Consider the following 144179-nt stretch of genomic DNA (forward strand, 5'->3'; position numbering starts at 1 on the left):
TGTATGTTTGGTTTTAATAAGGGTTTTTTAATTATTTTAAACATTAGATTTGTTACATGCTGTTTATTACTGTTATTAGCCCCCCCCCTAGTCTATGGAGAGGGGCGGCATACAAATCTAATAAATAAACAAACAAACAAACAAATGTACACATACATAGAATTAAATAGTATATTTTGGATGTTCCATAATAGTAAATAGATAGGGAAATTGTATCTCTTTGAGGTGAGTAACTCTTGAGGTGAGGTGAAGTTGGCCATCTTTAAGCCAGTCACATGACCTTTAAGCCACCCCAGTCACATGATCCTCAAGCCTCCCACCTGGTCACAGCTGGCAAGCCACCCCCACAAAATAAGCCACGCCCACAGTGTGGTAGTAAACATTTTTTGTAGCCCTTCCCTAAATCAATTTAAAAAAAATATTTAAAAACCCCACCAACCAACCAATGAGCGACCTTCCCTCTCTGGGAGCCCTCGGCGCGGAAAGAGTTAGGTAACGCTAGCCACGCCCTCTGAGGGAGCCGGGGACGAATCAGAAGCGCGCGGGGGCGTGGCCGGGAGGAATGTTGTGAAGGTGGAAGCGGAACGCGGCGCATTGAGTTGCGAAGGCGGGCGAGGGAGGCAGAGCGAGAGCGAGAGAAGCCGCGATGGAGAGCCGGAGCTGGACCGGCGCGGCGCCGTGATTGATTGATTGATTGACGGCCGGCGGGAGAAGGTCGGATGGCTTGTGCGGCTCGTCCGGGTGCTTTTACTCCCGGGCGGTGCGGATAATAATGCGGAGTATTAACGGACCGAGGACGGCAGGGCGAGCGGAGAGCGTCCAGGTGCGCTAAGGGCACTGCGGTGCGCGGCGCCGGCCCGGGGTTCCCGCCGGGTCGAGGTCCCTACACGGAGACAAACGTCAGGAAGCTCCAGTGTGCTAACCAGAGAGAGAGAGAGAAGGGACAGCCGGGTTGGGTGGGGGGAAAAATAAAAAGAAGATAATTAAAAACCTCCATCCGGATAGAAATAACTTTGGGTCTTCTTGCAAGGAAGCCTTGAGCGAATTAACTGGGTTTCCACTTAATTCGAATTAATCCCAGTTAATTCGGGCCAAAGAAGCCAAGGTGGTGGGGGAAAAAAAGGAAATAACAGCAACTCCAGCAGCCTCCTGTGAAGGTTTGAGAGTTAAACTTCTTTGAAAGTCCCATCTTCAAAGAATAGTTATATTAATAAAACGAAAGGAAAACTGCAGAGGTTATAAAAAGAAAAAAAAAACTTGGCTTGGCTTGAAAATTATTGCTGGATGAAGAGTTGAGTTTATTTCTTCGGGAGCAGAGCAATGTCTCACCATTGCCAAGAAGCTGCAAAATTTGGGGCTGCAAGGGTTTCTTTGCCTTTGAAGAAGAAGGTTCATCTGTTCTTTTCAAGTGGAAAACAAAATAAGATTCAAAGCAATTTTCCTGGTGGGAAGAAAGGTGGATTTTTCTCCATGAAGGCTCTTTAAGGCTCTAGTATCCCGTGAGACTTTTTATCTGTTGCTTGTTTGGATTGTCTTGCTGGTTCCCTAGAGGTGTGTGTGTGTGATGGGGGAATAAGAGGGCCAGGCCAAATCAGATAGCAGAACAAAAGGGAGAACCCAATAAGGGTCACAAACTGGAAGGGTGAGTGGATAAAATGACATAGTAAAATGTTGAAATCCTCGGGGGGGAAAAGATAGGTTGGCGAAGATTTAAATTAAAAAAAAAGAAAAACGCCAGGAAGTGGTAAAGAGAGAGAGAAAAAGAACCACACCAAACCCCAGTAATCAAACTCAGTCTGTTTACCCAGCCTGAAATAAATATGGAGTGAAGATTATATAGACGATAAAGGCTGGGGTGGCTCAAAACCGCACCAAATGGTTGGAACCGAAGAAGCCGCCGAATCAAACTCTTGACGAGAGAAATACGGTGGCGTGGTGAATTTCAACGCTAGGGTATAAAATGGGGAGAGAAATTGGACTCTCAGAAATTGCCGTCTGCAGGATTTATAGACTCTGATTTCTGAGGCTTGAGCTCCTGTTCCTCTCGGAGGAATTTAATTCCCCCTTGTGCCTGAATAATTCACTTTCTGGATTGATCCAATTGGTTTCCTTTCCAAATAAGGATTCGGTGGGTTCTGCATGAACCCATGCCGGCCAAGAAAAAATACCTGTTTGTGACTCTCTTGGCTACGTGGCTTCTGCTCGTTTTGTTTGGAGGAGACCAAATAAGACGCTTTCCCCTCTTCTCCAGCAAAAAAGCCGAAGTCTTAAAGACCTGGCCGCGTTGGGCCGACGAGGTTCTTCTCAAGAACTTTGCGGATTCTGAGGAGCTCCAGAACAATGAAAGGGGCCACGGTGACGAGTCTCCGCAAAGCCGGCAGCAGCTGAAGTTGAGTGTTTACAAGAATAGCAGGTGCCGTATGGACACTTGCTTCGATTTTTCTAAATGTAGGGAGCACGGGTTCAAAGTCTTTGTTTACCCCTTGGAAGGAGCGGACCCCGTATCCGAAAGTTACCAAAAAATCATCCGCTCCATTGAAGAGTCGCGTTATTACACCTCCAATCCCGAGGAAGCCTGTCTGTTTGTCCTGAACATTGACACATTGGATAGGGACCATCTCTCCGTACAATATGTCCATAACATCAACGAGAAAATCCAAGGCTTCCGGCTCTGGAATGATGGACAAAACCACCTCTTATTTAACCTGTATTCTGGCACGTGGCCTAATTACACCGAAGATTTGGGCTTTGACATTGGACAGGCGATCTTGGCCAAAGCCAGTTTTTATGTCGAGAACTTTCGGCCCGGTTTCGACATCTCCATCCCTTTGTTTTCGAAGGAGCATCCTCAGAAAGGCGGGGAAAGAGGCTGGCTATACAAGACTTCTCTCCCACCCGAGAAAAAGTATCTCCTGGTTTTTAAAGGGAAGAGATACCTGACCGGCATTGGGTCCGACACCAGGAACGCTCTCCGCCACATCCATAACGGTAAAGACATTATTTCGCTGACCACATGTAAACATGGCAAAGACTGGGAGAAGCACAAGGACAGGCGATGCGACCAAGATAATATCGAGTATGAAAAGTAAGTCAACGCTTTTTCCTCTCGTGAAAGTGAGGCCCTTCGCGAAGCACTACGTTTTGATTGTCGTTAATTGTTTGTTTAATTGACTCTGCCCCAAGTTATAGCGGCGTAGAGTGGGACGTTTTCGGCCTCAGGTACTGAAATGTTTAGGGCAAGCGCGGGTGGGTTTCTAATCACTTTAATTGTTGGGTTATAGAAATTAGAGGAAGGCGCAGCTTTTTAAAAATGCGAATGCTATAGGGCCGTGATGGTGAAGCTATGACGCGCATGCCACCTGTGGCAGATGGAGCCATACCTGAGGGCACCTGAGGCATTGCCCTATTTATTTATTTTGTTTACTTTGTTTATTTTATTTATTTTGTTTGTTTTATTTGTTTTGTTTATTTTGTTTTGTCTATTTATTAGATTTGTATGCCGCCCCTCTCCCGAGACTTGGAGCGGCTTACAACAATACATAGTACAAATCTAATGGTTAAAAATAAACAGTTTAAAACCCTTATTAAAAAAAAACAGTCATGCCGTACATCAAATGAAACTGCCTGTGGGTTTTAAGAGTTTGCGAAAGGCAAGGAGGCTGGGGGCAGTTCTGATCTCCAGAGGGAGTTAGTTCCAGAGGGTCGGGGCTGCCGCAGAGAAGGCTCTTCCCCTGGGCCCCTATGTCAGCTCCAGCTGATTTTCGGTCTTCCTTTTGGCTGTTTTTGCTCTTCCCAGGCTTCAGGAAAGCTTCCTGAACCCGGAGGATGGTGAAAAATGGCCCAATGGAGACTTAAGTGTCCACGCGCAAGGGGGCCGCATGGGGGGGGGGGTCCTGTGCATACACGGGGCGAGGGTATTGAATTATGGGGGCTCATGCACGCTATCTCCTGCGCACCCTTTGGGCGCCCGAGCCAAAAAAAGTTTTGCCATCACTGCTGTAGAGATTCTACAGTTAAAAATTGGGATAATTGTGGAAAACCTTGTTTGCTTTATCCCCTTATATGTAAGTTGGATTCAAGTGTCGTTAGGATGCTGGATTAAACTAGTAGGGCTAAATTGTCCTAGTCCAGGGGTAGGCAAAGTTGGCTCTTCTATGGCTTGTGGACTTCAACTCCCAGAATTCCTGAGCCAGTCATGCTAGCTCAGGAATTCTGGGAGTTGAAGTCCACAAGTCATTGAAGAGCCAACTTTACCTATTTCTGTCCTAGTCATTTTCACTTTCAGGACAGGCCTTTTGTTGCTGTTAGCTACAAAGTCAGGTCTGACCTGTCATGGCCTCCTGGACAATGTTCTTCCAGACCTTCCTGTCCTCTACCATCCTCTGGAGTCCATTTAAGCTCACGCCAACTGCTTTTGATTCACCCAGCCCTGTTTTTCTCATGATATGCTCTGCTTATAAGTTAAATAGGCAGGACGACAGTATACAACCTTTATTTATTTATTTTGTCCAATACACAATGAGAGTTTTAGTGGGTATATATCTATATATACACATAGTAAAATACATGATGAAGGTTATAGAGGAGATACTCATAGTAAAATATATCTAAGAAAGAATAGAAAAGAAGATATAGTAATAGAACATGTCAATGAAAGAATAGAAGAAGAGATATAGGAATAGAAGAAAGGTATAGGAGATATAGGAGAGCAATAGGACAGGGGACGGAAGGCACTCTAGTGCACTTGTACTCGCCCCTTACTGACCTCTTAGGAATCTGGATAGGTCAACCATAGATAATCTAAGGGTAAAGTGTTGGGGGTTTGGGGATGACACTATGGAGTCCGGTAATGAGTTCCATGCTTAAACAACTCGGTTACTGAAGTCATATTTTTTACAGTCAAGTTTGGAGCGGTTAATATTAAGTTTAAATCTGTTGTGTGCTCTTGTGTTGTTGTTGTTGAAGCTGAAGTAGTCACCGACAGGCAGGACGTTGCAGCATATGATCTTGTGGGCAATACTTAGATCTTGTTTAAGGCATCTTAGTTCTAAGCTTTCTAGACCCAGGATTGAAAGTCTAGTCTCGTAGGGTATTCTATTTCGAGTGGAGCATACTTCTGGTGAAGTATCTTTGGACATTTTCAAGGGTGTTAATGTCTGGGATGCGATATGGGTTCCAAACAGATGAGCTGTATTCGAGGGTGGGTCTGGCAAAAGTTTTGTAAGCTCCGGTAAGCAGTGTGAGATTGCCAGAGCAGAAGCTACGTAGGATAAGGTTTATAACTTTTGAAGCCTTCTTGGCTATGTTGCTGCAGTGGGCTTTGGCACTTAAATCTTTAGTTATTAGTATACCAAGGTCTTTAACGGAGTGGGGATTATCTGTGATAATTAGATTATTCAGTTCGTATTTGAAGTTCAGATTCTTCTTCCCAATGTGTAGGACAGAGCATTTGCTAGTTGAGATTTGGAGTTGCCATGTGTTGGACCACTCAGAAACAGAGTTTATGGTACATTGCCTGACTCCTTTCCCAATTTTGAACCAATCAGTGGTTCCGTGTCCAGTTCTCACTGTTGCTTCTTGACCCGTATATAGGTTTCTCAAGAGACAGGCCTGGGAAATGTCAAATGAAAAGTGGCTTCGTGAGTTTGCAAACTATAATATTTTTTCTCCAAATACTGAATCGTAGAAGGGACCTTGGAGGTCTCGTCTAGTGACCCAATGTTTCTGAAACCTGGCAACTTTAAGAGGTTTGGATCTCAACTCCCAGAATTCCCCAGCCAGCCAAGATGGGGAATTTTGGCGCATCTTAAAATTTCCAAGGTTGAAAAACACTATTCCAGTCCAATCCTTTGTCGCTGTCAGAAGTCTTTATAATGTACTATATTAAACAAATGATTGTCCAATCTTTTCTTGTTCAGGATGGTATAAAGCAGTGATGGCGAACCTATGGCACAGGTGCCATAGGTGGCACATGGAGCCATATGTGCTGGCACGTGAGCCATTTTATTTATTTATTTATTTTTATTTATTTATTACTTAGATTTGTATGCCGCCCCTCTCCGGAGACTTGGGGCGGCTCACAACACGTGGAAACAAATCATAAATAATCTAAATTTAAAATTTTAAAGATTTAAAAGACCCCATATACTAACAGACATAGACACAAGCATACCATATATAAATTAAACATGCCCAGGGGAAGATGTTTCAGTTCCCCCATGCCTGACGGCAAAGGTGGGTTTTAAGGAGTTTACGGAAGGCAGGAAGAGTAGGGGCAGTTCTAATCTCCGGGGGGAGTTGGTTCCAGAGGGCCGGTGCCGCCACAGAGAAGGCTCTTCCCCTGGGGCCCGCCAACCGACATTGTTTAGTTGACGGGACCCGGAGAAGGCCCACTCTGTGGGACCTAATCGGTCGCTGGGATTCGTGCGGCAGGCGGCGGTCTCGGAGATATTCTGGTCCAATGCCATTACATAGAAACATAGAAGACTGACAGCAGAAAAAGCCCTCATGATCCATCTAGTCTGACCCTTATACTATTTTCTGTATTTTATCTTAGGATGGATATATGTTTATCCCAGGCATGTTTAAATTCAGTTACTGTGGATTTACCAACCACGTCTGCTGGAAGTTTGTTCCAAGGTTCTACTACACTTTCAGTAAAATAATATTTTCTCATGTTGCTCTAGCTCAGCTCCAACGTGCATGTATGTGCCAGCCAGCTGATTTTTGGCTCACACAGAGGCTCTGGAAGGCCGTTTTTGGCTTCCAGAAAGCCTCCAGGGAGATGGGGGAGGGCGTTTTTATTGGCTCCCTGGAAGCTTCCGGGGGTGGGGGAAGCTGTTTTTGTCCTCCCCAGGCATTGAATTATGGGTGTGAGCACTCCCACATGCACAGTAGTGTGCGTACATGCTCTTTTGGCGCCCGAGGAAAAAAAGGTTTGCCATCATAGGTATAAGGACTCTTGCTTTGAAGTGGTTAAAGTCCATTTTTGTAGGATAAAAGACCAAGACGCAAGAAATCAATTTCTTCTCCCCCTCCCAAATCCTATTTCTGAGATTTGATGTCTCCATATTTCAGTATGCAGATGTTGGTTCAGTATTTCACATGTTTTGTAGGGCTGAAGCAATATGCATTGTCTTCTGCAGTATCAGAACTAAAGGTCAGTAGAGATAGCTAGGCAATGCTTGCTTTTTTTTTTAATCTCTCAGGTTTCCTAACAACGAAGTTTGAAGACATATGTGTGACTTTTAATCTTCCATGGCACATTTAGAGCACTGTAAATGAAACATAGAAACATGGAAGATTGACGGCAGAAAAAGACCTCATGGTTCATCTAGTCTGCCCTTATACTATTTGCTGTATTTTATCTTAGGATGGATATTTATTTATTTATTGGATTTGTATGCCGCCCCTCTCTGGAGACTCGGGAAGTCTAACAGCAATAATAAGACAGTGTACAATAATAATCCAATACTAAAAATGATTAAAAACCCATTAATATAAAAACCAAACATACATACAGACATACCATGCATAAAATTGTAAAGGCCTAGGGGGAAAGAGTATCTCAGTTCCCCCATGCCTGGCGGCAGAGGTGGGTTTGAAGTAGCTTACGAAAGGCAAGGAGGGTGGGGGCAATTCTAATTTCTGGGGAGAGTTGGTTCCAGAGGGCCGGGGCCGCCACAGAGAAGGCTGTTCCCCTGGGTCCCGCCAAGCGGCATTGTTTAGTTGATGGGACACGGAGAAGACCCACTCTTTGGGACCTAACTGGTCACTGGGATTCGTTTATCCCAGGCATGTTTAAATTCAGTTACTGTGGATTTACCAACCACGTCTGCTGGAAGTTTATTCCAAGTTTATTCTACTCTTTTAGTGAAATAATATTTTCTCACGTTGCTTCTGATCTTTCCCCCACCTAACCTCAGATTGTGTCCCCTTGTTCCTGTGTTCACTTTCCTATTAAAAACACTTCCCTCCTGGACCTTATTTAACCCTTTAACATATTTAAATGTTTCTATCATGTCCCCCCTTTTCCTTCTGTCCTCCAGACTATACAGATTGAGTTCATGAAGTCTTTCCTGATACGTTTTATGCTTAAGACCTTCCACCATTCTTGTAGCCCGTCTTTGGACCCGTTCAATTTTGTCAATATCTTTTTGTAGGTGAGGTCTCCAGAACTGAACACAGTATTATTCCAAATGGGGTCTCACCAGCGCTCTATACAGCAGGATCACAATCTCCCTCTTCCTGCTTTTTATACCTCTATACCTCTGAAAGAGTTGTGTTAGATGCCCATATTAGTTAATCTGCATATTTGATTTATTGAAATTGACGTACCTTGCAAATTATTTTCAGAAGTGAGGAGAAAGTTGCTCACAGTTCATTGATTCTTTTATGTGGTCATGTTTATCCTTTTCCTGATTTTTCTTGAAGAGTCTTGTTTTCAGTTTTTAAAGAAATAGCTATCCAGTTTTCAAAGGTAGAATGGTACTGTGGCATTTTTTCAGAAAGCATATATTTAAATTGTTTTTTTTTTTACTTTGATCCTGGCTTTATTATTGTGTATAAATAACTCAAGGCTGCAAACAAATCTTTTCTCCCCAATCGCACACATTATTTGCTTTTACATTGATCCCTATGGGAAAAATTGCTTCTTCTTACAAACTTTTCTACTTAAGAACCTGGTCACTGAACGAATTAAATTCTTAAGTAGAGGTGCCACTGTACTTTTGATTGATAAGCAAAAATCTACAAGGGTCCTTCCATGATAACTTTTCCTATTTTTTTCTTGACAAAATATATGACAATAATTTGTATATAACAACACAAATTAAGATTCTGCTTTAGAAATATTTATTACCCTTTTTTTTTGCTGCTTAATCCCATAAAATAAAGGGAAGTGACATCAGCATGGCTTTAAGTTCTTTGTATTCTGAGTACTTGATTGTGATTTTTTCTCATTTGTCCGTCAGTCCTATAAAAAACACCATCTTCTGGCTTACAAGGATGGATTTCAAGGGCCAGAAGAGCTAATTGTTGTGATGCAAAGACAATTGTTCCCTGGCTTTTTTAGACTGTATATATATTTTCCCTCTATCAGTGATGGCCAACATCTGCCTGTACATATGTGCACACAGGTCTCACTGAAGCTTCCGGACATCCGGTAGACCCGTTGGCTGTTTTTTGCCCTCCAGAGGCTTTCCGGAAAACTGGGGAGGGCAAAAATGGCCTCCCCTTGCCAGTAGTGGGCTGTTGCATGGACGATCCGTTGCGCAGTCCCAGTTGGAAAAATGGAGATGTGCACGCATCGCTGGTGCATGGATCCCTGCCCCAGGTGAGATTCAGCTTCTGTGCATGCGCAGAAAGCAAAATTTCACGCGAGGACGCTCGCTGGGGTGGCGCAGCAGGTAGAGTGCAGTACTGCAGGCCACTGAAACTGACTTTAGATCTGTAGGTCAGCGGTTCAGATCTCATCACCGGCTCAAGGTTGACTCAGCCTTTCATCCTCCCGAGGTGGGTAAAATGAGGACCCGGATTGTGGGGGCAATAGCCTAGCTCTGTTAAAAAGTGCCATTGCTAACATGTTGCATATTTTCTGTATTTTATCTGTATAATATAAATATAAATATAAATATAAATATAAATTAAATATAAATATAAATATAAATATAAATATAAATATAAATATAAATATAAATATAAATATAAATATAAATATAAATAAATGTGTGAGATTTCACTGATTTTTGACATTTCTTTTTGCTTCTGCACATACACGGAAGCAAAGCAATCGCCAAAAATCACCGAAATCTAGTGTGCATGAGTATTCTATTCTATTCTATTCCATTCCATTCCATTCCATTCCATTCTTTTGAGCTGCTTTACAGAAAGAAGGTGGGGTAAATGCAGGACAAAAAGGCCAATGGATCAAAACTGAGGATCTCAAATAATACCTGGTCCCCACTGTCCACCACAAGGTTCTTCAGTCCAGAAATGAGACAAAGGGATGTAAAAAGATGGGGGAGGGAAGGGGGATGCATTGCACATGTCCATATTTATATGCATAGCAATGCATCCTCTCCGTGCTACTCTTCTGCTTAGATAGGTAGTACATAAAAAGGCTGTGGAAGGAGCACATGTGAGCACCGGATATTTGATGAATCCGGGAAGGAAGCTGCTTTATATCTTTTCTTCTCACCTTGAGAAATCTTGAGCCATTCAGGCTTGTGCTGATGTAGAATGTGATTTTCGGTTTTGGGGAGAGTAACAGATGGTGAGTCATTTCTCTGATCTTCCTTTTCTTTGACACCATCCCCGTAGTATGTCACCACTGCTCAGTTTTCAGGATGGGAAAGATAATACAGAGGGATTTTTTTCCCAGGCATCGGCTCATTAAAACTCAGATAATCTAACCCGATCCATTTCCATTTTCTTGTGTGTGTGTGTGTGCATGTGTGTTTGTGACTCACCCCCTGCCAGAATTCAAAGAAAATTCAATGAGTATCGTAGTGGTTTCACCAATACACATTTGAAGAGGCTCAATCTCAGGGGCCAATTTGCACATACAGTACACAAACATCGCTTGTGACCCTGAGCCAGATAGGTTCACTATCTTATCTCTGTAAACGTGCTGGAAAAGTTGAGAGAGATGGAAATTCATTTTTTAAAATCTATCTATCTATCTATCTATCTATCTATCTATCTATCTATCTATCTATCTATCTATCTATCTATCTTTCTTTCTATCTATCTTTCTATCTATCTATCTATCTATCTATCTTTCTATCTTTCTATCTATCTATCTATCTATCTATCTATCTATCTATCTATCTATCTATCTATCTATCTATCTGTCATGGACATAAATGAACTGCAAAATTCCAGAGGAACACTAGATGGCAGCAAACTCAGATGGGCACTTCCCTGCTGCCATCTATTGTTCATCGAGATTTTCACAGTCCAGAAGATAGGTTCTGTCACATAAGTCAGGATTTAAAATAGAATAGAATAACAGAATTGGAAGGGATCTTGGAGGTCTTCTAGTCCAACCCCCTGCTTAGGCAGGAAATCCTACAACAGTGATGGCGAATCTATGGCACGGGTGCCACAGGTGGCACACAGAGCTATATCTGCTGGCAAGCAAGCTGTTGCCTTAGGTCAGCTCCAATGTGTGTATGTGGGCTAGCCAGCTGATTTTTGGCTCACCCTGAGGCTCTGGGAGGGCGCTTTTGGCTTCCAGAGAGCCTCCAGGAGGATGGGGGAGGCATTTTTACCCCCACCCAGCTCCAGGGAAGCCTTTGGAGCCTGGGGAGGACCAAACACGAGCCTACTGGGCCCACCACGGAAACAGGCCATTTCTGGCCTCCCAAGGACCTCCGGGGAATGTGGGAGAAGCTGTTTCACCCTCCCCAGCCATTGAATTATGGGTGTGGGCACTCGTGCATGTGCGATACTGCGCACAGGCACTTTTTCGGCATCCGAGGAAAAAAAGGTTCGCCATCACTGCCCTACACCACTGCTATAGCCATGAAAGCCAATTGGGTGACTTTGGCCCAGTCACTATCTCTCAATCCTATCGACTTCAAACAGCAGTAGGTTGCTCCTGGTTTGGACCATAGTTCCCTCTAAGCTGAGCAGTGAGCAATCGCTCACTTAAAAATCATCATCAACTCAGAGTTTTCCAAACCTGCCCAGAAGCCGAGAGGGAAAGAGTGAGAGGGAAGGAGAGAGAGAGGAAGAGAGGAAGAAAGAGAAACAGACAGAAAAAAGAGAGGAAGGAAAAGAGAAAGAAAAAGAATGGGAGTAAGGAAGAGAGAAAGAAAATCAAAATCTAGTTTGAAACTAGCTCAACTATTTAAGTGGCATTTTGATATTGATAGAGTTGCCCTATTATGAGCTCACTGTTATAGACACACAGTACAGTATTTTATTTTGAAATTCTCTGAGGCAAAACAGGGTGGGTTTTTGTTTGTTTGTTTATTTATTTATTTATTTATTTGTTTATTTATTTATTTATTTATTATTTCTGTGCCGCCCAGTCCCGAAGGGACTGCCGCTCAGACACTATACTTTTCCGCACCCCCCCCCCCCCCCAAAAAAAAAAAATTAGAGGGAACACTGGTTGGGACCAGTTCTTAGAACCGGTAGCGCCAGTGGCAGCAGGCTCCGCCCACCCATCCGGGACGCACACCCGCAAAACGGTGGCAAAATATTTTACAACCCACCACTGACCTCATAGGGGGGGGTGTTGTAAGGAAAAAATAGTATGTTGCGTATATTGGCTGCCTATTTGTAAAAATAATAAAGGTGAGATAGAAATAAATAAATACAAAGGTCATAATTGCAGTCCGGTTGCAATCACGCGACTGCGGGAGGAGCTGTCTTAATTTTAAATCTGTGTCATAAGTAGGCTTGCGGAGGTCCGTTGTAATTTTGACCAATGATTATGCAACCGGTTGTAAGTCACCGATTATCTTAGGCTCTGCAATGCCAGGACTGGAGTTGGAATTTCAACTGTAATTTCTTCCTTTCCGTTTTTGTAGTTTCTCATTTTGCATTTTGTAGTTTCGCATTATGTCATGAGAACTTTTTTTTTTCCTTAAAGTTTGCAAGAAAACCAGGAGCAGAGTTGAGCAATATGGCTTTGACATAAAAGACGAGGAACTTTATATTATACTGAGTTTCACAACAGTAATAAATATTGGTATGCCTGACCAGTTCTTTTGGGTGAAACTAACCCACGTATCTCTTTCACCTTTTATTTGAACAATTAGGGCTAGCCTTAACTCTGCCCGAAAACTCTTGATTTTATCTCACTTTAGCATATACTTCAGTTGTGTCTACAAGTCCCTGGGAGATATGCAATGTGTAATTTTGTTTTATAGACTTGGGATTTTCAGTCGGACCAATTATTGCGAAACTGTTTTCCTGTTAATGTTTACTTGGTTTCTTTATTTCTGACATTTAAGACCTTAAATCAGGGGTGGGCTCCAACTGTATGTATGTATGTATGTATGTATGTATGTATGTATGTATGTATTTATGTATGTATGTATGTATTTATGTATTTATTTATTTATTTTGTGCAATACATAATGAAGATTATAGAGGATATACAGGGATACCTTGTCTTACAAACTTAATTGGTTCCAGGACGAGGTTCTTAAGGTGAAAAGTTTGTAAGACAAAACAATGTTTCCCATAGGAATCAATGGAAAAGCAATTAATGCGTGCAAGCCCAAAATTCACCCCTTTTGACAGCCAAAGCGCCCGTTTTTGCGCTGCTGAGATTTCCCTGAGGCTCCCCTCCATGGGAAACCCCACCTCCGGACTTCTGTGTTTTTACGATGCTGCAGGGAAATCACAGCAGGGGAATCCCAGCATCGCAAAAACAAACGCTTTGCTGGCAATGGAAGTCCGGAGATGGGGTTTCCCAGCGAAGGGAGCATCAGTGAAATCGCAGCATCGCAAAAACACCGAAGTCCTCGAAACCCCACCTCCGGACCTCTGTGTTTTTGCGATGCTGTGATTTCACTGAGGCTCCCCTCGCTGGGTAACCCCACCTCCGGACTTCCGTTGCCAGCGAAGCGCCTGTTTTTGCACTACTGGGATTCCCCTGCAGCATCACAAAAACACAGAAGTCCGGAGGTGGGGTTTCCCATATAGGGGAGCCTCAGGGGAATCCCAGCAGCGCAAAAATGGGTGCTTTACTGGCAACGGAAGTCCAGAGGCGGGGCATCCCAGCGGCGGCGGTGGGTTTGTAAGGTGAAAATAGTTTGTAAGAAAAGGCAAAAAAATCTTAAACCCCGGGTTTGTATCTCGAAAAGTTTGTATGACCAGGCGTTTATAAAATGAGGTATCACTGTACTCGTAAAATATATCAGAGAAAGAATAGAGTAGAAGATATAGGAATAATATATATCAATGAAAGCATAGAAGAAAAATATATAGGAATAGTAGAAAAGATATAGGAGATATAGGAAAGACAATAGGACAGGGGACAGAAGGCACTCTAGTGCACTTGTACTCGCCCCTTACTGACCTCTTAGGAATCTGGAGAGGTCAACTGTAGATAATCTAAGGGTAAAATGTTGGGGGTTAGGAGATAACACCATGGAGTCCGTTAATGAGTTCCACATTTCGACAACTCGATTACTAAAGTCATATTTTTTACAGTCAAGTTTGAAGCGGTTAATATTAAGTTTGAATCTGTTGTGTGCTCTTGTGTTGTTGTGGTTGAAGGCGAAGTAGTCGCTGACAGGAAGGACGTTTCAGCATATGATCTTGTGGGCAATGTTACACTGCTGGTTTGCTTCCTTCTGTGCTGCGTGGCCACGCCTTGTGGTTGCACACATGCGCAATGCAAAAAAAACCAGAAAGAAAAGCAGAAAACAAAATGGCAGCTCATGCGCAGTGCCAGAAACTCAGCTTCTGCACATGCTCAGAAGAAAAATTTTATTTAAAATAAAAATAAAAAAAAGATATGGCAGCGCTGGTTCAGTGACATCACTGTGATGTCACCAGTGGGTCGCTACCGGTTTGGGTGAACCGGTCTGAGCCAACCTCTGCTTTAAATCTGCCTTTTTTTTTGCTGTTGAATTCCTGTAAATGCATATAAATGTAAGTATTTCATTTCCCCCATCCATCTGTTTAGCTGTGTCCAATTTGTGGGTATAGGTTTTGCTTAACTTGGGTTTTTTTCTGTTTTGCTTTGGAGAAGGAACGGTTCTTCCGAGAAGAAACTAATAAGTAGCTGGAATAAAACTTTTACTATTTTCCCTCTGACCATAAACTATGCAAGGGGACATTTAAAACTTGTATAAAAATAGTAGTTGTAGCCATAACGTTGTAATGATGTCACCAAAAAACAATAATTTTACAAAATAATAATAATAATAAAAAAAAACTGCATCAGTATAAACTGTCAGATTTTAAAATCATTAATCAGGTTGTTTGCCATAAAGTGATAAAAACAAGTCCCTAGTTCTCATTATGATGCACATCAGTTTGCCAAATAGAATAGAATAGAATAGAAATTTTATTGGCCAAGTGTGATTGGACACACAAGGAATTTGTCTTGGTGCATATGCTCTCAGCGTACATAAAATAAAATATACATTTGTCAAGAATCATATGGTAGAACACTTAATGATTGTCATAGGGGTCAAATAAGCAATGAAGAAGCAATATTAATAAAAATCTTAGGATATAAGCAACAACTTACAGTCATACAGTCAACATGGTAGGAAATGGGTGAAAGGAATGATGAGAAAAACTAGTAGAATAGAAGTGCAGATTTAGTAGAAACTCAAAACTCATCGATACATATATTGATTATTTGTAATTTGAAGCTGTGTTCAAGTGAATTACTACTTCCCAGATTTTTCCTACAAAACCCGTTGAAGGAAAATTTAGCTTTTGCTCCATGAAATTCTAGCTACATTTGTGAAAACAGAGCAGGTGAAAATTAAAATAGAATCCAAGGAAATAGATCTGAACTCTGTGATTGCAGCCATCCAGTGCCATCCTTTGGCACAAGCCCTCCTTGTTTATTTTGGGCTAAGCTGCCCCATTGAGAAAATATTATTTGACTGAAAGAGTAGTAGATCCTTGGAACAAACCTCCAGCAGACGTGGTAGATAAATCCACAGTAATTGAATTTAAACATGCCTGGGATAAACATAGATCCATCCTAAGATAAAATACAGAAAAATAGTATAAGGGCAGACTAGATGGACAAGGAGGTCTTTTTCTGCCGTCAGTCTTGTATGTTTCTATGTTTCTATAATGTCCTTCCAATTTATTATGGTCTTAGAAACGGAATTTGTGGATTTGCAGTGCTGCTATAACAATTTGCACTACATTGTTTTGAAAGCACTGTGAGGCACTATATTAGTCAGTGCTATTGCTATTAGTCAGAAGAGAAGGATTTAGGGGTCGTGATTTCTGACAGTCTCAAAATGGGTGAACAGTGCAGTCAGGCGATAGGGAAAGGAAGTAGAATGCTTGGCTGCATAGCTAAAGGTATAACAAGCAGGAAGAGGAAGATTATGATCCCGCTATATAGAGTGCTGGTGAGACCACATTTGGAAGACTGTGTCCAGTTCTGGAGACCTCACCTACATAAGTTCACTGATGTGCCTAACGTCCCCTGTCTAATTGTCTTTCCTTTTCTCATATATTCTCTCCCTCTCATCTACTTCTCTTCCTTTTTACTTACTATCCTTATATATACTGTATTACTTAATGTCTATTTTCTTCCATATGTATTGTATATTGGACAAAGAATAAATAAATAAAAATAAATAAATATTGACAAAATTGAACGGGTCCAAAGACAGGCTACAAGAATGGTGGAAGGTCTTTAGCATAAAACGTATCAGGAAAGACTTCATGAACTCAATCTGTATAGTCTGGAGGACAGAAGGAAAAGGGGGGACATGATCAAAACATTTAAATATGTTAAAGGGTTAAATAAGGTCCAGGAGGGAAGTGTTTTTAATATGCAAGTGAACACAAGAACAAGGGGACACAATCTGAAGTTAGTTGGGGGAAAGATCAAAAGCAACATGAGAAAATATTATTTCACTGAAAGAGTAGTAGATCCTTGGAACAAACTTCCAGCAGACGTGGTAGATAAATCCACAGTCACTGAATTTAAACATGCCTGGGATAAACATAGATCCATCCTAAGATAAAATACAGGAAATAGTCTAAGGGCAGACTAGATGGACCATGAGGTCTTTTTCTGCCGTCAGACTTCTATTTATTTATTATTTATTATTTAGATTTGTATGCCGCCCCTCTCCGAAGACTCAGGGCGGCTCACAACAAGATAGAAACAAATCATAAATAATCAGAAAACTTTAAAATTTATACAAGATTTAAAAGAACCCTGTTTCTATTGTAATTTATTTGATAAGACACGGTTGAGCAAATCAAGTCTCAGCCCAGTGTGTGAACCCATAGATTACACTGAAGCCTGAGCACATAGATAGATTTGCACTATTAGTCATTTGTGGGGGAAACCTCTACTCTAATCCTTTGGCCTCCTTTTGCCTTCGGTTTGTCTGGCCCAAAGAGGCTGCAGTCAGTTAATTTGCAAGCTACGCTTTATTTTCTTGGATCTCCTGTGGAGTGTGAAACCAGCGAGATGAGAGCGTGCTTGAGTTGGGATAGCAGAGGAAAACCTGCCAAATTCAACTTTTGCTACATGTGTACAGCAGGGCTGAAATCCAGCAGGTTCTGACAGGTTCTGGAGAGCCGGGAGTGGACATTTGGAGTAGTGTGAAGAATTGGAAAATGCCACCTCTGATTGGCCCCAAAGTGGGGTGGGAAAGGAGATTTTGCAGTATCCTTCCCCCAAGAATGGGGAGAGAATGGGGATTTTGCAGTATCCTCCCTCTGCCATGCGCACCAAGCCACACAATGCCCACCAAACCATGCCCACAGAACTGGTAGTAAAAAAAATTGAATTTCCCCCCTGGTGTACACTAAGTCTAAGAGATCTCTTGATAGGTTTGGAGCTGCAGTGCTTGGCAACTTGCTTACTTACTTACTTACTTACTTACTTACTTACTTACTTACTTACTTACTTACTTACTTACTTACTTACCTACTTACCTACTTACTTATTTAGTCCAATACACAATAAAACACATTGAAGGTTATAGAGCAGTGTTTTTCAACCAGTGTGCCGTGGCACACTAGTGTGCCGCGAGACATGGTCAGGTGTGCCGCGAAGCTCAGAGAGAGAAAGAAAACAAGAGAAAGAAAGAGAGAGAGAGAAAGAAAGAAAGAGCAAGAGAGAGAGAAAGAAAACAAGAGAGAAAGCAAGAGAGAGAAAGAAAGAAAGAGAGAGAAAGAGAACGAGAGAAAGCAAGCAAGAGAGAGAGCAAGAGAGAGAAAGAAAGAGAGAGAGGGGGGGAGGGAAGGTGGGAGAGAGAAAGACATAGAGAGAGGGAGGGAGGGAGAGAGAAAGAGCAAAAAAGAGGAAAGAAGGAAGAGAGAAAAAAAGAGGGAGAGAAAGAGGGAGAGAGAAATAGAGTGAAAGGAAGAGAGAATTTTTTTGTCTAAACTTTTTTTAGCCGCCCCCCCTCAATGTGCCCCATGGTTTTGTAAATGTAAAAAATGTGCCGTGGCTCAAAAAAGGTTGAAAACCACTGTTATAGAGGATATAGGAGAGAAGATATAGGAGAGACTATAGGACAGGGGGCGGAAGGCACTCTAATGCGCTTATGCACGCCCCTTACTTTTTTTTTTTACACAATGAGGGTTTTAGTGGGTATATATCTATATACACATAGTAAAATACCGTACATGATGAAGGTTATAGAGGAGATACTCATAGTAAAATATATCTAAGAAAGAATAGAAAAGAAGGTACAGTGATCCCTCCATTATCGCGAGGGTTCCGTTCCAGGACCCCTCGCGATAATCGATTTTTTGCGATGTAGGGTTCTGGAAGTAAAAACACCATCTGCGCATGCGCGCCCTTTTTTTTCATGGCCGCACATGCGCAGATGGTGGGGTTTGCGTGTGGGCGGCGGGGAAGACCCAGGGAAGGTTCCTTCGGCCGCCTAGCAGCTGATCTGCTCGGTAGCGCAGCAGCAGCGAGGAGCCGAAGATCGGGGTTTCCCAGCCGCCCACGCAAAGGGGAAACCCCATCTTCGGCTCCTCGCTGCTGCTCGCCCCGTTCACCCGCCGCTCGCCCCGTTCACCCGCCGCTCGCCCCGTTCACCCGCCGCTCGCCCCGTTCACCCGCCGCTCGCCTCGTTCACCCGCCGCTCGCCCCGTTCACCCGCCGCTCACCCCGTTCACCCGCCGCTCGCCTCGTTCACCCGCCGCTCGCCTCGTTCACCCGCCGCTCGCCTCGTTCACCCGCCGCTCGCCTCGTTCACCCGCCGCTCGCCCGTTCACCCGCCCACCCGCTGTTTGCCGCTCGAGAGCAAGAGGAAGGAAGAGAGTGACGTCATCGTGGGAAAAATCGCGATATAGCGTTTCGCGAAGATCGAGATCGCGAAACTCGAGGGATCACTGTATAGTAATAGAACATATCAATGAAAGAATAGAAGAAGAGATATAGGAATAGAAGAAAGGAATAGGAGATATAGGAGAGCAATAGGACAGGGGACGGAAGGCACTCGAGTGCACTTGTACTCGCCCCTTACTGACCTCTTAGGAATCTGGATAGGTCAACCGTAGATAATCTAAGGGCAAATTTGGGGATGACACTGTGGAGTCCGGTAATGAGTACCACGCTTCAACAACTCAGTTACTGAAGTCATATTTTTTACACTCAAGTTTGGAGCGGTTAATATTAAGTTTAAATCTGTTGTGTGCTCTTGTGTTGTTGTGGTTGAAGCTGAAGTAGCAGGCAGGACGTTGTGGGCAATTCTTAGATCTTGTTTAAGGCATCTTAGTTCTGGGCTTTCTAGGCCCAGGATTGAAAGTCTATTCTGTTTCGAGTGGAGGAGTGATGGGCTCTTCTGGTGAAGTATCTTTGGACATTTTCAAGGGTGTTGATATCTGAGATGCGATATGGGTTCCAAACGGATGAGTTGTATTCAAGGATGGGTCTGGCAAAAGTTTTGTAAGCTCTGGTAAGTAGTGGACTTCAACTCTGGCTGGAGAATTCTGGGCGTTGAAATCCACGAGTCTTAAAAATTACCAAGTTGGAAGACCTCTGTGTTAAACTAATGCTTGTTAGATGGGGAATTCTGGGAGTTGAAGTCCAGACAACTTAAAAGTTGCCAACTTTGAGAGAGACATGGTATTAAACAGACCTCCCCGATTTAGCCTACTCTGTGAAGCCAGCCGGTCAATATTTTAATGAAGATAAAATGTGAGCTGCAACAGAGACACATCTGCAAGTGCAAAATGAATTCCGTGGAGAAAAGGCGAGACACACTTTGAAAAATAAAATAAAATAAAGTCTCCACCTTACTGCTGGAACGATTCAGTTACTTCCTCGTATGATCCGTTCCCCGCTCCTCCCCGCTTCCTCTAGATCTTATTTGCACCTGGAAATACCGATAGCAGTGTGAGAAAAATGTTTTGCTGGGGCCCGGGAAGGATGTGTAGGAAGGCATATGAATTAATTTAAAATTATATTTAAAAAATCTGCATCTTGATTTATTTATTTATTTTGTTTGAAAGAGACTTTATTAAATATATACATTAAAACAGATAACAAAAGACAACAAAATAGCAATATACTGTATACACAACATACACATAGAAAAAAGAACAATGCATCTTGCTTTATACATGGAATATTTGGTATCATTGCTTAGTGTCTGCACCACCTAAGAAGTGGTGTGATTGGTTTGCAGCTTATACATAATACAAAAAGGAATACAGTGTTCCCTCGATTTTCGCGGGGGATACGTTCCGAGACCGCCCGTGAAAGTCGAATTTCCGTGAAGTAGAGATGCGGAAGTAAATACACCATTTTTGGCTATGAACGGTATCACAAGCCATCCCTTAATGCTTTAAACCCCTAAATTACCATTTCCCATTCCCTTAACAACCATTTACTCACCATTATTACTGGTGATCCTGATATGTATAAACATAATTATTTATTAACAATAATTAATTTTTTTGTTATTTATTTGCAAAAATTATTAGTTTGGCGATGACGTATGACATCATCGGGCGGGAAAAACCGTGGTATAGAAAAAAAACCGTGAAGTATTTTTTAATTAATATTTTTTGAAAACCCGTGGTATAGGCTATCCGCGAAGTTCGAACCCGCGAAAATCGAGGGAACACTGTATCTTCCTTTTGATAGTTATTACATATATATTACATATATATACAACCTTTTGGTTTTCTTGTTATTGTATCCATTTTATTTCATTTTCTCAATGGTATAGTAATGCGTTGTATTGTTAATATTTTTCCTTAATATCCATTTAATTTTTCTCTCTGAATTTAATTCTAGAGTTCCTAATTTTCTTTCATTTTAACTTGTTTTTTGCAATCCAGATATACCATCTGTCCCAAGTTTTATGAAAGCCCTCCATGTCTTTGTCCTGTAGTTCATGTGTTAATTTAGTGGGGCCCGGGAAGAATGTGGAGGAAGGTAGATGAATCAATTTAAAATTATATTTTAAAAATCTGCATCTTAACCATAAAACGTATCAGGAAAGACTTAATGAACTCAATCTGTATAGTCTGGAGGACAGAAGGAAAAGGGGGGACATGATTAGTTGGGGGAAAGATCAAAAGCAACATGAAAAATATTATTTTACTGAAAGAGTAGTAGATGCTTGGAACAAACTTCCAGCAGACGTGGTTGGTCAATCCACAGTCACTGAATTTAAACATGCCTGGGATAAACATAGATCCATCCTAAGATAAAATACAGAAAATAGTATAAGGGCAGACTAGATGGACCATGAGGCCTTTTTCTGCCGTCAGACTTCTATGTTTTTATGTTTCTATGATCAAAACATTTAAATATGATAAAGGGTTAAATAAGGTCCAGGAGGGAAGTGTTTTTAATAGGAAAGTGAACACAAGAACAAGGGGACACAATCTGAAGTTAGTTGGGGGAAAGATCAAAAGCAACATGAGAAAATATTATTTTACTGAAACAGTAGTAAATCCTTGGAACAAACTTCCAGCAGGCGTGGTAGATAAATCCACAGGAACTGAATTTAAACATGCCTGGGATGAACATATATCCATCCTGAGATAAAATACAGAAAATAGTATAAGGACAGACTAGATGGACCATGAGGTCTTTTTCTGCCGTCAGACTTCTATGTTTCTATGTTTCTAATTTAAAATTATATTTAAAAATAATCTGCACCTTGATTTAGATCAAAGGACATTAAGCCCAAGCATCTCTGGTGGTGCATTTTTCATATCTGTGCATACCTTTGCACGAAAGGCCCAAGAGGAATTAAAAGATGCATCCTTGCAAAGAAGGCACAGACCCCTCTTCTTGCCAAGAGACGAGATGCTCACTGAGGCTGCAATAGGAACCGAGATGCTGCTTTGAATGCATCACACATGTCATCAAAGAGCTGCCAGGTCCACCGCAGAGTCTATTTTGTTGCGTGCGAAGATTTAAAATCACTGTTGATTCGCACTTCAGCAGTTCTCCCCACCTTCATTTTAAACTGATTTATTTTGTTTATTTATTATTCATTCATTTTATTTCTATGCCGCCCCTCTCCGAAGACTCGAATATTATGAAGATGGAATACAGTGGTACCTCTACCTACAAATGCCTCCACTTACAAACGTTTCTAAATAAGAACCAGGTGTTCAAGATTTTTTTGCCTCTTCTCAGGAAACATTTTCCACTTACAAACCTGAGCCTCTGAAACTGTAACCGGAAAAGGCAGGGAGAAGCCTCTGTGGGGCCTCTCTAGGAATCTCCTGGGAGGAAACAGGGCCGGAAAAGGCAGGGAGAAGCCTCTGTGGGGCCTCTCTAGGGATCTCCTCGGAGGAAACAGGGCCGGAAAAGGCAGGGAGAAGCCTCCGTGGGGCCTCTCTAGGAACCTCCTGGGAGGAAACAGGGCCGGAAAAGGCAGGGAGAAGCCTCTGTGGGGCCTCTCTAGGAATCTCCTGGGAGGAAACAGGGCCGGAAAAGGCAGAGAGAAGCCTCCATGGGGCCTCTCTAGGAATTGCCTGGGGGGAAACAGGGCCGGAAAAGGCAGGGAGAAACCTCTGTGGGGCCTCTCTAGGAATCTCCTGGGAGGAAACAGGGCCTCCACAAAACTGTTAATATAAACACTCTGCTCCAGCCCACATTATAATAAAGACAGGGATGAACGTGATTGAATGGTTTTAATGGCATGGGTTTTTAGGATTCTTAAATTAGATTTCAGGATGTTTAATGGAGGTGTTTTAAATTGGCTTAGTTTTAATTTTTGATTTCTCTAGTGTTTTAACTGTGTTCAGTTCTGGAGACCTCGCCTACAAAAAGATACAGTATTGATAAAATTGAACGGGTCCAAAGACGGGCTACGAAAATGGCGGAAGATCTTAAGCATCAAACTTATCAGGAAAGACTTCATGGACTCCATCTGTATAGTCTGGAGCAGTGTTTCCCAACCTTGGCAACTTGAAGATATTTGAACTTCAACTCCCAGAATTCCCCAGCCAGCATTCGCTGGCTGGGGAATTCTGGGAATTGAAGTCCAAATATCTTCAAGTTGCCAAGGTTGGGAAACACTGGCCTGGAGGACAGAAGGGAAAGGGGGGACACGATCAAAACAGGCTTCTGTGCATGTGCAAATATCTCTGTGCATGCGTAGAGGGACATTTCCAGGTGTTTCGCGTGATGTTACGGGGGTGCGCGGGTGACTGAAGAAAGCGCATGAGTGTGCAATATGCACACTTCCGTCGTGACGTGAACTGGTAGGGAAGATAAGCTTTAGCCCACCTCTGCGGTATAGCCAGAGAAAATAACTGGGAGAGAGTAATCATTACTCAGTAATGTTCTGTCGGGCTCTCTGGTAGACTCCTCCCAAAAATTCACAGGTACAAATTTCAGACACACACGTTTGAAAATTCAAAACAATGTTCTTTATAATGAAAATTCACTTAAACCAAGCCCTCTTTTGGTATAGCAAAGAGCACTTGTCTCCAAACAAACTAGTAATTGGTACAAGTTCCTTATCAGTTCTGTGATACTTAGCTTGCAGCTGGGAGGCAATTCACAGTCCTTCTTTTTTCACAAAGTGAAACACACTTTGGTTTATTTGCAAAGCGGGGAAAAATCAGCACACAAAGGTCAAAGTCAGTAAAGCAGGCACAAAACACAACGATCAGATAATCCTCTACAATGGCCAAACCCACAGGCTGCTCTTTATAGCAGCCTCACTAATGACCACAGCCCCACCCAACCACAGGTGGCCTCATTTTCTTTGATAATAATCTCTCAGTTGTTGCTGCCTATGCATCGCTCTCCGCATGCGTGGCTGTATCTTTAACTTTTGTTCTGAATCCAAGGAGGAGCTAGATAATTGATCTCCTTCTGAGCTGTCTGCCACACTCTCCTCCTCCCTGTCACTCATGTCTTCTTGGTCAGAGGAGCCTTCATCAGCAGATTCCACCGGGGGCAAAACAGGCCTGCAGCATGTGGATGTCTCTCCCACATCCACAGACCTTGGGGCAGGAGCAGGGCCAGAGCTAACCACAACAAGTAATAAGGGAGGTCTTCTATAATTACTGGGCAGGGAAGGTAAGAGCGGTTTTTGAAGAGTTCCTGGTGCGTCTTCTTGTTACTAATTGTGTTTCTCTCGCAGATGCAGCCAAGGGTATTTCATTTTATTTTTTGCACCAGCTGCTTCCTTCAAAAGCAGAACCCCAAAAGACTTCCTTACCTTCTGCCCAAACCACCTGCAGGAAAAAGGGCAAATAATGTATTGCATTGGCAGTTCTGTGTTAGCAAAAACTTCAGAAGAAAAGGATTTAGGGGGAGTGATTTCTGACAGTCTCAAAATGGGTGAGCAGTGCGGTCAGGCGGTAGGGAAAGCAAGTAGGATGCTTGGCTGCATAGCTAGAGGTATAACAAGCAGGAAGAGGGAGATTGTGATCCCCTTATATAGAGCGCTGGTGAGACCACATTTGGAATACTGTGTTCAGTTCTGGAGACCTCACCTACAAAAAGATATTGACAAAATTGAACGGGTCCAAAGACGGGCTACAAGAATGGTGGAAGGTCTTAAGCATAAAACGTATCAGGAAAGACTTCATGAACTCCATCTGTAGAGTCTGGAGGACAGAAGGGAAAGGGGGGACATGATCAAAACATTTAAATATGTTAAAGGGTTAAATAAGGTCCAGGAGGGAAGTGTTTTTAATAGGAAAGTGAACACAAGAACAAGGGGACACAATCTGAAGTTAGTTGGGGGAAAGATCAAAAGCAACGTGAGAAAAGATTATTTTACTGAAAGAGTAGTAGATCCTTGGAACAAACTTCCAGCAGACGTGGTTGGTAAATGCACAGTCACTGAATTTAAACATGCCTGGGATAAACATATATTCATCCTAAGATAAAATACAGAAAATAGTATGAGGGCAGACTAGATGGATCATGAGGTCCTTTTCTGTGGATTTATCTGTGGCTTTATCTACCACGTCTGCTGGACGTTTGTTCCAAGTATCTACTCCTCTTTCAGTAAAATAATATTTTCTCATGTTGCTTTTGATCTTTCCCCCAACTAACTTCAGATTGTGTCCCCTTGTTCTTGTTTTCACTTTCCTATTAAAAACACTTCCCTCCTGGACCTTATTTAACCCTTTAACATATTTAAATGTTTCGATCATGCCCCCCCCCCCCGCTTTTCCTTCTGTCCTCCAGGCTATACAGATTGAGTTCATTAAGTCATTAATTAGTTCATGAATTATGATCATAGACCAGCAGAGCTGAGTCCAAGTTATAATTCGACGAGAGCTTCTTTTTCTGGCCAGAAAACTGCAAGTAGACTTATTTATTTGTTTGTTTGTTTGTATATGTATTTAGTCCAATACGTAATACACATTGAAGAGAAAGATATGTAATAATATAAGTAAAGAAAAGAATAGAAGAAAAGATATAAAAGTATAGGTGAACAAATTTGAAAGGAAGAAAAGATAAATGAGATAAGGAGAGACAATTGGACAGGGGACGGAAGGCACGCTGGTGCACTTACGTATGCCCCTTACTGACCTCTAAGGAACCTGGAGAGGTCAATCGTGGATAGTCTAAGGGAAAAATGTTTGGGGTTAGGGGTTGACACTACTGAGTCAGGTAATGAGTTCCACGCTTCGACAACTCGGTTGCTGAAGTCAAACTTTTTACAGTCAAGTTTGGAGCGGTTAATATTAAGTTTGAATCTGTTGCGTGCTCTTGTGTTGTTGCGATTGAAGCTGAAATAGTCATTGACAGGTAGAACGTTGCAGCATATGATCCTGTGGGCAATGCAAAATTGGGGATTGTGATTCTTTGAATTTGGTTTCTTGCGAACAAAACCAGTGTGGCCATCTGGTGTGACCCTTGTATATTGGGAATTCAAATTCCAAGTTGTCAACCATCACAAGCATTATCTGCGTTGGCTGGGAATGTTGGGGTTGATAGTCCTCACACACTGCTACAGGATTAAGAGAAGAAAAGCCATTATACTTCGATCCTCGGCTGGAGGGTGGAAGTATTTGCTTTGCTACTTGTGTCTCTTAAAAGGCAGCCTGGTTCCTTTTTAGTCTCCTTGGGGCTTCTTGGCGTGCCAAAAGAATTTGGGACCCTTCTTCCTTTCGGTTAAAAATTCACGAAAAGTCAAAAGTGGTTTAACAACGGTTGCTTCTACTGCTGCTGCTACTACAGTTCTTATTTGAAACTGGACAAGTTTGCATTGAGCCACGAATCACAAGAACACATTGAGGATAGAATATTCCCCTTGGAAAATTAGGTCTTTCCGAAAATGTGCTATTGGGCTTTTATTCCAAATGCCCTGAAACTGAGTCACAGTGTCTGTATGGGGAGAGAAAATATTTAATTATGTAAACTTCCTCTTATAATTACATTTGGACTCAAGGATCCCTGTTGTGAACCAGGATTATTATTATGATTCGTTGTACACAATCAGGCAAATGTTTAGAATAGATTTGGCATTTTTATATACCAATTGACTTTTTCCCAAGGATCTGGACTAGGCAGATGACGATATTATAACCACGACAAAAATATTATAGCCCATCAGTTGTTTGTTTGGAGCCAGCTACCAAAAGACTGAAGTTTCGCCAGTCGTGAGAAAGTTTAGAAGTTCAACTTGAGAACCATTCAACTTTTTAAATTTTTTTTTAATTTATTTAGTTATTTACATTTAAAAACGACACAAAAGAAAACATATATACAGTGGTACCTCTACTTACAAACTTAATTTGTTCCATGACCAGGTTCTTAAGTAGAAAAGTTTATAAGAAGAATCCCGTTTGCTCTGGCTGAGCCTTCAGGAACCCTTGACCCGAGTGACATCAAGTTATTTATTTATTTTATTTATTCATTTGTCCAATACACAATACATATGGAAGAGAATAGACATGAAGTAATATATATAAAGATAATATGTAAAAATAGAGGAGAAGATATATGAAAGAAGAAAATATATATGATATATGAGATAAAGGAAAGACAATTGGACAGGGGACGGAAGGCACACTAGTGCACTTACGTACGCCCCCTACTGACCTCTTAGGAACCTGGAGAGGTCAATCGTGGATAGTCTAAGGGAAAAATGTGTGCCTTCCGTCCCCTGTCCAATTGTCTTTCCTTTATCTCATATATCATATATATTTTCTTCCTTTCATATATCTTCTCCATTTTTACATATTATCTTATATATATTACTTCATGTCTATTCTCTTCCATATGTATTGTGTATTGGACAAATGAATAAATAAATTAGGTCCACAGAGTCGGCCTTCTTCGGGTCCCGTTGACTAAACAATGCCGTCTGGCGGGACCCAGGGAAGAGCCTTCTCTGTGGGGGGCCCGACCCTCTGGAACCAGCTCCCCCCTGAGATTAGGATTGCCCCCACCCTCCCTGCCTTTCGTAAACTCCTTAAGACCCACCTCTGCCGTCAGGCATGGGGGGACTTAAACATCTCCCCTTGCCCATGTTGTTTTTCCCATTTGACTGATTGACTGTGTGCCTGTTTTTTATATTTATTGGGACTGTTTTTATGAATTATTAATTTTAAATTGTAATTAGATTGGTGGGCATTGGATTTGTTATTATGTACTGTTTTTTATTATTGTTGTGAGCCGCCCCGAGTTTGCGAGAGGGGCGGCATATAAATACAATAAATCTAATCTAATCTAATCTAAATAAATAAATGATCAATCAATCAATCAATCCAGATAAGGCTTGAGAACCTATCCATGCCCTAAAACAATGATAGCCATTTGGCAAATTTGTATCCCTTAACTTGTCATTACCAAACAAAAATCATGTTATTTTAATTAGAAAAGAGGAAAGGAGACAGAGATAATTCAGAAAGGGTTTTTTTTTAAAGTAAGAGAATTTAGAAATCAAAATGAGATTGCCCTACATTTAATTTACTTTTTGCTTAATTCCATTTTTTTCCTTCGTCTTTTCCTTCCTACCTTTGGGTCACTTTGCTAAGTCATTGGCACCATGCCTCTTCTCCTATCCTCTGTGTCATTAATCCTGTATAGAATATCATAACTTTCCATAACGTATGATGATTTCCAGGGTTTGCACATTTTTGCAACCACATTTGAACTGACCCAGCAAGAGACGGTCTTCATTTGGATTTTTGTGGCATAAGAAAATGCCCGAAAATTCGCAGCTCAGCAAAACAAGCTCTTAGCTGGTTGGAAAGCCCGAGGTGTGAAACCACTGTGCAAATCTTACATTCCTAACATGGTTTGAACAAGCCGGTGGTCCATCCCAGCAAATGTTGGCAAATTAGGAAATTTAGAGAACTGGTGTAAAATTACAGAGCAGGGTGGAGAGTTTAGGTCATCCTTAACCTCTTGAAATTTTGGACCAGAAGGTAGCCTAGGGGAAGGTTTGGTAGGGTAGGTTTGCCTATTTGCCGATGACTCTAAAGTGTGCAATAGGGTTGATATTCATTCCTGGAGGGGTCTGTAATATGGTAAATGATTTAGCTTTACTAAATAAATGGTCAAGCAATGGAAACCGCAGTTTAATGTTTCCAAACGTAAAATAATGCACTTGGGAAAGGAATGCTCAATCTGAGTATTGCATTGGCAGTTCTGTGCTAGCAAAAACTTCAGAAGAGAAGGATTTAGGGGTAGTGATTTCTGACAGTCTCAAAATGGGTGAGCAGTGTGGTCGGGCGGTAGGAAAAGCAAGTAGAATGCTTGGCTGCATAGCTAGAGGTATAACAAGCAGGAAGAGGGAGATTGTGATCCCCTTATATAGAGCGCTGGTGAGACCACATTTGGAGTACTGTGTTCAGTTCTGGAGACCTCACCTACAAAAAGATATCGACAAAATTGAACGGGTCCAAAGACGGGCTACAAGAATGGTGAAGGTCTTAAGCATAAAACGTATCAGGAAAGACTTAATGAACTCCATCTGTATAGTCTGGAGGACAGAAGGAAAAGGGGGGACATGATCGAAACATTTAAATATGTTAAAGGGTTAAATAAGGTTCAGGAGGGAAGTGTTTTTAATAGGAAAGTGAACACAAGAACAAGGGGACACAATCTGAAGTTAGTTGGGGGAAAGATCAAAAGCAACATGAGAAAATATTATTTCACTGAAAGAGTAGTAGATCCTTGGAACAAACTTCCAGCAGACATGGTAGATAAATCCACAGGAACTGAATTTAAACATGCCTGGGATAAACATATATCCATCCTAAGATAAAATACAGGAAATAGTATAAGGGCAGACTAGATGGACCATGAGGTCTTTTTCTGCCGTCAGTCTTCTATGTTTCTATGTTTCTACTTCCCAATTAACATGGAGAAAACCCTTCTTTGCCCCAGAGAAATTTGATAAAAATCAATTGTACCTAATTCTGCACATAACAACAGCAGCAAGGATAACGATTGCACTAAAACGCTCGTTGTGCACTGGACAAAATCAATCAGTAAAAAGTAAATAAATAAAATATTGGAAAAATGAAACTATACCTACTGGAGAAGGCACTATTGAAAAAATAACTATATGTGCAGAAATGGACAGCTTAACTAAGAAATAAAAAACAAAGAGGAGGAGAATTTACCACTGTTGGGATAAATTTTATGAATGGCTAGGAAGAAGGGGAAGAAAGTTAAAAAGTGATAGGAAATTTGGGGAATAAAGATCAGAGTTTTCGGGCATAAAAGGGAAAAAAGATAGATATACCTAATTAAGATTGTTACCTAGATTTTATCTATATGATGTAAGTATGTTCTGCGTAATAGAAAAGAAACACTATTAGAATTGTAACGAAGGCACGTCGTAAAGCTGTCCAAATCTTTTTTCTTAGTGTTTTGTTTGTCTTATTTATTTATTTATTCATTCATTCATTCATTCATTCATTCATTCATTCATTCATTCATTCGTTCATTCATTAGATTTGTATGCTGCCCCTCTCCGAAGACTCGGAGTGTTTATGTCTGTGTTTTATAAATAAAACCTTTTAAAATTAAGAAAAAAAACCCCTTCCATGCTGCGTCACACTAATTTCTTTGTTCTCTCTGACCCACTGAATTGCTGATTGTTGGAGCACATAAGTTGATGTGTCGAAACCGAATGCAAAGATTGGATTTTTCCACTCTGGTTATAAGTGTCCTACGGTGTCTTTAACTCTCCTTTTACAGTTTCCAGAAACTTTTCTTTCATCCCGTCGAACTTCAAGAAGGCTGTGGGCGGATGCTAGGTTGCAGGCCACCAAGATAATAATAATAATAATAATAATAATTAATAATAATTTATTAGATTTGTATGCCGCCCCTCTCCGAGGACTCGGGGCAGCTCACAACAATAACAATACAATGAACAGTGATACAAATCCAATATTAATAAAAACTAGAATTAAAACCATTAATATTAATAAACAATCAATACTACACAGTCATACCACTCTCAAAGGCTACAGTCGGAAGGGGGGGAGGGTGAGGGAGGGAATTAGTCCCCCCATGCCTGGCGACATAAATGGGTCTTCTCAACATCTTGTGGAAGGCGGGTGGGGCAGTCCTAATATCCGAGGGGAGTTAATTCCAGAGGGCCGGGGCCACCACAGAGAAGCTCTTCCCCTAGTCCTGCCAGATGACACTGTTTAGTCGCCGGAACCCGGAGAAGGCCAACTCTGTGGGACCGAATTGGCGGCTGGGAATTCGTGCGGCAGAAGGCGGTCCCGTAGGTATTCTGGTCCGATGCCATGTAGGGCTTTATATATAAAGCCCTATATGGTTTATAAGATGTTGGGGGGGGGCAGAAACTTTCTTTCCCCTAAACTATCCACGATTGACCTCTCCAGGTTCCTAAGAGGTCAGTAAGGGGCGTGCATAAGTGCACCAGTGTGCCTTCCGTCCCCTGTCCAATTGTCTCTCCTTATCTCATTTATCTTTTCTTCCTTTCAAATATGTTCACCTATACTTTTATATCTTTTCTTCTATTCTTTTCTTTACTTATATTATTACATATCTATTCTCTTCAATGTGTATTATGTATTGGACTAACTAACTAAATAAATAAATAAATAATAAACAAATAAACAAACATACAAACAAACAATAAAAAAAACATAGTTGAGGACAAACAGAAGGAGAGAAATCCATTTGATCCATACTTTTAAAAGTTAATTCGCTTTGGTTTCCAGCAGTTTTAGACAGCTAAGGCCCAACGTGAGTAATTATTATTATTATTATTTATTAGATATGTATGCCGCCCCTCTCCGCAGACTCGGGGCGGCTCACAGCAGTGAACGATGGCAGCCCTACTTCAATAACATCTGGGAGGGCAACAGATTGTTCGCCTTTATCTCATAATGCTAAGTAATTACTTTGTGTGAAAAAATATATTCCCCAAGCAATTGAGAAGGTGGCATCTTTAGTGGAGGAGACATTTCATAAAGCCTTGTAATGCGTTGTAGGATACCTATTAGGTGCCGCAGGTGAATTTATTTAACACAGCGTGATTACAGTCTCCTCCTCCTCGAATATCTCGCAGGAGGCATATTAGCCAGCGGGTGCAAGTGTTGTGCAAAACAAATACAGTGGTACCTCTACTTAAGAACTTAATTCGTTCCGTGACCAGTTCTTAAGTAGAAAAGTTGGTAAGTAGAAGCCATTTTTCCCATAGGAATCAATGTAAAAGCAAATAATGCGTGCAAACCCATTAGGAAAGAAATAAAAGCTTGGAATTTGGGTGGGAGGAGGAAGAGGAGGAGGACAGTCGCTGCCCAGAGCGAAGGGAGCGTTTCTTTTCTCTGGGTGCTGGCAGAAATTTATTCCCTTTCCAAGCGTCCAAAGAAAGGAAATGCTTTGTTTGCTCTGGGCTGCCAAAGCCTCCTTAAGCGCCACCGAAAGGCTCCTCTGGCAGCCCAGAAAAGCCCGAGATGGCCAGGATTAAAAGGGGAATGGCAGGAAACTGACCGGGCCATCGTGACGCTCTCAAATTTCCGGGGAAATTTTTCCGGCTCGGCTTCTTAAGTAGAAAATGGTTCTTAAGAAGAGGCAAAAAAATCTCGAACACCCAGTTCTTATCTAGAAAAGTTCTTAAGTAGAGGCGTTCTTAGGTAGAGGTACCACTGTATGTTGCCTAGGCTCGAATGTCTCACAAAATCTGGGCTAATAGGAAAAAGATGCAGGGGGTGGGCGAGGAATGGAGGGCGGGCAGCTCATATGGCGTTTCAAAATCCTTCCCAAATTTATGATTGGATGAATTGATTTCCCCCAATTTCTCCAGAAGCAGCAGAAATTCTCCAGTAATTCTTTGTGGGTGTAACCAGTGAAGGGCTACCACATTTTTACTACCACACTATAGGAGTGGCTTATTATTATTATTATTATTATTATTATTATTATTATTATTATTATTTATTGGATTTGTATGCCGCCCCTCTCCGTAGACTCAGGGCGGCTAACAACAATAATAAAACAGCATGTGACAATCCAATACTAAAACAACTAAAAACCCTTATTATAAAACCAAACATACACACAAGACATACCATGCATAATTGTATAGGCCTAGAGGGAAGGAATATCTCAGTTCCCCCATGCCTGACGGCAGAGGTGGGTTTTAAGGAGCTTACGAAAGGCGAGGAGGGTGGGGGCAATTCTAATCTCTGTGGGGAGCTGGTTCCAGAGGGCTGGGGCCGCACAGAGAAGGCTCTTCCCCTGGGTCCCGCCAAACGACATTGTTTAGTTGACAGGACTGGCTGGCTGGGGGATTCTGGGATTAAAGTCACCAAGACTGAGAAAGACTATACTAATATCTTTCCTTTTGTATTAGAGACTGTGTTATGTAGTGATGACATTGTTGGATAAGGAACCTGAAGACCCACTTCGTCATGGCTCCCTCAAGAGCTTTGATCGTCCTTCTCTCTCGGTGCAATTTATCTCACAGGGTTGATGTTTTGGGGGGAAAAATAGGGAGAGGAATGCAACGGAGGGCCCCTGAGTCAGCACTCGGAGCAGTCAGAGTAAATAACTAAATGGTAGTGTAGGAAGCCAGGAAGTTGCAGATTGCCAGGGAAATGATTATACGGTAGAACGAAAGGCAGGGCGTTCACATCAGGCACATCTGTTGGCCTCTTCACTGAACCAGGCAAGTCTTGCTACGTCCCTGCAAAGGAATAACCAGAATATCTCGTCTTCGCCCCCACCACAATATAAAAGATTCTTTTCTTCTTTCTTCTTCTTTTTCTTCTTTTTCTTCTTTTCTTCTTCTTCTCTTCTTCTTCTTCTTCTTCTTCTTCTTCTTCTCCTCCTCCTCTTCCTCTCCTTCTTTTTCCTCCTCCTTCTCCTTCTCTTCTCCTTCTTCCTCCTTCCTCTCCTTCTCCTTCTCCTCCTCCTCTTCTTTTTCCTCTTCCTCTTCTTCTCCTTTTGCTCTTCTTCTTCTCTCTTCCTCCTCCTCTCCTCCTCCTCCTCTTCTCCTTCTTCTTCCTCTTCTTCCTCTCCTTCTCATTCTCCTCCTCTTCTTTTTCCTCTTCCTCTTCTTCTCCTTTTGCTCTTCTTCTCTTCTTCCTCCTCCCTCCTCTCCTCCTCCTCCCCTCCTCCTCCTCCTCTTCTCCTTCTTCTTCTCTTCTTCCTCTCCTTCTCCTTCTCCTCTTCTTTTTCCTCTTCCTCTTCTTCTCCTTTTGCTCTTCTTCTTCTCTTCTTCCTCCTCCTCTCCTCCTCCTCCTCTTCTCCTTCTTCTTCCTCTTCTTCTCCTTCTCCTCCTCCTCTTCTTTTCCTCTTCCTCTTCTTCTCCTTTTGCTCTTCTTCTCTTCTTCTCCTCCATTTTCTCCTCCTCCTCTTTCTCCTCCTCCTTCTCCTTCTCTTCTCCTTCTTCCTCTTCTTCCTCTCCTTCTCCTTCTCCTCCTCTTCTTTTTCCTCTTCCTCTTCTTCTCCTTTTGCTCTTCTTCTTCTCTTCTTCCTCCTCCTCTCCTCCTCCTCCTCCTCCTCCTCTTCTCCTTCTTCTTCCTCTTCTTCCTCTCCTTCTCCTTCTCTCCTCCTCTTCTTTTTCCTCTTCCTCTTCTTCTCCTTTTGCTCTTCTTCTTCTCTTCTTCCTCCTCCATTTTCTCCTCTTCCTCCTCCTCCTCTTTCTCCTCCTCCTTCTCCTTCTCTTCTCCTTCTTCCTCTTCTTCCTCTCCTTCTCCTCCTCCTCCTCTTCTTTTCCTCTTCCTCCCTCTTCTCCTTTTGCTCTTCTTCTTCTCTTCTTCCTCCTCCATTTTCTCCTCCTCCTCTTTCTCCTCCTCCTTCTCTTCTCCTTCTTCTTCCTCTTCTTCCTCTTCTTCCTCTCCTCCTCCTTCTCCTCCTCCTCCTCCTCTTCTTTTTCCTCTTCTCTTCTTCTCCTTTGCTCTTCTTCTCTTCTTCCTTCTCCTTTTTCTCCTCCTCCTCCTCTTCCTCCTCCTTCTCCTCTCTTCCTCCTCCTCCTTCTCTTCCTCCTTCTCCTTCTCTTCCCCTCCTGAGTGAGGATCTTTCCACTTTCTCCAGCCTTTCATTCCTCGTATTTATTCCCCCAATCCTACACTGTGTTTTTGGGGAGCACGCATCTCCAAATAATTTCAGATCATTAAGATGCCATTCTAACCATCGGCTGCTTATCCAACAATTACTGTCCCTGTCTCATTTCTCCCCTGCCCAATTCATTTTACGGTGTTCTTCCTTTGATTTGACATGGGTTTTTTTTTTAATCTTCTTTGCTTTATGGCTGGATTCCAGGGTGACTAATAAATTTCTGGGTGTAAGAAATAATTTATGGGCATATCCCCGAGTTGCCTGCAGCGGGAACCACTGTTGGCTGTGTGCATAAACACCTTCGCTTCTGTCGCAAGTCAGAAAGCCGGAGGGCTGGCAGGAAAAATCCCCCTGTCTCCATCCAGGGGGAAATTATCCTCGTACAAAGGTGTTTTGTGATTTGCCTCCTCTCCTTGCTAAGGATGTTTGTACGTTTGTGGTGAGGGAGAAGTCAGGCTCTTTAACAAAAGACAGTGGAAATTTCTGTCCTCCACCCCTGGTCTCCGTCTTGGCACACAGGCCCTGGATCCATTCCTTGCTCTTAGGACGCTTATTTAAAAGGACGTTGGAAACGAACCCGCTTCCGATCTTGCCTGAATCGTCTCTGCCTTCCGAGGAATTTCTCAGTGGAAATTTCCAGGAGACATTCCGTGAAGTTCTTCATAGAAGATTGACGGCAGAAAAAAAGACCTCATGGTCCCTCTAGTCTGCCCTTATACTATTTCCTGTATTTTATCTTAGGATGGATATATGTTTATCCCAGGCATGTTTAAATTCACTACTGTGGATTTGCCAACCATGTCTGCTGGAAGTTTGTTCCAAGCATCTACTCCTCTTTCAGCAAAATAACAGACCGCCTTCTGCCGCACGAATCCCAGCGACCAGTTAGGTCCCACAGAATTGGCCTTCTCCGGGTCCTGTTGACTAAACAATGTCATCTGGCGGGACCCAGGCAAGAGCCTTCTCTGTGGTGGCCCCGACCCTCTGGAACCAGCTCCTCCCGGAGATTAGAATTGCCCCCACCCTCCTTGTCTTTTGTAAACTTCTTAAAACCCACCTCTGCCGCCAGGCATGGGGGAACTGAGACATCTATCCTGGGCCTATACAGTTTAGGCATGGTATGTTTGTGTGTATGTTTTCTTTTTAATAAGGGGTTTTTAATGACTTTTAATTATTAGATTTGTTATATATTGTGTTATTATCGTTGTGAGCCGCCCCGAGTCCACGGAGAGGGGCGGCATACAAACCTAATAAATTGAATTGAATTGAATTTTAGTGGGGCCAGTAGGCTCAGTAGGGTAAAAACGCCCTCCCCCATCCTCCTGGAGGCTCTCTGGAAGCCAAAAACGCCCTCCCAGAGTCTCTGTGTGAGCAAAAAATTAACTGGCTGGTACACACATGCACATTGGAGCTGAGCTAGGCAACGGCTCGTGTGTCAGGAGATATGGCTCCGCGTGCCACCTGTGGCACCTGTGCCATAGGTTCGCCATCACTGCCCCTAGGTCCAGGGGTGGGTTGCTGCCTGGACGGGGGGATGGACACAGTGGGGTAGCGAAGATGGAGCTCCACACCACAGCACCCAATTTGCACAAAAAGATTGGAAAGAAAATGTAGGGCGTCCTCTTCGGGCAGCCTCTGCGTTCTTCCGAAAGCATTTAAAAACTCCAAAGCGGCAATTCTGCTACAAACAAAAGTGTCTAGGAAAAGTATAAGGAGATAAGACCTGAAATTAATTGTATGTGATCTGGGTTTCTGCCTGGCCCTCTTTTCCGAATGGCTATAGTATTCTCTAGAACAGAGGTCTTCATAGCTGGCTGGAGGATTCTGGAGTTGGAGTTCATAATGGTTATAGTATTTAAAGCCTTACATGGCATCGGACCAGAATACCTCCAGAACCGCCTTCTACCGCATGAATCCCAGCGTCCGATAAGGTCCCACAGAGTTGGCCTTCTCGGGTCCCGTCGACTAAACAACGTTGTTTGGCGGGCCCAAGGGAAGAGCCTTCTCTGTGGCGGCCCTGGCCCTTTGGAATCAACTCCCCTCAGAGATTAGAATTGCCCCCACCCTCCTTGCCTTTCGTAAGCTACTTAAAACCCACCTCTGCCGCCAGGCATGGGGGAATTGAGATACTCTTTCCCCCTAGGCCTTTACAATTTTATGCATGGTATGTCTGTATGTATGTTTGGTTTTACAATAAGGGTTTTTAACTGTTTTAATATTGGATTGTTATATGCTGTTTTTATTATTGTTGTTAGCTGCCCCGAGTCTACGGAGATGGATTTTGTATTTCATCACCAGTCTGGTGCTTCCCAAGCACCTAGCACTGTATGATGTAGCGGCGAATTATGTTTGCCGATCCCAGTAAAGCGGCCTTTTGCAATTGACAGGTGGAGATTTTGTCAATTTTAATGGTTTTCAAATGTCCGCTGAGATCCTTTGGCACTGCGCCCAGCGTGCCAAGTACCACTGGGACCACTTTCACAGGCTTATGCCAGAGTCGTTGCAGCTCGATTTTTAGATCTTCGTATTTCACTAATTTCTCTAGCTGCTTCTCCTCAATTCTGCTGTCTCCTGGGATTGCGATGTTGATGATCCATACTTTCTTTTTCTCCACGATCACAATGTCTGGTGTGTTATGCTTCAGAATTCGGTCAGTCGGAAGTCGGAAGTCCACAGTAGTTTTGCTTGCCTCCATTTTTGACCACTTTTTCGGGCTTATGATCCCACCAGTTCTTTGCCACTGGTAAATGGTAGTTCCGGCACAAGTTCCAGTGGATCATCTGTGCCACAGCATCATGTCTATGCTTGTAGTCAGTCTGTGCGATCTTTCTGCAGCAGCTGAGTATGTGATCGATTGTTTCATCTGTTTCTTTACAGAGTCTGCACTTCAGATCGTCTGTTGATTTTTCAATTCTGGCTTTCACAGCATTTGTTCTAATGGCCTGTTCTTGTGCCGCCAGTATTAGTCCTTCTGTCTCCTTTTTGAGTGTTCCACTTGGAAGCCATGACCAGGTCTTTTCTTTATCCACTTTGCCTTCAATCTTCTCCAAGAACTGACCATGCAATGCTTGTTCCGCCATCTGTCCATATGACACTGAGTTACAGTTTTTCTGTACTGGTCCTTAGTTTGCTTCACCTTGAGAAGCTTCCTATTGTTGACCTCCAACAATGCTGACTCTTTGCTCCCCTTCACACAGTCAGCTAATGCATGCTTCTCATTATTATTATTATTATTATTATTATTATTATTATTATCATTATTGTCTTAAATTGCCAGGTTTGGGGACCCCTAGCCTAGAAAAATAAAATGAATAATGCTTGAAACGTTTTCCAGAAACCTGATTTTGTTTGGCAGTCTGCAGGAAGGAAGGTTAAGACTGTTACGTGGAATGGAACATTTGCGATGTTCACTTAGGCTGTGAAAGTAGCAAGGAACATTTTAGATTGTAGCCTTTGAGTAAGTGATTATTTTGTGAGTGGCCATTTTAATCATGAAGGCAAATATTGGTCGGTTGGCGGGCCCCAGGGAAGAGCCTTCTCTGTGGCGGCACCGGCCCTCTGGAACCAACTCCCCCCGGAGATTAGAACTGCCCCTACTCTCCCTGCCTTCCGTAAACTCTTAAAACCCACCTTTGCCGTCAGGCATGGGGAACTGAAACATCTTCCCTGGGCATGTTTAATTTATATATGGTATGCTTGTGTTTATGTCTGTTAGTGTATGGGTTTTTTAAATCTTTTAATTTTAAATTTATCAGATTATTATGATTTGTTTCCACGTGTTGTGAGCCGCCCCGAGTCTTCGGAGAGGGGCGGCATACAAATCTAAGTAATAAAATAAATAATAAAATAAATAAATAAATATATGACAATGCTCAAAATGTGCTTTCAAAATTCTAAGGAAAAGTTTCAATCATTTCACTGTAGCTGTTCAGTTCTAGGATGAGGGTAAATTCGATGACCTGCTTGTTTTGAGCCCATTGATATGGGGATTGTTTTGAGGTTCTTGGAAAATCCTTGGCCAAGGCCCATGATCATCAAGCTATTCCCACCTGTCACGCCCACAGTGTGGTAGTAAAAAATTTGGTAGCCCTTCACTGCCCTAGGTCCTACCAAACGACATTGTCTAGTTCAGTGTTTCCCAACCTTGGCAACTTGAAGATATTTGGACTTCAACTCCCAGAATTCCCCAGCCAGCGGTCACTGGGACTCATGCAACAGAAGGCGGTCCCGCAGGTAACCTGGCTGGCTATGAATTTACAGACTTTTAAATCTGGCTAGAGAATTCTGGGAGTTGAAGTCCACAAGTCTTCAAGTTGCCAAGGTTGGACACCACCTGTCGCAATTACAAATTTCTCGGCAAGAGAGGGTGCGGTTGGTTTGGGATTGATGGTAATCCCTGTTCTGTCGAGCTCTCTGGTAGAATCCTCCCAAAAATGCACAGATACAATTTCAGACACAGACACGTTTGAAAATTCAAAACAATGTTCTTTATAATGAAAATTCCCTTAAACCAAGCCCTCTTTTGGTATAGCAAAGAGCACTCGTCTCCAAACAAACTGGTAATTTGTACAAGTCCCTTATCAGTCCTGTGATACTTAGCTTGCAGCTGTGAGGCAATTCACAGTCCTCCTTCTTTCACAAAGTGAAACACACTTTGCTCTGGTTTAGTTTCAAAGCGGGGAAAAATCAGCACACAAAAGGTCAAAGTCAGTAAAGCAGTCACGAAACACAACGATCAGATAATCCGCCTCAATGGCCAAGCCCACAGGCTGCTCTTTATAGCAACCTCACTAATTGCCACAGCCCCACCCAACCACAGGTGGCCTCATTTTCTTTGATAATAATCTCTCAGTTGTTGCTGCCTATGCATCGCTCTCCGCATGCGTGGCTGTATCATTAACTCTTGTTCTGAATCCAAGGAGGAGCTAAATAATTGATCTCCTTCTGAGCTGTCTGCCACACTCTCCTCCTCCCTGTCACTCCTGTCTTCTTGGTCAGAGGAGCCTTCATCAGCAGATTCCACCGGGGGCAAAACAGGCCTGCAGCATGTGGATGTCTCCCCTACATCCACAGTCCTTGGGGCAGGAGCAGAGCCAGAGCTAACCACAACAATCCCAAAAAAGCTGGAGGGCAAATTTGCTTGGGTATTGCTCAGATAGGATGGGGCACCACTAGGAAATCCAAAATGAGAAAGGATTCTTTCCGTTCCACAAAGTTCCATCCTGTTAGAGAAGTCTAAACGGGTTGGGAATTAAATTAAAGGAAAGGAACAAGAGTGTTGAACGATTGCCACTGCTATGCAACGTTATTGTGTTGTCTTTTCCCAGATATGATTATCAGGAGCTTTTGCACAACTCTACTTTTTGTATCATTCCCCGCGGGAGACGTTTGGGGTCCTTCCGGTTCCTAGAAGCGTTGCAGGTACGTGGTTATTATTACTGTATTGTTCTTAGATTTTTATCCCTCTTTTTATGTTATGTATAATTCAAGGCGGCGAACATACCTGATCTTCCCAACTCTTCTTTTCCACCACACCTTACAGGTGGCTTGGGACTGGTCCAAAGTCACCCAGTCAGCTTTCATGCTTAAAGTAAGCATTGGGTTTCTAGAATAGAATGGAATGGAATGGAATAAAATATAGAATAGAATAGAATAGAATTTTAAAAAAAAATGGAGAATAGAATATAGAATAGAATAAAATAAAATATATAAAATAAAACAAAACAAAATAATAAAATAAAATAAAATAAAATAATAAAATAAAATAAAATAAATAAAATAAAATAAAATAAATAAAATAAAATAAAATAAATAAAATAAATAATAAAATAAAATGGAATGGAGAGTAGAATATAGAATAGAATAGAATAGAATAGAATAGAATAACGGAGTGGAGGGGAGCAGAGCAGAGCCTCCTTAAGTACCACCGAAAGGCTCCTCTGGCCGGGATTAAAGGGGAATGGTAGGAAACTGACCGGGCCTTCGTGCCGCTCTCAAATTTACTGGGAAATTTTTCCGGGCTCGGGTTCTTAAGTAGAAAACGGTTCTTAAGAAGAGGCAAAAAAATCTTGAACACCTGGTTCTTATCTAGAAAAGTTGTTAAATAGAGGCGTTCTTAAATAGAGGTACCACTGTACAGTATTTGTATTCATTTTTATATTTCTCACTTTCAAATTATTTTTTTTGTAAACATATATATTTTGTGTTGTTGTTTTATATATATATACAGAGCTGAAGGGATTGGATACTGTAGCCTAGAGGATAATTCTCTGCCTTACAAGGCAAAGGTTGCAGGTTCAAGTCCCAGTGGGTATGGCTAGCTGATGAGGCCAAAATAAGGCCGAAATAGATCTATCCTAGTCTCCCTTAATTTTCAAATTTAGCTTAAACATGTGACATATATATATTTGAAAATTAAGGGAGACTAGGATAGATCTATTTCGGCCTTATTTTGGCCTCATCAGCTAGCCATATCCACTGGGACTTGAACCTGCAACCTTTGCCTTGTAAGGCAGAGAACTATCCTCTAGGCTACAGTATCCAATCCCTTCAACTCTGTACCAGGGAAGGGTTACATTTTTGTGTCGAATCATATATATATAATATATATATATATATCATATATATATAAAGGCCAAGCTCTTATTTCAGGGCTCAAAAAATATAAGACAGGGTCTTATTTTGGGGGGGAAACATGATATATGCCACTTTTCAGTGCTTTACAGCCTCTCTAAGCAGTTTACAGAGTCGGCCTCTTGCCCCCAATAATCTGGGTCCTCATTTTACCCACTTCCGAAGGATGGAAGTCTGAGTCCATCAGGAGCCAGTTAGGATCGAACTCCAGGCTGTGGGCAGAGTTTGCCTGCAACCCTGCATTCTAACACTACCAGGACCAAGGAAAGAAGGGGAGAAACAGCAATAGCACTTAAACTTATATACCACTTCACAGTGCTTTTACAGCCCCCTCTAAGAGGTTTACAGAGTCAGCAAATTGCCCCCAACAATCTGGGTCCTCATTTGACCCACCTCGGAAGGATGGAAGGCTGAGTCAACTTTGAGCCTGGTGAGATTCAAACTGCCTAATTGCAGTCAGCTGGCAGTCAGCAGGAGTAGCCTGCAGTACTGCATTCTAACCACTGCGCCACCGCAGCTCTTTATACAGATAGTCCTTGATTTACAACCATGTGTTTAGTGACCAGTTCAACTTACAATGGAAAAAAAGGAAAATTATGATCATTTCTCACACTTTCAACCATTGGAGCATCCCGACAATCACATGATCAAAATAATAATAATAATAATAATAATAATTATTATTATTATTATTATTATTATTATTATTATTATGTTAGTACAACACAGCAAACGAGATCACTATGCTGGATTTCGTATTTCATCACCAGTTGGGCGCTTCCCAAGCACCTAGGATTATTATTATTATTATTATTATCATTATTATTATTATTATTATTATTATTATTATTATATCAGTACAACACAGGAAACGAGATCACTATGCTGGATTTCGTATTTCATCACCAGTCGGGCGCTTCCCAAGCACCTAGGACTGCGTGATGTAGCGGCAAATTATGTTTACTGATCCCAGTAAAGCGGCCTTTTGCAATTGACAGATGAAGATTTTGTCAATTGCGATGATTTTCAAATGTCCGCTGAGATCCTTTGGCACTGTGCCCAGCGTGCCAAGTACCACTGGGATCACTTTCATGGGCTTATGCCAGAGTCGTTGCAGCTCGATTTTTAGATCTTCGTATTTCACTAATTTCTGCTTCTCCTCAATTCTGCTGTCCCCTGGGATTGCGATGTCGATGATCCATACTTTCTTTTTCTCCACAATCACAATGTCTGGTGTGTTATGCTTCAGAATTCGGTCAGTCTGAAGTCGGAAGTCCCACATTAGTTTTGCTTGCTCAATAATAATAATAATAATAATAATAGTAATAATAATAATAATTATTATTATTATTTATTTATTATTATTACTATTATTAATTAGATTTGTATGCCGTCCCTCTCCGCAGACTCAGTCCTTGGTAACTGACATGTATTTATCCTGGTTGCTGCATCCCTGACCAATTTCTGACAAGCAGAGTAAATGGAGAAACTTGATTGACTTACTAAGTTAAAAAGTTCAGGGATTCACTTAACAGCTGTCGAAATAAAGGTTGTAAAATGGGTCAGAACTCATTTAACAGCTGTCTTGCTTAGCAACATCAATTCTGGGCTCAATTGTGCTTGTAAATCGAGGATTATCTATAGACTATACAAACAGTGCTTTGATGTGAGCTGTAATGGTTCTTGTTTTCAAAGTTGGAATTAAAAAAATAATAATCCAAGTCATTATATGCTTGTCATGTTGACATCCCAAATTGCAATTAACGTGAATGGAATATTTTTTCTTTCCTTTCTCTCTTCCCAGTGCTCTAAGCTAGCTAAACAATGGTATGTTAATTGTTCCTAATCGTATTATAGAAACATTCCTGTGTTTCAACAATGGAGTCTTATCAAGATTTCTAACAGCATAATGAAAAGGTTAATAGCAATCTTTGCAATAATATCTTTAATACCATCAAACAACGTCTACCTATGTCAAGTCCTTGAGAAGGATAAAAATGCCACATCCAATCTAAACCTATGGCTCAGGGGTGGGTTCGACTTACCTTCCCTACTGGTTGTGCACCTTTTGCACTCTTCCTTCCTTCCTTCCTTCCTTCCTTCCTTCCTTCCTTCCTTCCTTCCTTCCTTTTTCTTCTTTCTTTCTTTTTTTCTTTCTTTTTTTCTTCTTTCTTTCTTTTCTTTTTCTTTCTTTCTTTCTTTCTTCTTTCTTTCTTTCTTCTTTCTTTCTTTCTTTTTTCTTTCTTTCTTTCTTTTTTTCTTCTTTCTTTCTTTCTTTTTTCTTCCTTCCTTCCTTCCTTCTTTCTCTCTTTCTTTCTTTCTTTCTTTCTTTCTTCTTTCTTTTTTCTTGATGGATCATTCTTTGTTCTTTGCTCCCAGGTCACTTTCTCTCTCCTCTCCTGCACCCTGGTGATTCTTGCTCTGTTCTCTCGTTGATCCAGGCTGCGTGCATCCCGGTCCTGCTTAGCAACGGGTGGGAGCTGCCATTTTCAGAAATCATTGATTGGAGTAAATCCTCCATCGTCGGGGACGAGCGGCTTCTTCTGCAGGTAACAATGCTCCTGGCTGGGGAAGTCTGGAAGTTGAAGTCCAAATATCTTCAAGTGGCCAAGGTTGGGAAACACTGGCTTAGTCAATGCCCGCTCTGCAGCAAGTTTGTTTATTTACATTTCACTTTTTACTTTTAAATAACCAAAGTCAGTGTATATTCTTGATATACTCCTTCCTCCTCCTATTTTCCTCACATTAACAACCCCAGTGAGATGGGATGGTCACCCAGCCAGCTTAGAAACATGGAAACATAGAAGATTGGCGGCAGAAAAAGACCTCGAGGTCCATTTAGTCTGCCCTTATACTATTTCCTGTATTTTATCTTAGGATGGATCTATGTTTATCCCAGGCAGGTTTAAATTCGGTTACTGTGGATTTACCCACCACGTCTGCTGGAAGTTTGTTCTTTCAGCTTTCATGCCTAAGGTAGGACTACAACTCACAGTCTCCTTAAACGAGATCTAAGTATTGCCCACAAGATCATATGCTGCAACGTCCTGCCTGTCGGCGACTACTTCAGCTTCAACCACAACACAGGAGCACACAACAGATTTAAACTTAATATTAACTGCTCCAAACTTGACTGTAAAAAATATGACTTCAGTAACCGAGTTGTCGAAGCGTGGAACTCATTACCGGACTCCACAGTGTCATCCCCAAACCCCCAACACTTTACCCTTAGATTATCTACGGTTGACCTCTCCAGATTCCTAAGAGGTCAGTAAGGGGCGAGTACAAGTGCACTAGAGTGCCTTCCGTCCCCTGTCCTATTGCTCTCCTATATCTCCTATACCTTTCTTCTATTCCTATATCTCTTCTTCTATTCTTTCATTGATATGTTCTGTTACTATACCTTCTTTTCTATTATTTCTTAGATATATTTTACTATGAGTATCTCCTGTACAGTGATCCCTCGAGTTTCGCGATCTCGCCTATTGCGAAACGCTATATCGCGAGTTTTGAACCCGGAAGTAAACTCCACCATCTGCGCATGCGTGCCCTTCCACGCATGCGTAGATGGTAGAGTTTCCCCGCCGGGCAGAGGCTTCCCTGGGTCTTCCCCCGGTAAGGCGCGAGCAACGGCGTGGGCGGGCGGCACGCGCGCGGGGACACCCCAGCTCCGCTTCCCAGCTGGGAAGCGGAGCTGGCAATGGCGGGTGGCGCGCGCTTCGGGAAACCCCAGCTCCGCTTCTCAGCTGGGAAGCGGAGCTGAGGTGTCCGCAAGCGCGCGCGCGCGCTTCGGGACACCCCAGCTCCGCTTCCCAGCTGGGAAGCGGAGCTGGCAACGGCGGGCGAAGGGCGGGCGGCGGTGGAAGTAAAAACACCATCTGCGCATGCGCAGATGGTGTTTTTACTTCCGCACCGCTACTTTGCGAAAAATCGATCATCGCGAGGGGTCCTGGAACGGAACCCTCGCGATGATCGAGGGATCACTGTATAACCTTCATCATGTATTTTACTATGTGTATATAGATATATACCCACTAAAACCCTCATTGTGTATTGGACTAAATAAATAAATAAATAAAATAAAAATACATTGACCCAAAGTCACCCAGTTGGTTTCATGCCTAAGGTGGCACTATAACTCACAGTCTCCTAGCGTCGTGCTTTAACCACTAGACCAAACTGCTCAGCTTGGTTGGTTGTCTTCACATCATCCTTGGTGGATTTTATTGTTGAAGGAAGGCCTCTTGATGCTTTCCTCCATCTAAACAAGACTATATTTCAGTTATAGAGAGTAGTAGCACAAAACGCGAACAGGGAAAATTACATTCATTTTAATAATTTCACTGAAACGTATAAGCACTATAAGATCCTTCAGAGCAGCGGTCCCCAAACTACGGCCCGGGCCCCCCATACGGTCCGCTGAGGCCATTTATCTGGCCCGCGGGTCTTTTCCAAGGCCGCACTGGAAAAGCAATGAGAACGTCCCCCTCAATCTCATCTCACCCGAGGTAAAGTAAGGCTTGCCGAAAGCCGAGCTGGGCACAACACACACACATACACGCACACACCCGCCTCCTCCTCCTCTTTGAGTTGCTAGCTCCCGTTTTCTGAATGGGGATTGAATGGGAGTCCGGGGTGGAGGCTTGTCGGGTGAGTCCTCCGCGGGGAGAGAAGAGGGAGGGTGAAAGAGGGAAAAGAGAGAGAGAGAAGTGGAAAGAAAGAAAGAAAAAGGAAAGAGAAGGGGAAAAGCGAGGGAAAGAAAAGTGGAGAGGAAGGAAGGAGGGAGGGAAGGGAGGGAGGAAGGAAGGGGGAGAAAGAGAGGGAGAGAGAAAGGGAGGGAGGAAGAGAGATGGCAAGAGAGAGAGTGAGAAAGAGACAGAGAGAGCAAGAGACAGAAAGAAAGAAAGAGAGAGAGCATGAGAGAGAGAGAAAGAAAGCAAAAGAGAGAGAGATAAAGAGAGTGAGAGAGAGAGAAAGAGAGTGAGTGAAAGAGAAAGAAATAAGGTATGTGCAGTGTGCATAGGAATCTGTTCATAGGGGTTTTTTATAGTCCGGCCCTCCAACAGTCCGAGGGACAGTGAATTGGCCCCCTGTGTAAAAAGTTTGGGGACCCTTGCTTCAGAGCTTGGAAAACTAACAGTATTCTGCAAAATTAAAAGACTGAAACATCTCTATAAAAATGATTGCAGCTGCTCCCTCTATCATAAGCTACTCTACCTTCTGTCCTTCGTGTCTTCTGTTCACGCTGCTTCTTCACAGATTCCATCTACCGTCCGATGTCTAAACAGTGACAAAATCTTGGCCTTCCAACAGCAAACCCAGTTTTTATGGGAAACGTATTTTTCTTCTGTGGAGAAGATTGTGCAAACCACTCTTGAGGTAAGCTGCGGATATGTGTTCGCCATTGGTGGGTCCCAGGGGAAGAGCCTTCTCTGTGGCGGCCCCGACTCTGGAACCAGCTCCCCCCGGAGATTAGAACTGCCCCCACCCTCCTTGCCTTCCGTAAACTCCTTAAAACCCACCTTTGCCGCCAGGCATGGGGGAATTGAGCTATCTCCCCCGGGCCTATACAATTTATGTATGGTATGTTTGTATGTATGTTTGATTAATAATGGGTTTTTTTTAAATGTTTTTAAATTATTAGATTTGTTATGAATTGTTCTATTGCTGCTGTGAGCCGCCCCGAGTCTATGGAGAGGGGTGGCATACAAATCTAATAAAATAAATAAATAAATAAATAAATTGGCCCAAATATTTCATCCATAATTATTTCTGTTTCTATGATTGGGGTCACAATGTCATAATAAACTGGTGGTTTGCTAAATAAATTAAAATTGGCGGGATTCATATAACACAATGGACTAGACTAGACTGGACTAAGAATAAGAATGGAGCAAGACTAAGAATAGAACAAGAATAAAAAACAAGAATAGAATAGAATAGAATAGAACAGAATAGAATAGAATTATTTATTGGCCAAGTGTGATTGGACACACAAGGAATTGGTCTTTGGTGCATTTGCTCTTAGTGTGCATAAAATAAAAGATACATTTGTCAAGAATCTTGAGGCACAACACTTAATGATTGTCATAGGCTACAAATAAGCAATCAGGAAACAATCAATATTAATATAAATCTACAAGATATAAATACATAAAATGTGGCTTGTGGAGTGCAATGAATGGGGTCACACAACGCAGTCAACTCCGAAACAAATTGGCTTGCTTCAGGCAACATTCTGGACAGGATGACCAAAGGAAAGGTGGGAACCTTTAGCTTTCAGGTTGGTCAAGGTGTGTCAGTCCTCAGGGTGTGTCCCTATGGCCCATCGACCTCCTTCCCTGTAGTTCTCTCTTTGCTTCTAAGTCAGGGATGAGCAGTTGGAGGAGAGATAAGGGGAGAAAGTGGGGTCAAACGTCATGTGATTCCTTTCATGGCTTTGCTGACCCTTGAGTCAATCTCCAAAGAGCTGATCCAAGCCACGTGGGGATGACTCCAGGGTGTCATGACAACTATCTTTCTCTTTGCTAGATAATAAAAGATCGGATATTTCATCAGGAATCACGCCCAAAGTTCTTCTGGAACACACTTCCTGGAGGGTTGGTGGCCTTACCAGAGTACTCCACTCATCTCAATGACTTCCCTTTCTATTATCCGCAGCAAGGTAGGGGAAATATCTCCGGGCTGTTTCTAACTTGAATTTTTGAAAACCTCTACGTTTTTCTTTCCTAAAGAGTTTTGAAGTTGCTGGGGTGGTGATGGAGCTGTCACTAAAACGTAGCGGCATTCCTTTTCATGGATTTAGAGCAGGGGTTCCCCAACCTTTCGGACCTTAGGGACCACTAAATTAATAATAGTTTTAAATCCAGCGGACCACGAATATGATCTGCCTAATGACCAGCGGGGTGGGCGTGGGTAGGTGGTCGTGTGACGGGGTGGGCGTGACCAACTCAATGTCACATCTCGGGGAGCCTCGCCAGCCTCTACTTGCCCCTCTCCCAACCTCTCCTCGCCTACCTGGGCTTCTTAGGGCCCCAAAAGGAAGCTGTTTGTTTGTTGGTTAGATTTATAGGCTGTCCTTCAGGTGGACTCAGGGCGGCTTACAGGATAAAATATAAACAAAGATAAACATAGAAACATAGAAACATAGAAGACTGACGGCAGAAAAAGACCTCATGGTCCATCTAGTCTGCCCTTATACTATTTCCTGTATTTTATCTTACAATGGATCTATGTTTATCCCAGGCATGTTTAAATTCAGTTACTGTGGATTTACCAACCACGTCTGCTGGACGTTTGTTCCAAGGATCTACTACTCTTTCAGTAAAATAATATTTTCTCGGGTTGCTTTTGATCTTTCCCCCAACTAACTTCAGATTGTGTCCCCTTGTTCTTGTGTTCACTTGCCTATTAAAAACACTTCCCTCCTGAACCTTATTTAACCCTTTAACATATTTAAATGTTTCGATCATGTCCCCCCTTTTCCTTCTGTCCTCCAGCTATACAGATTGAGTTCATGAAGTCTTTCCTGATATGTTTTATGCTTAAGACCTTCCACCATTCTTGTAGCCCGTCTTTGGACCTGTTCAATTTTGTCAATATCTTTTTGTAGGTGAGGTCTCCAGAACTGAACACAGTATTCCAAATGTGGTCTCACCAGCGCTCTATATAAGGGGATCACAATCTCCCTCTTCCTGCTTGTTAGACCTCTAGCTATGCAGCCAAGCATCCTACTTGCTTTTCCTACTGCCCGACCACACTGCTCACCCATTTTGAGACTGTCAGAAATCACTACCCCTAAATTCTAAATAAAAATTGTACAATGCAGTTAAAAGAGTTTTTATAAGGTTCGGGTTGTTTTAGAGTAATTCTGATTTCTGTGTTAAATATGTGATTTATGCTGTAAGTTTCCTGAGTAAGCTGGCACCTATCTTCTGTTTTTTTAAAAAAAAAATCTTATTTTTTTTAAAAATTAGCATTTACCGACTGCATTTATCATTAGGGGGGAGGGTCTAACCTTACAGAATGTAAAGGATCATAGAGATGCCTTTGGTCTGAGACAGCCGAAGAAACAAGAGGGACATTAGAGCAGTGTTTCCCAACCTTGGCAACTTATTTATTTTTATTTATTTATTTTGTCCAATACACAATGAGGGTTTTAGTGGGTATATATCTATATACACATAGTAAAATACATGATGAAGGTTATAGAGGAGATACTCATACTAAAATATATCTACGAAAGAATAGAAAAGATATAGTAATAAAACATATCAATGAAAGAACAGAAGGAGAGATATAGGAATAGAAGAAAGGTATAGGAGATATAGGAGAGCAATAGGACAGGGGACGGAAGGCACTCTAGTGCACTTGTACTCGCCCCTTACTGACCTCTTAGGAATCTGGATAGGTCAGCCATGGATAATCTAAGGGTAAAGTGTTGGGGGTTTGGGGATGACACTATGGAGTCCGGTAATGAGTTCCACGCTTCGACAACTCGGTTACTGAAGTCATATTTTTTACAGTCAAGTTTGGAGCGGTTAATATTAAGTTTAAATCTGTTGTGTGCTCTTGTGTTGTTGTGGTTGAAGCTGAAGTAGTCACCGACAGGCAGGACGTTGCAGCATATGATCTTGTGGGCAAGACTTAGATCTTGTTTAAGGCGTCTTAGTTCTAAACTTTCTAGGCCCAGGATTGAAAGTCTAGTCTTGTAGGGTATTCTGTTTCGAGTGGAGGAGTGAAGGGCTCTTCTGGTGAAGTATCTTTGGACATTTTCAAGGGTGTTGATGTCCGAGATGTGGTATGGGTTCCAGACAGATGAGCTGTATTTAAGGATGGGTCTGGCAAAAGTTTTGTAAGCCCTGGTAAAAGTAGTGTGAGATTGCCAGAGCAGAAGCTACGTAGGATCAGGTTTACAACTCTTGAAGCCTTCTTGGCTATGTTGTTGCAGTGGGCTTTGGCACTTGAATCTATTAGTGTACCAAGGTCTTTAACCGAGTGGCTGAAGAATTCTGGGAGTTGAAGTCCAGATATCTTCAGGTTGCCAAGGTTGGGAAACACTGCATTACAGATCGCATCGTCCAGGGCAGAGGTCTTCAAACTATGCTGGCTGGAGAATTCTGGGAGTTGAAGTCCACAAGTCTTAAAGCGGCCATGTTTGGGGACCTCTGGTCCAGGGATTTCAGGAAGCAATGAGAAAGAGGGGAAAAAAGGCTGCGATGGTTTTGTTTACTTTTAAGACGGGACAAAGAGAAACTTGGACAGGCTTTGCAAAATTAAAATAAACAACATTCTTGGAGTCCCTGCTGGGCCTGTTTCTTGACCTGATCTCCTTTGAAGGGCTGACAAAAGAGTTGTGTAAGCGAGGCAGAGGAGCAGGCTGGGTTCCCAAGAGGCTCACAACCAGGCCTCTCTGGGAGAGGAATCAGAAGGGAGAAACCCACACAGTCAAGAAGGAGGAATGAAATAGATCAGTGTTTCCTAACCTTGGCAACTTGAAGATATCCAGTCAGGTGGTAGGGAAAGCAAGTAGGATGCTTGGCTGCATAGCTAGAGGTATAACAAGCAGGAAGAGGGAGATAGAAACATAGAAGACTGACGGCAGAAAAAGACCACATGGTCCATCTAGTCTGCCCTTATACTATTTCCTGTATTTTATCTTACGATGGATCTATGTTTATCCCAGGCATGTTTAAATTCAGTTACTGTGGATTTACCAACCACGTCTGCTGGAAGTTTGTTCCAAGGATCTACTACTCTTTCAGTCAAATAATATTTTCTCATGTTGCTTTTGATCTTTCCCCCAACTAACTTCAGATTGTGCCCCCTTGTTCTTGTGTTCACTTTCCTATTAAAAACACTTCCCTCCTGAACCTTATTTAACCCTTTAATATATTTAAATGTTTCGATCATGTCCCCCCTTTCCCTTCTGTCCTCCAGACTATACAGATTGAGTTCATGAAGTCTTTCCTGATACGTTTTATGCTTAAGACCTTCCACCATTCTTGTAGATCAGTGTTTCTCAACCTTGGCAACTTGAAGATATCCAGTCAGGCGGTAAGAAAAGCAAGGAGGATGCTTGGCTACATAGCTAGAGGTATAACAAGCAGGAAGAGGGAGATTGTGATCCCGCTATATGGAGCGGTGGTGAGATCACATTTGGAATACTATGTTTAGTTCTGGAGACCTCACCTACAAAAAGATATTGACAAAATTGAACGGGTCCAAAGACGGGCTACAAGAATGGTGGAAGGTCTTAATCATAAAACGTATCAGGAAAGACTTCATGAACTCCATCTGTATAGACGCCCTAGAAAAATATACTTACAGGGATGAAAAGAAAGGAGGAGAGAGACGGAGATAATGAGACAAACGTTAAGTCTCCCGAAAGCTAAGATGAGTAAATATGATGAAGCCATATGTAGAGCTTGGCTTCACTGTGACTACGGTGGGAGACGAGGAAAGACCGGGATGTTTATTGTGTCTAAAAATGTTGGCAGGGAACAGCATGAAGCCAAATAAATTAAGGCGTCGCTTAAACACATTACACCCCAAACACGCTGATAAGCCCCTTGAGTTTTTTCAGTAAAAACATGCTGAATATTGCAAATAATCATCATGGCGGAGAGTTGGGGGTGGCGCAAAATGTTTTCTTCTTCCTGGAGGGGCAGCTGTTCTGTCGGGGTCTCTGGTAGACTCCTCCCAAAAATTCACAGGTACAAATGTCAGACACACACACGTTTGAAAATTCAAAACAATGTTCTTTATAATGAAACTTCACTTAAACCAAGCCCTCTTTTGGTATAGCAAAGAGCCCTCGTCTCCAAACAAACTGGTAATTTGTACAAGTCCCTTATCAGTCCTGTGATACTTAGCTTGCAGATGTGAGGCAATTCACAGTCCTTCTTCTTTCACAAAGTAAAACACACTTTGCTCTGGTTTAGTTTCAAAGCGGGGGAAAATCAGCACACAAAAAGTCAAAGACAGCAAAGCAGGCACGAAACACAACGATCAGATAATCCTCCACAATGGCCAAACCCACAGGCTGCTCTTTATAGCATCCTCACTAATGACCACAGCCCCACCCAACCACAGGTGGCCTCATTTTCTTTGATAATAATCTCTCAGTTGTTGCTGCCTATGCATCGCTCTCCGCATGCGTGGCTGTATCATTAACTCTTGTTCTGAATCCAAGGAGGAGCTAGATAATTATCTCCTTCTGAGCTGTCTGCCACACTCTCCTCCTCCCTGTCACTCATGTCTTCTTGGTCAGAGGAGCCTTCCTCAGCAGATTCCACCGGGGGCAAAACAGACCTGCAGCATGTGGATGTCTCCCCCACATCCACTGTCCTTGGGGCAGGAGCAGGGCCAGAGCTAACCACAATAGCGGGTAGGGGGCTAACAGAAAATAATTTGTAATAATTTGCATAGGCTGCCTCTAAGTGATAGGCCAGAGTTAGCCACTTTAAGATTTGTGGACTTCAACTCCCAGAATTCCCCAGCCAGCATAGCTGGGCGCTGAGATCCACAAGTCTTAAAGTCGCCAAGTTTGGAGACTCCTTTGGTGGGGAGAGTGTGAAAATATAAATCGATTAAAATATTGAAGACTGATGAGGTAGCGTACCTGACAATAGGCAAGCGTTGAAGCCACATTATGGAATCCTGTAAATGAGCAAAGCTGAAATTGTCACTAACGTTATCTCTGTTTCATCTGCCTTAATTCCTCCTGTTTTTTTCTTTTCTTTTTCTTCCTCCTTCTGTTTTTATTGGCAATGAAATCCGATTTGCAGAATTTCCTGTGGGTGGGGACCTCTCTTCTTTTATCTCCTGAAATGTCATGTAAGCCGGTAGCGCTAAATAAACCACTAACGATAATTGGTTAGATGGGGGGATTAAACTTTGGCAGGTGAGCCAAAAATTCAAGAAAAGGTTTATGGCAGGAATGTTTCAAGAAGTGGTGAAATCTAATTACCTTCCTTACCTGTTCAATGTTGTGGTTAGCTCTGGCCCAGCTCCTGCCCCAAGGACTGTGGATGTGGGGGAGACATCCACATGCTGCAGGTCTGTTTTGCCCCCAGTGGAATCTGATGTTGAAGGCTCCTCTGACCAAGAAGACATGAGTGACAGGGAGGAGGAGAGTGGGGCAGACAGCTCAGAAGGAGATCAATTATCTAGCTCCTCCTTGGATTCGGAACAAGAGTTAATGATACAGCCACGCATGCGGAGAGCGATGCATAGGCAGCAACAACTGAGAGATTATTATCAAAGAAAATGAGGCCACCTGTGGTTGGGTGGGGCTGTGGTCATTAGTGAGGCTGCTATAAAGAGCAGCCTGTGGGTTTGGCCATTGTGGAGGATTATCTGATCGTTGTGTTTTGTGCCTGCTTTACTGACTTTGACCTTTGTGTGCTGATTTTTCCCCGCTTTGAAACTAAACCAGGGCAAAGTGTGTTTCACTTTGTGAAAGAAGGACTGTGAATTGCCTCACAGCTGCAAGCTAAGTATCGCAGAACTGATAAGGGACTTGTACAAATTACCAGTTTGTTTGGAGACGAGGGCTCTTGGCTATACCAAAAGAGGGCTTAGTTTATTTGACTTTTCGTTATAAAGAACATTGTTTCGAATTTTCAAACGTGTGTGTCTGAAATTTGTACCTGTGAATTTTTGGGAGGATTCTACCAGGGAGCCCGACAGATCATTCGGAACCGTGTGCTTTTTCAACCTCTGCGCATGCGTGCGCAGGAAGCTTTGCACATATGCACAGGGGGTTAAAAAAAGGGGGGGAAAGGCAGTGTCCGGGTGGGTGGGCGGAGCCTTGCCCTGCCGCCACTACGGATTGTCTGAACCAGGCAAGGGCTCCCCGTCACTGGCGCTACCGGAACGTGCCTGGTGCAGCCGCATCAGGGCAAGATTCAGCTTTTGCTAGGAGCCAAATCTTGTTAGAGGACGCAAACTTGACCAAGATTTTGGCAATTTTTTTGCAAAAAATCAGTGCAAATCACCGAAGTCTCACTTGTATGTGCGTCTTCACACAAGATTTTGCTTCTTGTACATGCGCGGAGGCCAAATTTTGCACCCACTATTGTCACTACAGGACACGGTATTGCCCCCTACCGGCTGCAATCCACTAGCGGTCTGAACCACCGGCGGCTGCCGCCCCCAGTACACCTGAACCGCTAGCATTTCAACCTTGGTTTCTTTCTTTTTTTTTTTTTTAAAAAATATATTTTATTGGTTTTGCACATAAGGTTACATAGAACAAACATAAAACAGTGCACAGTGCATGTAACCATCACCCAACTGACAATAACCATCATCACCACCACCAATTGCGGGGGGTTCAAATATTTACTAGTTTATATATATATATATATATATATATATGTCACATGTTTAAGCTGAATTTGAAAATTAAGGGAGACTAGGATAGATCTATTTCGGCCTTATTTTGGCCTCATCAGCTAGCCATACCCACTGGGACTTGAACTATATATATATATATAGTTTATCTATCTATCTATCTATCTATCTATCTATCTATCTATCTATCTACCTACCTACCTACCTACCTTTCTATCTATCTATCTATCTATCTATCTATCTATCTATCTATCTATCTATCTATCTATCTACCTACCTACCTACCTTTCTATCTATCTATCTATCTATCTATCTATCTATCTATCTATCTATCTATCTATCTACATTTCTATCTATCTATCTATCTATCTATCTATCTATCTATCTATCTATCTATCTATCTATCTATCTATATTTCCTTAGCTCTACTTTGCATTTGTTATTATTGAAAGAGTGATTGGAGATTATTTTTCACATTTGCATCACAGATTCTACTCAGCATATAACCTTTCACCTTACTCCATCGTGCCATCAGCTTCTCCAGTTTGTTTTCATCAAAGTTGTTTAATCTTATTTCCATGATTTCAAAATGAATGTGATCCACCATGTACCAGTACCAGTTCTGTAGTGTCCATTTTATAGGCTCTTTCCAACCCAATGCCACTACCCTTGGGTTTCAAGCACCCCAGACTCACCCGTTCTCTCCCCTAACAGGATCCAGCCCCTCCGAGAAGTTTACAGCGTTAATCTGGGCCGCCTCACCGATCGCCTCCCTTTCTCAGCCCATCCTCAAGCTCACCCAAGCGGTCTCCAGGTCCCAATACTGCGCCAAGGTAAAAGAACTTCTTTATTCTGTTTTTTGGAGTGGTGACGGTTGTTGCAGAGTCACCCCACCCCAATCATGCGAACAAAATGTAGGGGTTTAGAAACCTAGAAGATTGACGGCAGAAAAAGACCTCATGGTCCATCTAGTCTGCCCTTATATGGTTTCCTGTGTTTTATCTTAGGATGGATCTATGTTTATCCCAGGCAGGTTTAAATTCAGTGACTGTGGATTTGCCAACCACGTCTGCTGGAAGTTTGTTCCAAGCATCTACTACTCTTTCAGGCAAATAATATTTTCTCACGTTGCTTTTGATCTCTCCCCCCAACTAACTTCAGAAAGCCAAAGGGGATCCCATGACCTTGATTGTGAGGATGCTACAAAAGTTGTAACGGTCACAAGTCACATATTTTTCAGTGCCGTCGTAACTTTGATTGTCACTAAATGAACTGTTGTAAGTCAATACTAATCTAATACAAGATAGATAGATAGACAGAAAGACAGACAGACAGAGAAAGAGAGAAGGAAAGAAAGAAAGAAAGTAAGAAAGAAAGAAAGAAAACCTATATGAAATTTCTATTGCCTCTTTCCCATTGTTCTCATATTTAACAGCAGCTCTCGTCTAATTACTACCCTCTAAAGTCACACTCCTGATGCTTTGGACTACAATCTCGACAGTTGTCGTTCACACCTCTTGTTGTGAAGATTGCTAGAAGGTGTGACCTTCCAGAGTTGTGCTGTACAGAATCCACCGAGCTCTGGTGCCTTTTCCATTCCCTACTATGTCGGAGGGTGTGTGGCAGCCTTAGGATACACCTGGGTGGGCTATTAAACCTCCCTGGCTGTCAGCAGGTCTCACCTTCCCCTTTAACCACGGGGCAAGTCCTGTCAACAGCCACGTCTTTACTGCAGATGAGCTCAGCTAACCAGGCCGCACCCATCCTGAGCATTTCAAAATGTAAATAGAGTCTTCGAAGTATATTAGGTCCCACAGAGTTGGTCTTCTCCGGGTCCTGTCGACTAAACAATGTCGTTTGGCAGGACCCAGGGGAAGAGCCTTCTCTGTGGCGGCTCCGATCCTCTGGAATCAGCTCCCTCCAGAGATTAGAACTGCCCCCACCCTCCTCGCCTTTTGTACATTATTAAAAACTCATCTTTGCCACCAGGCATGGGGAAATTAACACCCCCCCCCCAATTGTCAAGGTTGGTGTATGGTTTGATTGGATTGTGTGATTATTTTATTATAAGGGTTTTAAATTGTATTTTAAAAATTGGATTTGTACACTTTTTATGTTGTTGTAAACCGCCTCGAGTCTTCGGAGAGGGGTGGCATACAAATCTAATTAATAATAATAATAATAATAATAATAATAATAATAATAGATCGTGAGCACCTGATTAGGGCTGGGGGAAAACAAGCTTTGAAAGTATAGTATAAGACACGCCCAAATTTTCATCCTCTGTTAGGGGGAAACAAGGTGTGTGTTATACAGTGTTCCCTCGATTTTTGCGGGGGATGCGTTCCGAGACCGCCCGCGAAAGTCGAATTTCCGCGAAGTAGAGATGCGGAAGTAAATACACTATTTTTGGCTATGAACAGTATCACAAGCCTTCCCGTAACACTTTCAACCCCTAAATTGCAATTTGCAGCTGGCTGAAGCGTAGACATCAGAGAGTTATTGTTAATGGCGAGTATTCTGAGCAGAGTCAGGTTACAAGCGGTGTGCCACAAGGGTCTGTTCTGGGTCCTATTCTTTTTAATATGTTTGTGAGTGACATAGGGGAAGGTTTGGTAGGGAAGGTTTGCCTATTTGCCGATGACTCTAAAGTGTGCAATAGGGTTGATATTCCTGGAGGCGTCTGTAATATGGTAAATGATTTAGCTTTACTAGATAAATGGTCTAAGCAATGGAAACTGCAGTTTAATGTTTCCAAATGTAAAATACAGTAATGCACTTGGGGAAAAGGAATCCTCAATCTGAGTATTGTATTGGCAGTTCAGTGTTGGCAAATACTTCAAAAGAAAAGGATTTAGGGGTAGTGATTTCTGACAGTCTCAAAATGGGTGAACAGTGCAGTCAGGCGGTAGGGAAAGCAAGTAGGATGCTTGGCTGCATAGCTAGAGGTATAACAAGCAGGAAGAGGGAGATTATGATCCCACTATATAGAATGCTGGTGAGACCACATTTGGAATACTGTGTTCAGTTCTGGAGACCTCCCCTACAAAAAGATATTGACAAAATTGAACGGGTCCAAAGACGGGCTACAAGAATGGTGGAAGGTCTTAAGCATAAAACGTATCAGGAAAGACTTAATGAACTCAATCTGTATAGTCTGGAGGACAGAAGGAAAAGGGGGGACATGATCGAAACATTTAAATATATTAAAGGGTTAAATAAGGTCCAGGAGGGAAGTGTTTTTAATAGGAAAGTGAACACAAGAACAAGGGGACACAATCTGAAGTTAGTTGGGGGAAAGATCAAAAGCAACATGAGAAAATATTATTTTACTGAAAGAGTAGTAGATCCTTGGAACAAACTTCCAGCAGACGTGGTAGATAAATCCACAGTAACTGAATTTAAACATGCCTGGGATAAACATATATCCATCCTAAGATAAAATACAGAAAATAGTATAAGGGCAGACTAGATGGACCATGAGGTCTTTTTCTGCCGTCAGACTTCTATGTTTCTATGTTTCTAATTTCCCATTCACTTAGCAACCATTTAGATAATTATTCACCATGTTTATTTATTAAAGTTTATTTTAAAAAAAATTTATTAAAGGCAGACGAAAGTTTGGCGATGACATATGATGCAGGAAAAACCGTGGTATAGGGGAAAAACCCGCAAAGTATTTTTTAATTAATATTTTTGAAAAACCGTGGTATAGACTTTCCGCGAAGTTCGAACCCGCGAAAATCGAGGGAACACTGTACTCCGAAAAATATGGCACATGGGACCAAGTTTGGTGTTCTGCTTAAGGATGCTTGCTGGGTGGAAGCTGGGAAACTAGGAGTTGTAGTGCTGAGGCCAGGGGTGGGCGGCTGCCCGGATGAGGGGCGAGCGCAGTGGGGTAGCGAAAATGGAGCTCCACCCCAGAGCACCCAATTTGCACTGAAAGATGTTGAAAGAAAATGCAGGGCGTCTTGCATAAGCCACGCTTACAGTGTGGTTGTAAAAGTTTTGGTAACCCTTCGCTGGATGAGGCCAATTATTAATTTCTCAGCCCTGGGAAGAAGGCAGCGGCAATCTGCTTTGAAAAATGTTGCCCAGGAAACTGCAGAAGACCTGCCCACCTACTTACCTGGAGTCAAAGGTAATTCCGAGGAAGAAGAAAGAAAGGGAAAAAAGAAAAGAAAAATCAACAATGAAGGCTTGAGTTTCCTTTTGGAGAGGTTGAGTGGCATTGTTTGGGCCTTCCCCACAATATGAATTACCATATTTTTCAGAGTATAAGATGCACTTTAATTTTTGGGAGGAAAATAGGAAATCTGCTTACCAGATATTCATTTGGCTAGCATCCTTAGTCTGGTCAGTTTCAGCACATTATTTTATCCCCTAGTTAGGGTTTTAAAATACAGTGATCCCCCGGGTATCGCGATCCCGATCATTGTGAACGGGCTAAATCGCGATTTTTCAACCCGGAAGTAAAAACACCATCTACGCATGTGCACCCTTTTTTTTATGGCCACGCATGCATAGATGACGCCGGGCAGATCAGCTGCTGGGCGGCTTTCCAGCTGAGTCCTGAAGCGAATTGGCTTCAGGACTCGGGAAGCCACGCGGCTGTTTTAAAACGTCGCCGCCGGCATGGGGGGCTCCCCCATGCCGGCGGCGACGTTTTAAAACAGCCGCGCGGCTTCCCAGCTGAGTCCTGAAGCGAATTGGCTTCAGGACTCAGCTGGGAAGCGGCGCGAGCGAACGGCGTGGTCGGCGGCGGAAGTAAAAACACCATCTGCGCATGCGTAGATGGTGTTTTTACTTCCGCAGCACTACTTCGCGAAAAACCAATCATTGCGAGGGGTCCTGGAACGGAACCCTCGCAATGATCGGGGGATCACTGTAAACCTTATTTGTAGAGAGTAACAATGAAAGAGCTTGCAAGCTAGTAAGAGCTGGGAACACCATTAGCACCTGGTTGGGTGTCAACAGACTGAAACTCATAGAAACATAGAAGACTGACGGCAGAAAAAGACCTCATGGTCCATCTAGTCTGCCCTTATACTATTTCCTGTATTTTATCTTACAATGGATATATGTTTATCCCAGGCATGTTTAAGTTCAGTTACCATGGATTTACCAACCACGTCTGCTGGAAGTTTGTACGAAGGATCTACTACTCTTTCAGTAAAATAATATTTCCTCATGTTGCTTTTGATCTTTCCCCCAACTAACTTCAGATTGTGTCCACTTGTTCTTGTGTTCACTTTCCTATTAAAAACACTTCCCTCCTGGACCTTATTTAACCCTTTAACATATTTAAATGTTTCGATCATATCCCCCCTTTTCCTTCTGTCCTCCGGACTATACAGATGGAGTTCATGAAGTCTTTCCTGATACGTTTTATGCTTAAGACCTTCCACCATTCTTGTAGCCCGTCTTTGGACCCGTTCAATTTTGTCAATATCTTTTTGTAGGTGAGGTCTCCAGAACTGAACACAGTATTCCAAATGTGGTCTCACCAGTGCTCTATATAAGGGGATCACAATCTCCCTCTTCCTGCTTGTTACACCTCTAGCTATGCAGCCAAGCATCCGACTTGCGTCCTCCTCGATCCACAGCTCACATTAGAGAACCATCTTTCAGCTGTGGCGAGGGGGGCGTTCGTCCAGGTTCGCCTGGTGCACCAGTTGCGGCCCTATTGGGATCGGGAGTCACTACTCACAGTCACTCATGCCCTCATCACCTCAAGGTTTGACTACTGTAACGCTCTCTACATAGGGCTACCTTTGGAAAGTGTTCGGAAACTTCAGATCGTGCAGAATGCAGCTGCGAGAGCAATCATGGGCTTCCCCAGGTATGCCCATGTTACACCAACCGTAGTCTGCATTGGTTGCTGATCAATTTCTGGTCACAATTCAAAGTGTTGGTTATGACCTATAAAGCCCTTCATGGCACCGGACCAGATTATCTCAGGGACCGCCTTCTGCTGCACGAATCCCAGCGACCAAGCGACCAGTTAGGTCCCACAGAGTTGGCCTTCTCCGGGTCCCGTCAAGTAAACAATGTTGTTTAGCGGGACCCAGGGGAAAAGTCTTCTCTGTGGCGGCCCCGGCCCTTTGGAACGAACTCCCCCCAGAGATTAGGATTGCCCCCACCCTCCTTGCCTTTCGTAAACTTCTTAAAACCCACCTCTGCCGCCAGGCATGGGGGAATTGAGATATTCTTTCCCCCTAGGCCTTTACAATTTACGCATGGTATGTCTGTCTGTATGTTTGGTTTTTATAGTAAGGGTTTTTTCAGTTATTTTAGTATTGGATTGGATTGTTACATGCTGTTTTTATCATTGTTGTTAGCCGCCCCGAGTCTACGGAGAGGGCCGGCATACAAATCCAATAAATAAATAATAAACAAACAAACAAACATCCAGTACAAGTAGGGCAATGAAAAAACCCCTGTAAAGACTTAGGGCTTGGAAAACATTCTTCACAGAGAGAAACAATGAAAGAGCCTGCAAGGTAAGAGCTGGGAACATCGTTAGCACCTAGTTAGGGCTGGAAATAAATTTATTCAGAGCAAGTTAGAGCAATGAAAAAAAACCCTGTAAAGACTTAGGGCTTGGAAAACATTCTTCGCAGAGAGAAACAATGAAAGAGCCTGCAAGGTAAGAGCTGGGAACATCGTTATCACCTAGTTAGGGCTGGAAATAAATTTATTCAGAGCAAGCTAGAGCAATGAAAAAAAACCCTGTAAACACTTAGGACTTGGAAAACATTCTTCACAGAGAGAAACAATGAAAGAGCCTGCAAGGTAAGAGCTGGGAACATCGTTATCACCTAGTTAGGGCTGGAAATAAATTTATTCAGAGCAAGTTAGAGCAATGAAAAAAAACCCTGTAAAGACTTAGGACTTGGAAAACATTCTTCACAGAGAGAAACAATGAAAGAGCCTGCAAGGTGAGAGCTGGGAACATCGTTATCACCTAGTTAGGGCTGGAAATAAATTTATTCAGAGCAAGTTAGAGCAATGAAAAAAAAACCCTGTAAAGAGTTAGGACTTGGAAAACATTCTTCACAGAGAAACAATGAAAGAGCCTGCAAGGTAAGAGCTGGGAACATCGTTATCACCTAGTTAGGGCTGGAAATAAATTTATTCAGAGCAAGTTAGAGCAATGAAAAAAAAACCTGCAAAGACTTAGGGCTTGGAAAACATTCTTCACAGAGAGAAACAATGAAAGAGCCTGCAAGGTAAGAGCTGGGAGGATCGTTAACAGCTAGTTAGGGCTGGGGGAAAAAAAAGCTACATTCAGAGTATAAGACACACCCAAATTATCAGCCTCTTTTAGGGAGGAAAAATGTCTTATCCTCCGAAAAAATAGGTACTGCCAAATCCTGCATTAAAAAAAAAATCAATTCTCATTCAATTGGAGGAAACCGGAAATACGTCTCCAAAATTCTCTTTGCTAGAGTGTAACGGCCTTGCATTTGTTTAGATTTGAGGCACTTAATGGGAATGTCCTGCCTTTCCTGGAAGACTCATATTTCCAAAAGTTGCCTTCCTGCAGGCTTTCCGTGATTAATATTGAATTCTGGACGAACTCTTTTTTCTAAGTCTTTCTGAGGTTGGGAATTGCATTCATGGCATTGGGCCAGAATACATCCGGAACCGCCTTCTGCCGCACGAATCCCAGCGGCCGATAAGGTCCCACAGAGTTGGCCTTCTCCGGGTCCCGTCGACCAAACAATGTCGTTTGGCGGGCCCCAGGGGAAGAGCCTTCTCTGTGGCGGCCCCGGCCCTCTGGAATCAACTCCCCCCAGAGATTAGAAGGGCCCCCACCCTCCTTGTCTTTCGCAAATTACTCAAGACCCACCTTTGTCGCCAGGCAAGGGGGAGTTAGGATATTCCTTCCCCCTAGGCCATTACAAGTTATGTATGGTAGGTTTGTGTGTATGTTTGGTTTTTATAATAAGGGTTTTTAGTTGTTTTATTAAATTGGATTGTTACATGTTGTTTTTTATCATTGTTGTTAGCCGCCCCGAGTCTGCGGAGAGGGGCGGCATACAAAGCCAATAAATAATAATAATAATAATAATAATAATAATAATAATAATAATAATAATAATAATAACAACAACAACAATAATAAAATGGACAGGGAGGCTACGCTTTGCAACCGTGTCATTTAGCAGCCGAAATTCCAATCCCAGTTGTCACCCTAAGTTGAACATCTGTATCTTCCGCCATTCCACCGATGCTCCGAAACGAAACCTGGAAGGGAATTCTCAAGCAACGGAGAATAAGGCAAGAAAAGAGAAGCCCCTTTCGAATGAAAGAATGCAATGGAGAAATTGCATAAAAGTCCCATTTTAGTACGCTTATCAGTATGAAGGGCTTTGCACGGCCTGGTTTTAGGGGGAGAAAAATGGAACAACACAGCCCATTGAAAGGACGGACAGGCAAAGCCTCAAAACACGTAGAGTGGCACCTCTACCTACGAACGCCTCCACTTACAAACTTTCATAGATAAGAACCGGGTGTTCAATATTTTTTTTGTCTCTTCTCAAGAACCATTTTCCACTTACAAACCCGAGCCTCCGAAACTGTAACCGGAAAAGGCGGGGAGAAGCCTCCTTGGGGCCTGTCTAGGAATCTCCTATGAGGAAACAGGGCTGGAAAAGGTGGGGAGAAGCCTCCATGGGGCCTGTCTAGGAATCTCCTATGAGGAAACAGGGCTGGAAAAGGTGGGGAGAAGCCTCCTTGGGGCCTGTCTAGGAATCTCCTATGAGGAAACAGGGCTGGAAAAGGTGGGGAGAAGCCTCCATGGGGCCTTTCTAGGAATCTCCTGGGAGGAAAGAGGGCTGGAAAAGGTGGGGAGAAGCCTCCATGGGGCCTGTCTAGGAATCTCCTATGAGGAAACAGGGCTGGAAAAGGTGGGGAGAAGCCTCCTTGGGGCCTGTCTAGGAATCTCCTATGAGGAAACAGGGCTGGAAAAGGTGGGGAGAAGCCTCCTTGGGGCCTGTCTAGGAATCTCCTATGAGGAAACAGGGCTGGAAAAGGTGGGGAGAAGCCTCCATGGGGCCTTTCTAGGAATCTCCTGGGAGGAAAGAGGGCGGGAAAAGGCGGGGAGAAGCCTTTGTGGGGCCTCTCTAGGAATCTCCTGGGAGGAAACAGGGTCTCCACCCTCACTGTAGTTTCCCCAATCACACATAGTTTTGCTTTTACACTGATTCCCATGGGAATCAATGTCTGTCTGTCTTTCCCAATGGGTTTGCACGCATTATTTACTTTCACATTGATTCCTATAGGTGAAAATTGCTTCTTCTTACAAACTTTTCTCCTTAAGAACCTGGTCACAGAACAAATTAAGTTCGTAAGTAGAGGTACCACTGTATGCTGAAAATGTAAGAGCTTCATAGTTGTGGGCATTTCATGTTCACACTGCCGCTGCTAAAGTAACTCTCTTTTTTCACCAAACACCTAGAAAACAATTTACAACAAAGATCTCAAATACATCAAGTGGGAAAATTTAATCAAGAAAGACCAGCGTCCCCTGCAGCTTTCCTTACGACAAGCAAAGCTGAAATGCATTTACTGGAAGCAACTTTTTAGCTGTTCCTCGGTCGTATAATTTAGATTTGCTGCAGGAAACCATTAACATTTTGGGGTCAACCGTTCCTATGAACCTAAAAACGCTGGCTTGAGAACAAACTCCCGGAGCCAAAACGTGGCAGCATTTTTTTTTTCTTCACAGAGGAATTTACTTGCTTCCAAACCCCAGTGGCAGTTTTTGCAAAGCAGGGATTTGGGCAGCTTGCCAAACAGGGCAAGGAAAAATTGTATAAACTAAAATTCCCGAGGCGAGTCTGGTGATGAGACAAAACCAGAGGACCACCCCAAAGAGGGCGGCTTTGAGAATCAGCGCAGGAGATACTGTTTGTACTGCGGCGCAGTTCAAACAAGGCAGATTTAGCACAACAAGAGTCGTCGGCGTGTTTTCTTATATAAGACCCATAGGAATAAGCAGAGCTCTTGGGCTTTCGCACCACTCCTGCCCGTTTCAATGAGGTTCTGTGCCAACGGGCTTTGTTCCTTCCCACGAACGGGAGGAGAAATGTTTGTGTTTCTCAAAACTATCCATGAGAGCACCTTTGAGCCACCACTATCGAGCCAAAGTGTGCAATAGGGTTGATATTCCTGGAGGGGGGTCTGTAATATGGTAAATGATTTAGCTTTACTAGATAAATGGTCAAAGCAATGGAAACTGCAGTTTAATGTTTCCAAATATAAAATAATGCACTTGGGGGAAAAGGAATCCTCAATCTGAGTATTGCATTGGCAGTTCTGTGTTAGCAAAAACTTCAGAAGAGAAGGATTTAGGGGTAGTGATTTCTGACAGTCTGAAAAGGGGTGAGCAGTGTGGTCGGGCGGTAGGAAAAGCAAGTAGGATGCTTGGCTGCATAGCTAGAGGTATAACAAGCAGGAAGAGGGAGATTGTGATCCCCTTATATAGAGCGCTGGTGAGACCACATTTGGAATACTGTGTTCAGTTCTGGAGACCTCACCTACAAAAAGATATTGACAAAATTGAACGGGTCCAAAGACGGGCTACAAGAATGGTGGAAGGTCTTAAGCATAAAACGTATCAGGAAAGGTTCAGGAGGGAAGTGTTTTTAATAGGAATGAACACAAGAACAAGGGGACACAATCTGAAGTTAGTTGGGGGAAAGATCAAAGGCAACATGAGAAAATATTATTTTACTGAAAGAGTAGTAGATCCTTGGAACAAACTTCCAGCAGACGTGGTTGGTAAATCCACAGTAACTGAATTTAAACATGCCTGAGATAAACATATATCCATTGTAAGATAAAATACAGAAAATAGTATAAGGGCAGACTAGATGGATCATGAGGTCTTTTTCTGCCGTCAGTCTTCTTTGTTTCTATGTTTCAAAGTCTACGGATTCGCGGATCTGGGAAAGGGCGGATCCAGCAGTCTTTTAAAAGACAAGGCTCGATCCTATGCAGATCGGACAGCGAGCAACCCTACCTGTTAGTATGTCTCGGTGCAGCTAGGCTGCGAGAACGTCGACATACGTAGAGCAGAGTTTAAGGTAAGAGTGTGGATATGTGATACAGCCAGTAACGACACAGACTTAGTATGCTAAACAAGTATTATTTACATATACAGTAGTACCTCGTGATACGAACCCCTCGTCATACGAACTTTTCAAGATATGAACCCGGGGTTCAGAATTTTTTTGCCTCTTCTTACGAACTATTTTTGCCTTATGAACCCGCCGCCCCGAACGCCGAACCCGGAAGTTCGGCAAAAGTTCAGGAGGCCACCGAAAAACACCGCCGCACGTCTCTCACCTCCCAAAACAGCTGGGGGGGCTTCTCGGCATTCTCTCGAAAGCCGAACCCGGAAGTTCGGCAAAAGTTCGGGTTCGGTGTTCGGGAGGCTGCCGAGAAGCGCTGCCGCCCGGCTGTCACCTTTGCAGAAGAGTCATGGAGCTGTCAGCTGGTCAGGAGGCTCAAACGGGTTTAGGAAAGCCGCCTGAAGCCTGGGGATGCAGAAAAATGGCCCAAGGGGCCAATCGGAAGTTTGGAAACATAGAAACATAGAAGACTGACGGCAGAAAAAGACCTCATGGTCCACCTAGTCTGCCCTTATACTATTTCCTGTGTTTTATCTTAGGATGGATATATGTTTATCCCAGGCATGTTTAAATTCAGTTACTGTGGATTTACCAACCACGTCTGCTGGAAGTTTGTTCCAAGGATCTACTACTCTTTCAGTTAAATAATATTTTCTCACGTTGCTTTTGATCTTTCCCCCAACTAACTTCAGATTGTGTCCCCTTGTTCTTGTGTTCACTTTCCTATTAAAAACACTTCCCTCCTCAACCTTATTTAACCCTTTGACATATTTAAATGTTTCGATCATGTCCCCCCTTTTCCTTCTGTCCTCCTGACTATAGAGATTGAGTTCATGAAGTCTTTCCTGATACGTTTTATGCTTAAGATCTTCCACCATTCTTGTAGCCCGTCTTTGGACCCGTTCAATTTCGTCAATATCTTTTTGTAGGGGAGGTCTCCAGAACTGAACACAGTATTATTCCAAATGTGGTCTCGCCAGCACTCTATATAAGGGGATCACAATCTCCCTCTTCCTGCTTGTTATACCTCTAGCTATGCAGCCAAGCATCCCACTTGCTTTTCCTACCGCCCGACCACACTGCTCACCCATTTTGAGACTGTCAGAAATCACGACCCCTAAATCCTTCTCTTCTGAAGTTTTTGCTAACACAGAACTGCCAATACAGTACTCAGATTGAGGATTCCTTTTCCCCAAGTGCATTATTTTACATTTGGAAACATTAAACTGCAGTTTCCATTGCTTTGACCATTTATCTAGTAAAGCTAAATCATTTACCCCTAAATCCTTCTCTTCTGAAACGAAACAGAAGTGGAACTGCCCTACTGCTACTTCCCTTCAGATAGTTGCAACCAGGCCTCGCACACTTTGGCTCATTTCTTTGCAGCCAGGAAGGTTTTTCTAAAGGCCTCTGTAGCTGATAACAGAGCTCCAGATCGATTTTCAGGAGGCGTTCCTGAAGCTTGCGGAGAGCAAAAACAGCCGAAAACAAGGCCGAAAATCAGCTGGCCAGCACACGCATGCACACCGGAGCTGGCATTGGTCAATGCCTTGAGTGACCTCAGATGTGGTTCCACCTGCCACCTGTGGCACACATGCTACAGGTTCACCATCACTGTATTAGAGAATGAGCAGGAGAAAGTTCAGTAGTTTTTCTTATTTTCTGGAGTGTTGTTGGTGGGTTAAAGAAGTGGGTGGGCTTAAACTCCTAAAGTCACCACCACCACCACCACCACCACAATCCAGTCTGATTTTTGGGGTGATATCATTTCTGGAGAAAATGAAGTACAGTGGTACCTCTACTTAAGAACTTAATTCATTCCATGACCAGGTTCTTAAGTAGAATAGTTTGTAAGTAGAAGCCATTTTCCCCATAGGAATCAATGTAAAAGCAAATATTATTATTATTATTATTATTATTATTATTATTATTATTTATTAGATTTGTATGCCGCCCCTCTCCGAAGACTCGGGGCGGCTAACAACAATATAAAAAGACAATGTAAACAAATCTAATATTAAAAATAATCTTAAAAACCCCAATTTAAAGAACCACTCATACATACAAGCATACCATGTATAAATTCTATAAGCCTAGGGGGAAGGGAAAGTCTCAATTCCCCCATGCCTGACGACAGAGGTGGGTTTTAAAGAGCTTGCGAAAGGCAAGGAGGGTGGGGGCAACTCTGATATCTGGGGGGAGCTGGTTCCAGAGGGTCGGGGCCGCCACAGAGAAGGCTCTTCTCCTGGGTCCCGCCAAACGACATTGCTTAGTCGACGGGACCCGGAGAAGGCCACCTCTGTGGGACCTAACCGGTCGCTGGGATTCATAATGTGTGCAAATCCATTAGCAAAGAAATAAAAGCTCGGAATTTGGGTGGGAGGAGGAGGAGGAAGAAGAGGAGGAGGACAGTCGCTGACGAAGGAAGAAGGTGAGGTCAGGGGGATCAAAAAAATCCAAAACTTTAAGATTTTTTAAAAAAAGAGGGACTCTGAGGCAGCGAGGAGGAGCACGCGCCTCCCGTACACCCGGCGCGAGGCTACCTCCCATACACTGCGCCGGAGAGAGAAACCCAGGGGGAATGGCAGGAAACTGGCCGGGCCTTCGTGCTGCTCTCAAACTTCCTGGGAAATTTTTCTGGGCTCAGGATCTTAAGTAGAAAATGGTTCTTTAGAAGAGGCAAAAAAAAACCTTGAACACCTGGTTCTTATCTAGAAAAGTTCTTAAGTAGAGGCCTTCTTAGGTAGAGGTACCACTGTATCTCTCCACCCTTCCACCTAAACTCGCTTCAGGCCTTTTGGGGGGCCTTAAAAACCTGGCTTTCCCTTCTGAACTTAGAGCCAGGATACTAGCAGGACCTGATTTGTTTACATGCTGTGCTCTGCGATGAATTGAGCAATTGGTTATTTTTATCTGACATCTTTTAATCCTTTTCAGTGTGTATGTTTTTGTTTGTAAGGCTTGTGGGCTGCCCAGAGTTTAATTGTTGAAGATGGGCGGCCGGATAAAAGTTGCAGAAAGGAACAAACAAACAAACGCAGCATCATAAAATTGTTCTACTGCCACGTTTCAGATGGCGTCTCTGTTTCTTGTTATAGATTTTAATCTTATGGAGCTGTGAGAAGCCGCCTCCACAGACGTGGCCCCCAACCACTGTCCCCGTGACTGTCATTTTAAGCAGCAGCAAGGTAATGGATATAATTTATTTATTCATTTTGTCCAATACACAATAATACACAATGAAGGTTATCGAGGATATAGTAGAGAAGAAATACAAGAAATAGGAGAGACTATAGGACAGGGGACGGAAGGCACTCTAGTGCGCTTATGTACGCCCCTTACTGACCTCTTAGGAATCTGGAGGGGTCAACCGTGGACAGTCTAAGGGTAAAATGTTGGGGGTTAGGGGATGATACTATAGAGTAAGGAGTTCCACGCTTCGACAACCCGATTACTAAAGTCATATTTTTTACAGTCATGTATATAAATATTATTATATGTGTCACATGTTTTTGCTGAATTTGAAAATTAAAGGAGACTAGGATAGATCTATTTTGGCCTTATTTTGGCCTCATCAGCTAGCTATACCCACTGGGACTTGATATATACCTTTCTATACCACCAATACTTACTTGACAAAATGAAAAAAATAAAAAATAAAAATAAATAAACCATCGGAAATTTGTGTTTTCTGATAATCGTAGGTAAAGAAAGAGTCAAAGAGTCATTCGACCCCCAAAGGGGTCACGACCCACAGGTTGAGAACCGCTGCACTAGACCAAACTAGCTCTCCTATATCTTTACAATGAAAGTATCATTGATCCACCTGACAATGATTCCCATCTGATTCTTCCTTGAAAGGATGACCGTTTCTTGCCTCTCCTCCTGCAGGTCAGCGAACGGTTTTTGCCTTATTCTGCTATTGGGACGGATGCCGTGTTGAGCCTTGATGAATATACCAGCCTTTCAACCAGCGAGGTGAAAAAGTTCTCCAGAATCTTTCTACTTGTGTTGTGGCCATGGACCTTGGATACAGGAACGGACATATTACTACTTGAACCAAAGGTCCTCAAACTATGCCTCACAGGCTGGATACGGACCACTGAATCCATTAATCTGGGCTTTGCAGGACTACGAGGCTGCCCTGCCCACCCCAGCCCACTTATCCACCCCCCCCCCCTGTCTTCTGGGAACATTGGAGGTGAAAACAGGGCGTGCGGAGGCCTCAGGAGGCCAAAAATGGTCCCAAATTATTGGGCAGAGTGGTTCTGGAGGCCTTGGAGGCCAAAAATGGGACGTGTAGAGGCTTTGGGAGGGCAAACATGGCCCCATTTTTGGTGGGCAGAGTGGTTCTGGAGGCCGTGGAGGCCAACAATGGGATGTGTAGAGGCCTCGGGAGGCAAAACTGGCCCCATTTTTGGTGGGCAGAGTGGTTCTGGAGGCCTTGGAGGCCAAAAATGGGACGTGTAGAGGCCTTGGGAGGCCAAAAATGACCCCATTTTTGGGTGGCACAGTGATTCTGAAGGCAGAGGCCAAAAACGAGCTTGTTTTTGGCCTCCCGAGACTCCAGAGAGGGAAAGACACACACACATACACACTCACACACACTCTCACACACACCAAGGCAGCCGCATCCCTTCACTAACCTGCTTTCCATCCCCAGGAGCATAACAAATTAAAGTTTAATTTGTGCATTGTTTAATGCAAGGGTCTCCAACCTTGGCAACTTTAAGACTTGTGGACTTCAATTCCCAGAATTCCTCAGCCAGCTTTTGCTGGCTGAGGAATTCTGGGAGTTGAAGTCCACAAGTCTTAAAGTTGCCAAGGTTGGAGACCCCTGGTTTAATGGACTGCTAAATTAGCCACGCCCACCCAGTCACATGGCCAACTAGCCACACCCACCCAGCTGTTCAGGCCTCCGCAACAGAACGTGAATTGGCCCCGTTTAAAAAGTTTGTGAACCCCTGAATTAAACGCAGGACAAAGCCTAGAACCTGGACAGTTGAGAAACTGTCTGTCCACTGCAACTATCTTGGTTCGGAGGGACTTAGGGATCGTTGGGAAATACCATTTTCCCTTTCTCAAAAAATATACATCTTACCTGTTCGAAAAAGCATCTGTTGTACGCCTAGATATCTATGTATGTGCACAGTAACTTAAATGATTTCAATTTAAATTAGTTTTACTTTCTGGGCGACCCTCGCATAGCGATGTTTTTAATTTCCAAAAACTAATGAATGCAATATTTTTTTAAAAAAAGTTTGAATCTGTTTTCCTCTTCTCTTCCTTAGGTTGACTTTGCCTTTGTTGTATGGAGAACATTCCCTGACCGGATTGTGGGCTTCCCAATGCGCAGCCATTTTTGGGATGCGGGCAAGAACCAGTGGAGCTACACTTCCAAATGGACCAACGAGTTCTCTATGGTTCTCACCGCAGCAGCATTCTACCACAGGTGCCCTTCCTGACTGAAGCACATCCTTAAGTTGGGAAGAACCCATTGGGGCAGTGAAGGCCAGTTCCTGTTCTGTTCAAAGCCCTCGTAGCGAACCCGGACTCAGAAATCGCTTATTTTATGATCAAATCCAAGCACGCATAATGAAACGCAGGCTTATTAAAATGGCACGTAGAAACATAGAAGATTGATGGCAGAAAGAGACCTCCTGGTCCATCTAATGTGCCCTTATCCTGTATTTTATCTTACAATGGATATGTTTATCCCAGGCATGTTTAAATTCAGTTACTGTGGATTTACCAACCACGCCTGCTGGAAGTTTGTTCCAAGCATCTACTGCTCTTTCAGTAAAATAATATTTTCTCATGTTGCTTCTGATCTTTCCCCAACTAACTTCAGAATGTGCCCCCTTGTTCTTGTGTTCACTTTCCTATTAAAAACACTTCCCTCTTGAACCTTATTTAACCCTTTAACATACGTATTTAAATGTTTTAATCATGTCCCCCCTTTCCCTTCTGTCCTCCAGACTATACAGATTGAGTTCATGAAGTCTTTCCTGATAGGTTTTATGCTTAAGGCCTCCCACCATTTTTGTAGCCCGTCTTTGGATCCGGTCAATTTTAGCAATATCTTTTTTTAAAGTGAGGAGTTATCTTTCTCTTTAGACCTCACTGTAACCTATGTCCAGAAAACTCCTTAGATCAGTGTTTCCCAACCTTGGCAACTTGAAGATATTTGGACTTCAAATCCCAGAAATCACCAGCCAGCAAATGCTGGCTGGGGAATTCTGGGAGTTTAAGTCCAGATATCTTCAAGTTGCCAAGTTTGAGAAACACTGCCTTAGATCAGTGATTTTCAACCTTTTTTGAGCCGCGGCAGATTTTTTACATTTACGAAACCCTGGGGCACATTGAGTGGGGCGGGGGGGGGGGGGGGGCTAAAAAAAGTTTGGAGAAAAAAATTCTCTCTCCCTTCTTTCTCTCTCCACCCCTCTTTCTTTCTCTTCCTTCCTCTCTTTTTTGCTCTCTTTCTCTCCCTGCTTACTGCCCTCTATGTCTATTTCTCTCTCTCCTTCCCTCCCTTTCTTTCTCTCTCTTGCTCTCTCTCTCTTTCTCTCTCTCTTGCTTTCTTTCTCTCTTGTTCTTTCTCGCTCACTCATTCTCTCTCTTGCTTTCTTTCTCTCTCTCTTGCTTTCTCTTTTTTTTCTCTCGCTTTTTTTCTCTCTCTGAGTTTCGCGGCACACCTGACCAGGTCTCGCGGCACACTAGTGTGCCACGGCACACTGGTTGAAAAACACTGCCTTAGATAAAGTCCATTCAATATTTAAGCATATGCACTTGGAGGGAGTAGGTTGAAGATGGGAAGCCTTATACATTTCTGCAGGATTCGTCTTCTCTTTTTTGCCCACCGCTGCGTTTTCCTTCCACAGATACTATCACAGCCTCTTCAGCAACTATTTGCCTGCCAAACTAAGGAGCTTTGTTGACCAGATTGCCAATTGCGAGGACATATTGATGAACTATCTGGTTTCTGCTGTAACCAAATTGCCCCCCATCAAAGTCACCCAGAAGAAACATCTCAGGGAGAGCCCACCTCAGCAGGTAGGCAGACACGGATGGGAACCAAGGGGGCAGAGGCGAAATAGAGAAGGCATTTGTTCTGCTTGCCTGGCTGGCCACCCAAATGAGGCAATTATACGAACACACACACTCAAAAGATTGAAAAAGGAAAAAGGTTTCTTTATGTACACAATTGGCTTAATGCCACAGCAACGGCAAGAGGAATGCTACTTTATGAGTCCAAGGTTAAGGGTTAACGACTCCAGAGGACAACAGAAGTCTTTCTGGCTTACGTCAGCCAATTACTCACTTAGCTTCAGTGTCAAAATTCCAAAAGTGTCCAAAGGAAAAACGAAATCACGAAGCGTCAATGTCTCTCAAATCTGAACGATAAGTTCCCACGATGCCTTCCTCAACCCTTCCCTTTTTAACCCTGCTGCGGGTGACTTTAGGTCAATCACCAGGAGACTGTGAGTTCTAGTCTTGCCTGAGGCATAGAAACTGAGTAACTGGTTCAATCACCAGGACAGTTTGAGTTCTAGTTCCTCTTTAGGCGTGATAGCTGATTGACTAGCCTTGGGCCAATCACCAGGAAACTGAGTTCTAGTTCTCTCTTAGGCATGATTGCTGAGCTACTGGTCCAATCACCAAAAGAATTTGAGTTCTAGTCCCACCTTAATCAAAGCTGACTAGGTGACTTTGGGCCAGTCGCCCTCTCTCAGCCCAGCCCACCTCACAGGATTGTCGTTGTGTGGAAAATTGGAAGAAGCAGGGTTATAATGTATATTGAATTATTTATCCAGTACAATGTTCCCTCCATTTTCTTGGGTTCGAACTTCGCGGATAGCCTATATCACGGTTTTTTTAAAAAAATTAATTAAAAAATACTTCGCGGTTCTTTTCCTATACCACGGGTTTTCCCACCCGATGACATCATATGTCATCGCCAAACTAATTTTTTTTGCAAATAAATAACACAATTTTTTTTTGTTAATAATTATGTTTATATATATCAGGATCACTAAATGTCTTATTCAATGGTGAGTACCAGTAATAATGGCGAGTGAATGGTTGTTAAGGGAATGGGAAATGGTAATTTAGGGGTTTAAAGTGTTAAGGGAAGGCTTGTGATACTGTCCATAGCCAAAAATGGTGTATTTACTTCCGCATCTCTACTTCGCGGAAATTCGACTTTCGCGGGCGGTCTCGGAACGCATCCCCCGCGGAAATCGAGGGAACACTGTAATTCAAATGGGATTTTTTAAAAAGTCTACCCTAATAACGATGCTCGGTCTCTCTTCCTTGCCTTCTCTCCGTTTCCGAAGCTCCTGAGAAGTGGACCCCCATCCAACAGCAGCCTACATTTCGCTCAACGCCAGGAGTGCGTCAATCACTTTGCCGTCTGGTTTGGCTACATGCCTTTGGTGCATTCGCAGTTCCGCTTGGACCCGGTGCTTTTCAAAGACCAGGTCTCTGTGCTACGGAAAAAGTACCGGCAACTGGAGAGGGACTAATTCTAGCCACGAAGTCCACTGCTGCTCTCTGGGAAAAAAGCCCACCGCTGCTCGCTTGGAGAAGAAGACACCAGCCTTGCTGGACTCACCGCTTATTCTAGGCCAGGGGTCTCCAGCCTTGACCATTGTAAGACTTGTGGACTTCAACTCCCTGAACTCTGGGAGTTGAAGTCCACAAGTCTTAAAGCGGCCAAGGTTGGAGACTCCTGCTCTAGGCCGTTGGCGCTATTGCCGGATTTTGGGCTGGGTTCACTGCATCGACGCCCTTTGAACTTTGGATACTAAAACAGTGGGAATTGTCACTGGTAGCCAGGGGTGGTGCCAGATGAATGTTCAGTCTTTATTGGGTTTTACCAGTATCAATAAAGTTTTGCAGAAAACAACGTTATTTTCTATTTTTTTTCCCTCCAGAAAACAGATTCACATGTACCGTATTTTTCAGAGTATAAGACGCACCTTAGTTTTGGAGGAGGAAAACAAAGAAAAAAGGCTTCTGCCTCCCAGCAATTTGCCTTCCAGAAAACAGCAAAGATGATATACACTGTTTGCTGTGTATTTCTGTGCATGTGTGTCTGACCCATAGAAATAGCAAAGAATTGGAGAAATGTACATTATGGCAGTGTTGGTAATGACCTTTAAAGCCCTGCATGGCATTGGGCCAGAATACATCCGGAACTGCCTTCTACCGCACGAATCCCAGCGGCCGATGAGGTCCCACAGAGTTGGCCTTCTCCGGGTCCTGTCGACCAAACAATGTCGTTTGGCGGGCCCCAGGGGAAGAGCCTTCTCTGTGGCGGCCCCGGCCCTCTGGAACCAACTCCCCCCCAGAGATTAGAACGGCCCCCACCCTCCTTGTCTTTCGCAAATTACTTAAGACCCACCTTTGTCGCCAGGCATGGGGGAGTTAAGTTATCCTTTCCCCCTAGGCTACTACAAGTTATGCATGGTATGTTTGTGTGTATGTTTGCTTTTTCAACACGGTCTATAGTGAAGTCTACTTGGGTTAGGTTGTTGAGAGAGTTTGAGGTGCGATTTGTGAAGATGGGGGATGAACCATTACTATTAACGAAGACAGAGCCAAAGAAAGAGTTGAAGAGGTTAGCTTTGGATGGATCGTCATGGTATTCTTTGTTATTGAGTCCAACGAGAGGTGGAATAGGTCTAGAGTCTTTGAGTTCGTTGTTGACAAAGTCGTAGAAGAAATAAAAACAATGTCAATGGCTGATGTTTAGCTTTGTGGCACATCAGTTTCCTCATTATTATGTTTCAATAAATATTATTTAGGGGAGAAAAATATATAACATGGAATCTATTGGGTCAGGAAAGACGAGAGAGGCCAAACAACGATATTTGCAGGCATATTCCTGCTTCTAAAACATCACATTGTCAACTTCATAATTTCTTTTGGCAAAATATAAGCCAATATCTATTACTGTATCTCGAAATTGAACGGACTTATCTTTTCCAGGACCTTACAGGCTCAGACAGATGGGAAATTACCAGCTTAAACTGCACATGATAATTTGAGCAAACTGAATACCAATCTATATTTTAAAATAATCGTTTTAAAGGAGTTTAAAAGCGCATAAGACCTTTTAATGCAACAGCACTATCTCACAATATCATTCACTCCTCCCCTCGAAACAGAATACCCTACAAAATCAGACTATCAATCCTTGGTCTTGAAAGCTTAGAACTACGGCGCCTAAAACACGATCTAAGTATTGCCCACAAGAGCATATGCTGCAACATTCTACCTGTCAATGACTACTTCAGCTTCAACCGCAACAACACAAGAGCACGCAACAGATTCAAACTTAATATTAACCGCTCCAAACTTGACTGTAAAAAATATGACTTCAGCAACTGAGTTGTCGAAGCATGGAACTCATTACCAGACTCAGTAGTGTCAACCCCTAACCCCCAACATTTTCCCCTTAGACTATCCACGATTGACCTCTCCAGGTTCCTTAGAGGTCAGTAAGGGGCGTGCATAAGTGCACCAATGTGCCTTCCGTCCCCTGTCCAATTGTCTCTCCTTATCTCATTTATCTTTTCTTCCTTTCAAATTTGTTCACCTATACTTTTATATCTTTTCTTCTATTCGTTTCTTTAGTTATATTACTACATATCTATTCTCTTCAATGTGTATTATGTATTGGACTAAATAAATAAATGATAAATAAATAAATAAATAAAATTTAATTTCTTAAGATCCTGCATCTAACTGCATAGTCAAAAATTTAATCCCTGGCTTCTCAGCTTCTTGAAGGCTTTCAGTATTTTTGTGGCTCTCTTAAAAAGGCCACCAATTTACCCCTTCTGCTTACTCATGTGATTTTTCTTAATAATAGCCTCTTATTTGGGGTTTTTCTTACTTTTCCAGATTTGAAAATTGTCCTTGGCTCCTGGACGTGGTACAACTTTCATCATAAATCATACGGTTCTTAAATATTAAAATAAAATTGGATAATCAAACCAAGTTTAAAAGGTTTCCTTTCCTTGATACCTTGCCCATTTTCCTCCATCCCCACCGAAGGATCTTGGGCAGAATTCAGAATTATCTCAATTTATACTTCGAACCCTTAAATTAGATTGGAATGAAAAGAGAACCAAGTTCATCCCTGCAATCATCCATGAAAATTAATCGTTTTTGTACTGTTACTACAGGGGGTGGACAAAGAAATGGAAACACTTGACTTTTTGGCATCATAATGTTTGAACATGTTCAAATCAATCAAAACTTGACATATTTTAATGTTTTTTTTAAAAAAATTCTGTTATTTGATATGTTTTCTTAAACTACCTTAAAAAAAAAAAGAAATTTAAGGAAATTGGTTATAACCTTCTAGAAATGGCAGACCTCTCAGACTTTCAAAGAGGCCAAATTGTTGATGCTCGAATGGCAGGCGCTAGTGTAACAGAAAGTGCCCGAATGTTTGGCATTTCAATAGGTAATCTTAAAAGTCATGACTGCTTTTGAAAGAGAAGGGAAAACGTCCTCAGCCAAGCACAGGTCTGGTCGAAAGTCGGAGTTGTCTGAGAGAGACCGTCGGACTCTGAAGCGAATTGTTAGAGCGGATCGCAAGACCGCAGCTCCTAAAATCACTGCAGAGCTCAATAGACACGTACAGAACCCAGTTTCCACAAAAACTGTTCGAAGGGAGCTTCACAAATCTAGATTCCACGGAAGAGCTGCACGGTGTTTCCATTTTTTTGTCCACCCCCTGTATTTATCAGCAACGTAGACTCTCGGATATGGGCAGCAAATGCATCTAGTCCAGAGTTGGGTTCTACTTACCTTCGCCACTGGTTCACATCACAATGTTTCATGTGCGGTCGCTCACCCCCCTCACATGGGCGCATCCCCTCGTGCAATTTCACTTCTGTGCATGCTCAGAAGGTGGATTCATCCCAAAACACAGCTGAGGAGTTGATCAGCTGTGCTTCAAGTGAAGAAATAAAGGTTAGTATTAACCCGGGAGTAGGGTGTGGAGTGGGAGGCCTTTTTTCAAAGCGGAGAATGAGGAGAAGCCATTCAAATTTGCAAAAATTCAGAAAAAAAGATAGTGGTGCGCAGGTGGGGGTTGCTGCTCCCACTACTTGTTATGCCTGGCTTCACGTTAGGAGCCCCAATTAAGTCTGAAGTGTAAATTCAAACACACACTCTGTTGTAAAGTAAGCAAAGAGTCAGTTTATCAAAAGAAAAATATTGTACACACACACTTTAAATCAGCCAAACGTGCTCTTCCACCAAACCACAAGCCTGGAATGCTGTGAACAGCAAAAACAAAAGCAGAGCAGATAAAGGCAGCTGTGAAGGCGTCACAGTCACCCCCCCTCAAGAGTCCTCAAGCTGTACTTCACTGTGATATAGTCAAAAAGTCCTGGTAAATCCTGAAGCAGTTCAAAATCAAACAGCACTTGTCTCTCACCAAATGGTTAATCTCCCACACCGAGAGGCAACAACGCTGGCAATTTATCAGCAGCCTCATTAGCCTAATTGCCTCAGCCACAGGTGTTCTCCCTTATTTTCTATAATATTTGCACAGTTGTTCCCTTCTTCGGGTCCAAAGACAGGCTACAAGAATGGTGGAAGGTCTTAAGCATAAAACGTATCAGGAAAGACTTCATGAACTCAACCTGTATAGTCTGGAGGACAGAAGGAAAAGGGGGGACATGATCGAAACATTTAAATATGTTAAAGGCTTAAATAAGGTCCAGGAGGGAAGTGTTTTTAATAGGAAAGTGAACACAAGAACAAGGGGGCACAATCTGAAGTTAGTTGGGGGAAAGATCAAAAGCAACGTGAGAAAATATTATTTCACTGAAAGAGTAGTAGATCCTTGGAACAAACTTCCAGCAGACGTGGTTGGTAAATCCACAGTAACTGAATTTAAACATGCCCGGGATAAACATATATCCATTGTAAGATAAAATATAGGAAATAGTATAAGGGCAGAGTAGATGGACCATGAGGTCTTTTTCTGCCGTCAGTCTTCTATGTTTCTATGTCATAAACCTGTACCTGCGAGCATCTATGAATCCATCTTCCTCTGAATCTAATGATAATTCACTAATGGGGTCATTAGCTAATGAGCTGCCTGTAACTACCCCATCATCTGATCCTGCTTCACTCCCAGAATCTGCCCTTGACAAAGAGTCCTCGCTGTCTGAAGCTGTTGGCAGCAAAACCAGTCTCTGATAACGTGAGGATTTTCCCAAACCAACCCCCACATTCCTCAGAGCAGGAGCTGGCTCAGAGCCAACCACAACACTACCGGTGCACTACACATGCAGTGCCACATCTCTGGTGCACACGCCCGTGTCCCGTCACAAGATTTTGCTTCTGTGCATGGGCAGGATGCAAAATCTTGTAAGGGGACATGCACGAGAGATTTCAACTTTTTTTTTTTGCTTCTGCAAGTCCACAGAAGCAAAACGTTGCTAACATTTTGCACGCACGCGAATCCCCTAACAAAATGTTGCCTCCTGCGCATGCACAGAAGCAAAATCCCACTCGGACATATGTGCTCACCTGAGATGCGGAAATGCTCCCTTGGCTCAATTTTCACTACCATTGCGATGACTTAGGAAAGTGAACACAAGAACAAGGGGACACAATCTGAAGTTAGTTGGGAGAAAGATCAAAAGCAACGTGAGAAAATATTATTTTACTGAAGAGTAGTAGATGCTTGGAACAAACTTCCAGCAGACGTGGTTGGTAAATCCACAGTAACTGAATTTAAACATGCCTGGGATAAAAATCTATCCATCCTAAGATAAAATACAGGAAATAGTATAAGGGCAGACTAGATGGACCATGAGGTCTTTTTCTGCCATCAGTCTTCTATGTTTCTATGTTTCTATGACTTCTCCCCATTCTATCGTTGTTTTCTCACCTTCAATCGTCTTCATTTTTATTTCCATAAACTGTAAAGTGCTTGGTTTGAATGTGTTTGTTTCAATTTCGGTGCCACCCAGTTACACCCAACTCTGGAATTTGGTTTTGCATGAACCTACTCACTGTGGTTTGTCAATTGTGTTTAGAAACTTGGCTTTGCAGGGAGATGGTTTACTTCTTTTTTAGAATAGAATAGAATAGAATTTTTATTGGCCAAGTGTGATTGGATACACAAGGAATTTGTCTTGGTGCATATGCTCTCAGCGTACATAAAATAAAATATACATTTATCAAGAATCATGTGGTATGACAATGATTGTCATAGAGGTCAAATAAGCAATGAAGAAGAAATATTAATAAAAATCTTAGGATACAAGCAACAAGTTACAGTCATACAGTCAACATGGGAGGAAATGGGTGATAGGAATGATGAGAAAAACTAGTAGAATAGAAGTGCAGATTTAGTAGAAAGTCTGACAGTGTTGAGGGAATTATTTGTTTAGTAGAGTGATGGCGTTCAGAAAAAAACCTGTTCTTGTGTCTAGTTGTCTTGGTGTGCAGTGCTCTGTAGCGACGTTTTGAGAGTAGGAGTTGAAACAATTTGTGTCCAGGATGCGAGGGGTCAGTAAATATTTTCCCCGCCCTCTTTTTGACTCGTGCAGTATACAGGTCCTCAATGGAAGGCAGGTTGGCAGCAATTGCTTTTTCTGCAGTTCTGATTATCCCCTGAAGTCTGTGTCGGTCCTGTTGGGTTGCAGTTCTTTGATAAATCAGAGTTTGTCAATGTCTTAGCATTTTTCTTTTTGTGATGGGAATTGACCAGCAGTTTAGTTGGTGGGCTGCTATATTGTCCCAAGACCAGAAACCACACTACAACCACCATTGAATGGTTTGCACATTTGAAAAGAAGCCGCAACAAATCACAGGATCATAGCTTAACATGACATTCAGAACTAGTTGTTATGACTATACAGATGTGCTGACTGGAGATAATAGCTCTTACAGTTTGGGCCTCTGGAGATGACCAGAATGGGGGAAAGTCAACATAAGAGATTAAGAACTTGAATTTGGAAGTTATTGCTAATACTATCAGCATTGGGAATAGTGGGCAAAACTGTATTTCTTCTGAAATCCATATAATTATTAAATTAATCCCTGAGTAAACATACTAATGAAACAGGGTAGCAGATAATACATAACACCAGAGGTGGGCTGCTGTTGTGGTTAGCTCTGTCCCAGCTCCTGCCCCAAGGACTGTGGATGTGGGGGAGACATCCACATGCTGCAGGCCTGTTTTGCCCCCAGTGGAATCTGCTGATGAAGGCTCCTCTGACCAAGAAGACATGAGTGACAGGGAGGAGGAGAGCGTGGCAGACAGCTCAGAAGGAGATCAATTATCTAGCTCCTCCTTGGATTCAGAACAAGAGTTAATGATACAGCCACGCATGCAGAGAGGGATGCATAGGCAACAACAACTGAGAGATTATTATCAAAGAAAATGAGGCCACCTGTGGTTGGGTGGGGCTGTGGTCATTAGTGAGGCTGCTATAAAGAGCAGCCTGTGGGTTTGGCCATTGTGGAGGATTATCTGATCGTTGTGTTTCCTGACTGCTTTACTGACTTTGACCTTTTGTGTGCTGGTAAATCCAAAGGAACTGAATGTAAACCTGCCTGGGATAAACATAGATCCATTGTAAGATAAAATACAGGAAATGGTATAAGGGCAGACTAGATGGACGATGAGGTCTTTTTCTGCCGTCAATCTTCTATGTTTCTAACTAAAGCTTCTATTCTGGCACCTTGGAACGTATTTTTACAATCAGACCAATCAGGCGTTTACAATGGGGGTGTCCCTCTGACCTTCCTGCCAATCAGCTTAAAGCTTTGTTGGGAGAATTGGCGCTAGACTTATGGTTGGAGGTCACCACAACATGAGGAACTGTTTTAAGGGGTCTTGGCATTAGAAAGGTTGAGAACCACTGTTCTAAGGCAGTGTTTCCCAACCTTGGCAACTTGAAGATATCTGGACTTCAACTCCCAGAATTCCACAGCCAGAATTCTGGGAGTTGAAGTCCAAATATCTTCAAGTTGCCAAGGTTGGGAAACACTGGTCTAAGGAATTCTTGATATAAGGTAGGTGAAAGCTTTTTAGCATTACTAGGTTCAAAACACAACAGCAGTAATTAAAGCAACATCATCATCATCATCATCATCATCATCATCATCATTATTATTATTTATTAGATTTGTATGCTGCCCCTCTCTGCAGACTCGGGGTGGCTGACAACAGTGACAAAAACAATATATACTGTACTGACAAATCTAATAATTAAAATCTAAGATAACAATTATACATTTAAAAATCTAAAAGCAAGGAACCCCAATATAAAAAACATACATACAATCATATGCACTAGGATTACATAGGCAGGGGGAGATGTTTCAATTCCCCCATGCTTGATGACAGAGGTGGGTTTTAAGGAGTTTACAAAACGCAAGGAGGGTGGGGGCAATTCTAATCTCTGGGGGGAGTTGGTTCCAGAGGGCCGGGGCTGCCACAGAGAAGGCTCTTCAACATATTTTTGTTCACGTCTTAGGAGCGTGAAACAGAAGTAAAAATGGAAATGCCAAAAGAAGAACGAAACAATGGAAAGGTTTATTCAATAGCAGATGGATACAAAAAGGAGATCCTTACCCCAATTTAATTCATTTTCCTTGTCTTACTTGCAACAGGAAATCAAGCAAGTCCATAACTCAAGTTATATATAAATGTCTATCGCCCTCTAGTGGTTGGTTTCAGGATTCGAATTAGGGTTTCAACTTTCATCAGTAGTTAGAGGGAGCAATCCAAGGGAATCAATGTAAAAGCAAATAATGCGTGCAAACCCATTAGGAAAGAAATAAAAGCTCAGAATTTGGATGGGAGGAGGAGGAGGAAGAAGAGGAGGAGGACAGTCACTGCCCAGAGCGAAAAGAGCGTTTCTTTTCTCTGGGTGCTGGCAGAGGTTTATTCCCTCTCCAAGCACCCAGAGAAAGGAAAATGCTTCGTTTGCTCTGGACTGCCAAAGCCTCCTTAAGCGCCACCGAAAGGCTCCTCTGGCAGCCCAGAAAAGTCCGAGATGGCCGGGATTAAAGGGGAAATGGCAGGAAACTGGCTGAGCCTTCGTGCCGCTCTCAAATTTCCTGGGAAATTTTTCTGGGCTTGGGGTGTTAAGTAGAAAATGGTTCTTAAGAAGAGGTACTTATATAGAAAAATTCTTAAGTAGAGGTGTTCTTAAGTAGAGGTACCACTGTATTTACATTCATAATAATACATTACACGGTTATACATTTTATACACAATTATTCTTTATATTCTTTTCTTTTTACCATAACAATTCCCTACTGATTTTTTGTCTTTCTTTTTTGTATCCATTTATAACATTTGGTCCAAGTATTATAATCGTCGGAGTCTTTTTGGGCGTTCAGCTCCATCGTTAGCTCATCCATTTCTGTGCAATTCTAATTTCTTTTAATAACCTCCTTCTCCAAGGGCATCTAAGGATCTTTCCATCATTGCACGTAAACAATTCTGGCCGCTGTCCCTATGTGTAACATTAAGTATTTAATGTTTTTGGGGTGGGTTTTTTTTTTAGAATACTTTTTATAAAAAAGTTCAGGCGTGAATTCAATTACAGTGTTGGTCATTTCCTGTAACCATTAGTAAATTTTCCTTCAATATTTTTTCGCTTCGGGACACATCCACCATAAATGAAAGAGGGTACGCCCTGCTCTTTTTTGCATTTCCAACATGCCTGATTATATTTTTGTCCGGATATACATAAGCAGAGTAACTCAGGAGGACTAGATTAGATTTCAGAATCTACTGTGGCAATTTAATGAATCAGATAAACGAATGAAGACACATTTGTATAAAACAGTAGTTTACTCTTCAGTGAAAAATATCTTCAGCCCTCTATACAGGTAGTCCCCGACTTATGACGGGGATCACAGGTGTCGCCTAAGACCTTTAGAAAAGACAAATTTCCCATGGTGTGTTGTGGCTAGCTCTGGCCCAGCTCCTGCCCCAAGGACTGTGGATGTGGGGGAGACATCCACATGCTGCAGGCCTGTTTTGCCCCCGGTGGTATCTGTTGGTGAAGGCTCCTCTGACCAAGAAGACATGAGTGACAGGGAGGAGGAGAGTGTGGCAGACAGCTCAGAAGGAGATCAATTATCTAGCTCCTCCTTGGATTCAGAACAAGAGTTAATGATACAGCCACGCATGCGGAGAGCGATGCATAGGCAGCAACAACTGAGAGATTATTATCAAAGAAAATGAAGTTCTGTTGGGAGAATTGGCACTAGACTTATGGTTGGGGTTCACCCCAACATGAGGAACTGTATTAAGGGGTCGCGGCATTAGAAAGGTTGGGAACTACTGCTCTAGTGGATCTTTTTAAATTAACACCAAATCGCCTACAAATGTCCAGAGCTTTTACATTTCTTTTTAAATGTTAGCTCCCACAATTCTCTTGCATGTTCAATATTTCAAGAGCTGAATTGTTGCAATATATGATTATTGAGTTGAGACCATAATATGCACACTGAAAGAAATATTCCACACTATTGAACATGGATGAATGTTTGGTGATATTTGACAAAACTGCTAAGAGAGACAAATTAACTTGTTTTATTAGAGAAAAGACACTATTTACATTTCCCGGTGATTGGAAACCTGTTATGGATTTTTTAATATAAAAATAAAAGAACTGAACGTGTGATTTATGACTTTGATGATTAGGCAGGGGAGATTATAGAATGCAGAGCATTATTTAAATATATTTAGAGAGAAAGGCTGAAATATATTTATAGTACCTGCTACGAAGAGAATTGGAAACCACTTCCTTGTATCTTTTCTCTTTATTTTTCTTAACTGTGTTTTCTTGAACATTTTGCTTTCTCTCTTTGCTTTCTTTTCTTTCCTTTTTTCTTCTTTTTCAAAAGTTCCAATAAAAACCATGTACAAAATTAACTGCTATAGTTCCTGGGTTAGTATCAAATAGGCTTGTGAGAGAAGGAAGCATTCAGATAATGTACGATTCAGCATTCATCTGCAACTCTTTAAACCAAATGCATTTATCCTAAAATCACAAAGGGATGGACAAAGCTAAGATAATACAGACAGGTGGTGTATTTGTGGGCATCTAAATTTTAAAATGATCCTAGCATAGCATTGTTCCGGTTCTAGAACGCCAATGAGACCTCTAAAAATGTTGAATATAAATAGTTGTGCTTATTGGGAGAAATTAAAACTTGAGAGGTGCTCTAAGAAGTCTTATATGGAACGATGCAGAAAGCAGACACCACAACTGCATAAATAAATAAGACAGAAAATTCCTGCCATTTTGTTATTATAAAATAGGAAGGAAGGAAGGAAGGAAGGAAGGAAGGAAGGAAGGAAGATGATAGATACCACTAGGTAGTGTTGTTGTTGGCTCTGGCCCAGCTCCTGCCCCGAGGAATGGGGAGGTGGATGCAGGGGAAAATTCAACATGTCACAGGCCTGTGTTATTGCCGATAGAATCAGATCAGAGTTTAGTTTCCTCGGATGAAACATAGAAACATAGAAGTCTGACGGCAGAAAAAGACCTCATGGTCCATCTAGTCTGCCCTTATACTATTTTCTGTATTTTATCTTAGGATGGATATATGTTCATCCCAGGCATGTTTAAATTCAGTTGCTGTGTTTAAACATGCCTGGGATGAACATATATCCATCCTAAGATAAAATACAGAAAATAGTATAAGGGCAGACTAGATGGACCATGAAGAAGAAGGTGGGAGTGACTTGGAAGAGGAGGGCTTGGCACACAGCCCAGGCAGTCAATCTCCCTTATCTTCCATTGATTCAGATGTTTTGAACCCACGCAAGCACAGAATTATGCGTAGAAGAGACAAAGTAAGAACATATTACAGGAAATAAGGGAGGCCACCTGCGTTTGGGTGGGGCTCCAGTAATTAGGGCTGCTGCTATAAATAGCAGCATGTGGGTTTGGCCGTTGTGGAAGAATATCTGATCGGAGTTCGTCAGGAATCCTGTGTTGTCTGGACTTTGTTGCTTTTTCACGCCTTGGAAAACAAAGCAGAGCAACGTGTGTGTTGTGTGTGTTTCACTTCGTTGGAAGAAGAAGGAGTGTGAAGTTTCTTCACAGCTGCTAGCTAAGTACTTAATGACTGCTTAAGGGAAATTGTACAGACTACCCGGTTGTTTTGGGATGAGTGCTCTTTGCAATACAAAAAGAGTGCTCAGTTTATTTTGAATTTTGTGATAAAGAACATTGTTTTGAATTTTCAAACGTGTGTGTGTGTGTCTGAAATTTGTACCCTTGAATTTTCGGGAGGCTCCTATCAGAGAGCCCAGCAGAACAGGTAGGTAGATAGGATAGATAGATAGATAGATAGATAGATAGATTAGATAGATAGATGATGGATAGATAGATTGATCAACAGATAGATAGATGATGGATAGAGAGGAAAACAGACAGACAGACGGAAGATAGATAGATAGATGATGGATAGAGAGGCAAACAGACAGACAGACGGAAGATAGATAGATAGATAGATGATGGATAGAGAGGCAGACGGAAGATAGATAGATAGATGATAGATAGAGAGAGAGAGATAGATAGAGAAAGAGAGATAGATAGATAGAGATAGATAGATAGATGATGGATAGACAGACAGACGGATGATAGATAAATAGATAGATAGATAGATAGATAGATAGATAGATAGATATCGATTGATCAACAGATAGATGATGGATAGAGAGGCAGACAGACAAACAGACTGAAGATAGATAAATAGATAGATAGATAGATAGATAGATGATGGATAGACAGACAGACGGATGAAAGATAAATAGATAGATAGATAGATAGAGAGAGAGAGAGAGAGAGAGAGAGATCGATTGATCAACAGATAGATGATGGATAGAGAGGCAGACAGAAAAACAGACTGAAGATAGAGATAGATAGATAGATAGATAATGGAAAGAGAGAGAGAGAGAGAGATGGAAGGAAGGAAGGAAGGAAAATAATGTTTTCGGCTTCATTTCAAACAAACGTAAGACTTGCACTTCTAATCAGATGATTCCAGAAGAAGAGTTTAGCCACCAGGAGTCAGTAAATCAGGCTTCACTTCGGATACTTTTGAGGTAGCAGCTTTATCATGGCTGGACATTCATCTTACTTGCCGACAGCAGATCAGTCTGTGGGGCTCTGGCATTTTTCGCAATCCTTCATGTCCTCCGAATAGTTTTCTATCTGGATTGTTGTGGTGTGGAAATCAAAGGCTTTTTGCAGTTGGCAGCTGGCTTCTTTCAAGACGGTCTGGGCATCAGCACCTTCGTCTGGGACAGAAAGGACAAAAACTAAAGGACCAGTACAGTGATGCCTTGTCTTACAAACTTAATTGGTTCCGGGACGAGGTTCTTAAGGTGAAAAGTTTGTAAGACGAAAAAACGTTTCCCATAGGAATCAATAGAAAAGCAATTAATGCGTGCAAGCCCAAAACTCACCCCTTTGCCAGCTGAAGCACCCGTTTTTGCGCTGCTGGGATTCCCCTGAGGTTCCCCTCCATGGGAAACCCCACCTCTGGACTTCCGTGTTCTTGTGATGCTGCAGGGGAATCCCAACATCGTAAAAACGAGCGCTTCGCTGGCAACAGAAATCCGGAGGTGGGGTTTCCCAGCGAAGGGAGCATCAATGAAATCGCAGCATCACAAAAACACCAAAGTCCTCGAAACCCCACCTCCGGACCTCTGTGTTTTTGTGATGCTGCGATTTCACTGAGGTTCCCCTCACTGGGAAACCCCACCTCTGGACTTCCGTTGCCAGTGAAGCGCCCGTTTTGGCGCTGCTGGGATTCCCCTGCTGGGATTCCCCTGCAGCATCACAAAAACAAGGAAGTCCGGAGATGGGGTTTCCCATGGAGGGGAGCCTCAGGGGAATCCCAACAGTGAAAAAACGAGCGCTTCGCTGGCAATAGAAGTCCGGAGGTGGGGTTTCCCAGCGAAGGGAGCATCAATGAAATCGCAGCATCACAAAAACACCAAAGTCCTCGAAACCCCACCTCCGGACCTCTGTGTTTTTGTGATGCTGCGATTTCACTGAGGTTCCCCTCACTGGGAAACCCCACCTCTGGACTTCCGTTGCCAGTGAAGCGCCCGTTTTGGCGCTGCTGGGATTCCCCTGCAGCATCACAAAAACACGGAAGTCCGGAGATGGGGTTTCCCATGGAGGGGAGCCTCAGGGGAATCCCAGCAGTGCTTCGCTGGCAACGGAAGTCCAGAGGCGGGGCATCCTAGCGGCGGCGGCAGGTTTGTAAGGTGAAAATAGTTTGTAAGAAGAGGCAAAAAAATCTTAAACCCCGGGTTTGTATCTCAAAAAGTGTGTATGACGAGGCGTTTGTAAGACGAGGTATCACTGTATTGGAGATGGGGGGGGGACACTGAAATCCCCACCCTCTTTTAAAAGCCAGCACTCAAGAATGGGAAAAATGATGCTTCTAATTTAGTCTGGGTGTGCTTCAAAAATTATTTGGTCAAATTTAGGTCTTATGCAGGCAGGGGCTGCTTCTTCTGCCGCTACCGGTGCGCAGGAGCTGCGTACGCATGCACGGGCCTGAGTGAGATATTGCTCCTGAGCACGTGCAGGAAGCCAAATCTCATAATGGGATGGGCGCGAGAGGTTCTGGCAATATTTTTGGCTTCCGCGCATGCAAAAAATCTCTTTCGCGCGTGCAAAATTTTGCTTACTGTGCAGGCACAGAAGGTCATCAAAGTGGGCATGACTCAATAACTCAACAGCTACCTGCTGTGCCGGGGTGGCGCAGCAGGTAGAGTGCTGTACTGCAGGCCACTGAAGCTGACTGTAGGTCTGTAGGTCAGTGGTTCAAATCTCACCACCGGCTCAAGGTTGACTCAGCCTTCCATCCTTCCGAGGTGGGTCAAATGAGGACCCGGATTGTGGGGGCCATAGGCTGTTAAAAAGTGCTATTGCTAATATATTGTAGTCCGCCCTGAGTTTAAGGAGACGGGCGGCATAAAAATTGAATGAAATAAATAAATAAATAAATTAAATAAAATAAAGCCGCCCCGAGTCTATGGAGAGGGGCGGCATACAAATCTAATAAATAAATAAATAAATAAATAAATAAATAAATAAAATAAAGCCGCCCTGAGTCTAAGGAGAGGGGCGGCATACAAAACTAATAAATAAATAAATAAATAAATAAATAAATAAATAAAACAAAATAAAGTTGAAGAGATGTGGAGTTTAGCATTCATTCATTCATTCATTCATTCATTCATTCATTCATTAGATTTTTATGCCGGTCTTCTCCTTAGACTCAGGGCGGCTTACAACATGTTAGCAATAGCACTTTTTTTTTTAACAGAGCTAGGCTATTGCCCCCACAATCCGGGTCCTCATTTGACCCACCTCGGAAGGATGGAAGGCTGAGTCAACCTTGAGCCGGTGATGAGATTTGAACCGCTGACCTTCAGATCTACAGTCAGCTTCAGTGGCCTGCAGTATAGCATGCTGGCTAGAGGAATTTTAGGAGTTGAAGTCCGCACATTTTCCCAAGTTCCTAGAGCTGAGAAACACTGACCCATAGCTACGCCGAGTGTCTGGCTGTTTTATCCTTGTTCCAGAATGGTGCACCTGACTCACAATTGCACGACTTACTAATTGCTATGTGGACTGACAGCACGGGCTGTGACACTGTTAGAGCCCAGATGTGGAGGCTATGAATGGCTTTCACTCCACTTATGGAGAGTAGAATGGTCTTCACGTCGTTGAAGTCTATGCTCTTTGGAGTCCCTGCAAGACACGGAGGAGGAAACGGAAGAAAGGAGTCAAAACAAGAGAATGCAAAAAGGATTTGGCGATTTCTACATCCCTCTCCCACCTGGAACTTCCTATCTATCCTGTAGGCTTAAATGACGAAGCTCTCGGCAGCTGTTTCGGGCGTGAATTTAATCTTATGTTCTCCAAAAGTTGAATCTTGCCATCTGAAGCAGAAGGTGGACACGACCTCCCTCAGCTGAGTTAGCAATTTATATCAGGCATTTTTTTCCTTCAAAGTGACTTTTAAATAGAGAGGCTAAAGTACAGTATATTATAACCAGTGATGGGCGGCTGCCTCCACAGGAGGAGATGAAGTGGGGGGCAGTGAGTTTATTGCACTATTTATTGAATACCTAATAGTTTTTTAATTGTCCTTCCTTCTCTAGCACCTTAGTACGATCCTTAATTACTTTTAAAGTAGGAAATAATTAAACAATGTCGGTTGGCGGGGCCCAGGGGAAGAGCCTTCTCTGTGGCGGCCCCGACTCTCTGGAACCAGCCCCCCCTAGAGATTAGAACTGCCCCCACCCTCCTTGCCTTTCATAAACTCCTTAAAACCCACCTTTGTCGTCAGGGATGGGGGAACTGAGATATCTCCCCCGGGCCTATACAATTTATGTATGGTATGCTTGGATGTATGTCTGCTTAATAATGGGTTTTTAAAAAAATATTTTAAATTGTAAATTATTAGATTTGTCATGAACTGTTTTTATTGTGTTGTGAGCTGCCCCGAGTCTACGGAAAGGGGCGGCATACAAATCTAATAAATTAATGAATGAATGAATGAATGAATGAATGAATAAATTGCACGTTTTCACCCACAAACGCTTCAATCATTTTAATCATTATCTAGAACTGAACCTTTATAGCAATTAAAAAAAATTGAGCTGCTTTCCTAATTTTTTATTATTATTATTATTATTATTATTATTATTATTATTATTATTAATTAGATTTGTATGCCGCCCCTCTCTGAAGACTCGGGGTGGCTCACAACAGCAATAAAAAACAGAATAATAATGAAACAAATCTAACAATAAAATTACATTAAAAAACCCCAACAATTAAAAACCATACAACACATAAATACCAAACATAAAATATAAGAAAGCCTGGGGGAGATGTCTTAGTTCCCCCATGCCTGGTGATATAGGTGGGTCTTGAGTAATTGGCGAAAGACAAGGAGGGTGGGGGCCATTCTAATCTCCGGGGGGAGTTGATTCCAGAGAGCTGGGCCGCCACAGAGAAGCCTCTTCCCCTGGGGCCCGCCAAACGACATTGTTTGGTCGACGGGACCCGGAGAAGGCCAACTCTGTGGGACCTTATCGGCTACTGGGATTTGTGGGGTAGAAGGCAGTCCCGGAGGTATTCTGGTCCAATGTCATGAAGGGCTTTAAAGGTCATTACCAACACTTTGAATTGTGACCCGAAACCGATCGGCAGCCAGTGCAGGCCGCGGAGTGTTGCAGAAACATACTGAACTTGTGGGTTCAGTACAAAAACTTAAAATGTCCCTGTTCTCCTCCACAAATAATGCTGTTTATCATCATTTGTCCTTTTTGTGGCTATTCAAATGATGTGACTTAATCCACTGAAAAACAGTCCAAGCATCTATTTGAAAATTTATCTTGGCCGGTAAGCCACTCCCACCCAGTCACATGACCTTTAAGCCACCCTGGTCACATGATTGTCAAGCCACTCCCACCTGGTCACATGGACGGCAAGCCACTCCTACCAGGCCACATGCCCATCAAGCCACACCCACAAAATAAGCCACGCCCACAGTGTGGCATTAAAAATTACAGTATATTATAACTTTACATGCTGTTTCATAGGTGGATTATACACAGGTAATCCTTGATTAACAACAGTTCATTTAGTGACTGTTCAAAGTGACCATGGCACTGAAAACTGTGACTTATGACCGTTTTTCACATTTAATGACTTTTGCAACATCCCCCGCCCCCAAGATCATGTGATCAAAATTCAGATGTTTTTTCTTCTTTTTCCTCTTTTTAATTTTTTTTCTTTTCTTTTTCTTCCCTTCTTCTTTTTTTATTTTTTTTTATTTTTTATTTATCTACTTACTAAAAGGAATTATTATTAATCGGGCTAATTGGGACATTTAGGATAAATTATTTGGATTTTTTCTCCCCTTTTGAATTGATATATGTTAGATCCCTGTAACAGATAAAATTTAAGGCTTAGTCGTTATGATTGGGAATTCTGGTTTCTTTCTTTTCTTTTTTAAAGGGCGATGACAATAAAAGTAAGAAATATGTATTAAGTTGACATTAAGGATATATTGAGGAGATTGAAGAACGGCGGCCTAAATGATCAGGTGTAATAAGAAAAGAAGCAGCTAAAAGAAACCGAATTAGTTAATAGCTTTTTAAATGCATATAAGAAATGTCCAATCAACGAAGCAGGGGAAGTGATGTGCCGGTGTCTGGAGGCTGTTGGGGCCTGGATGGGTGTCAATAGACTCAAACTCAACCCTGATAAGACGGGGTGGCTGTGGGTTTTGCCTCCCAAGGACAATCCCATCTATCCGTCCATCACCCTGGAGGGGGAATTATTGAGCCCCTCGGAGAGGGTCCGCAACTTGGGCATCCTCCTCAATCTACAGCTTACATTAGAGAAACATCTTTCAGCTGTGGCGAGGGGGACGTTTGCCCAGGTTCACCTAGTGCACCAGTTGTGACCCTATTTGGACCGGGAGTCACTGCTCACAGTCACTCATGCCCTCATTACCTCGAGGTTCGACTACTGTAACGCTCTCTACATGGGGCTACCTTTGAAAAGTGTTCGGAAACTTCAGATCGTGCAGAATGCAGCTGCGAGAGCACTCATGGGCTTACCTAGATATGCCCATATTACACCAACACTCCGCAGTCTGCATTGGTTGCCGATCAATTTCCGGTCACAATTCAAAGTGTTGGTTATGACCTATAAAGCCCTTCATGGCATCGGACCAGAATATCTCCGAGACCGCCTTCTGCTGCACAAATCCCAGCAACCGATTAGGTCCCACAGAGTTGGCCTTCTCCAGGTCCCGTCAATTAAACAATGTTGGTTGGCGGGCCCCAGGGGAAGAGCCTTCTCTGTGGCAGCCCCGGCCCTCTGGAACCAACTCCCCCCAAAGATTAGAATTGCCCTCACCCTCCTTGCCTTTCGTAAGCTACTTAAAACCCACCTCTGCCATCAGGCATGGGGGAATTGAGATCCTCCTTCCCCCTAGGCCTTTACAATTTTATGCATGGTATGTATGTATGTATGTATGTATGTCTGGTTTTTATATTAATGGGTTTTTATTCGTTTTTAGTATTAGAATACTATTGTACACTGTTTTATTATTGCTGTTAGCCTCTCTGAGTCTCCGGAGAGGGGCGGCATACAAATCCAATAAATAAATAAATAAGAAAAGAAGCAGCTAAAAGAAACCAAATTAGTTAATAGCTTTTTAAATGCATATAAGAAATTTGAATAATTATTCTTTATCTAGATGTCAAACGTACAGGAGGTAGCACTGGACAGATTATGAATACCCAATTCAATTGATGGTATTTTCTACTGCATATGTGATTGGTGGGGGGAAAAATATAAAAAACTTTTTTCTGAAAAATAAATTTCAGATGCTTGGCAACCAATTCATATTTATGACAGTTGCAGTGTCTGAGGGCCGTGTGATCTTTTATCAGCCGTCTTCCCTAACTGAATAACCGCAGTGATTCACTCAATTAAATGTCGTAAAGGAAAGTCATAAAAAAGGGACGAAATTCATGTAATAGTATGGGTTGCTTAGCAACAAAAAATTTAGGCTCAAATTGCAATCTTAAGTTGTACTGTAAATTGGGCATAGCCGTGTCTGAACATGAATTCCTGGGGTGTGCTAACAGCCTTGTCACATTAAAATAACATCCTTGCAATTTACATGGGTGGGATGGCTTTTCAATTTCTTTTTGAAGTTTTCAACTTAATAATACCATATTTTTTCCGAAGTATAAGACGCACCGTAGTTCTTAAGTAGAGGTACCACTGTACTTTTGATTGATAAACAAAAATCTGCAAGGGTCTTTCCGTGATGATGATGATGATAATAATAATTATTATTATTATTGTTATTATTATTATTATTAATTAGATTTGTATGCCGCCCCTCTCCGAAGACTCAGGTCGGCTCACAACAATAATCAAAGACAATATAACATTGCAACAAATCTAATATTAAAAGAGAACAATATATAAAACCCCAACAATTAAAAATCCATGCAACACATACATACCAAAAACATAAAATATAAAAGCCTGGGGGAGCTGTCTCAGTTCCTTAATGCCTGGCGATATAGGTGGGTCTTGAGTAATTTACGAAAGACAAGGAGGGTGGGGGCCGTTCTAATCTCTGGGGGGAGTTGATTCCAGAGGGCCGTGCCCGCCACAGAGAAGGCTCTTGCCCCGGAGCCCGCCAAACAACATTGTTTGGTCGACGGGACTCGGAGAAGGCCAACTCTGTGGGACCTTATCGGCCGCTGGGATTCGTGCAGTAGAAGGCGGTTCCGGAGGTATTCTGGTCCACTGCCATGTAGGGCTTTAAAGGTCATTACCTACACTTTGAATTGTGACCGGAAACTGATCGGCAGCCAGTGCAGGCTACGGAGTGTTGTAGAAACGTGGGCGAATCTGGGAAGCCCCACGATGGCTTTCGCGGCCGCATTCTGCACGATCTGAAGTTTCCGAACACTTTTCAAAGATAGATACCTTTTCCATTGTTTTATTATATGTTGTAAGTCCTCAGAGAACGGTGGCATAAAAGTCCAATTAATTAAAATAATAATAATAATAATAATAATAATAATAATAATAATAATAATAATAGTTTCAGGCTGCAGGGATTGCCATAACCGATTGCCACCTGCATGCAACCTGAATAAACTGATGGTCGGGAGGCCGATAAATCAGTCGTTTATGCTAACCAGGTTCTACGCTGTTTGCTGCCAGGAGGCAAATTGCTGGGGGGCAGAAGCCAAAGGGTGGGGGTGGCTGGGCGAGCTACAATGTATAAGACACACCCAAGTTTTCACCTTTTTTAGTGTGTGTGTGGGGGGAAGGTGGGTCTTATACTCCGAAAATAGGATAGTTTCCCTTTCTAGAACTCAGCTCTTCTAATTAGCAAGCTGTTCCAAATGGGTGGATCGGGAAAGATCCAGTCTGGAGGATCCTTGATGTTCTCTGAGCTTGGCTTTTTTCTTCAGACGCTTCATTACCCAAACTACATACCTTCATCAGTGCTGATGCTGTAACCTAGTTTGAGTAATGAAACGTCTACAACAAAACAAGCAAGCTCACAAAACAGCAGGGAGCCATCAACCCTGAGCTACAAATACAGTGATACCTTGTCTTACAAACTTAATTGGTTCCGGGACGAGGTTCTTAAGGTGAAAAGTTTGTAAGACGAAACAATGTTTCCCATAGGAATCAATGGAAAAGCGATTAATGCCTGCAAGCCCAAAATTCACCCCTTTTGCCAGCCGAAGCGCCTGTTTTTGCGCTGCTGGGATTCCCCTGAGGCTCCCCTCCATGGGAAACCCCACCTCCAGACTTCTGTGGTTTTGCAATGCTGCAGGGGAATCCCAGCATCACAAAAATGAGCGCTTCGCTAGCAATGGAAGTCCAGAGGTGGGGTTTCCCAGCAAGGGGAGCCTAATGAAACCGCAGCATCGCAAAAACACGGAGGTCCGGAGGTGGGATTTTGAGGACTTCGGTGTTTTTGCGATGCTGCGATTTCACTGATGCTCCCTTCGCTGGGAAACCCCACCTCCGGACTTCCGTTGCCAGCAAAGTGTCTGTTTTTGCGCTGCTGGGATTCCCCTACTGCGATTACCCTGCAGCATCACAAAAACACTGAAGTCTGGAGGTGGGGTTTCCCATGGAGGGGAGCCTCAGGGGAATCCCAGCAGCGCAAAAACGGGTGCTTTGCTGGCAACAGAAGTCTGGAGGCGGGACATCCCAGTGGCGGCAGCTTGGGTTTGTAAGGTGAAAATAGTTTGTAAGAAGAGGCAAAAAAATCTTAAACCCCAGGTTTGTATCTCAAAAAGTTTGTATGACGAGGCGTTTGTAAGACGAGGTATCACTGTATTCCCATTTAAGATCCACTCTGGTTTTGTCATGCTTTTATTACTCCTACTCTATCTTCCAATGCAACGTTGGGCCTGTAGTCTTCAAAATTTATTTATTTGTTCCTTTTATTGGATTTGTATCCCGCTCCTCTCCGAGGACTCAGAGCGGTTTACAACATGTTTGTAAGAAAAATTAGGGACCTATATGTCAATTTAGAGAATTCTGTAGCATATTTTGGTAAAAGAAACTTTTGTTTTCAATAACAGGCTTATAATGGTAACTCTGAGAGGGGAAAGTGATGTCAGTGTCGGACAGAAAAACTTTTAGATAAACATGTTTCTTCCGATGCCAAAAAATGGGGCAAATGACTTTTAATAGATAAACAAGAAGATAAATATCAATTAAGGATGAAATGTCAAAAAGTGCCCCAAAGGATAACAAGGAGAACATGAAGTAAAAGTATTGGTGATAAACAACTCTAAATATGGACATAAGGAAGAGGCGTGGATAAGACATCAAGGAACCTATAAATGCTCTGCCCTATTATGAGCAAATCACCCCCAGAGATAGACAGGTGCCTTCCCGTGACCTCTTCGGGTCCCTGTATGCAAATGGGTCTATTTTTTTCTCTTCATTTTGTTGTTAATAAAGTATTTTTTTCCTTTTATACTCTTGGTCTCCTGGAGATTTTTCTAACAATGTAAAAACAATACAATTCTAAAATCCAATAATAGATACAAACAACCAGCCTAAGTCCCCAATTTAATTCAAAAACAGTCATTCCAATCCGCCAACATACTTTCCATTCAACAGACATTCATCCATAGGCAGGGGCTGATGATTGGTGTCCCCAGGCCTGTCGCACTCTCAATCCCATCTCCCAGCCCTAGGAAATGACCTTCCATCAGCACACGGATAACATCTCGGAGGATGTTCAATGTTGTTCCAAGGACCAGGGTGGAAAACACAAAGGTGCAGATAGGATCCACGTATTTATATTCTGGCTAGAAAGAGAAGAAAATAATCTGTGAGTCCTCTCTTTGTTGAAGGGCTGAATCCCTTTTTAGGATCTATTATTAATATTATTATTATTATTATTATTATTATTATTATTATTAATTGGATTTGTATGCCGCCCCTCTCCGCAGACTCGGGGCGGCTAACAACAATGATAAAAAACAACATGTAACAATCCAATTTAATAAAACAACTAAAAACCCTTATTATAAAAACCAAACATACACACAAACATACCATACATAACTAGGGGGAAGGAATATCCTAACTCCTCCATGCCTGGTGACAAAGGTGGGTCTTGAGTAATTTGCGAAAGACAAGGAGGGTGGGGGCTGTTCTAATCTCTGGGGGGAGTTGATTCCAGAGGGCCGGGGCCGCCACAGAGAAGGCTCTTCCCCTGGGGCCCGCCAAACGACATTGTTTGGTCGACGGGACCCGGAGAAGGCCCACTCTGTGGGACCTTATCGGCCGCTGGGATCTACCTGGCACTTATTTCATCAGAGAGTCACAGCTGATGTCTAATGGCACCGTTCTTACCTGTTCTGCCGGCTCTCTGCACGAGCCTCTAATTTAATGCAAAGGTAGCCAACACAGACAAGCCCAAGTGAAAAAAAAATCAAGAATACAGTGGTACCTCGGTTCTCGAATGCCTTGGTTGTCGTACATTTCAGATACCGAACAAAATTTTCAGCAAAAATTTCCTTCGGTATCCGAACAAAAATTCGGATACCGAACAGCCACAGAAAATTTTGTTCATTATCTGAAATGTTACCGCCGGGGGCGGCTGCAATCCCGGCAGCTTCGGGGGGCTCCTCTCCTCAGTGCTTTGTCTTGTTACCGGTAGGCAGCTGCGCCAACTTTCTCCTTCCCGGCGGCGGCAACGGCGGCGGCTTCCCTTCGAGAAGCAATAGCGCCGGGAACATCATGTGATGAAGGGAAGCCGCCAGAGCCGTCTCAGCAGCTGCCGCCGCTCCAGCAGCTTCCCTTCATTATGTGACGTTCCCGGCGCTGTTACTACTCGAAGGGAAGCCACCGCCGTTGCCGCCGCCAGGAAGGAGAAAGTTGGTGCAGCTGCCTACAGGTAACAAGACGAAGCACTGAGGAAAGGAGCCCCCCGAAGCTGCCGGGATTGCAGCCGCCCCCACCCTTCCTGCAGCTTGGAGCGCTTATAGAGCTCCTCAGATTTTTTATCCCATAGGAAATAAAGAAAATAGATTTAATTGGTTCCCAGCGAGAAAACAGGGGCTGGGAACCAATTAAATCCATTTCCATTATTTCCTATGGGATAAATAAATTCGGTACTCGACCAAATAGGTTCTCGACCACACTTCTGGAACGAATTGTGGTCGAGAACCGAGGTACCACTGTACTTCCTTTATCCACAGAAAAATAGAAGCAAACCCCCCTTCTATCTATTTATTTATTTAATTTATTTATTAGATTTGTATGCCGCCCCTCTCCGCAGACTCGGGGCAGCTCACAACAATAATAAAACAATCTAAAAACCCACTATTTAAAAGAACATACAACACAAGCATACCCTACATAAAACTATATAGGCCTGGGGGAGATGTCTCAATTTTTTAAATCTTTATTTCAGGGTTCAAAAAAATATAAGGCAGGGTCTTATTTTTGGGGAAACATGGTAGTTTGCTTCCGTTTCTTGCTTTAAACTTGTGATTACAAGTTTACAATACAAGCTAGAACCTGGTGGTCCCATAACATCGTTGGGGACCTTTCGATGATTGAAAGAATGACCATCTTTCTGTTGGAGTTCTTACCTTGAAGTAGATTATGATGGCAGCCACCAAAACGCCAATGCTTTGCACAAGGTCTCCAACGACGTGGATAAATGCAGCTCGCACGCTAGTATTTTGTGTCCCCTCCTTGTGACTGTGATTGTGATGGCTATGACCGTGTCCTGATTGGTGTAAGATAATGCCCATTCTATAGAAAGAGATTAATCAAGAACCAGTTGTGCAAAAGAAACTTTTAAATTAGAAGTGTATTATTACTATTATTATTATTATTATTATTATTATTATTATTATTAAATTAATTTTGTATGCCGCCTCTCTCCGAGGATTCGGAGTGGCTCACAACAAGTAAAACATCATATACAAATCCAATGTTAAAAACAGTTTTAAAAGCCCCCTATTAAAAACAGTCATAAGTGCACTGGTGTGCCTTTCGTCCCCTGTCCAATTGTCTTTCCTTTCTCTCACTTATCATATATATTCTCTTCCTTTCATATATCCTCTCCTCTAAGTTCACTTTCACCCTCTTTTATATTATCACATGTCTATTTTTCTTCCTATGTATTTGTGTATTGGACAAATGAATAAATAAATAAATAAATAAACCCAAACATACCATACATAAAGTCAAGGCAGCTGAGGATATATCAAATCCTCCATGCCTGGCGACATAGATGAGTTTTCAAAAATTTGCAAAAGGCAAGGAGGGTGGGGGCAGTCCTAATATCCGGGGGGAGGTGATTCCAGAGGGCCGGGGCCACCACAGAGAAGGCTCTTCCCCTGGGTCCCGCCAGATGGCATTGCTTTGTCGACGGGGCCTGGAGAAGGCCAATTCTTTGGGACCTAACCGGTCGCTGGGATTCGAGCGGCATAAGGCGGTCTCGTAGGTACTCTTCTCCAATGCCATTAAGGGCTTTATATGTCATTACCAACACTTTGAATTGTGACCGGAAACTGATCAGCAACCAATGCAGACTGCAGAGTGTTGGTGTAACATGGGGATACCTAGGGAAGCCCATGATTGCTCTCGCAGCTGCATTCTGCACGATCTGAAGTTTCCGAACACTCTTCAGAGGTAGCCCCAAGTAGAGAGCATTACAGTAGTCGAACCTCAAGGTGATGAGGGCATGAGGGACTGTGAGCAGTGACTCCCGGTCCAGGTAGGGCCGCAACTGGTGCACCTGGGCAAACGTATTAATAGATAAACATATAAAGATTAAAATAAATAATAGAGGAATGAATTTATATGGAATAAATTATGAAAAAAAATGTAAGGTTGTGTAAACCCGACCTAAGCATAGCCCATAAAATCATCTCCAGGGAATAGATTTTATGGTATCGTTATTTGTAGAGGATACATGTTGGATGAGTAGTTAACTTTAGTCAATTTAGCAGAGAAGAGAAAATCACTTTAATAGAGGATATTTATTTGTTTGTTTGTCTGTTTATTTATTTGGACTTGTATGCTGCCCCTCTCCGTGGATATATGTTTGATGAGTAGTTAACTTTAATTAATTTAGCAGTGAAGAGCAAATTACTTTAGTAAAAAGTGTATTTTGGAATGTTTTATGTAACAAAAGAAATATTATGTATTATTACTTCAGGCATTGATTCTGTGTTTTTTATTGCATGTTGTTTTTTGTTGTATGTTGGGAGAAAAATAAAGAAAATTTTATACTGCCTCCCCCCAAAAAATCATCTGCTACAATGTCCTTCCTTCAACTATTACTGTGGCTTCAACCACAACAATACACGAGCACACAACAGATACAAACTCAAAGTAAACTGTTCTAGACTCGACTGCAGGAAATATGATTTTAGTAACTGGATGGTAAATGCATGGATCTCACTACTTTGTAGTATCATCACCAAACCCCCAAACTTTATACTTAAGACTATCCATTGTTGACCTCTCCCGATTCCGAAGAGGTTAGTAAGGGGCGTGCACTGCGTTCCACCCTGGCCTGACTGCTGCCCACCCCTGCCTGTTAACAAAATGACCAGCACCAATTAGGACATAGAAACATAGAAGTCTGACGGCAGAAAAAGACCTCATGATCCATCTAGTCTGCCCTTATACTATTTCCTGTATTTTATCTTAGGATTGATATATGTTTATCCCAGGCATGTTTAAATTCAGTTCCTGTGGATTTATCAACCACGTCTGCTGGAAGTTTGTTCCAAGGATCTACTACTCAGTAAAATAATATTTTCTCATGTTGCTTTTGATCTTTCCCCCAACTAACTTCAGATTGTGTCCCCTTGTTCTTGGGTTCACTTTCCTATTAAAAACACTTCCCTCCTGGACCTTATTTAACCCTTTAACATATTTAAATGTTTCGATCATGTCCCCCCTTTTCCTTCTGTCCTCCAGACTCTACAGATTGAGTTCATGAAGTCTTTCCTGATACGTTTTATGCTTAAGACCTTCCACCATTCTTGTAGCCCGTCTTTGGACCCGTTCAATTTTGTCAATATCTTTTTGTAGGTGAGGTCTCCAGAACTGAACACAGTATTCCAAATGTGGTCTCACCAGCGCTCTATATAAGGGGATCACAATCTCCCTCTTCCTGCTTGTTATACCTCTAGCTATGCAGCCAAGCATCCTACTTGCTTTCCCTACCGCCTGACTGCACTGCTCACCCCTTTTGAGACTGTCAGAAATCACGACCCCTAAATTCCTACTGTAAAATGTGTGATGGGGGGGGAGGACTTTTAATTCTTTGCCAGTTACGATAATTAAAGATTCTATGCCACAAAATATATTGTGGTTTTGGCTGGGGATGCAGCCAAATTTCAGATGCAGATTGGCACCACAAAGAGGTGAAATTGATCCAAGTCCCTTAATGTGCTTTTTCCCTCCTTGCTTTCTGCCCCTTTGTGTGTGGGGGCGGGGCTGTGTGGAGACAGGCAGTTTGTCTTTCGTTGCAGAAAATGCAGGCTTCTAACCAATGCACAGGGTTAAAACCACCTTATTTTATTTATGTATTTATTTTATTTATTTATTCTTTGTCCAATATACAATACATATCCTTTATGATTTTTGCAGGCACTAAAAACACAGCAGTGTTAGGCAAAGCTTTACTATGCATGCGTGGTAACCTTCGGAGAGGGGCAGCATACAAATCTAATTAATAATAATAATAATAATAATATTGATAATATTAATATTAATAATAATAATAATAATAATAATAATAACATACTCAGCTGCTGCAAAAAGATCGCACAGACTGACTACAAGCATAGACATGATGCTGTGGCACAGATGATCCACTGGAACTTGTGCCGGAACTACCATTTACCAGTGGCAAAGAACTGGTGGGATCATAAGCCCGAAAAAGAGGTCAAAAATGAGCAAGCAAAACTACTGTGGGACTTCCGACTTCCCAAATTTGAAGCATAACACACCAGACATCTTGATTGTGGAGAAAAAGAAAGTATGGATCATCGACATCGCAATCCCAGGAGACAGCAGAATTGAGGAGAAGCAGCTAGAGAAATAAGTGAAATACGAAGATCTAAAAATCGAGCTGCAACGACTCTGGCATAAGCCCGTGAAGGTGGTCCCAGTGGTCCTTGGCACGCTGGGCGCAGTGCCAAAGGATCTCAGCGGACATTTGAAAACCATCGGAATTGACAAAATCTCCATCCGTATATTGCAAAAGGCCGCTTTACTGGGATCAGCAAACATAATTCGTGGCTACATCACACAGTCCTAGGTGCTTGGGAAGCGCCCGACTGGTGATGAAATACGAAATCCAGCATAGTGATTTCGTTTGCTGTGTTGTATTGACATAATAATAATAATAATAACAACAACAACAACAACAACAACAACAACCTTCCCTCTTTTCTTTCAAAAATAAAGGAGATTTAAAACCACCAGGACAAACAGGGAGTTTGGTCGAAGTGGACTAAAAGTGCCTGCAGTAGAGTTTCTGGCCAATGCTTTTACCCCGACCCGATTATTTTAGCTGAATGGAACCAAGAGCCTTTCAAATACCAAACAGGTCAAAGAGAACCAACTACCGTATTTTTCAGAGTATAAGACACACCTTTTTTCTCCCTAATAGAGGCTGATAATTTGGGTGCGTCTTACACTCTGAATGCAGCTTTTATTTTTTCAGCCCTAACTAGCTGCTAACAATCTTCCAAGCTCTTACCTTGCAAGCTCTTTCATTGTTACTCACTGCAAAGAATGTTTTCCAAGCCCTAAGTTTTTACAGGTCTTTTTTCTTTGGTCTAATTTGCTCCAAATGTTTCTTTCCAGCCCTAACCAGGAGCTAATGATGTTCGCAGCTCTTACCAGTTTGCAGGCTCTTTCATTGTTTCTCTCTGCGAAGAATGTTTTCCAAGCCCTAAGTCTTTGCAGGGGTTTTTTTCATTCTCTATTTGCTTTTAATGTTTCTTTCGCGCCCTAACCAGGTGCTAACAATGTTCCCAGCTCTTACCAGCTTGCAAGCTCTTTCATTGTTACTCACTGCAAATAATGTTTTCCAAGCCTTAAGTCTTTGCAGTTTTTTCCCCATTGGTCTAACTTATTCCAAATGTTTCTTTCCCACCCTAACCAGGTGCTAACAATGTTCCCAGCTCTTACCAGCTTGCAAGCTCTTTCATTGTTACTCACTGCAAATAATGTTTTCCAAGCCTTAAGTCTTTGCAGTTTTTTCCTCATTGGTCTAACTTATTCCAAATGTTTCTTTCCAGCCCTAACCAGGTGCTAACAATGTTCCCAGCTCTTACCAGTTTGCAAGCTCTTTCATTGTTACTCGCTGCAAGGAATGTTTTCCAAGCCCTAAGTTTTTACAGGTCTTTTTCCATTGGTCTAATTTGCTCCAAATGTTTCTTTCCAGCCCTAACCAGGTGCTAATGATGTTCGCAGCTTTTACTGGCTTGCAAACTTTTTCATTGTTACCTTCTGCAAAGAATATTTTCCAAACCCTGTCTTTGTAGGATTTTTTAAAAAATTGCTTTACTTGCTCAAAATGTTTCTTTCCAGCCCTAACCAGGTGCTAACAAAAGTTATGGGGCAAACACCTCATTGAACAAATGTCTCGCTTAGCCATAGAAATGCCGGGCTCAATTGTGGTCATAAATTCTTTCAGCTGTGGCGAGGGGGGCGTTTGCCCAGGTTCGCCTGGTGCACCAGTTGCGGCCCTATCTGGACCGGGACTCATTGTTCACAGTCACTCATGCCCTCATCACCTCGAGGTTCGACTACTGTAACGCTCTCTACATGGGGCTCCCTTTGAAGAGTGTTCGGAAACTTCAGATCATGCAGAATGCAGCTGTGAGAGCAGTCATGGGCTTCCCTAAATATGCCCATGTCACACCAATACTCCGCAGTCTGCATTGGTTGCCGATCAATTTCCGGTCACAATTCAAAGTGTTGGTTATGACCTATAAAGCCCTTCATGGCATCGGACCAGAATATCTCCGAGACCGCCTTCTGCCGCACGAATCCCAGCGACCGATTAGGTCCCACAGAGTGGGCCTTCTCCGGGTCCCGTCAACTAAACAATGTCGGTTGGCGGGCCCCAGGGGAAGAGCCTTCTCTGTGGCGGCCCCAACTCTCTGGAACCAGCTCCCCCCAGAGATTAGAACTGCCCCTACCCTCTTTGCCTTTCGTAAACTCCTTAAAACCCACCTTTGTCATCAGGCATGGGGGAACTGAGATATCTCCCCTGGGCCTATATAATTTATGTATGGTATGCTTGTGTGTATGTCTGTTTAATAATGGGTTTTTAAAAATATTTTATATTGTGAATTATTAGATTTGTCATGAACTGTTTTATTGTGTTGTGAGCCGCCCCGAGCCTACGGAAAGGGCCGGCATACAAATCAAATCAAATCAAATCAAATCAAATCAAATCAAATCATAAATAAATGACTATCTGTATGGCCAGGATCCAGGTCCATCAGCTGGCAAACTCTTTTGAGTTTTTTTCTTCAGTGTTTTAGGACGTCGTCCAAAAAATAATCTGAACTTTCGTACTTACACGATATTTACAGCCACAGCACAGCCGGACGTGATAAGCATGGCGTCTCCTTCTATCTCGTAGTCGCCAGAAACCAGCCTCTGCACCGCTAGGTAAACCAGCACGCCGGTGACCACCCAGATTGAGAGAACGGACAGCAGGGCTCCCAAAATCTCTGCAGCAAAAGTCAGAAAACTTTGGTTAGGAAAGAAAGGTTGGGAAAACTCCCAAGTTTGCACTGGCTGACTCACTCACCCAAGGTATAATTAATAGAGAGCCTCTCTGCCAAATACTCGTGAACGAAATGTTCTAAAAGAAAAAATTGGACCATAAGGAAGACTGAGCGGCAAAGAATGGAGGCCTTTGAACTCTGGCGCTGGAGAAGACTCCTGGGAGTCCCTTGGGCTGCAAGGCGATCCAACCGGTCAGTCCTAGAGGAGATCAACCCTGACGGCTCTTCAGAAGGCCAGATCCTGCAGAGGAAACTCAAAATACTTGGGCCACCTAATGAGAAGGAAAGACTCAACGGAGAAGAGCCTAATGCTGGGGACGATTTAGGGCATAAGAAGAAAGAGGCGACAGAGAATGAGGTGGATGGATGGAGTCACTGAAGCATTCAGCATTATTATTATATATTTATTAGATTTGTATGCCGCCCCTCTTTGAAGACTCGGGTGGCTCACAACAGTAATAAAAACAAATCTAATGTTAAAAAACATATAAAACCCTATCATTACTTAAAAAAACCAAACAGCACATTCATACCAAACATAAAACGAATACCATGTTGGTAGGGCTTTAAAGGTCATGACTAACACTTTGAATTGTGACTGGAAACCGATCGGCAGCCAATGCAGGCCACGGAGTGTTGAAGAAACGTGGGCGAATCTTGGAAGCCCCACAATGGCTCCCATGGCCGCATTCTGCACGATCTGAAGTTTCCGAACACTCTTCAAAGGTAGCCCCATGTAGAGAACGTTGCAGTAGTCGAAGCTCGAGGTGATGAGGGCATGAGTGACTGTGAGCAATGAGTCCCAGTCCAGATAGGGTCGCAACTGGTGCACCAGGCGAACCTGGGCAAACGCCCTCCTCGCCACAGCTGAAAGATGATGTTGAGCATGAACTTAAATGGACTCTAGAGGATGGTAGAGGACAGGAAGGGCTGGAGAAACGTTGTCCATGAGGTCACCATGGGTTGGACACGACTTTGCAACTAACAACAACAACAACAACAACAAATGTCCTTTCAACAAATCAGCTCATTCTGCCATTACAGAGCCGTTGATTCATTTCAGCTCCGCTATATTTGAGCAGATGGCTTCCATTGTGATCTTGGTTGGGTTTAGCTTTTATGCAGCTAATTGTGCTATAATAACCAAACCACAATTGATTCAATTTTCACATGAAGACAAAGCTTAACAAATAATATTAATAAAGTGTATAGGATAGCTTTGAGTCTTCAACTACTATGTTTTTTATCATGGATGGAAGGAAGGAAGGAAGGAAGGAAGGAGAGGAAGGAAGAAGGGGAAGGAAAGAAGGAAGGAGGGGAAGGAAGGAAGGAAAAAAGGAAGGAAAGAAGGAGAGGAAGGAAGAAGGGGAAGGAAAGAAGGAAGGAGGGGAAGGAAGAAAGGAGGGAAGGAAGGAAGGAAAAAGGGGAAGGAAGGAAGGAAGGAAGGAGAGGAAGGAAAAAGGGGAAGGAAGGAAGGAAAGAAGGAAGGAAGGAGGGGAAGGAAGGAAGGAAGAAAAAAGGGAAGGAAGGAAAAAGGGGAAGGAAGGAAGGAAAGAAGGAAGGAAGGAAGGAAAAAGGGGAAGGAAGGAAGGAAGGAGAGGAAGGAAAAAGGGGAAGGAAGGAAGGAAAGAAGGAAGGAAGGAGGGGAAGGAAGGAAGGAAGAAAGGAGGGAAGGAAGGAAAGAGGGGAAGGAAGGAAGGAAAGAAGGAAGGAGGGGAAGGAAGGAAAGAAGGAAAGAGGGGAAGGAAGGAAGGAAAGAAGGAAGGAAGGAAGTTGCTTTGCATTTTATAATGCTCTGGCCCAATCAGCTTGCAGTTTATACCCTATGACTCAGCATTCTTTACTGTTTAACATGCTCCTTTTACCTTGTATGGTAACATAATGGAATATTACCTAGCAATGAGCTAATCCTTGACACATACTACCTCTGGCACAGGGTGATAGGTTCGCCATCCTGGTTCTAGACTATATGTCTATTTTTCAAGTTTCCCCCCTAAGCTCTCTAATAGGGAATTTTAATGATGTTCCCAGCTCTTGCTGGCTTGCAAGCTCTTTCACTGTTACTCTCTCAATAAAGTTTTTTTAAAGCCCTAACCAGGGCATAAAATAATGTGCTGAAACTGAACCAGACTAAGGACGCTAGCCAGATGAATACCTGGGAAGCAGATTCTTTTTCCTCCCCAAAAACTAAGGTGCGTCTTATACTCCAAAAATACGGTAAGTCACTGCAAACTGTGTGTGTATGTGCATGTGATTAAAATAGAGGCAAAGACGTAAGGAACTGGCTGGATCACTGAGGACAGATCAGGTAGAGAAAGCTCCAAGCAAGGGGAAGAGAAGGAACTAAAGACAATGGCAAACGGAAGTCAAATAATAACTCAAATAACTAAGTCACTGTCTGTAATCAGAAAACGTGTCAATTGAAGACTGGCAACATGCCACCCCAGCAAGCTGAGCAGGTGCCACAAGAAAAAATACAGGTTCTCTTCACACAACACATTAACCCCGGCTGGTAGCCGGAACGCCAAATTTTATTTATTTTTTATTTATTTATTTTGTCCAATACACAATGAGGTAAAAATGTATTTTAGTGGGTATATACACATAGTAAAATACATGATGAAGGTTATAGAGGAGATACTCATTGTAAAATACAGTGTTCCCTCGATTTTCGCAGGGGATGCGTTCCGAGACCGCCCGCGAAAGTCGAATTTCCGCGAAGTCGAGACGCGGAAGTAAATACACTATTTTTGGCTATGAACAGTATCCCAAGCCTTCCCTTAACACTTTAAACCCCTAAATTACAATTTCCCATTCCCTTAGCAACCATTTAGATTATTACTCACCATGTTTATTTATTAAAGTTTATTAAAAAACATGTTTTTTAAAGGCAGGTGAAAGTTTGGCAATGACATATGACGTCATCGGGTGGGAAAAACCGTGGTATAGGGGGAAAAACGCAAAGTATTTTTTAATTAATATTTTTGAAAAACCGTGGTATGGACGTTCCGTGAAGTTCGAACCCGCGAAAATCGAGGGAACACTGTATATCTAAGAAAGAATAGAAAAGAAGATATAGTAATAGAACATATCAATGAAAGAATAGAAGAAGAGATATAGGAATAGAAGAAAGGTATAGGAGATATAGGAGAGCAATAGGACAGGGGATGGAAGGCACTAAAGCTACACAGGGCTCCAGAGGACTTTCTCTAACATCACACTGTCAGCCAGAAGACCATCCACTGAGCGCACAGACTCCTCGATCTGTAGGTACACAAAGATGGCTCACTCTCCTTAAACCTTTCCATAATAGTCATTCCTAGATTCCTAAACGGGGTGTAGGCTTAGGCCTGTCCATTAACACCTTCAGGCATCAGATAGCGGCACTGTCGATAGTTCTGAAATGTCGCCCGCTGGAATTATGTTTCTGCGCTCATGCGGGTAGAGAAAAAAATTGAATTTCAGCCCTGTTTGGGGCTCACTGTTCAATTCAATTCAATTCATTAGATTTGTATGCCGCCCCTCTCCGAAGACTCGGGGCGGCTCACAACAATAATAAAAAACAGTCTAACAATGGAACAAATCTAATAATAAAATTACATTAAAAACCCCCAACAATTTAAAAACCATACAACACATACATACCAAAACATAAAATATAAGAAAGCCTGGGGGAGATGTCTTAATTCCCCCATGCCCGGCGACATGGCAGCAATTCTACAAAATTATATTAAGGGGATGTGCTGGTTCACACAGCGTGCCATTAATGCATTTTCATGGTCCGTATTACCTGCTCTGTACCATCCAAAATTCATCGTTTTGGTAGGCTGCCGAGACGCCATCCAGAGAGAGAACAGGCTGATCATCATGCTAGCAAAATCGGTCAACAGGTGGGCCGCGTCGGTCATAATGGCCAGGCTGTGTGCGAAATATCCTCCTGAAGAGAATAAAAGAGAGTGATGGGCTGTTCCCCGATTCTTCTCCCTGGTTAAGAGCTTGGCCTAACTTGCTCTCTGCTAGTTTTCTACATATGTGGACCATTTCAAAGACAGCAGCATGCTTGCTCAATGCGCTCCTAACGGACACAATCTCAGGAATGCCTGTTGGACCCACTAAGTCAGTGGCAAGGAATGATGGCTCTTTATCAGTGGTGGGATTCAGCTGGTTTGGGCGAACTGGTAATTAAATTGATGCCTACCCCTTCCCTTCCCATCCTGCCCCTTTCAGGAGTCCACAGGTGCTCCATTTCGGCTCCCAGGTAAGTGCAGGGAGGCTTCCTAGGCCCGAAATGGGGCATGAGGGGGCACAGTCCACTTTCACTCCTATGAGGCTTCAGGGAGGCTTCCTAGGTCCAAAACGGGGCATGAGGGGGCACAGCCCACTTTCACTCCCATGAGGCTTCAGGGAGGCCTCCTAGGCCCAAAATGGGGCATGAGGGGGCACAGCCCACTTTCACTCCCATGAGGCTTCAGGGAGGCCTCCTAGGCCCAAAACGGGGCATGAGGGGGCACAGCCCACTTTCACTCCCATGAGGCTTCAGGGAGGCTTCCTAGGTCCAAAATGGGGCATGAGGGGGCACAGCCCACTTTCACTCCCATGAGGCTTCAAGGAGGCTTCCTAGGCCCGTTTTCACTTCTCAGGAGGCTTCAGAGAAGTGTCCTAGGCCCAAAACGGAGTGCGGGGTATGTGTGTGAAGGATGCATCCCCCTCCCGCAGCCTGTCTTTGCTTCCAGGAGGTTGCCGGAAGACCAAGTGTTGCCACTGTCCCTGGCCATGCCCACCACAACCACACCAGTGTCAGGTTTCTACCGATATGGATGACGACGCTGCACCGGTAATAAAACTGGAGCTACGCACGCAGCTTCGGGTCTCTGGTGTGCACCCAGTGAGACTGTGCTTCTGTGAATGCACAGAGAACAAAATATTGTGAAGAGATGCACACGCACATGAGATTTGCGTGGTTTTTTTGCTTCTATGCATGCGCGGAAGCAAAAAAATTGCTGAAATCTCACATGCACACGTCCCCCCTGTGAGATTTTGCTTCCTGCGCATGCGCAGAATGTGTTTGTGACGCACACACACACACGCCAGAGACTCAAAGCTGCATGCGCAGTGCACCGATAGCTGTGGTAGTGGCCTGTTATGTATTAAATAAGACAGTGTTTCGCAACCTTGGCAACTTGAAGATATCTGGACTTCAACTCCCAGAGTTCCCCAGCCAGCGAATGCTGGCTAGGGAATTCTGGGAGTTGAAGTCCAGATATCTTCAAGTTGCCAAGGTTGGAAAACACTGCAATAACAGACCAGGTGTGCTGTAACCAAAGTCTTGTTTATTTTAGACTTGGCTGTAACCTTCCTAACTGTCAACTGTCAAACTGGACCAGCCAGCTGACCATCGGGCATGCATCCACGCAAGAACCCGGAAGTTCAGTTTTTCCGGAGCACGGCACTTACTGCCGAAAAAGTTAACCATCACTGCTCTAGCTTCACCCAGGTCATCTCCACCAACAATTTGTATCCCTTTGCCCTAAATGCCAACCACCAGCTTGCCTCCAAGAGTGGCCTCCAAGGACCTCGCAGAGCCTTCCAAACATTGGCCACCTACCTGCAATTTCCCCCGTCATGAAGACCAAGCAGATGGCGGAGGCAAGATAAAGTTTCCGCCGAGCTCTCTTTTGCTCAGTGTTGTGGCCATTGCTGGATGCCCAGCTGGAGTGACAGTGGAGGTTTCCTTTGAGGTCCAGCTCGAGAGAAGAGAGGCCAGGTACGAAGCCAACCACTGAACCATGGAAGTCCTTTTCTGAGACTCCTAAATAGGACCTGCATTGGAAAGAATACAATTTTACGAAGAGAGTCTCTCCACTCCCACCGTATAAATGGATACACCTGCTGGGATGTCAACCGTTTGGGACCCAAGCATCACATGACGGGACGAGCTTCCCATTCTTGCTCCAGTTCCTGCCAACCTAGCAGTTCAAAAGCATGTAAATAGTTAGGACTCTGTTGATAAATGTTGCGTTGACAATATATTGGCTGCAAGTGCTGCATGCTGCCACAAGAGGGAGCTAGAGTTTATAGCTTATTTCTCCTCTCTGTTTCTCTTTTTCTGGCTATTCACTGTTAATGGCTACTCACTGTTAGGTTTGCTCTGCAATCTCTCTTTACTGTAGTTATGTGTATCAGCTAAAATGTGTTTAGACTTGATATCTGATTATGACAAAGACAACTGGTAAGAAAGACTATGTACTTGGTAATACAGTGGTGCCTCTACTTAAGAACTTAATTTGTTCAACAACCAGGTTCTTAAGTAGAAAAGTTTGTAAGAAGAAGCCATTTTTCCCATAGGAATCAATGTAAAAGCAAATAATGTGTGCAAACCCATTAGGAATGAAATAAAAGCTCGGAATTTGGGTGGGAGGAGGAAGAAGAAGAAGAGGAGGACAGTCGCTGCCCAGAGCGAAGGGAGTGTTTCTTTTCTCTGGGCGCTGGCAGAGGTTTATTCCATCCAAGCGCCCAGAGAAAGGAAAATGCTTCGTTTGCTCTGGGCTGCCAAAGCCTCCTTAAGCGCCACCGAAAGGCTCCTCTGGCAGCCCAGAAAAGCCCAAGATGGCTGGGATGAAAGGGGGAATGGCAGGAAACTGGCCGGGCCTTCATGCCGCTCTCAAATTTTCTGGGCAATTTTTCTGGGCTCGGGTTTTTAAGTAGAAAATGGTTCTTAAAAAGAGGCAAAAAAAAAAAACTTGAACACCTGGTTCTTATCTAGAAAAATTCTTAAGTGGGGGTGTTCTTAGGTAGAGGTATCACTGCATCTGGATTGTTATTCTGACATATTATATGCATGACTTTAGACTGTTTATAGGACTATGTTATTTCTCAAAATAAACATTAATTCAAGTTAGTATATCTGTGTATATCACAACTAATCTCAATCTAAAACTTTCTGTGTGCACAACCTTGGTAAACAAGGATTACTCTGCTCACAAATGCAAGCTGATAAACCACTTCGGTGGGAATGGTCACAGCATTCCATGCACTTCAGCATAAAATCATGCTGCCTGAAACATCTTGAGACAATGCTGGATCTCTCTGCTAAAAACCAGAGATGTGGACCCACCACTAGACTCAGACACAACTGGACAAGGGAAGCCTTTACCTTTGTCAATTGCAAAAGGCCGCTTTACTGGGATCGGCAAACATAATTCGCTGCTACATCACTTAATCTTAGGTGCTTGGGAAGCGCCTGACTGGTGATGAAATACGAAATCCAGCATAGTGATCTCGTTTGCTGTGTTGTATTGACATAATAATAATAATAATAATAATAATAATAATAATAATAATAATAATAATAGTTTATTAGATTTGTATGCCGCCCCTCTCCGAAGAGACTCGGGGGGGCTCACAACAAACAATATGGTACAAATCCAATAATTAAAAACTAAATTTAAGAAACCCACTATTATTAAAAACGATCAACGCTACCCAATCATAACCACACATAAATCTTACTAGCCAAAGGGGATATAACAATTTCCCTATGCCTGACGACATAGATAGGACTTAAGAGTCTTGCGGAAGGTGAGGAGGGTGGGGGCAGTTCGAATCTCCTTAGGGAGTTGATTCCAGGGGGTTGGGGCCAACACAGAGAAGGCTCTTCCCTTGGGCTCCACCAAAGAACATTGTTTCGTCGACAGGAATCCTGGCCGCTGGGATTCGTGCGGCAGAAGGCGGTCCCGTAGGTATTCTGGTCCAATGCATGTGCACACAAACCACCCTCCCTGCAGGGTTTTTTTCATTGCTCTACTTGCTCAGAATGTTTCTTTCCAGCCCTAACCAGGTTCTAACAATATTCCCAGCTCTTACCGGCTTGCAAGCTCTTTCATTGTTACTCTCGCCAAATAAGGTTTTTTTAAAGTCCTAACCAGGGGATAAAATAATGTGCTGAAACTGACCAGACTAAGGGCGCTAGCCAGATGAATGCCTGGTAAGCAGATTCTTTTCCGTATTTTCCTCCCTAAAAACTAAGATGCGTCTTATGCTCCGAAAAATATGGTACGCAGTGCAAAGGGTTTGCCATAATTGTTATATAATATAACTATGGTGGGGAAGACACGCGTTTGCGATGAATCCCCAGTGCTGTTGCAAAGAATTTCTTTCTTTTATTGGATTTGTATAGAAACATAGAAGAGTGACGGCAGAAAAAAGACCTCATGATCCATCTAGTCTGCCCTTATATTATTTCCTGTATTTTATCTTTGGATGGATCTATGTTTATCCCGGGCATGTTTAAATTCAGTTACTGTGGATTTATCTACCACGTCTGCTGGACGTTTGTTCCAAGGATCTACTACTCTTTCAGTAAAATAATATTTTCTCATGTTGCTTTTGATCTTTCCCATAACTAACTTCAGATTGTGTCCCCTTGTTCTTGTGTTCACTTTCCTATTAAAAACACTTCCCTCCTGGACCTTATTTAACCCTTTAACATATTTAAATGTTTCGATCATGTCCCCCCTTTTCCTTCTGTCCTCCAGACTATACAGATTGAGTTCATGAAGTCTTCCCTGATACGTTTTATGCTTAAGACCTTCCACCATTCTTGTAGCCCGTCTTTGGACCCGTTCAATTTTGTCAATATCTTTTTGTAGGTGAGGTCTCCAGAACTGAACACAGTCTTCCAAATGGGGTCTCACCAGCGCTCTATATAGCGTCTATATGCCATCCCGCTCCGAGGACTCAGGGCCGCTTGCAACATATAAAAACATCTATCTATCTATCTATCTATCTATCTATCTATCTATCTATCTATCTATCTATCTATCTATCTATCTATCTATGCCGCCCTTCTCCTTAGACTCAGGGCGGCTCACAACATGTTAGCAATAGCACTTTTGAACAGAGCCAGCCTATGGCCCCCACAATCCGGATCCTCATTTGACCCACCTCGGAAGGATGGAAGGCTGAGTCAACCTTGAGCTGGTGATGAGATTTGAACCGCTGACCTACAGATCTACAGTCAGCTTCAGTGGCCTGCAGTACAGCACTCTACCTGCTGCGCCACCCCAGCTCATTCATCCCTAAGCAGCCACAGAAGATGGGTAATGTCGGAACGGACAGGATACCTAGTATTTTTTGGCAGAATATCTTTTCCCCCCTAATCTCTGTATAAAAGGAACATCTGAGAAGCATATGACCAAGAATCTCCACCTCTCCTGAGCCGCAGGGATAGAGTCTTTTCATCAATGGTATCCTTTTATACTTGCCGTACAGGACAGCCAATGGAAGCGCATGGCACCGTGCGTGTGAAAATGTTTTTGCGTGGTTTGCTGATTTGCCTTGATCCGTGACGAACAGAATTTGTCTTGGAGAATTAATGGAACAAGACCTTGCGGAAAGAAGGTCAGCAATTTATGGACGCTATACACGTTCTTGCTTCGACTTTTGTCAATCCTGTCTCTAGGCACATCTGGAGAATTGATCTAATGAATTCGGATTGAACTATTTCTTTTATATGTATATTGAAACAAATGCAAAAATATTAAACGAAAAGAAAACATATCAAAACAAAACCATTAAAACACAATACAATTAACCCCACTATACATTACAAACTTACAGAAGGTGGTTATGTAGCCAACCATTATTTTCATAATTTACATTTCAGACCATCCGAAAAGAAGAAAATACATCTATCTATGCTTCTCTGTCCGACAGCAATAGCAGCAAATAGTTATGTTGAATTTGTTAATCACAATATGTCAGTTATTTCACTATAAGTTTATTTGTTTATATTATCTCATCTGATTTTTAGCCACTTATAAAGGTTATCCCATATGGTAAAGAAGTCTCTCTCTTGTTTGTTTTGTAATTCATATGTAAGTCTGGACATTTCATGTTACCTGATGGGAGATTATTGTCCTTCAGAGAGGGTCCGCAACTTGGGCGTCCTCCTCGATCCACAGCTCACATTAGAGAACCATCTTTCAGCTGTGGCGAGGGGGGCGTTTGCCCAGGTTCGCCTGGTGCACCAGTTGCAGCCCTATCTGGACCGGGACTCACTGCTCACAGTCACTCATGCCCTCATCACCTCGAGGCTCGACTACTGTAATGCTCTCTACATGGGGCTACCTTTGAAAAGTGTTCGGAAACTTCAGATCGTGCAGAATGCAGCTGCGAGAACAATCATGGGCTTTCCCAAATATGCCCATGTTACACCAACACTCCGCAGTCTGCATTGGTTGCCGATCAGTTTCCGGTCACAATTCAAAATGTTGGTTATGACCTATAAAGCCCTACATGGCACCAGACCAGATTATCTCAGGGACCGCCTTCTGCTGCACGAATCCCACCGACCAGTGAGGTCCCACAGAGCGGATCTTCTCCGGGTCCTGTCAACTAAACAATGTTGTTTGGCGGGACCCAGGGGAAGAGCCTTCTCTGTGGCGGCCCCGGCCCTCTGGAACCAACTCCCCCCAGAGATTAGAATTGCCCCCACCCTCCTCGCCTTTTGTAAGCTTCTTAAAACCCACCTCTGCCACCAGGCATGGGGGAACTGGGATATCTTTTCCCCCTAGGCCTTTACAATTTTATGCATGGTATGTTTGTATGTATGTTTGGTTTTATAATAAGGGGTTTTTAGTTGTTTTAGTATTGGATTGTTACATGCTGTTTTTATTATTGTTGTTAGCATAAATAAATAAATAAATGAATGAATGAATGAATGAATGAATGAATGAATAAATAAATAAATAAATAAGAATGATAAAATAGTATTTCAGCTTGGTGTATTGTCCTCTGATGATTCCTAATAAATAAGTCTCTGGTCTTAATTCTATATCACATTGTGCCATTCTCTTTAACCAGGTCTTAATTTTTATCCAATAATTTCATGCCCATGGGCACGCCCACCATAAATGATAATATATTCCATATTCCTTTTTACATTTCCAACGCAGGAGGTCTATGTTGGGATAAGGTTTTGTGAGTCTAGCGGGAGCGAAGTGCCATCGGTAAAACATCTTACATGGATTTTCCTTATAAGGAACTGATTGTGTTAATGTATAATTTTCTTTCCACAATTTGTGCCAGTCGTCTAGATGTATTGAATAACCAAAATTTTTCATCCATACTGGATGAAAGCATACTGTACTTTCTTCTAGGTTTTCAACTGGATTGAACTATTTCTAATGGTGTAAAACAGTGTTTCCCAACCTTGGCAACTGGAAGATATTTGGACTTCAACTCCCAGAATTCCCCAGCCAGCGAATGCTATCACACATGAGTGAGTGCTCTTTATCATTTCTTTCTCCACAGTAACTGAATTTAAACATGCCTGGGATAAACATATATCCATCCTAAGATAAAATACAAAAAATAGTATAAGGGCAGACTCGATGGGCCATGAGGTCTTTTTCTGCCATCAGTCTTCTATGTTTCTATGTTTCTATGTATGTATGTATGTATGTATGTATGTATGTATGTATCTATCTATTTATCTATCTATCTATCTCTATGTATCTATGTATCTATGTATCTATGTATCTATGTATCTATGTATCTATGTATCTATCTATCTATCTATCTATCTATCTATCTAAATCATCTCTCTCTCTCTCTCTCTCTATCCATCCATCTCTATCTAAATCATCTATCTATCTATCTATCTATCTATCTATCTATCTATCTATCTATCTATCAATCTAGCTAGCTATCCATCCATCCATCTCTATCTAAATCATCTATCTATTTATCTATCTATCTATCTATCTATCTATCTATCTATCTATCTATCTAAATCATCTCTCTCTCTATCTATCTATCCATCCATCCATATCTATCTAAATCTATCTAAATCTATCTATCTATCTATCTATCTATCTATCTATCTAAATCATCTCTCTCTCTCTTTCTTTCTCTCTCTCTCTCTATCTAAATCATCTATCTATCTTTCTTTCCTTCTATCTAAATCATCTCTCTCTCTCTTTCTCTCTCTCTCTCATCTAAATCATCTATCTATCTATCTATCTATCTATTTTTCTATCTATCTATCTATCTATCTATCTATCTATCTATCTTTCTATCTAAATCATCTCTCTCTCTCTCTCTCTCTAAATCATCTATCTACTTTCTATCTAAATCATCTCTCTCTCTCTCTAAATCATCTATCTATCTATCTATCTATCTATCTATCATCTATCTATCTATCTTTCTATCTAAATCATCTCTCTCTCTCTCTCTAAATCATCTATCTATCTATCTATCATCTATCTATCTATCTATCTTTCTATCTTTCTATCTATCTATCTTTCTATCTATCTTTCTATCTATCTATCTATCTATCTATCTATCATCTATCTATCTCTCTATCTATCTATCTATCTATCTTTCTATCTAAATCATCTCTCTCTCTCTCTCTAAATCATCTATCTATCTATCTATCTATCTATCTATCTATCTATCTATCTATCTATCTATCTATCTATCTTTCTATCTATCTTTCTATCTATCTATCTATCTATCTATCTATCTATCTATCTTTCTATCTATCTTTCTATCTATCTATCTATCATCTATCTATCTCTCTATCTATCTATCTATCTTTCTATCTAAATCATCTCTCTCTCTCTCTCTAAATCATCTATCTATCTATCTATCTATCTATCTATCTATCTATCTATCTATCTATCTATCTATTTATCTATCCATCTATCTTTTGTCTACAAATCTACATTCTATCTATTTATATCCATCCATCCATCCTTCATCCTATCTACCTATCTACCTAGATAGAGCTGGGGGAGGGTAAAAATGCCCTCCCCCATCCTCCATGGAAGCCCAAAGCGCCCTCCCTGAGCCTCTGAGTGAACCAAAAATCAGGTGGCTGGCACACACATGCATGTTGGAGCTGAACTAGGGCAACAGCTCACGTGCCAGCAGATATGGCTTCACGTGACACCTGCGGCACCTGTGCCATAGGTTCGCCATCACAGGCTTATATCCTGTCACGGTACCTGTAACATCATTAAACAAAACATCTGCCTATCCCTTAGGAAAGACTGTGCAACCGTCCATTATAAAGATAGGACCACTAGTAATAAGTACCTTAGGTGCAACCTGAAAACATCTGGAGCACTGCTTGGAACACGACTGGAATTGTCGAAAGCACGATTGGTCAATTGCAAAAGGTAGCTTTACTTGGATGAGCTTACATCCTGGAACAATGCACTTACTTACTTACTTACTTACTTACTTACTTACTTACTTACTTACTTACTTACTTGATTTGTATGCCGCCCCTCTCCGGAGACTCGGGGCAGCTAACAGCAATAATAAAACAATGTACAATAATAATCCAATAAATACTAAAAATGATTAAAAACCCATTAATATAAAAAACCAAACATACATACAGACATACATAAAATTGTAAAGGCCTAGGGGGAAAGAGCATCTCAATTCCCCCATGCCTGGCGGAAGAGGGGGGTTTTAAGTAGCTTACGAAAGGCAAGGAGGGTGGGGGCAAATCTAATCTCTGGGGGGAGTTGGTTCCAGAGGGCCGGGGCCGCCACAGAGAAGGCTCTTCCCCTGGGTCCCGCAAGCGGCATTGTTTAGTTGACGGGACCCGGAGAAGACCCACTCTGTGGGACCTAACCGGTCGCTGGGATTCGTGCAGCAGAAGGCGGTCCCTGAGATAATCTTGTCCGGTGCCATGAAGGGCTTTATAGGTCATAACCAACATTTTGAATTGTGACCGGAAACTGATCGGCAACCAATGCAGACTGCGGACTGTTGGTGTGACATGGGCATATTTGGAGAAGCCCATGATTGCTCTCGCAGCTGTATTCTGCACGATCTGAAGTTTCCGAACACTTTTCAAAGGTAGCCCCATGTAGAGAGCATTACAGTAGTCGAGTTTCGAGGTGATGAGGGCATGAGTGACTGTGAGCAGTGAGTCCCGGTCCAAATAGGGCCGCAACTGGTGCACCTAACACCGTCAAACACAACATCTGCCTATCCCAGGTCCAAGGGAAGGACTCGGTAGGTGGATGAAAAATGCCAAATACAATCTAAACATTGGGCAGTGTTGCAAACGGTAATTAAGAATAGACCAGAGAGACTGAGGCCAAAATGAAGAAGAGAGCGAATAGAGAAGATTCACTAGCACAAGGGTAGCCACCACCCACTGTAAACATCGTTCCGAATGAACTTAAAAGACCTCCAAGTTCTTTGCAAGAGATCATGACTTTCTCACGGGCACATCTGGCAGGAATCTTTTTCTTTTCTTTTCTTTTTGAGACTAGGCTGGGCTTGTGGCACCCTTACCCTTAGTGAATACAAAGCAAGCAGAAATTCAACAGGTGAAGCCCTCCCAAATACAGTGGTACCGCTACTTAAGAACTTAATTCGATTACTGCAACGCTCTCTACATGGGGCTACCTCTGAAAAGTGTTCGGAAACTTCAGATCGTACGGAATGCGGCCGTGAGAGCCATTGTGGGGCTCACTAGATTCGCCCACGTTTCTGCAACACTCCGTGGCCTACATTGGCTGCCGATCAGTTTCCGGTCACAATTCAAAGTGTTGGTAATGACCTTTAAAGCCCTACATGGCATTGGACCAGAATACCTCCAGAACCGCCTTCTACCGCACGAATCCCAGCGGCCGATAAGGTCCCACAGAGTTGGCCTTCTCCAGGTCCCGTCGACCAAACAATGTCGTTTGGCGGGCCCCAGGGGAAGAGCCTTCTCTGTGGTGGCCCCGGCCCTCTGGAATCAACTCCCCCCAGAGATTAGAACAGCCCCCACCCTCCTTGTCTTTCGCAAATTAATTAAGGCCCACCTATATCACCAGGCATGGGGGAACTAAGACATCCTCCCCCAGGCTTTTATATTTTTTGTTTGGTATGTATGTGCTGTATGGTTCTAATTGCTGGGGTTTTATATATGTTTTTTAATATTGGATTTGTTTTACTGCTATATTGTTTTATTATTGTTGTGAGCCGCCCCGAGTCTTCGGAGAGGGGCGGCATACAAGTCCAATAAATTATTATTATTATTATTAATTATTATTAATTCGTTCTGTGACCAGGTTCTTAAGGAGAAAAGTTTGTAAGTAGAAGCAATTTTTCCCATAGGAATCAGTGTAAAAGCAAATAATGCGTGCAAACCCATTAGGAAAGAAAAAAAAACCTCGGAATTTGGATGGGAGGAGGAGGAGGAAGAAGAGGAGGAGGACAGTCGCTGCCGAAGGAAGAAGGTGAGGGGAATAAAAAAAATCCAAAACTTTAAAAGCTTAAAAAAAAAAGAGGGAGTCTGAGGCGGCAAGGAGGAGAACACACCTCCCGTACTCCCGGCCCAAGGCTGCCTCCCATTCACTGCGCCAGAGAGAGAAACCCAGGCCAGGCGGGCAACAGGGGGAGCATCCCCGAAAGGCTCCTCTGGCAGCCCAGAAAAGCCCGGGATTAAAGGGGGAATGGCAGGAAACTGGCCGGGCCTTCGTGCCGCTCTCAAATGTGTTCAGTTCTGGAGACCTCACCTACAAAAAGATATTGACAAAATTGAACGGGTCCAAAGACGGGCTACAAGAATGGTGGAAGGTCTTAAGCATAAAACGTATCAGGAAAGACTGAATGAACTCAATCTGTATAGTCTGGAGGACAGAAGGAAAAGGGGGGACATGATCGAAACATTTAAATATATTAAAGGGTTAAATAAGGTCCAGGAGGGAAGTGTTTTTAATAGGAAAGTGAACACAAGAACAAGGGGACACAATCTGAAGTTAGTTGGGGGAAAGATCAAAAGCAACATGAGAAAATATTATTTTACTGAAAGAGTAGTAGATCCTTGGAACAAACTTCCAGCAGACGTGGTAGATAAATCCACAGTAACTGAATTTAAACATGCCTGGGATAAACATATATCCATCCTAAGATAAAATACAGAAAATAGTATAAGGGCAGACTAGATGGACCATGAGGTCTTTTTCTGCCGTCAGACTTCTATGTTTCTATGTTTCTATTTCCTGGGAATTTTTTCCAGGCTCGGGTTCTTAAGTAGAAAATGGTTTTTAAGTAGAGGCAAAAAAATCTTGAACACCTGGTTCTTTTCTAGAAAAGTTCTTAAGTAGAGGTGTTCTTAAGTAGAGGCATCACTGTAGTTGCTACACACGGGTTCCTATATGAACAATGGGGGTGGCAATAAGAGAGAAAGCAGCCCTTTTATTATTTGCCAACACTGATACTTTCTCTTTTTTTGTAAGGAACAGAAGGAGGAGATATTTGAACACTATTATGAGAACATAAAGTTGAAATGGAACAACTCCAAACATTGGGGACTCCTTATTCCAAACTCTGCTATTTTTTTTTAAAATCAGCATTGGCTAATAATACTTATGCTAACAATACTAAAAATAATAAAAGTAATAATACTAATACTAATAATACTAAAAGTAATACTGAAATTAATATTAATACTAATGCTACAAGTAATGATACTAATATTAATAACACTAATAATACTAAAAGTAATAATACTAAAATACTGATGCTAATACTAATAATACAAAAAGTAATACTGAAAATAATATTAATACTAATACTACAAGTAATGATACTAATATTAATAATACTAATAATACTAAAAGTAATAATACTAAAAGTAATACTGATACTAATACTAATACTAATAATACTAAAAGTAATAATACTAAAAGTAATACTGATACTAATACTAATACTAATAATATTAAAAGTAATGATACTAATATTAATACTAATAATACTAAAAGTAATAATACTAAAAGTAATACTGATACTAATACTAATACTAATAATACTAAAAGTAATAATACTAAAAGTAATACTGATACTAATACTAATACTAATAATACTAAAAGTAATGATACTAATATTAATAATACTAATAATACTAAAAGTAATAATACTAAAAGTAATACTGATACTAATACTAATACTAATAATACTAAAAGTAACAATACTAAAAGTAATACTGACTCTAATACTAATACTAATAATACTAAAAGTAATGATGCTAATATTAATACTAATAATACTAAAAGTAATAATACTAAAAGTAATACTGATACTAATACTAATACTAATAATACTAAAAGTAATAATACTAAAAGTAATACTGATACTAATACTAATACTAATAATACTAAAAGTAATGATACTAATATTAATAATACTAATAATACTAAAAGTAATAATACTAAAAGTAATACTGATACTAATACTAATACTAATAATACTAAAAGTAATAATACTAAAAGTAATACTGATACTAATACTAATACTAATAATACTAAAAGTAATGATACTAATATTAATACTAATAATACTAAAAGTAATGATACTAATATTAATACTAATAATACTAATACTAATAATACTAATAATGTGACTGAGAATCCTTTGATTCATGTGATTGGAGGCACGGGGAGGCGGAGAACAGGACCCTTCCTAAGGAAATAAGAAGTCAGCTGAAGATGGAGATCCCTCGGGGCATTTGCCCACCCACCTGAGCAGCCGAGCCTTCCTTCGGATCAACTGGAGAATTTACTTCCGAGGAAGCCTGGCCTTATGGGAGGCCGCTTTGTGAGGCTGGGGCGCCAGGGGCGGGAGGCTCGGCCACGAGATGGAACCATGGGTAGGGGTAGGGTGGCGGAATTGGAAATCCGGGCAGAGGCGATTGGAAGGGAAATGAGGCAAGGAAAGGGGGGAAACGAAAAGAAAAAAGAAGGAAAGGAAAGGAAAAAGGAGAAAGGAAAGAAGGGAAGGAAAAAAGGAAAGGAAAAAAGAAAAAAGGATAGAAGGAAAGGAAAGGAAGAAAGGAAAGGAAAGGGAGGAAAGGAGGAAAGAAAAGGAAAAAAAGAAGGAAAGAAGGAAAGAAAAGGAGGAAAGGCAAGGGGAAAAAAATAGGGAAGGGAAGGGAAGGGAGGACCCTTTCCCACGACTCACATGCTTTGCGCCCCGTTGAGCAGGTGGCTCTTTTCCACCCCGCCGCGCTTGCAATCCATCCTCCGTTCAACAGGTGCGTCCTTCCCGGGCCGCGGCTCTTCTCCCTTCTCGCGAAAGGCACGCGTGGCCCTCAGCTCCGCCGCCGCCTCTTATCACGGCTGGGCGAGCACCAGCCCGGGTGAAAAAAAACGTCGCGGATCCGTGCGCAAAAGGCCCGCGAGGTGCTGGAGAGGGGAGCGCGCCCGCTGCGCTCCGCCCGCAAAAGTTTGCCAAAGTTTGAGCGAGCACGCCCCTCGCTGCCCCCGACCTTCGGCCCCGCCGCGCCCTGGGAGAGGCAGCCTCAAGAGGACCCGGCCGCAGGTCCCCCCCCCCCCGCCCCAGACCCCCCAAAGACAGAAAGGAAAGCCTCGGTTCTTCTGGACGCAGCTGCAAGTCAGCCGCTCCGTCTCGGGTGCCGGTAGAGACGGAGGTGGCGCGGCTAGTTGCGCCCACCTGGGCACAGGGAGCTGGGCGATGGGAGACCAGGTTGCCGGGCCATGGGGATCTGCAATCTTGGGGAAAACCAGTTAAGCCCTGGTTTAAGTAAAACCGTGTTTTGGGTAACGTGGGAAGCGGTTTCAGTTGGGCACCTTCCAGCTGCGAGTTGGACAATCCTGGCGGCGCGGTTTCTGCTGGTTTTGAGCCGAAAGACCCTCCTAAAAAACTACACCGGAGTCCCAAAAATGGGGCTCCGACTCCCTTTCCGAAAGCCGCTGCCACCAACGCGACGGACTCCGAATTATCCTTTTTTTTTTTTTTGCACACGCGTCTGTTTAAAAAATAATAAAATTGCGCAAAGGCGAACTCTTTGGCGAGGCATCTTCGCCTCCCCCGCCCTTTAAACCGATTTCTTCCGTCCCGCTGAAGTCACCCGGGGGATCTGTTTGCTTCCACGTCTGTCTCGGGGCTTTTGCAATCCCAGCGTTGTGGTTTGCGTGACGTGGGTCTGATAAAACGCATTAGTCCCATCTGATGAAACGCAGAGTCCAATCCTGCCGGCGCCCTGGTTGGTTTCAGGAAATGGTGGTGGATAGAGAAATGAAGAGAAAAATTTTACCTAAGTGGTATCATACACTTGCACAACTTTTATTTATTTATTTTGTTCAATACACAATACATATTGAAGAGAATAGACATGTAGTATTATATATAAAGAAAAAGATAGAAGAAAAGATATAAAAATAGAGAAGATATATGAAAGGAAGAAAAGATATATGATATATGAGATAAGGAGAGACAATTGGACAGGGGACGAAAGGCACACTAGTGCACTAGTTCTATCATATCTGAAGACCTAAAATGGTCACCTAACATCAAAAACATCATCAAAAAAGCACAACAAAGAATGTTCTTTCTGCGCCAGCTCAGGAAGCTCTAACTGCCCAAGGAGCTGCTGATACAGTTCTACAGAGGAATCATCTGCACCTCTATAACTGTCTGGTTTGGTGCTGCAACCCAACAGGATCAACATAGACTTCAGAGGACAATCAGAACTGCAGAAAAAACAATTGCTGCCAACCTGCCTTCCATTGAGGACCTGTATACTGCACGAGTCAAAAAGAGGGCGGGAAAAATATTTACTCTACCCTCAAAAGGTTGCTACAGAGCACTGCACACCAAGACAACTAGACACAAGAACAGTTTTTATTCCGAACGCCATCACTCTACTAAACAAAAAATTCCCTCAACACTGTCAGACTTTCTACTAAATCTGCACTTCTATTCTACTAGTTTTTCTCATCATTCCTTTCACCCATTTCCTCCCCTGTTGACTGTATGACTGTAACTTGTTTCTTATATCCTAAGATTTTTATTAATATTGCTTCTTCATTGCTTATTTGACCCCTATGACAATCATTAAGTATTGTACCACATGATTCTTGACAAATGTATATTTTATTTTATGTACGCTGAGAGCATATGCACCAAGTGTGTGTCCAATCACACTTGGCCAATAAAAATTCTATTCTATTCTATTCTATATATTTATTGGAATATTAAGGGTGCCTGTTGGCATGGAGGCCAGGAGGCCAGGAGAGAGGGGTATTCATGCACATGTTTTGGGAGTCTTTAGTAGTGCAGAAATTCTGGAAAGAGGTGCAAGAGATATTAATAGGATGTTAAACATAAAATCAGTGATTACAAAGGAGATGGTAGTATTAGTAATAAGGAGTGATATGGGTGAATTCAGAGAAAATTAAAGAAGCAGCTATAGAAAGTGCCCAAGTTGTAATAGTTTTAGTTGGAAGATTGCAACAAAATGGACAATACAAAATTGGTACCGATACATGGTGGAACACATTCAGTTTGAAATTATGGATACAAAGATGAATATGATTAATGAAAATAAAGTGAAAGAACTGATGGGAAGATGGTAGAGGGTTAGAGCTTACATGGTTAGTAGAATTTGAGACCAAGGTATAAAAGATAAACTGGAATCACGCTATAACTTGTAAATGTGATAATGTTCTTGGTTTAAAATAATATTAAAAAGTACACCCTCATTTTGGTGGAGAGGTCAGAATGAATGATGTTGAATGGCCTTTTATGTAGTTTGTGTCTGTTATTTAAAAAGTAGTAAAATTTGGTTTTTTTTACAAAAAGGAAATGGTGAATCAAACCCTACGACTCAAAATCAAGGACGTTTTGGGGCTGACAATCTGTAGCTCCTTCCTTGAGTAAGACCAGTCTACCTGAAAGTGCAGAATGGGACAACTTGCTGTGGCCACTTTGCTTCAGCTGACTTGCCACCGACAATTCCAATAAATATATAGAATAGAATAGAATAGAATTTTTATTGGCCAAGTGTGATTATGTGTCATACACATAAGTCAGAATAACAATCTAAATATTACCAACTATCTAGTCTTTCTTACCAGCTGTCTTCTTCATAATCGGCAAACAGATATCAAGCCTAAACACCTTTTAGCTATAATACATGACTACAATACAGAGAGATTGCAGAGAAAATGCAGAGCAAACCTAACAGTGAATAGCCATTAACAGTGAGTAGCCAGACAAAGAGACACAGAGAGGGTGTCTCCGAAAAATAAGCTATGAACTCTAGCTCCCTCTAGTGGCAGTCTGCAACACCTGCAGCCAATAGATTGCTAACCCAACAGTTATGGACAGAGTCCTAACAACTGTCGCACGTTTCTCACTTAGCAACAACAATTTTGGTCATAAGTTGATGATTACCTGTAATAGTGGCTTTTTAAAAAACATATTAATCATTTTTATCCTTGTACGTCACCCTGAGTCATTTGTGAGATGAGCGATTATATAAATTTGACAAGTACTGTAGTTTGGGGAAACGAAGCTCTTAGTACAGCACATACCCTTAATATGTTTAGGCTCGGGAGGTTATGTACCACTCTTGGTAGATAAGTACAAATGCAAACCACAGGAATTACTTTGAGCTGATTTAGTGTTTCCTCCTGTCCAAGGGCTTATTGTATTTGTTATCCAAGAAACATACAGAAGCCACCTGTACATTACAATAGTCAGTCCTATTGCAGTTTGGTGGATTATGACTTCATTTGCAAATAGAGTGGTACCTCTACGTCCAAATGCCTCTACTTACACATTTTTCTAGATAAGAACCAGGTAACACTCCGCAGTCTGCATTGGTTTCCGATCAATTTCCGGTCACAATTCAAAGTGTTGGTTATGACCTTTAAAGCCCTTCATGGCATTAGACCAGAATATCTCCGAAACCGCCTTCTGCCGCACGAATCCCAGCGACCGATTAGGTCCCACAGAGTGGGCTTTCTCCGGGTCCCGTCAACTAAAGAATGTCGGTTGGCGGGCCCTAGGGGAAGAGCCTTCTCTGTGGCGGCCCCGGCCCTCTGGAACCAACTCCCCCCGGAGATTAGAACTGCCCCTACCCTCCTTGCCTTTCGTAAGCTCCTTAAGACCCACCTTTGTCGTCAGGCATGGGGGAACTGAGACATCTCCCCTGGGCATATACAATTTATGAATGGTATGTTTGTATGTATGTGTGTTTAGAAAATGGGGTCTTTTAAATATTTTTAAACAGTAATTTAGATTTGTTGTAAATTGTTTTCACTTTGTTGTGAGCCGCCCCGAGTCTGCGGAGAGGGGTGGCATACAAATCTAAATAATAAATAAATAAATAAATATTCAAGATTTTTTTTGCTTCTTCTCAAGAACTAGCATCCTGCTAGTAAAACACCTCCTGCATGAAACAGAACCTAGATAGTTAGTGTTCTGCCAGGCTCTCTGGTAGGAGCCTCCCGAAAATTCAAGGGTATAAATTTCAGACACACACACGTTTGAAAATTCAAAACAATGTTCTTTATCACAAAATTCAAAATAAACTAAGCACTCTTTTTGTATTGCAAAGAGCACTCCTCCCAAAACAACCGGGTAATCTGTACAATTTCAATTAAGCAGCCATTAAGTACTTAGCTAGCAGCTGTGAAGAAACTTCACACCCCTTCTTATTCCAACGAAGTGATACACACACACACACACACACACACGTTGCTCTGCTTTGCTTTCAAAGGCATGAAAAATCAACAAAGTCCAGAAAACAGCAACACATGATTCCTGAAGAACTGGGATCAGATTCTCTTTCACAACGGCCAAACCCACACGCTGCTATTTATAGCAGCAGCCCTAATTACAGCAGCCCCACCCAACCACAGGTGGCCTCATTTTCTCTTGTAATAATCCTTCAGTTGTTGTCCCCTATGCATCACTCTATGCATGCGTGGATGTGTCATTAATTCTTGTTCAGAATCCAAGGATGATACAGATGATTGATCTCCTCCTGGGCTGTCTGCCAAACTCCCCTCTTCCCTGTCACTCATGCTTCCTTGATCAGAGGAGGCTTCATCGGCTGGATTTTTCACGCCTTTTGACACCAAAGCAGAGTAAAGTGTGTGTGTGTTTCACTTCGTGGGAAGATGACGTTTCTTCACAGCTACTAGCTAAGTACTTAAGGACTGATTAAGAGACTTGTACAGCCGACAAGATTGTTTTGGGGAAGAGTGCTCTTTGCAATACAAAAAGTGTGCTTTGTTTCTTTTGAATTTTGTGATAAAGGACATTGTTTTGAATTTTCAAAGGTGTATGTGTCTGAAATTTGCACCCGTAAATTTTCGGGAGGCTTCTACCAGAGAGCCCGGCAGAACAGGTGCTCTGGGGTGGAGCTCCATTTTCGCTACCCCAATGCATTTTCCCCAGTCCAGGTAGTAGCCCACCTCTGTTTAGAGACCGTTTACAGAGTCAGCATCAGAGATGGGATTCAGCAGGTTTTGACCAGTTCTGGAGCTACTTCCAGTAGCCGAGCTACTGGAGAACTGGTAGTGGAAATGTTGAATAGTTTGGAGAACTGGTAGTGGAACTTTTGAGTAGTTCGGAGAACTGGTAAATGATGCCTCTGACTGGCCTCACTCCCCATATATTATAACAATAGCATTTAGACTTATATTCCACTTCATAGTGCTTTTACAGTCATTTCTAAGTGGTTTACAGAATCAGCATATTGCCCCCAACAATCTAGGTCCTCATTTGACCCACCTCGGAAGGATGGGAGGCTGAGTCAACCTTGGTGGCCCCGACCCTTTGGAACCAGCTCCCCCCCCCCGGAGATTTGAACGGCCCCCACCCTCCTTGTCTTTCGTAAACTTCTTAAAACCCACTTCTGCCGCCAGGCATGGGGGAACTGAGACATTTCCTCCGGGCCTATACAGTTTATATATGGTATGTTTGAGTGTATGTTTTCTTTTAATAAGGGTTTTTTGAATGGCTTTTAATTATTTTTAATTATTAGATTTGTTATATATTGTGTTATTATTGTTGTGAGCCGCCCCGAGTCTACGGAGAGGGGCGGCATACAAATCTAATAAATTGAATTGAATTGAGCTTGGTGAGATTCAAACTCCTGGAGTGAACAATGAGTTAGCCTGTAGTACCGCATTCTACAAGGCACCCACTGTCAGTTTGGGAGCAGGGTTTTCGTTTCTGTTTCCTTTTTTTTTTTACCAGAAGTTGGAAAAAATGTTTGGCAATTACTCTTGACCCCACACATCCAGAGTATCTCACATTCTACTACAGGGATCAAAGATATTCCGCAGTGAAACGTGGAGGGTTTAAGTTTAGCCACCAATAAAAAATAAAAGAGCTATTGATTATATTCTTCCTCCCCCTGTTTACAAATAACCCTGTGAGAGATCAGATTAAAATAAAACCATCACCAATTTTTGTGGCAACAAGTTTTGCAGGTGGCTTGTTTACTGTTACAAAACATTTGGCCTGTGGATAAAATGGAAATTTATTTTTATTATGTAACTATATACAACAAAGAAGAAAAATCAACAAACGTCGTTTACATTCGCTTCTAGGCACAGACAGTATTTTTTCATAGATTAAAAAGCACAACAAAATCAATCTTTTGTTTGACTACCTCCTGTCTGGAAACATTTTAACTAATTCCCAGAATCTACTGCCCTTCGTTTGATGGAAGGGTGTGCTCTGATATGAAACTAACAGCAACATCTTATATTTTCTTTAACGAACCCCCCCACCCCCGCCCCCAAATCAAGTGTCCCGAACAATTATGTACAAAAAGAAAAAAAAAATCCTCAATATATAACATGTAGGAAAAGTTCCATGTTGCACCCGTGTATAAAGTGTCTCTGTGCGTTTTTATCTTCCCGTGTTACCGCGAATTCTACATCCCAAACGACCCTTCATCAGCCAGGCTTTGTGCCCTGTTTACTTGATGGGCATCCCGTTTGGGTTTCTCCCACCCCATCCCTCCTCTTCCTCCTCCTCCATGTCCAAATCCTACGGAGCCGGTTATTCTGCTTGCATCGTCCTTGGAAATTCATGTTCTTTCCGGGTTACTGTGTACCTGCAAAAGAAAACCAGGAGGGAAATGCATGAAACCACATAAAAATGAAGCATTCAAGATTTGGGCCACAGACAAACTTTTTCACGGTTAGGGCCAAAACCGTCTTCTTGGGTGGGGGCAAAAACCCCACATGCTAAGAAAATGGAATGCAAGAAGAAAAAATACAGGTAATACTGTATTTTTTGGAGTGTAAGACACACTTTTTTCCTCCCTAAAAGAGGCTGAAAATTCAGGTGCGAATGTAGCTTTTTTTCAAAGCTTCCCTCCCCCAGCCCTAACTAGGTGCTAACGATCTTTCCAGCTCTTACATTGCAAGCTCTTTCCTTGTTACTCTTTGCAAAGAATGTTTTCCAAGCCCTAAGTCTTTGCTGGGTTTTTTTAATTGCTCTAATTTGCTCCAAATGTTTCTTTCCCGCCCTAATCAGGTTCTAACATTGTTCCCAGCTCTTACTGGCTTGCAAGCTCTTTCATTGTTACTCTCTCTGAATAAGGTTTTTTAAAGGCTCTAACCAGGAGATAAATTTTTTATTTTTTTATTTATTCATTTGTCCAATACACAAATACATAGGAAGAAAATAGACATGTGATAATATAAAAGAGGGTGAAAGTGGGCTTAGAGGAGAGGATATATGAAAGGAAGAGAATATACAGTATAAGATAGGTGAAAGAAAGGAAAGACAATTGGACAGAGGACGAAAGGCACACCAGTGCACTTATGTACGCCCCTTACTGGCCTCTTAGGAACCTGGAGAGGTCAATCGTGGAGAGTCTAAGGGAGAAGTGTTGGGGGTTAGGGGTTGACACAATTGAGTCCGGTAATGAGTTCCACGCTTCGATAACTCGATTGTTGAAATCATATTTTTTACAGTCAAGTTTGGTGCCATTCGTATTGAGTTTGAATTTGTTGCGTGCTCTTGTGTTGTTGCGGTTGAAGCTGAAGTAGTCATTGCCCGGTAGGACGTTGCAGCATATGATTTTGTGGGCAATACTCAAATCGTGTTTTAGGCGCCGTAGTTCTAGGCTTTAATGTGCTGAAGCTGACCAGACTAAGGATGCTGGCCAGATGAATAACTATTTTCCTCCCTAAAAACTAAGATGCGTCTTATACTCGGGTGCGTCTTATGCTTTGAAAAATACGGTAATTGATTTATGACCACTGTGGAGAAGCAGAATTTCTGTTGCTGAGAAAGGCAGTTGTTTAGATCAGTGTTTCCCAACCTTGGCCACTTGAAGATATTTGGACTTCAACTCCCAGAATTCCCCAGCCAGCATTCGCTGGCTGGGGAATTCTGGGAGTTGAAGTCCAAATATCTTCAAGTAGCCAAGGTTGGGAAACACTGGTTTAGATGACAGATTAACAAAGTTGGAAGGGATTTGTAAATCATCTAGTCCAACCCCCCATCCAAGCAGGAGACCCTACACCTGGGATAGTGAACTTATGGCACCCGGGCCACAGGTGGCACATGGAGCCATATCGGAGGGCACACGAGACTTTGCCATGTTTCAGCTCCATATGTGCTGGCCAGTTGGTTTTCAGCCTTGGGAAAGGCCGTTTTGCCCTCTGGATGCTTTAGGGAGCATTCCCTTAAGCCCTGAAGGCCAAAAAAATCACCCAATGGACAAACCGGAAGTTCGGAAAAATGCACTTCCGTTTTGCTGTTGTGTTGTTTTTTTTCCACTCCGGAGGGTTCAGGGAAGCTTCCCGAAGTTCAAAAAAACAGGGCAATGGGCAAACCGGAAGTGCCTTTTTCCATACCTCTTGTTTGCCTGTTGTGCTGTTTTTTGCACCCCCGAGCTTCAGGAAGCTTCCTTGAACCCTACGGAGTGCAATAAAAAGGGAATATGCCAAACAGGAAGCGTGTTTCCCCAAACTTCCGGTTTGCCCGTGTGGGCATTTTTTCCACCGACTAGGCGTCAGAAAGGCCTGGGGGCATGCGGGGAGGTCAGCACGGGGTGTGTGCATGCGTGGGTCGGGAGGGAAGCAGTGTGGGCACGTACATGCATGCTAGCACACCCTCTCACACACCTTTTGGCCCGCGAACCAAAAAAGGTTCGCCATCACTGCCCTACACCATTTTTGACAGGTGGCAGTCCAGTCTCTTGCTGAAAGCTTCCAGGGATGAAACTCCCCCAACTTCCAAAGGAAACTTCTCTTCCATGGGTTGATGGTTCTCACTGTCAGAAAGTTCCCTCTTATTTCAAGGTTGAATGTGTCCTTGTACAGTTTCCACCCATTATTATTATTATTATTATTATTATTATTATTATTATTATATAGATAGATAGATAGATTGATTGATTGATTGATAATGGATAGATGATAGATAGATTGATAGATAGATAGATAGATTGATAGATTGATAGATTGATAGATTGATAGATTGATAGATTGATAGATAGATAGATAGATAGATAGATAGATAGATAATGAATAGATGATAGATAGATAGATTGATAGATTGATAGATTGATAGATTGATAGATTGATAGATTGATAGATTGATAGATTGATAGATTGATAGATTGATAGATTGATAGATTGATAGATTGATTGATAGATAATGGATAGATATTGGATAGATGATAGATAGATAGATAGATAGATTGATTGATTGATAGATAATGGATAGATGATAGATAGATAGATAGATAGATAGATAGATTACGATTGTATCTCTCCGCAAAACCTAATATTTCCCATTTGTTTCTTACCATCAGTTTGCCCGTCTGGCTGTTCCTCTTCTATTTCATCTTCCTCATTCAGTTCTTCATCATCTTCATCTTTGGGGGAAAAAGGGAGAGAAGGAAATCATTTAGATCCACCTTCCAGAACACCTCATGTGCTCTATAACAGAGCTATGGAGCTCTCTCTCTAAGTATCTCAGATGCTTATGAAGCGAGGGTAAAATAACATAACATAACAGCAATACAATATAAATACAAATCTAATGTTAAAAATTTTAAAAAACTAATTTAAAATACACTGTTATAAAAAAAACCTTATCTACTACACAATCATACATACTCAGTCCGACTGAACATAAACATAATAAATGTCAGCAAAAAAGGAGGGGGGGAGATTAATCCCCCCAGGCCTGGCATACCGGTAGTGGCGGCCGCCGGTGGTTCAGAGAACCGGTGGTAGTGGCAGCAAAGCTCCGCCCACCCATCCGGATGTCGGCCATTTTCTTTTTTTTTTAACCCTCTGCGCATGTGTAGCGGGTGAAAAAGTGTGCGTGACACTGGTACGCGTTTAAAAGGTGCACTTCTGAACCAGTAGAGAAGTTAAGTCGATTTCATCCAATGTTACGAAAGTCCTTGGGAATCTTTATTTCTTACTCAACGGGTGTCAATAAACTTCATACTTCTTGCCACACAAAAGGTGTGTGAAGTTTGTTTAAGCACCGGAATATTAGAAAGCATCTCTTTCATCACGGAATCAGTAAGAATTCGCCCCAAAGCAAGAATGGAAGGAAGTAAAACTGGAGGCCAGCAAAGAATTTGCTATCCAAAATGCCCCACTATGAAACCGATGAATGTTCTCATAGTACTTACTATTTGCTGAAGATTTATCTGGAGTTGGCACTCTTCCCCTTAATAATAATCTAACGTCAGCATTTGATGAAATATATTTGGCACCAGGCACGCTAGGGATTATTAGAGTGTTGATATGCAGAAATAGTAACCTCTGTGCACAATGCTGTTTGCTGCAGTGATTTCCATATTATTATTATTATTTTATTTTTCTTTTCATGTCCTTGGAATCAGTAATGGGCTGCAGCTCCCACGGGGGGGAACGCAGTGGAGGTAGTAAGTTTATGCACTATTTATTGAATACTTAAGAGTTATTTATTGTAAGAGCCGGAGTGGCGCAGCAGGTAGAGTGCTGTACTGCAGGCCACTGAAGCTGACTGTAGATCTGTAGGTCAGCAGTTCAAATCTCATCACCGGCTCAAGGTTGACTCAGCCTTCCATCCTTCCGAGGTGGGTAAAATGAGGACCCGGATTGTGGGGGCAATAGGCTGGCTCTGTTAAAAAGTGCTATTGCTAACATGTTGTAAGCCGCTCTGAGTCTAAGGAGAACGGCGGCATAAAAATCAAATCAATCAATCAATCAATCAATCAATCAATATTGTCCATCCTTCTCTAGTACCTTAGTATGATCCTTAATTACTTTCAAAATAGGAAAAAATTAAATAGTATGTTTTTACCCATAAATGCTTTAATCATTATCTAGAACTGAACTTTATAGCAATTAAAGAAAAATGAGCTACTTGCCTAATCTGTTATCATACTGAACGTTGTGGGTTCAGTACAAAACCTTAAAATGTTTGTTTATTTATTTTATTTATTTATTAGATTTGTATGCCACCCCTCTCCATAGACTCGGGGCGGCTACTCTGCTCCTCAACAAATCATGCTGTCGATCATTTGTCCTTTTTGTGGCTATTCAAATAATGTGACTTAATCAACTGAAAAAAAGTCCAAGCAGCTATTTAAAAACTTATCTTGGTAGGTAAGCACAATCCCACCCAGTCACATGACCTTTAAGCCACCTCCCAGTCACATGATTGTCAAGCCACTCCCACCTGGTCGCATGGCTGGCAAGCTACATCCTCAAAATAAGCCACGCCCACAGTGTGGCAGTAAAACTTTTGGCAAAAATTAATAATAATGTTTATGTTTATGTTTATTAGATTTGTATGCCGCCCCTCTCCGTAGACTCAGGGCGGCTCACAACACAATAAAAAACAGTTTATAACAAATATAATAAATTTACAACTTAAATTTTTTTTTTTAAAAAACCATTATTAAACAGACATACACACAAGCATACCATATATAAATTGTATAGACCCAGGGGAGATATTTCAGTTCCCCCATGCCTGACGACAAAGGTGGGTTTTAAGGAGTTTACGAAAGGCAAGGAGGGTAGGGGCAGTTCTAATCTCTGGGGGGAGCTGGTTCCAGAGAGTCGGGGCCACCACAGAGAAGGCTCTTCCCCTGGGGCCTGCCAACCGACATTGTTTAGTCGACGGGACCCGGAGAAGGCCCACTCTGTGGGACCTAATCGGTCGCTGGGATTCGTGCGGCAGAAAGCGGTCTCGGAGATATTCTGGTCCAATGCCATGAAGGGCTTTAAAGGTCATAACCAACACTTTGAATTGTGACCAGAAATTGATCAGCAACGAATGCAGACTGCGGATTGTTGGAGTAACATGGGCATACCTAGGGAAGCCCATGATTGCTCTCGCAGCTGCATTCTGCGCGATCTGAAGTTTCCGAACACTTTTCAAAGGTCGCCCCATGTAGAGAGCAAGTGGACTCTGGACCATTTCCAGCCTGGACTAATTCATTCTCTGATGATTCTACCGTATAATAATAATAATAATAATAATAATAATAATAATAATAATAATAGATAAATCAGAAAATTTAGAAGAGTCATGTTACATATTCAGGTATATTAGCAATATAAACTTTGGGTTATACTTCTGAACATCTCTGGATGACCATACCTGACTCGAACTCGATGCTTCTCAAGGCTTCGGTGATACTTTCCAAATCTACCGTGAAGTAGTCCATGTTTTCAAAGCCCGTCTCGACTTTCTCCAACTGGCCTCCTTTTGATGCATCCACGATTCTGGAAAGCAGATGAGAAAGGATGTTATTGACTTCTTCTTTTTTTTTCCAAATATTTTTATTAATTATCATAAAAAGACAGACAAAACAGACACACATTTAACATAAACTGGGGCTAAACTTTCCCCTCTCATTGTAGAAGTCTTTTTACTACAGAAAAGGAAAATACTAAAATTGCAAAGTCAACACAATAGTTAAAATGAAAAGAAGAATTTTTGTTTTTATATAATTCGACCATCAATAATAATAACTATAAAAGGATAAGCAGTTTTTATACATTTTAATTTGTTTTCAAATCACTTAACGTTTTTTTTAAATCATTTATTATTATTTTTATTTAACCGTAGATAAATCTTTTCCCAAATATTATAAAAGTCAGATTCTTCTTGATTATTTAACCGCCTCGTCATCATATCCATTTCAGCACATTCTATAATTTTCCTTATTACATCCTCCTTCTTGGGGATATCCTCTCCTTTCCAATTTTGTGCGTATACTATCCTAGCCGCTGTCAAGTAAAAAATCTCGTTTTTGTATTTTTGGTTTGTTATACCTAATAAAAAACACTCTGGAGTTTTCTTTATCTCCTGTAGACTAATTTCTTTTATCAACTTTTCTATCTTATTCCAATATGATGGCAAGTCCACCACTGGTGATAGTAGGAACCTATTTCTCGTTTGCATTTCCAACAATTTGGAGACATGTTAGGGAACGTCTTAGCGATTCTATTGGGTGGTGAGTGCCACCTATAAAACATCTTGATTTTATTTTCTTTTATTTATTTATTTATTGGATTTGTATGCCGCCCCTCTCCATGGACTCGGAGTAATGAAACTGATTTGGTTATTTTCCAGTTGTATATCCAGACTTTTCCCCAGGTTTCTAAGTCAATTTCTCTTCCTATATTTTTACACCAACCTATCATATTTTTTTCCAAAGTTTGGTCTATATTTTTATATCCTATCATATATTTATATGCTTTTCCTATTAATTTTCTCTGATTTGTAATTAACAAATTACCTAAGAAATTTTTACTCTTCCTCAATGTATATATTTTGATGTCTCTTTGATACCTTGACTCTATCTGTGAATATTGCCACCAATTAAATTGGGTGTCCTGGGGTGGAGTTCCCCCCTGGTCCGGGCAGTAGCTCACCCCTGATTATCTACTATATAAAGTGTATGTACACACAAATATACACAGCTCTTCTAAAATTATACACATTCAACTTCATTTACCATGATAGGAAAAACAGTGGAAGTGATGTGCCGGTGTCTGGAGGCTGTTGGGGCCTGGATGGGTGCCAACAAACTCAAACTCAACTAAGACGGAGTGGCTATGGGTTTTGCCTCCCAAGGACAATCCCACCTGTCCGTCCATCACCCTGGGGGGGGAATTATTGACCCCCTCGGAGAGGGTCCGCAACTTGGGCGTCCTCCTCGATCCACAGCTCACATTAGAGAACCATCTTTCAGCTGTGGCGAGTGGGGCGTGTGCCCAGGTTCGCCTGGTGCACCAGTTGCGGCCCTATTTCGACCGGGGGTCACTGCTCACAGTCACTCATGCCCTCATCACCTCGAGGCTCGACTACTGTAATGCTCTCTACATGGGGCTACCTTTGAAAAGTGTTCGGAAACTTCAGATCGTGCAGAATGCAGCTGCGAGAGTAGTCATGGGCTTCCCCAGGTATGCCCATGTCACACCAACACTCCGCAGTCTGCATTGGCTGCCGATCAATTTCCGGTCACAATTCAAAGTGTTGGTTATGATCTTTAAAGCCCTTCATGGCATCGGACCAGAGTATCTCCGAGACCGCCTTCTGCCACACGAATCCCAGCAACCGATTAGGTCCCACAGAGATGGCCTTCTCCGGGTCCCGTCAACTAAACAATGTCGGTTGGCAGGCCCCAGGGGAAGAGCCTTCTCTGTGGCGGCTCTGACTCTCTGGAACCAGCTCCCCCCAGAGATTAGAACTGCTCCTACCCTCCTTGCCTTTCGTAAACTCCTTAAAACCCACTTTTGTCGTCAGGCATGGGGGGACTGAGATATCTCCCCCTGGCCTATACAATTTATGTATGGTATGCTTGTATGTATGTCTGCTTAATAATGGGTTTTAAAAAATATTTTAAATTGTAAATTATTAGATTTGTCATGAGAAGAGCCTTCTCTGTGGCGGCTCTGACTCTCTGGAACCAGCTTCCCCCAGAGATTAGAACTGCTCCTACCCTCCTTGTCTTCCGTAACCTACTTAAGACCCACCTATACCGCCAGGCATGGTGGATTTGAGACACCTTTCCCCCAGGCTTATTATAATTTATGTTTGGTATGTATGTGCTGTTTGGTTTTTTAATTGATAGGGTTTTTAGTTTTTTTCTTAATATTAGATTTGTGCCTGTACAATATTGTTTTATCGCTTGTCGTGAGCCGCCCCGAGTCTTCGGAGAGGGGCGGCATACAAATCTAATAAATTATTATTATTATTATTGTGTTGTGAGCTGCCCCGAGTCTTCGGAGAGGGGCGGCATACAAATCTCATAAATTATTATTATTATTATTGTGTTGTGAGCTGCCCCGAGTCTTCGGAGAGGGGCGGCATACAAATCTCATAAATTATTATTATTATTATTGTGTTGTGAGCTGCCCCGAGTCTTCGGAGAGGGGCGGCATACAAATCTAATAAATTATTATTATTATTATTATTGTGTTGTGAGCTGCCCCGAGTCTTCGGAGAGGGGCGGCATACAAATCTCATAAATTATTATTATTATTATTGTGTTGTGAGCTGCCCCGAGTCTACGGAAAGGGGCGGCATACAAATCTAATAAATAATAATAAAACAATAATAATACCCAGAGCCCAGAAGGGGAAAAAAGGGGGGAAATTTTTTGCTACTGGTACTGTGTACCTGATCGTACCCGTAGGAGCCCATCACTGCTGATGCAGCTTCCAAAGAAATTGAGTTTGACACCCCTGAACTAGAAAAATAAGCTAACAAGCAAGTCCATCTACTAGTCCTCTTTAACGTTAAGTTAAATGTCACAGTGTGCTTCCTGCTTGGATCCTCTCTGAACTTATTTACTTAGGATTTAAGGTTTGTTTACAAAAATGGCAGTTTAGAAATACGTTTTCGGAACTTACGTTTTAATAAGTTGCTTGGCGGTCTGGAAGGAGAAAGAAAGAAGAAAAGGTCAGCAAGGTGAATGAAAAATGTTTTGCTTTAAAATGGCTAAAATCGGTTTTTAAAAAATCATCAGAAATCACTGATTGGTTGATTGCCCCAATCAAATGTTGAAGCATCAAGACTGACTTGAAGGCAGACAGAGAAAATATTGAAGGGTAATTGGACAGTTGCACGGTGTTGTCACTGGAAACCTTTTATTTTGTATTCCAGTTTGGGATTGCACTAATTATAATGAAAAGCAAAGATCACAATTCACAAATTAAGCCAATAATACTCCAGTCTCCAGTTCTGGGAATTTGGGATTTGAAAAACTACAGCAGTGGCCAGACTTGTGGAAACCTTTTGGGAAAAAAGTATACAGTACAGTATTCTAAAACTAGCTAATAACACCACTTTTGGGGGGAGTGGTAGTACCACAAAACTATATCTGAATGGGAAGATAATTTAATCAGGAATGTAATGCTACACCTTTTATGAAGGATTTGCTATTAGAATAGCAGTTATAAAGAAGAAAAGTGAAATGAGGTATACAAAAATTATCACCATTGAAAAAAGGAGGTATACAAAAATTATCACCATGTCAGTTACTACTTAGTTGGGTAATCTTTAGCATGAAATACGGCCTTACAACGTCTTCCCTTTTAGTTCTGCAACTGTTATAATGTGAAAGCAAGGTTGAACGATTGCTTCTATTAACTGGGTTTTATTGCTGTGCCGCTTCTGATAAACAAGTTTCTTTAGTCGGCTCCGTACATTTTCAATTGGGTTAAGGTCTGGATTATTCCCAGGCCATTCCAGCAATAGTTTTATTAGCAGTGAAGGGATGCAAAAATATTTACTACCACATTGTGGGCGTGGCTGTGACCAGGTGGGAGTGGCTTGACAATCATGTGACCAGGGTGGCTTAAAGGCCATGTGATTGGCTTAAAGGAGGCCAACTTGACATCACTTAGGTCAATGGTTTGGGTTAGGGTACCTGGCTTTTCCTCGCCTCGAAGAGATACAATTTCCCTCTCTATTTACTATTACTGACTATCCAAAATATACTACAGTATTTAATTCTATGTATACTGTATATGCCATGTGTATACATACATATTAGGCGCACAAAAATATACATTATCTACTATATAAACTGTACGTGTATGTACACACACGCACATACAGCTCTCCTAAAATTATGCACATTCAACCTCATTTACTGTGATAGGAAAAACATACCCAGAGCCCAGAAAAAAGAAAAGAAATATTTTTTTTCCTACCAGTTCTGTGTACTTGACCACACTTGTAGGAGCCCATCCCTGCACGAGCGGCATTGAATATGGATGTGGGCACACACATGTATGCGATAGCGCACACGTGCATTCTTTTGGCACCCGAGGAAAAAAAGGTTTGCCATCACTGGTCTAGGTTAGGGGTAGGCCAAGTTGGCTCTTCTATGACTTGTGGACTTCAACTCCCAGAATTCCTGAGCCAATCATGCAAGCCCAGGAATTCTGGGAGTTGAAGTTCACATGTCATAGAAGAGCCAACTTTGCCTACCCCTGGTCTAGGCTATTCCTAGGCCTTTCCAGCAGTGGAATATGATTATCTTGAAACTCAAAAAAGAAGAAGAAGAGGAAGAGGAGGAGGAGGAGGAGGAAGAAGAAGAAGAAGAAGAAGAAGAAAAAGAAGAAGAAGAAAAGTGCCATTATTAGTCATCAACCCTCAAAAATACATTCTTCCCAAAAGGTTTCCACAATTTTGGCCACTCCTGGACACAGCTGTAAGACGACAGGATCTCGAACGTTGGTCATTTTCCCTCACCATGAGGAAAGCAGCTCCCCCTTCCTCCTCCATGGACTGAATGGCGCTCTCAATCAGCTTGCTGGACTGCTCCAGTTGATCTTTATACTGTTGGACGAGGGTCTGAATGAACCCGGCCTTCTCCTCCCGCTCCTTGGAGATGCGCTGCAGAAGATCCGCCTTCTTCTCCTCGACGACAGCGATGAGCGCTTCGAACTTCTCGCACAAAGACTGCTTGGCCAACCGACTGTTCTCCTGTTCACGGAGGGAGAAGAAAGAATGGAAGGACGAGTTGAGTTGGTGCCTTGGGAACAAATTCATTCATCCATAGAAATATAGAAACATAGAAGACTGACGGCAGAAAAAGACCTCATGGTCCATCTAGTCTGCCCTTATACTATTTCCTGTATTTTACCTTAGGATGGATATATGTTTATCCCAGGCATGTTTAAATTCAGTTACTGTGAATTTACCAACCAGGTCTGCTGGATTTATCTACCAGGTCTGCTGTTCCAAGGATCTACTCCTCTTTCAGTAAAATAATATTTTCTCATGTTGCTTTTGATCTTTCCCCCAACTAACTTCAGATTGTGTCCCCTTGTTCTTGGGTTCACTTTCCTATTAAAAACACTTCCCTCCTGGACCTTATTTAACCCTTTCACATATTTAAATGTTTCGATCATGTCCCCCCTTTCCCTTCTGTCCTCCAGACTATACAGATTGAGTTCATGAAGTCTTTCCTGATACGTTTTATGCTTAAGACCTTCCACCATTCTTGTAGCCCGTCTTTGGACCCGTTCAATTTTGTCAATATCTATTTGTAGGTGAGGTCTCCAGAACTGAACACAGTATTCCAAACGTGGTCTCACCAGTGCTCTATATAGCGGGATCATAATCTCCCTCTTCCTGCTTGTTATACCTCTAGCTATGCAGCCAAGCATCCTACTTGCTTTCCTTACCGCCTGACTGCACTGTTCACCCATTTTGAGACTGTCAGAAATCACTACCCCTAAATCCTTTTCTTCTGAAGTTTTTGCTAACACAGAACTGCTAACACATTCATTCATTTGTTCATTTGTTCGTTTGTTCTTTTATTTATTTATTTAGATTTCTATGCCGCCATTCTCAACTGACTCAAGGCGTCTTACAACACAATAAATACAAATACAAAATGCAAAGAAACCTAATATTAAAAATCTAAAAAAATATTTTTTAAAAAATTATTGAAATACATACATTAAAAACCACAACATATAAATACTTAAAGACTCATACACCCACACATAAAAAAAATATTCATTTAAATTATTCTCCTCCATTAAACACATTATCTCCATCGTCATTTTTACGGCTATTACAGGCGGCGATACTGAAAAAGGAGTTAGTTCTGGTTATTTAATATACATATTGGTTCTGCTTTCAACCGCCTTGAATGAATCAGTTTTGCAATATCACAGATCAAATGATTGATTATCCATCTTTAAAAGGTTGTTATTTAAATAACTTTATCCTTATTTTTATATCTATTCATAATTACATACTAATTTTGTGCTTTCCTTATTTCTAACCATGCATAAAATGTATCCCAAGTTTTATAATATTCTGAATCTTCTTTGTTGTTTAATTTTAATGTCAAGAATTTAAAAAATTCTAAAGCCCCATTTTTCCTAAAAAAAACCCCACACCACAATTATCCACATTCATCCAACTAGATTTAGCTATATTTAACCATGGCTCCCCATGCCTGCTCCCCATGGGTCGTCAGGGCCTTGCGTGTTAAGAACTTGGGCCTGTTATGTTCAAGAAATAGGCAGAGATTTTGTAGCACGAGTAACTTTATTGCAATACCGGCTGGAACAATCAGGATACCTTTTTAACTATGTACAATATAAAAAGCACAATATGTGAAGCGCGTGGCTTCTTTTAAAGGATGGGCATGCTAGGAGGCGTGGTTTGACAGCGCTTTGAAGTTGCCGATCGCGTCTCAGCCAATCCACGACCGGCATGCAAATTTATGGGCGTTGCTCCGTACACAACATGGCCAATATCATGAATCCCACTCAAAGAAGAAGCCACCGCCTGGAATTCATTCAGAGAGATCCCAGTGCTTGACTTACTTTTGATTTTTTTTGCTTTTATATTTGTTTATTATACAGTGTTTCCTCAATTTTCGCGGGTTCGAACTTTGCAAAAAGTCTATACCACGGTTTTTAAAAAATATTAATTAAAAAAATACTTCGTGGGTCTTTTTCTCTGTACCATGGTTTTTCCCACCCGATGACGTCATATGTCATCGCCAAACTTTCGTCTGCTTTTAATAAATATTTGTTTTAATAAACTTTAATAAATAAACATGGTGAGTAATAATCTAAATGGTTGCTAAAGGAATGGAAAATTGCAATTTAGCGGTTTAAAGTGTTAAGAGAAGGTTTGTGATACTGTTCATAGCCAAAAATAGTGTATTTACTTCCGCATCTCTATTTCGCGGAAATTCGACTTTCACGGGCCATCTCGGAACGCATCCCCCGCGAAAAGTGAGGGAACACTGAACACTTTTCTTACTTAAATAGAAATTTTCTATATGCAATGTACTGCAGGGGTTAAATCCTAACGGTTCAGCCTAATTCAGTTGTACCGGTAGTGGCTGCTGATGGTTCCCGAGAACTGATAGTGGTAGGTTTAGTATTTTTAGGTGTTACTGGATTTATAAGCTGCCCAACTCCTGATGAACTCTGGGCGGCGTACAATGATAAAAGCAATATACAACAATTAAAACCCAATACAAAAACTATCATCACATTCTGGGCCGGAGCAGATTACTATAGCGCAACAGCCCCAGGCCTTTTGGCATGACCATATTTTTTAGGCTTTCTGGAAGGCCAAGAGGGTGTGGGTGGTATGGATCTCTGGGGAGGGTGATGGTTCCAGAGAGCTGGGGCCATCACAGAGAAGCCCTCCCACATGCCCCCACCAATCGGCACTGTTCGGCCGACAGTGCTCGGAGAAGGCCAACCCCTGTGGGCTCTAATTGGCCTCTGAGAATTATGCAGTAGCCGTAGGTTTTTTTAACCTTCTGCACATGTGCAAAGTTTTTGAATGTGCAGAGGGTGAAAAAGCACGTGTGCACAAAATGTTGGGAACTGGGACGCACAGGCAGCGAGTGAGAGCCCAAAGCTATATTTCTTTATGTGTGAAACCATCTCCTCTTCCCCTGCCACCCCAGGGCTGCTGGTCCGTGGAGCCAGAAATGTTTGGGTACTGCTGAGTTAAAAGAACATGTGGATACTGTACATCTGCAACACTTTAAGCTTCATCCATTTTAACTTTAGTTTAGCTCTTTCCGCCATTTATATTTATCTATATTTATATACTTATATTTATCTATATTTATAATTATCTATATTTATATTTATCTGTATTTATATTTATCTATATTTATAATTATCTATATTTATATTTATCTATATTTTTATTTATCTATATGTATATTTATCTATAATAATATTTATCTATATTTATAATTATCTATATTTATATTTATCTATATTTATAATTTATCTATATTTATCTATATTGTATTTATCTCTGTTGTGAGCTGCCCTGAGTCTATGGAGAAGAGCGGCATAGAAATCTAAATAATAAATTTAGTGTGCTGTGAGAATTAGCCTAATTTCTAAATTCTAATTAGGAATGAGAAATTCCCACTATATTAGTCTTCTGATTTCTAACAAGAATTAAGAAATCCGAAAATTAGAAACCCAATGATTATTTCCATCATCAGGTGAAGCAAATTATACAAGCAGCGTCTTTCCAGTTTGCATTGGGAGGCAGACTATCAGTTTTTGCGTCTAAATTTATTTGTTTGTTTGTTTGTTTGTTTATATTTGAACAAGTATAGGATTGTAGTTTGTATACGTCTGCAGAGAGGGGCGGCATATAAATCCAATAAATT

At 42.3% G+C, this 144179-nt stretch overlaps 3 protein-coding genes across 4 annotated transcripts in view; 1 reads left to right on the top strand and 2 right to left on the bottom strand.

Moving 5' to 3' along the window:
- Nucleotides 1–609: 609 nt before the first annotated feature.
- Nucleotides 610–74695, top strand: LOC139155591 (exostosin-1c-like). 2 transcript variants are annotated; one of them, XR_011557095.1, is made up of 12 exons: nt 1869–3085; nt 39979–40072; nt 43726–43833; nt 46544–46663; nt 47816–47948; nt 55358–55476; nt 68886–68975; nt 69679–69765; nt 71079–71239; nt 72669–72840; nt 74124–74413; nt 74515–74695. XR_011557095.1 is itself a non-coding variant. In XM_070730793.1 (11 exons), exons 1-11 carry the CDS (start codon nt 2148–2150, stop codon nt 74310–74312), a joined length of 2211 nt encoding a protein of 736 aa, XP_070586894.1. In that variant the 5' UTR covers nt 610–2147; the 3' UTR covers nt 74313–74695. The 2 variants fall into 2 exon arrangements, 1 of the variants encoding a protein (XP_070586894.1); XM_070730793.1 differs by having other exon boundaries at nt 610–3085; nt 74124–74695.
- A 12268-nt stretch (nt 74696–86963) lies between these two features.
- LOC139155599 (proton-coupled zinc antiporter SLC30A2-like) lies at nt 86964–122754 on the bottom strand. The gene is made up of 8 exons (XM_070730799.1): nt 122696–122754; nt 110322–110536; nt 108507–108653; nt 104506–104659; nt 98528–98693; nt 96628–96733; nt 89451–89585; nt 86964–87109 (listed from the first exon to the last, which is right to left on the bottom strand). Exons 1-8 carry the CDS (start codon nt 122752–122754, stop codon nt 86964–86966), a joined length of 1128 nt encoding a protein of 375 aa, XP_070586900.1.
- A 6808-nt stretch (nt 122755–129562) lies between these two features.
- Nucleotides 129563–144179, bottom strand: part of LOC139155595 (E3 ubiquitin-protein ligase TRIM63-like) — a 23749-nt gene continuing 9132 nt past the window's right edge. The window contains exons 5-9 of the mRNA XM_070730796.1: nt 140249–140482; nt 138400–138422; nt 135137–135261; nt 132284–132398; nt 129563–129617 (exon numbers count right to left, since the gene is read on the bottom strand). Of these exons, the coding sequence (XP_070586897.1) occupies nt 129563–129617; nt 132284–132398; nt 135137–135261; nt 138400–138422; nt 140249–140482 (552 nt within the window). The remainder of the gene's footprint in view (nt 129618–132283; nt 132399–135136; nt 135262–138399; nt 138423–140248; nt 140483–144179) is intronic.

Source organism: Erythrolamprus reginae, unplaced genomic scaffold (assembly GCF_031021105.1).
Source record: "Erythrolamprus reginae isolate rEryReg1 unplaced genomic scaffold, rEryReg1.hap1 H_31, whole genome shotgun sequence".
NCBI classification, from domain to species: Eukaryota; Metazoa; Chordata; class Lepidosauria; order Squamata; family Dipsadidae; genus Erythrolamprus; species Erythrolamprus reginae.

Coding starts and splice junctions, on each gene's coding strand:
- LOC139155591 (XM_070730793.1), top strand. CDS start 2,148: ATGCCGGCCAAGAAAAAATACCTGTTTGTGACTCTCTTGGCTACGTGG. Junction 3,086..39,978: donor GATAATATCGAGTATGAAAA/GTAAGTCAACGC, acceptor GTCTTTTCCCAG/ATATGATTATCAGGAGCTTT. Junction 46,664..47,815: donor TTGTGCAAACCACTCTTGAG/GTAAGCTGCGGA, acceptor TCTCTTTGCTAG/ATAATAAAAGATCGGATATT.
- LOC139155599 (XM_070730799.1), bottom strand. CDS start 122,754: ATGGATTGCAAGCGCGGCGGGGTGGAAAAGAGCCACCTGCTCAACGGG. Junction 89,586..96,627: donor TATCCGTGTGCTGATGGAAG/GTCATTTCCTAG, acceptor CGTGTCTTGCAG/GGACTCCAAAGAGCATAGAC. Junction 87,110..89,450: donor GTCAGTCCACATAGCAATTA/GTAAGTCGTGCA, acceptor TTTCTGTCCCAG/ACGAAGGTGCTGATGCCCAG.